This window comes from Chionomys nivalis, chromosome 25 (genome assembly GCF_950005125.1).
Source record: "Chionomys nivalis chromosome 25, mChiNiv1.1, whole genome shotgun sequence".
Taxonomy (NCBI): Eukaryota; Metazoa; Chordata; class Mammalia; order Rodentia; family Cricetidae; genus Chionomys; species Chionomys nivalis.
Genome location: NC_080110.1, coordinates 4,655,656 through 4,781,970, shown reverse-complemented (window position 1 = coordinate 4,781,970; position 126,315 = coordinate 4,655,656). Strand labels below are relative to the sequence as shown.

Here is a 126,315-nt window from a genome sequence, read left to right as displayed (position 1 = left end):
AGAGATGTTTTAGCACGATGAGAAGCACCTTTTAGTCGATACTTAGAAAACAACCAAAAGAAGTTTTAAAATTTGACCTTGTCAATATGACATAGTCAGTGCTTTACCAGAGCCAAATTAAAAGCTCATCAGAACTCCATCGATTAATATGCTAACACTCTGATCCTTTGAAGTTTTAACATCATATATGTCTCTAAATTTTATTATTATTGTTGTTGTTGTTATTTAAGATTTTTTTATGAATAGTGTTCTGTCTGTATATATTCCTGCAGGCCAGAAGAGGGCGCCAGATCTCATTATAGATGGTGTGAGCCACCATATGGTTACTGAGAAAGAACTCAGGACTCTGGAAGAGCTGACGGTGCTCTTAACCTCTGAGCCACCTCTCGAGTCTTATTACTAATTTACTAATTTTTTAGTTATTTTCTCAGACCCTTACAACTTACATAAACCTCAAACTTTTTCCATTTTCCATTCAATCATTTACCACAAGACACAAATTTGAGAGCAGCCAGTGCAAAGCAAGTTTTTTTAAATAGAGGAAGGGCCAAAAAAAAAAAAGTTACATTGAAGCCTGTTTTGTGAGCTTGCCTTTCTTACCTAGAGACCTAGTAGCTCTAGAAAAAGCAAGTCCCGGTATTCCCACATGCAATGCCTTGACCAGGCAGCAGCTGCTAAACTGTAGAGCTACGGTTAGCCCTCAACATCATCAGGGATCTGAGAAGGAAAATTCGAGCAGGAAGTACAAACTGGGTGGCCTCTTTATCAATGACATGACAGAGACTTCCCAGCTACCTGGATGATGACCCTACGACCCCAGTCTCCCGGTCGTGCTCAGTAATATTAATGGTGGCAAAATGGCTTCAGTCTCCAGTGGTTACACAGGACCTCGTTAGCTCTTAGCTTGTCATCAGCCCTGGCTGCTGTGGGAGACTGGTCTACCTTGGCGAGCAAAGAGGGGCGGTGGGTTCTCTAGTACCCCACTGTCCACAGTCTCCGCTGGGTCGTGAGGTGGGTGAGGCAGGGGACAGTTTTTCCCTGTGGTTGCCTTTACCACAGTCCAGGAGGACTGGTCTTTCTTCCTTGGAGGAAATCTTAGGACTGCTACTACAAGCTGGCATTTTGTCTATCATGGGACGCCCTTTTCATTAAACACTTTAAACGCCGTATCCAGCAGACCTCTGACAAGTTTTTGAGGATCATCTATTAAGTTTATCTGGCTTTAAATAAACTTTGCTTGTTTTAGGCTTAACCTTGAAAACATATATAGAAGGGTAAATAAAGCTATTCCCTGAGAACACATCACATCTGTTCTTAGCGTGACTATAAGCATAGTTTCTGAGCACATTAAAGAATTTGTTCATTTATAACATGACTATTAACCTGCATGTCCTAATAATGATAGCCTTAAAAATTACAATTCTTGAATTGAAGCTCTTTTAGTACCAAAATAAAACTTTAAATCATAAATGCAGCCCATAGAGAGAGTGGGAGTTTTGGAAAACCATTCATAAAGTCCACAGAGAGATTGGGAACCTTAACATTTTTTTGATCCTCTCATAGTGCGCCATTATAGAATATCACAGTTTCTTGGATGCCTCAGTTTATCAAAGCAGCTAAAGCTTAATGAAGTTACATATATTTTCAAACTAGTTTCTATTCGCCTGTGTTTTGTTTCATCGAGACAACGTCCTTTCTAGAGCTTTCCTACTCGGTTCTGCTTCTGCAAGCATTTTCTGTCTTGATCTGTTTAAATGGCCTTGTCAGGCCTAGTCCTCACGGTCCTCGGCTGGGGTATTTTGTTAGCTCAGGTATGTGTCTGGCAATAGTCTTCTCTTTGAAGTGAAAATCAGAGTCGGCAAAATTACTAGAAGAATCTTTGCATATATCAAAGGCTACTGGTGTCATTTGCAGACTCAATGAATTTTGAGAACTTTCGAGGACAAACATTTTGGTTTAACCCATGATGTCATTTTGAGAGAAAGCTGACATCATTCTGAGAGAAAGCTGACATCATTCTGAGACAGACAAAGCTGACATCATTCTGAGATAGACAAAGCTGACATCATTCTGAGACAGACAAAGCTGACATTCTGAGATAGAGCTGAAATCATTCTGAGAGAAAGCCGACATCATTCTGAGATAGAGCTGACATCATTCTGAGATAGAGCTGACATCATTCTGAGAGAAAGCTGACATTCTGAGATAGAGCTGACATCATTCTGAGACAACAAAGCTGACATCATTCTGAGATAGAGCTGACAGACATCTAGAAGACCCATTCTTTAGCTGTATTTTTAAAAGCAAAGAGTTACTGAACACAGTAAACAAACCACATTTATGCTACTTTGAGGAATAAAAGTTACATTTTTAACAGGCATGGCCTTTTCAGGGTTGTCTCCCCCCAAATAAAATTCTGGTTTCTCAGGCATTTTATCAAAGACCATTACAAAGGTAAATTTGTAAAGGATTGTCTATATTCCCCATGTGTAAAGTTTTCTATTTGTATTTTTCCATTGCATAGAAATGTATAAAGTATAGTTTTAATGTCCTAGTTATCAAACATAGGTTGCTTTTTATCCTAATTTTTTATAAGCCTCACTTTTGTGATTTTTGTCTTCATCTTTTTTTTTTTTTTTTTTTTTTTTGGTTTTTTGAGACCTGGAACTAGCTCTTGTAGACCAGGCTGGCCTCGAACTCACAGAGATCCTCCTGCCTCTGCCTCCTGAGTGCTGGAATAAAAGGCGTGTGCCATTACCACCTGGCCTCATCTGTTATTTTTAGTCTGTGGACAAGAATCAGTACACAAAAATCCAGCCCAATCCAAAATATCTTGGAGACCCGCTGTTATTTTTTAAAACCCACTTATTTTCAACAAGAGTTGAATACAGTATGCTGTAATACATTAAGATTACCCATGTATAAATTTTCAACCATCAACTGTCTTGCTGTAAGTTTTCAGTTAACATTTTGCTACCAATTTTACAAGTTCTTAATCACACCCAATAAATGTTCAGATCTTGACGTACAGAAAGTTTACATTATCGTCTTACAAATCTTGAGATAAGAGCCATACTTTAGCAAACGTTTTAGAGAATTAAATGAAATCCTGAAAAGCCCAAGATGAGTGGCAATAACCCCATTGGGGACAGTCCGTCTTTCCTTTTGTTTCGGCTTTCTTCTCTCTGTCACATAGTCAGGTGGCTGCGTGACACAGGACAGAGATTTGGAGGCAACTTTCAAACAAGCATGCTTGGGTCTAGAGGTGGGGGGGGGGGCTATAGCCCAATTCCAGAGCCATCTTTTAAGTATAACAGCATATGACAACATTTTAATATTAGCCATACCTAAAAGACACCAAGAGTCCTCATGAAACCGGTGACTGTAGGAGGGACCAGAGTAAAGCAGAGCAAAGGCTTAGAGATAAGAAATGTCTAAGCCCTGGCTACCGACAGAGGGCGCCGCAGGAGCGAGCGGAGCGCCCACCAGCCGGAGTGGAGTGTGTACGCAGCGCGCTGTAGCTCTGCTCTCCGGTTTTTCTCTGCTACCCTCTTAGCTCTCTCCCTCTCTCGCTCGGTTCTGCAACACCTGCAACAAACTTACGGACACACCAGAAAGCACAAATCCATCAAACAGTAACCTGAAAAGACAGGACAGTCACACGGTCAGGGTGGACCGCAGAAAAACAAATATTTGGTGGCCACCTAGCTTTTCCCACAAGGGCCGGCGGTGTTCCCTCCGACTCGGGAATTAATGCTGCATCCAGCCTTCCCACTAGTCCCACAGATGCGGACTACAGACAAACAGGACCCTTACCTACACCTCCGGAGGGTTTCTGATGCCTCGTTTCCCGCAATCTAGGCACTGAGAACCTGCTCCAAACACTAGACCTGTCCGATTTCTCGCCTTCCAGGACACGCCTCCGGGGTCCCAAGAACCGTTAGAAAAAGAAGGTGGATCTTGTTGAATGCCTAAATCCCAGACAAGCCCCAAATGTTATGGGTATGATGTCCTTCTTCACCAGATATTCACCAGTCTGACCCTGTTTGTGGTTGTGTTTTGTTTTTGTTTTGTTTTTTGATTTTTCAAGGCATGATTTGTCTGTGTAGCCCTGGCTGTCCTGGAACTCACTCATAGACCAGGCTGGCCTCAGACTCAGAGATCCACCACCTGTTTCTGATTCCCGAGAGCTGGGATAAAGGTGTGCCACCACCGTGACTGAATTTTAACAAAGGAGGCTTTTCTTCGTGTACAGACGCCGGGTCTACACCTGGGACTTAATTCAGTGTCCAGCCCCCTCAGTCAGGGGCTTTTAAAGGCAGAGAACACAGTGACTTTCTGTCTATGCACAAGCAGGTCATCTTGTGCAAAGCAAGCTTCTGCTCAGAGAAGCAGAAACGGCATTGTTAAAGTTGTACAAGACTAGACGTGTACAAGAAAGAACCCTTAGCAGCTATTCGTATTTGGAAGTCCAATTTTGCTTCATAGTTCTCTTAATAAGCCCAGTAATTTTAAACGTTTAACCATAAAATTAGCCATCAGTATAAGGCTAGCCCTCACGCTGGGAAAGCTATCTGAGCATTAGTGACGAAAATATTTTGTACAAATGAAGGCTGACTCATTTATGAACACATGAACACTAGAACTCCTTGTGTGCACCAAAGAAATGACAATGTAGCCAGGGGAAGCAGCAAGTCCCTGCCTGCTGGCTCAGCACAATACTGAGCTGGCTGCCTCCTGCTGAGCAACACTGACTGACCAGCTTCATGGTCAAGTCTCGGAAGCCCAGCTATACACAGCTGAGAAGCGATTGCAGAGCTTTCTCCCCATTTCTTTCTCCACTCACGACTTAGCCTTCTTAATTATATCGTACCCTCAGCCTTTCTGTGATCTTTCCTCATACAAACAGTACCCAGACGCTGCAAAGCTGCAAGGAAGAGAAAGGCTATTAGGAAACTCTCTGGAGGGCAAAAAGCATCAGAAGCGGTCACTGCCACCAGTTTAGTTAGCTTTGAGTGCCATTCCATTGAAGAAAAATTGTGTACCATGGGAATTTAACAAACTGGGTGGGGGAGGGGCGGATTCATTAAAAAAATTGAACTGATTTCTTTTAAAAGGAAGCCTAATGAATGTTGTCTAAGTTGATACGAAAGTAACAAAATGCCCATTAAGTCTAAGAAATGTTGAAAGGAGGCAATGTGTTCTCCACTGTTCACACTGAAGTTGAATTTGGAAACAATACTCAGTTCAACAAGTGAGCTACTGAGTGCCTGCCTGCTATGCGCAGTGATACATTCAGCTGGAAACTCAGAAACTTACGTTCATATGAGCAGAGAAGGAACAGAGTGCATACACGGATTCAAAGTTGGATAATGTAATTTATACATCTGTTAGAATCACTGTACAGGACAGGATATATTGCTTTTTTTCTTTTTTTCTTTCTTTCTTTCTTTTGTGGTTTTTTGGAGAAAGGGATTCTCTGTGTAGCCCTGGCTATCCTGGAACTCGCTTGGTAGACGAGGCTGGCCTGGAACTCACAGAGATCTGCCTGCCTCTGCCTCCCAAGTGCCTCCCAATGACTGCCCTGTCATTTTTCTATAGCAAATGTGACCCTGAATTCCCTAGCAACTAGGGAAGATTGATTGAAAAAGCCTCTATCCCATGTGGCGATTGTAAGGATAAAGGGCCAGAAAAGGTACCTCTGGGTCCCTGCCAAGGTGAGCCGCTAAGAGATCACACAACTGATCTAATGCAAGGGGTTAATTGCAGGAGGGAAGAAAGGGTGGAAGGCTGTCAGGGAGTGGGAACATGAGCGAGACAGACAGACAGACTGGGAGACACAGAAAACGAAGAAGACAGAGAGAGGGAACAAGACCGAGAAACCAGGAGAGGGAGGGAAGAAGGGCAGCGATCCGAGTGGTTGAGTGGTTTGGAGCTTTAAGGGGTGCCTATCACCACTGCTACTCAACTCTAAGCAAAAACCTTGCCGCTCCAGAGGGGGCGCCTGGTTAAGCGTGTTGCTGCAGCAAATGCACCTGCAGGGTGGGGGTGGAGCGCCACATTTTCAAAGGAGATAACGCCCAGAGTCCTCTGGTCAACTGTGCTCTTTCCTGGTGCTTGGGGAAAAGAGCCAAGGAAAGGCCTCTGGTCTTCAGCCTAAGCAGGCGATGGCGTGGTTTGTTCAGAAACAGGTGATTCTAAGAAGTGTGGAGCTCAGCTCTTTTGGCTTCCAAGGCTGAAGTTCGCCTAATGTATTAGGATGCCCAGACAAACAGAACCAGCACGAGGTAGATGATTAGATTAGATAGACAGATAAGTGACTGGATTCTAGGAAGAGATTGAGTCCAAAGGTATTGATTGTGAATTTTGGAGACTGGGCACCCGTAGTTTTCCCTTCACAGGGTAAACACCTGGTAAAGTCCGCAGGAGAGCTGGACCCCTAAGAATCAGAATGCTGATGGTATAAATTGCACCCTGGGCTGGAGAGCTTGAGAGTTAGGAGCACCTAGAGCCCTCAGTTTACCGGATAATATCCAACCACGTTGAGAAGGCGATCTGCTTTACCTGGCCTATCCATTCAAATACTAAGTTTTTTTTTTTTAATTATTTTTAGTTTTTCGAGACAGGGCTTCTCTGCGTAGTGTTGGTACACAGAGACAAGCTGACCTTGAACTCGATCTGCCTGGCTCTGCCCTCTGAGTGCTGGGGATTAAAGGTGTGCACCACCACAGCACCACTCTAAAATCTTTTAAAAGCACCCTAAGTGTGGTTTAGGCATCGATGTGGCCTTCTGCTGCCCATTCCCATCACTGCGTAAAACCGACTGCTGTGGCATTTCGCATGCTAACCGTGTGTGTTCTTCGGGAAAGATTTGGACAGGTCTACCGCTAGGATTTGGCAGGAAGGATCTCAGCATTCTCTAGAGCCTCACGCTGGGATCCTCAAGTATTAGCTTCCTCCACAAGTCAGGGAGCATTCATGCAGACATTCCCGCCTGCAGAATGCCTTGCTTCTCATGCCTGCCTTTCTTATAGACCGTATCCGGGTCTATTTCTAGGATCTTTTCTCTGGATCCAAATGCACACAGAAGCACCTTGTAGCCAATATACGCACCCCAAGGCCAAAAGCTTGATCTTCAGTCTCCTGTGTGCCAGGAAGCTGGGGAGAGAAAGGGGACTAAAGTTTGGCCATGAGACTAAGGTGCCTAGGACCTCTTGGAGTAGGCCTACTTGTTTTAGTTGTCTAAAAGAAACTGCCCTTAGTTTTTTGGGTCCCAATTAATTGCTATTCTTGCACCCGATATTCAGGTTACTGCTACAAGAATTTATGAAGTCTTTTGAAATTAAATGTTGATAAAAGATTAGACTAGAGAAATAAATCCATCAGTGGACACAACCTGTTATCCAGGCTCTAAGGGTTGTCATTACTCTCTTAAAGTCACCTGGCCATATCTCTGTGTTCCCCGGTGCATTGGCCGAAGGAGGTTACAAGTGGCAAAATACCAGGACAGGTGTATAACGAGCACTCAAAGCTGGCTTGGGCATTTAGAGTGGTATATTATTTGTGTTTTAATAAATAAAGCTTGCCTGAAGGTCAGTGCAAAGCAGCCACACTAGTCAGCCATACAGGCCAGGCAGTGGTGGCACACCCTTTAATCCCAGCAGCCACATTAGTTAGCCATACAGGCTGGGTGGTGGTGGTGCATACCAATAATCCCAGCCCTAGAGAGGAATATAAGACAGGTCTCACACTTAGTCTCATTCTGAGTATTTCTGGAGGCAGGATCACCATTGCAGTCTGAGGTCGAGGTAAGAGCCAGTGACTGGTTGCTTTGCTTTTCTGATCTTCAGGTTGAACCCCAATATCTGTCTCTGGGGTTTTGTTATGTGTGCTACAGGCACTGAGTGACTCACTAAAGAGACAGTCTTGCCCTCATTCGGCTTATCCAGCATATCTACTGTTTCTCCTAAGCAATACTGACAGTCCCTCTGTCTTCTGAGAGGTACTATGGTACCTCTCCAAGACAAAAGAATCACTCCTGTTTGTCTTGTTTCTTCAACTCATTCCAACCTTGGGGCCCAGGAAACATCTTTAAAAATATCACACACACGCTGGCTTAAAAATTTAAAGTTTAAAATGATTTTTTAAATTTATTTTTTTTAATTAAAAAAAGAATAAGCAGAGTTCATCCACAGCACCACAGCAAGGAAAGGAAGCTACTCTTCCTAAATTATAAGGCAACCTTCTTCGAGAATTATGACAAAGGGCCACTGGAAGCGAGCCATGTTTCAAAAGAAAACATCATGTGGCCATCTGGAAGATTCCAGGGATGAAAGAGTCAAGAAGTGTCCCCTGCAGGCTAGAGGGTGACATGCCTCTCCCAGCCTGTTGCCAGGGTGTCTGCTGGGGGCACTATGAATTCACTTCCTATTCCTGCAGTTGGAGGTGCCCTTGGAAGACAGTTGCAGTGACCATGGGGGTTACAGGGGTTACTGTGAGGAGAACCCTTTAGCGGGGGCTGTTTTTATGCCCTTCCTAGCAGCTGACAGCCAGAGAGTGCCACCAATGCTACTCCAGCAGAAGCCATCCGCGGTGACATGAGCTTTCCCGAGACATCTCATGCTTCCCAGTCCTCCTCGTGACAAACACCAACTGCGGCCAAACTCAGCCCTCCACAATTACTCCTTTAAGGAGTTAAGCACCAAGAGATGGAGCAGGAGCATGTGACATCAGGGGACTCGGTCCCAGCCAAGACCTAGGAGCACTATCCAGCAGGAGGAGGGGCAGACAGATTAACACTGTTATTTGTACAGAGGGAAGGGCAGTCAGAAGTCGCCAGAGCAGTGAAGCCAGAAATGACGTTAGCAGACAAGGAACTAGAGGAGGAAGCAAGGGGGGAAAAAGGGGCTCTTGTTTACCTGCCTTTCAAGCCTTAAGCCAGCCAGGGCTTCTTAACCCTTCCCAGCACGGCACAATTGTTCAGGGAGAAAGCTGAGGCTGTCTCATGCCTCAGTATGAAGCCCCATCCTCATGCTTTCTGCCTTAGTCGGGACAGATTACCAACAGTGTATGTACGTCTTTTCCTATTAAAACATTTACCTTCACAGACAATCAAATTGATGTTAGTTTCTTCAGGCATACTGTCAGGATGCTGAGGGTTTCCAAGACTGAGGGGCATGGTGTTACCTCAGGAAAGCTCCAGACACAACCATAGCCTACATCTCATAATTGTCTTTTAAATATACGTAAAATAACAACTACAAAATAAAATAAAAAATTTTAAATACCTAGCTTTCTTCTATCTAGACCTTCTTTGTCTAAAAAGCATTAGTGTTGGGAAAAATAGAGTCCAGTTTTTCTTTTTTATCTTTCAATTACTCTAGTAGTTCTCTCTCTCTCTCTCTCTCTCTCTCTCTCTCTCTCTCTCTCTCTCTCTCTCTCTCTCTCTCTTTCTCTCAACCCACTTCCAGCTGGGGCCCAAGGGAGCTGCTCAGAGTGGTGTCTGCACCCCAGGCTTCTAAGGCTATGTGCTTAGACCTCTTATTACTCAAAGGGTGATTTGATGACTCCACCTGATCACCAGGGAGCTTCTAAGAAATTTTTATTTTCAGCTTCTTCCCCAGGCTCACAAATTTACAAATCTGTGTTTCAGAGAGATCCCCAATGACATCTATGCACACTCACGTGTGTGTGTGTGTGTGTGTGTGTGTGTGTCCATGGAACCCGGAAGAGAGTGCCTCACACCTGCTGGCTGGAATTACAGGGAGTTATGAGGTATCCAACTTGGGTGCTGGGGACTAAATTCTGGGTCTCTGGAAGAGCAGCAAGGGCTCTTAACAGCTGATCCATCTCTCTAGCACCCACCCTCTTCTGAAAAGAAAGCTTCAGGTAAAGGCACCCCCTTGTCTTGTTACTCTTCAGATCACTGTCACAAGACGCCTGAGGGAGGGACCTAAGGTGCAAGAGGATTTCTTCTAGCTCCTGGTTCTGCAGTAGGAAAGACTTGGCCCCCTCATGGTGGTGGGAACATATTATGAAGGCTCCTTAGACCTCAGGCGAGTAGAAAACTGTCTTCTGGCTGGAACAGGAAGTGCATGTAGCTTTTAAAGCCCAACTCCAGGAACTGATTCTTGTTAGGTAGGCCACACTGCCCAAAGGTTACATAATCTACCAGAACAGTGCCACCAGTTGGGGATCAAGGGCCCCAAAATAAGTCTTTGGGGTACAGTGTAGACTCAGAGCACAACACCCCTCCAGATAATGACCCAGATCTACCTCCAAAGGTAGCTTAACCCATCCTTCCTAACTCCCCAAGCAATAGGCAGGGTTTTAGGCAAAGTTGCTGAAAAAGAAATTTTTGAGGAAGGATCTTCCTTTACAGTTCCTCAAATCATACTAAGGAAAACATTTTAACCCAGTACAATGTAGGCTGAGGAAATAATCATTTTTTTAAAAAGGATTGAGGTTATTAAATAGATGAGGGCTAGTCACTGTGTCCAGGGAGACCAGGTTCTTTAACCTTCAATTGCTTTTGCAATTTCAGATAAAAAGCACAATTACCACATCTTGGGGATTCAGTTGTGAAATTCAGTTTTGTTCTTTTCTTTCTTTTTCCTTTCTGATCTTGAGTCGGAAACTAAGCATTTCTAGAGAGGGGAGCAAAGGTTTCAGCGGATTTATTATGGAACACAGCATATCTATATATTTTGTAAGATACCATAGTTACATAAAATGTGAACTTTAGGATCTCAAAGTACAAAAGAATCAAGACAGATCCACATAAATGTGATAAAAGCAAGTGTTTATGGGATTGGAGTGATGTCTCAAGGGTTAAGAGGACTTGCTGTTCTTTCGGGAGATCTGGGTTCAGTTCTCAAAACACCCATGGCAGTCTACAGTCTAATTTAATACCAGGAGATTCAACACCACTGTCTAGCCTCCCGGGGCATCAGGCATGCGCATGTTACACATACAGATATGCAAGCGAATCCTCAAATGCATAAAGGAAAAATAAAATCTTTTAAAAAAATGTTCATACAGTAGGGATCTCGCAATTATAATAGTCCAGTCAGAATGGTGAACATGAATATTTTGCGAGTCTAGACAGTATTCTAGTTGGGTGTATTTACTGGATATGGCATGAAAAATCTGATACACATAAACATGTACCATGTTTATCAATCATGTACCATGATCAAACTGAGGTCCAGGGGGATTTGCTGACTGAGACTTGCCTTTTCGTCCAAACCAGTGAAAACTGGGTTTTGAAGCAGTTATTCCATGTACAATCTGTACCTACCATGGCTGCATGAAACTATGTAACATTTTTGAGAAATTTGCCTTAAGCATGAAAGATGTTGAAGAAAATCTGAAACACGAGTATAAATTACACAAAAGAACCAAGAGCAAGGCCTGTTTCCCTCTGGGAAAAGAAGCCATGAACGCCAGAGGTTATCCTTCTTCATTGGACTTCGTTGCTTCTTATCTAGGAAAAGAACTCCTTATGGAATCTTCTGGGTTAATGATAATGGCACAAGCCTACATGACACATAGAAGCTGGACTACTCAATACTGGCAAAAGTAAATACCCCATCTAAAGCTTGCTTGCATGCTGAGTATTTCTTAAAATGCTTGGGACAAGAAGTGTTCCGGATTTGGTATTTTTCAGATTTTAGATTATGTGTATATGTATAGACCGAGGAATCTTGGATCTGGGAATCAAGTCTCAACATGATATCCATTAATGTTTCATATAAACTTCATAAGCTGTTTGAAGGTATTCTCATACGATGTTCCTCTTTTTGATTGGCATGTCATATGGCATCCATCATTGTGGAATGTCCCACCTGCAGCAAGCATCATGTTCAAAAGTTTTGGACATTGGAGCATTCCAAATTTCTAAATTAGTGCCGGGCGGTGGTGGTGCACACCTTTAATCCCAGCACTCGGGAGGCAGAGGCAGGCAGATTTCTGTCAGTTCGAGGCCAGCCTGGTCTACAAGAGCTATTTCCAGGACAGACAGGACTGCACAGAGAACACCCTGTCTCAAAAAAACAAAACAAAAAAAAATTCTAAATTAGTAATGCTTAATTTGTACTTAATCATGGCATGCATTAGGTAGGAATTTGCAGATTGGGATTAAAGGTCTGGAATAAGAATGTGTAAGCTCAGATCCTAGCTAAGCACTGTACTGGCTGTATGTGCAGCTGTGGACAAGAGCTTGAACCTCATTATGCTCATCTGTAAAATGGAGTTGGAGGGAGTCATCAACAGTGTTTCCAGGTTTTGAGCTACAGTAATGACCTCTGGTAATGACCAATATTCATTGAACAGTTGTACACACAGGAGTATACGCACAGCATAAATTGGACTTGACAGATTATGGAAAAAGTAATAATAAAGAGGACATGTATTGGGAAGGTTAGAAATTAGGCATGGGTTGAGAGGAGTTAGGAAGAGGAATACGGGGCTAATGAGATCAAAACACATTATATCTAATATAAGTGTGATAGCTCTTGCTTCTAGCCCTAGCTACCCAGAAGACTGAGGCAGGAGATCACCAGTTCAAAGCCAGTCTGGGTCACATACCAAGATCCTGTCTCATAACAAAAAAACAAAAAGACAAGCAAACAAAGGTGTTAAGACAAAGCCAGGCAGTAGAGAGCAAGGTTCAGTCTGGGAGCAAAATAAATAAAATACTAGGAATATATAATACCAGTGTTGCCATTTTTATTCCCACCTGCCTCTGCCTCCTGAGTGCTGGGATTATAGGTCTGTGGTACCACGTTTGTAAAAGGCCAGGTAGTAAATACTCAAGGCTTTGTAATCCATCTGGTATTACCACCCCTCACCTCTGTTGGAATAAACACGGTTATAGTCACAGAACTGAAATTTAAATTCATAAATTCCAACATTACAAACATTGTTCTTCCGATGTTTACCCACCAATAATCTAAAAATGTAAAAAGTATACTTCTGTCGTGGGGCCGTGGGAAATGAGATGGTAGGGTTGACCTTCAGACCCATGTCCGCTGACCCTTTGTCAAGAGGCCGTGAGGCAGAGCACATCTGCTGATTCTTGTTGCTCAATCCCAAGCATCTGGAAAGTGGTTTTCAACTTGTCTTACACCTCAGAAAGATGTGTCCAGATCAGACCCAGGACGTGAAGAACAAGTGACTAGCCTACGTCTGGTTAGGCAATAGAACATGTTTATGACAGCATGTCCCCAGTCCAAATGGGTGCATTGTGAGGTAGGGACTGGTGACCTTCCATTATGTAGCAATCGGCCTTCTCAACCATTCAGGGAAACTGGCTTAGATTTTTCTGTACTCCAGTTAGGGCATGTCTAAAAGAAGCCACCGTGTGGGTGTCAAATGGTCTGAAAAATTTGTGTTTCTAACATTCAGTTCCCCTTTGACAATATTCCTAAGGTATGTTTTTTGTTTGTTTCTTTCCTTTTTTAAAAAAATTATTTATTTATTTAACCCGCATGCCTGCTCACACACATCAGGAGAGGGCACCAGATCTTATTATAGATGGTTATAAGTTACCATGTGGTTGCTGAAAATTGAACTCTGTAAGAGCAGCCAGTGCTCCTAACCTCTGAGCCATCTCTCCAGCCCTGTTTGTTTTTATTTTAAAACCTCGAGGGTTAATTAAGTTAATACGCGGAGGAGGCCACATCCCTCGATGGTGCTCGAGTGTTTTCTGATTTTATATGCATGTTCTTGATTAATAAAAAGGCCAGAGCAGAGGCACACTAGATCAGAGTAGCACCTACTACTCGGTAGACAACCCAGCTTGGCCACGGTCCTGGCTAGCGAGACATCGCCACGGAAACGTGAGCAGAGGCTGGAGAGGAAGGCCAGCCCTGGAACCCCCAAGGAAAGTCATAGCGACAGCACCCGCTACTCAACACCTGGGCCAGAAAACACCATGGGCCACTCAACCTCCCGGACTCCCCGAGCCTAGCTCGCTGAGGTCCCGCCCTAGCCCCGCCCCCGCCCGCGAGCTCGGTGGGGTCCCGCCCATGGCCCCGCCCCCACCCTCGAGCTCGATGGGGCCCCGCCCCTTGTCCCGCTCCAGTCCGCGAGCGAGCGGATGCTCCATGCTCCCCGGCTCCGCCCCGCCCGCTAGCTCGCTGAGGCCCCGCCCTTCTCCCCGCCCCCACCCGTGAGCTACCCGAGAACCCCGCCCCCAGCCCGTGTGCTCGCCGCGGCCCCGCCCCCAGCCCGAGAGCTCGCCGAGGCTCCGCCCCCTCTGCCCGCCGCTACGTGAGTGCCACCGGCGGAGCTGGCCGGGACGCTGTGCCCTCGCTCGGCTCTCTCCGCCCCCCGCGCGGGCCGCGGGCTGCGCTGGGTCGCGGCGGGCCCCGCAGGCGGCCATGGCGGCGGGCGCCGGGGCCAGGCCGGCGCCGCGCTGGGTGAAGGCGCTGGGTGAGCCGCTCAGCGCGGCGCAGCTGCGGCGGCTGGAGGAGCACCGCTACACCGCGGTCGGGGAGTCGCTGTTCGAGCCGCCGCTGCAGCTTTACTGGACCTGGCTGCTCCAATGGATCCCGCTCTGGATGGCCCCCAACACCATCACCCTCATCGGCCTCGCCATCAACCTGCTCACCACTCTAGTGCTCATCTTCTACTGCCCTACGGTCACGGAGGAGGTAAGGTTGGCCGCCCACCGGGGTTGTTCTCTTGAAACCCTTGGGCCTCCTCCCGAGCCGGCCCCACTCCGACCCTTTGTTGGCGGAGCACCCTCCGGGTCTCGGAGGGAGGGACCGACACGACCAGACCGCTGTCCCACGGCGGTGTTCGTTTTTTATGCCTGCCCGGGGCTCCTAGAGACTGTCACACCACTACTCCAATCCCGTGACCGAGCCGAGCTTCCCTGGTCCCTGGAGGGGGCTGTCAAGGTCACTGCCCCTTGACGCTGTCCTGTGTCTGTCCACTTCATCCCTGGGGCCTTGGCCGACTGGAAGGTTGACGTAGGGACCACCAGCCTGTACTTTGTACCCTGGGGATTAAACACCCACATCTCCATTCTGTCAGGCCTTGTGGGTCGGTTGGGTAAGCCCACGATGCCCTTTGGCACTTCATAATCTTCTGTTTCTCAAAGGTGGTGCCTAGTGATTCCGAAATTACTGGTAGCATAACTGAGCAAAGATAAGTTGCTTCTGGACGGTAACTTCCTCTTTGGTTCATTGACTTTCTCATGAAAAACAAACAGGATATAGGTGGCAGTCCTTACAGTTATCCAGACTTAGCGATTATAAAGCCAACACATTTTATTAGTTGTAAGTATATCTAACCCATGTCTAAGAAGAATAAGCAATGTGGGCCTTGGACAGTGGTGATCAGAAGTGATTCCTTGGGCTGGGTATAGAGAATAAATAGCATAGTAAAGCACCTTGATAACGCTATATAGGGTACATATTGCATGCAGATTCTGTGATGTCACTTTCTTTAATCTCCCTCCATAATTACATGTAAACATAGGTCGTGCCCAAAAATGAGAGTTGAAGTGCAATAACAGTAAAAGGAGTACAATAGAAATCGTTCCTGCTCTGCATTCACAAACACCTTTTTTAAAGACTTAGTGGAATCTGCAGTTTAAAACATCTTGCCTGCTGTCCGTCATGGATTCCTTAGCAGACATTGTATCATTAGTTGTTTTCTTGTGATTTGAAAGCACTAAGCCTTTTGGACTTTGGGGTTCTGATGTTCCCGGAGCCCCCAGAAGCACTGTATCACGATAAAAGGGTGACAGGCCTGCAAGTGAAGGACTTGGCTTCCCCTCAGCCTCCGCCTGGGGCAGACCTGCCAGATCTGTTTTCCCATGTTGAAAATAGAAATAATGCCAGCCGGGCCAATCTGACAAGGCGGCAGTGACGGCCAGATGATGCATGCAGTTAAAGGTGGGACACTGCACTTTAGAAGTTAAAACTGTCCCTCAACACGTTAAAAACACAGTTGATAGTGTTGTGACACGTGCACGGTAAAATTTAGCTTTGAATTGGGCTCAGGTTTGGCTGACAGCCTTGGGTTGTTTGCGGCATCAGTTGGCTAATCCATGAACTTTGATGCTATTTACCGTGTTTGCTGAGCACTTAGAAGGGACAAACGAGTCCCAGGGCTTTTGTTCAGGGTTGAAGGGGGGCCAGTGCATGAGATGAATTTGTGATTAATTTATAGGCTCAGACTCATTTTTTAAAAGAGGATGTGATGGGGTCTGAGGTACGAGAAAATGCGCAAAGCCCGGGTTGAGAGCGCTAAGGGGTAAATGAGAGATAAACAGAGTTTGTAGAGTGCGTGCCGTCGGGTCCTGCCTTTGCTTCTCAGTGGTCAAAGTAAAAGGATCCACAGTGGTTTTTAATTAAGATGCAAATGATAATATGTTCTAAATCGTTTCTGGCTATTTTTGCCTTTATAAATGACCCAGCTGGATAAAATTCAGATCCAGGTTTGTCCGACTGTGAAGTATACATCCTCTTGTGTGGCATGGAGGAAAACAAGTGTGCGAAGGGCTTTGGTTGTGGTTTTTATCTTTATCAACCCGAAGATGCGGTGGAGTTTTTTTTCTTCCTAGGGTGGTCCTCCTACCGACTTGGAATTCCTTCCTGCCAGCCTAAAGTAACTGGTATACATTTTAGTAAGGGAAAATTGAAGTCCACGGAGGTGAACTGGCTGACCTGGCTTGGAAGGTTTGGATTCTCAGGCTTGAGTTTTCACAATGTGTATGTGCTGTGTGGAGGTGAACCGGGGCCTGAGGACGGCAGGCGAGAAAGCTCTGCCCCTGAACAGCATTGTTTTAATTTTACTTTGAATTTTGAGGTAGGGCTCACTTAGCTGATTGGGCTAACCTGGAGGTCAGTAGCCATGCGCTTATTTTTAGAACATGATTGGGCGTGAAGAGGAGCTAATTATTTATTAAAAAAAAAAAAAAGGAGCTAATTGAAAAGGCTGTGGTTGACAGTAAGTTTCTAGAATGGTACTCCTTTATCAAATGGTACTGTGCAGACTAGCCTTCCTGGCCCTCCCCGAACTCAAGTGGAACAATCTGCCCTGCCAGGGATATTTCTTCTCACCCCTCTTCCTTCTTCGTGTATTCGATTACCTACCTGCCTTCCAATGCTCAACTTTAACCCCCTTTGCCCTAACACCACTACTCCATTACTTGTTTCTTCCTTCTAAGTCAAATCAGCTGCTTAGTCCTCTGAGCGCCCACAGTAATGAAAGTGGTAGCGAAAGCACACAGCCTGCTTACTGCACACCAGGCAGTGTTCTAAGCTGCTTTTGTTTGGTTCTCCCGTCGTGACCTGTCAGCACTGTGTCACGGAGAAGATACAGCTAATGTCCCCACTTCACAGGTTTGGAAAATGAAGGGAAATTGTCTCCTAGGATTGTGTAAATGGAAGTGGGAACTAGGGTTGCAAACCAGACAGCCGCGCTTCTGCAGGCCTCTGTAGTGCCCAGGAGAGTCTCCATTTCCTCCTGTCACAGTGCCTAAGTGAGTGCCGTCTCAGATGCTGTTCTCTGCTCACTGCGGATGGCAGGTAAATGAGTGGAGCCCCTCTCCGCACCTTGACGAAGCAGTTACCACTCTCCAGCCCTTGACTCTTTCTTCCTAAAGTAGAGTCAGTGTTTCTTAGAACATAAAAAGGGCCTGGAGCCAACTTAATGCATGCAGTTCCTAAATGTATATGTCTGATAACATGGTGATTCAAAGCTAGCTCCAGCCTCCTACAGTTACCAGAACCAAACACCCTTGCTCCTGACCCCTGAGATGCCAGTCTTCAGGAGAATGAGATTGGTAGAAAGGAATCAGGTTTATGCACAGTCAGCCCTGAAGGAGCGAGAAGAACTGGTTCCCTGAGGCTCTGTTTTCCCTGTTGGAGAACTCCATGGGCGAGGAGGAGGCAGTGAGGCTGGACTTCAGGCAGTCTGGCTAGCCAGGGCGTGCGTGCGTTCTCCAGAAAGAGTTATCAGCACATAGATGGGGCTTCTATTAAGCCGGAGGTTTACAGAAAGAAGTGCAAAAGGGCAGAGGGTGGGGAGCGGAGCCCCAGCTGCAGTAGATTATCTACTACAAAATACTTCCATGCTTTTATTCATATATTTATTTTGCTAATATAAGTTGTGGCATAATTCTCTTCTACTTATTTGCTTTGCTATTTTCTCCCTGCCTTCTTAACCTGTGCATTTACATCCATGTTAGTGACTCTGTCAAGGGCACACTCACAGCAGACTGGGACTGAGCTTGAGGCCAGCGTGGAGGGCAGGGACTAGTACATTTCTCTTACGATGTTAGAACGCAGCTGTGCCTGAGGAAGCCATGAAGGCCTGAAGGAAGTGGCTTGTACCTGGTTTTGCTGTACTGAGAATTGTAGAGCATTGCGGGGAGGACAGAAAGGAAAAGCTAGAGCCTGTATACAGACTCCCACTTGGGTTTCTTTATAAGAGCGCGGTGGTGGTGCACGCCTTTAATCCCAGCACTCGGGAGGCAGAGGCAGGTGGATCTCTGTGAGTTCGAGACCAGCCTGGTCTACAAGAGCTAGTTCCGGGACAGGCTCCAAAGCTACTGAGAAACCCTGTCTCGAAAAACCGAGAGAGAGAGAGTTCAATTCTTTGAGATCTGTATTTCCTTTTAAACACCTCCTTTTTTTAAAGTAGCTAAATACTTTGTCGAGCATCATTTATTAAGGCAGGAGTCTTGCAATGGTATGGCCTCTTATTAAAAGAAAATATTAACTCCCATTTGCCAGAAGGTGAGAGTTGAAGAAGCAGGGACGAGCCTGGGAGGAGGCATGTTCTGGCACCTGGGAGTGCAAGTTTTCATAAATTCTGCAGCCCGAGGGCCTCCTTGCCTCACCCTACTCTTTCGCCTGACCATTCACCTGCCCCAGAGGAAACCTGCTTCTGAGAACAAGGAAGTGCCCTGCTTATCACAGTTGTGTGTGTGTGTGTGTATACACACGTGCACAGTGTGTCTGGACCAGAAGTCAGTCTTCATTGTAATTCCTCAGGACCCCCACCCCCAGCTTGTTTTTTGAGACATGGTCTCTCAGTGGGTCTTGGGGCTCACCAGTTAGTTTAAGCTGGCTGGCCAGCAAGCCCCAGGGATTTTGCTATCCCTGCTTCCCCATGTATGATAACTGGGATCATAAACATGTGCCACCACACCTGTCTGTTTACGTGGGTACAAAGGGTTGAGCCTTATTTAAGCTAACTTGCCCATCTCTTTACCAGTGGAGCTATTTTCCCAACACACAGCAAATTGGTTTCGTTGTTGTTGTTTTATTTTGTTTTTTTGTTTTTTGAGACTGTGTTGTCCTGGCTGTTCTGGAACTTACTCTGTAGACCAGCCTGGCCTTGAACTCATAGATCTGCCTGCTTCTGTCTCCTGAGTGCTGGGATTAAAGGTGTGTGCCACCACTGCCCCAACAGCAAACTGTTTTAACACATCGCAGGCACATTGTATAAGTTAGAGAAGTTACAAGATTGGGGTATTTAGTTATTTCTGTTGGTATGTTTTCCTGAGCCAGGCTAGCAGTCTGCTGGAGACGCTACAAGTTTTCTGAGAAATCCTAGAATCACCTGAGGGTGTGAGCAGTGTGCTAGTGTTGCACGGTTCTCACGCCCAGCCTCCTGTCTCCTTAGCATGTAGAAACACCATGTCCATTTCACGCCCAGCCTCCTGTCTCCTTAGCATGTAGAAACACCGTGTCCATTTCATACAGAAGTCAGCTGGAGTATGAGTTCTATTCGTGGACACCCTCCCCCTTCAGCTGACACGGAGCGGGTCTGTGAACCCCCTTTCGCATTTGTAAGCTCAACCATGGCTATTTATTTTTTGGATTTTTCGAGACAGGGTTTCTCTGTGGTTTTGGAGCCTGTCCTGGAACTAGCTCTTGTAGACCAGGCTGGCCTCGAACTCACAAAGATCCTCCTGCCTCTGCCTCCCGAGTGCTGGGATTAAAGGCGTGCGCCACCACCCCAACCCATGGCCATTTAAAGCAAAAAGATACTAAGTATAAAAATTGAGGGAAAAATTGAAAAATGTAAATTTTTATTTGTTCCTGAACTTCCCTTTCAAAAGACTTTTTGGGCTTTGCTAGCATGATTGCTAACCTGTCACAGGATTTAGGATTGTCTTTGGAAACACACCTACATTTGTCTGAGAATGTTCCCATCAGGGTTAATTGAGGAGTGGGGACTCTTTTGAATGTGGGGAACGCTGTGTCGTGGGTGAGTGATCAGGAAAGGGCAGGGGGACAGCACACTGAGCAGCAGCCTGGCCGGCTCTGGTGTTCCCAGGCTCCGCTGCATGCCTTCCCACCACGATGGACCGAGCAGCCCTTCTTCCCGAGTCTCTGTCAGACACTCTGCTACACAAGAAAGTTAACTGTGGAAGCTCAGGACTGAGGCGTGGGGCCTTTCTGTGATGAACCGGGGCCTGTGATTCACAGGGCTTTGGAGCTGGTTTGTGGGAGGAATGAAGAGTTTGGAGTCATGGACTAGAGGACCCCAGACCGATGTAAATAAACAGTGTGACAGGCCATTGTGGTGGGGTTTGTCGGACCAAGAGAAACAGCGTAGGCGTGGCTCAGGGAGTTTCAGAGGGGCATCTGACTGCATCCTGCCAATGACCTAAAACTTAGAATGAAGCTGAAAGCTGTGGACTGAGTTGTTTGGTGTAGCAGATTTCAGGACAGCTTGACGTCCAGGCGGTGACATGGGTACTGTCCTGGGTGATAGCTCTGTACTGAGAGAGCAGACAGATACTAGAAAATGTGTGGCAGAAAAGAGATGGGCACAGAGAGTAGCTGCAATTGTTAGAGGGACTTTGCACTCTCCCCTTGGACAATAGGAAAGGTACCCCGAGGGCAAGCTTTTTCCACAAAGCATCCAACCCGTGAAAACAGGAGTGCCTTTGAAAAGCAGGTCCTGGGTTGAGAGTCAGCTGCTTTTCACTGTGTCAGCATTAAGACTAAAAACATAGTCCCATTCTAAACTTTAGTATGTATAGAATCTTAGGTGTGCTGTATTAACTACTTTTTTCAAAATACATGAAATAAATTCATAACTGTTCAGACCCAAACATCACCTGTGAGTTACCTAAGAGTCAGTAATAGAGTGGCAGTAACACCAGCGGGACTCTTAGGTTCAGTCTCGGTACCTCCATAAGCACGTCACATCCAGTAATTTACTTAATGCTCATGAGACAGTGATCGTTCCCTTCTTCCTCCCTCCCTTCCTTCCTCCCTTTCTTTTTCTTCATGTTTGGAGACTGAATCACCAAGAAGTTAAGTAATTTTTCTAACTCTTCACCCATTAAGCGGCGTAGCAAAGATCTGGGTGCAGGCAAAATCGGGAAGAAAGCCTGGGGGTCATTGTCTCCTTGGCAACAATTACTGCTAACTGTTCCTGGGCGGGATGTGTGAGAGCACTGCTGGCTTTCATCATCACGACTCAGAAACTCAACGCTCGGTCCTGTTAGGTGAGTCTAGAGTGGACGCATGTTATTCGGCTCCTGTGTCGTGTGGAGCAGATTTCAGAAACTCAACGCATGGTCCTGTTATGTGAGTCTAGAGTGGACGCATGTTATTCGGCTCCTGTGTCGTGTGGAGCAGATTTCAGAAACTCAACGCATGGTCCTGTTATGTGAGTCTAGAGTGGACGCATGTTACTCGGCTCCTGTGTCGACACACGGTCCTGTTACATAAATCCACGGTGCACACATGGTTTGAGTCGACCTGATCTAGCTAGCGGGTTGATTTAGAGGATGGCAAAGACTGTTGCCCAGAGAGCCCAGTGCTGACAAGTCTGCATCACAGTGAGGTGTGTGAGCAGATGAAGTCCCATCTCCCTCCCCAGCCCTCACTCTTTGGATGCCCAGGATCAATACCTGATCTCTCTCCAGGTCTCCTCCCTGCTCAGGCTTAATTTCCGCAAAGGCGGTTGACACACTCTGGTCCTCGCGGCTCTGGGTGTTTAACTTGTCTCCACGCAACTTGGATTAAGATAAGTGTTATGTTTTGTAATGTAGATTTAGGTTTATGATAAGGATGGTTTTTGGAGTGTTTGTTTATTATTTATTTATTTCTCTGTATGTTAGTCTGTGGCATAGCTTACAGTGTGGAAACTTCCGGAACCTCCTATTTGAGGATCCACTGCTGTCATCTCTCAGACCAGTTGGTACCAAGCTCAGCCCGCCACAGCAATCATCCAGTTACTCCGCAGCCAAGACTTTGTGGCCCGTGTTCTTGGGAAATCCCTCTTGTTTCCTGCAGTTCCTCTTTCTGTCTCCTCATTCCTCTAGCAGTAGACTTCTAGAGAACAGGCCTCAGCCCAGAGAGAGGTTCTGTGTTTTCTGCTGTGGAGGGCCTTCCACCGGCTGAAGGCCTGGTGACTAAGTGGATGGATTCTCCCCTCCTCCCCGTAACCTTCACTGTTACTGCAGAGAGGTGCTATGCCCTTATTAAGTCCAATCATTTGAGCAGTTAGGAATTAATTTTCTTCCTGGCGGAAGTTCCATAGAGGAGTCCATGCCTTCAGGAAGTGAGGGCAAGCTGTTGTGACACTCTTGCCTTTTCTCACTTTGTACCATGAACAGGCTTTAAGATGCCGTCTTAGACACAGAAGAGCTCAGAGTGCTTGAAGTTGAACACCTGGTCTCAGTGCTTTTCCAGACCCTAAATGGCACGCGAGATACTAGTTAATGCGTATTTCAGCTGCAGGGTGGCACACTGTCACAGGATTGCTGGCATTTCAAACACAGATATTTAAGAAACCACATACTGAGGGTGTTTGTGACTTTCTAACAATGCACTCTCTTCATGGGACAGCTTGCTTGTGATTTCACAGCTGGTGGCAGTAAATTAAAACCACACAGCTCTGGAACCCTCTAACGAAGATTGAATTTAATCAAGGTAAAGAATACGTAAGTCATTTGGCTTATCGTTTCTTCAAATGAAATAGTGAATTGCCACTTTAGTTCTTTTTATTTTCAATCACATACATGTCTGTCTGAGTGTGTTCTGCATGTGTCTGCAGGTCTGTGAATGCCAGAGGTATCCAGTCCTCCGGAGCTGGAGGTACTGGTGATTGTAAGGCATCTGACTTGGGTGCTGGGAATTGATTTGAAGTCCTCTGCAAGTGAAACAGGAACCCCATTTCTGTAGAAGGTATATTTTAAGTGGCGTGTAGTGACTAGTGGCAGCTGATCATGTATGGTGTGTCCTTGCTCTGGAGTGGGGAATGGGAAGTGGACCTGAGAGACCGGCCATCGCTCAATCATGTATGGTGTGTCCTTGCTCTGGAGTGGGGAATGGGAAGTGGACCTGAGAGACAGGCCAGCCATCCTCAGGCTTATTTACTCTAAGTTCAGCCCAGAAGTTGAGATTTGTTGTCTGAGACCGAAAGAACGGGAGACATTTGGAGCTCTGGGCTGCAGAGCTTTGATTGAAGAGGGAAGAGCACGGAGCAGGTGAAAGTGCGTCTGTCTGGAAGGAGAGCACGGACAGCCTCCCCTCCCCTGGTCTGCAGTCCTGCTCTCCTCCCCAGCTCCCTTTCCTGTAATATGGACGTAAAGTTAGGGATTTCATGAGTGGGGCTGTTGATGCCCAGATTGTTTCTGAAGAAACAAATTGTGGATGATAATTAAACTGAAGCTTGCTAGACTGTTCCTCAATGGAGCTCTGTGTCCTGAGAATGTAAGAAGTTCAGGGCGTTCCAGGCTCGGCAACGGCTTGGTTGGTTTATATGTTCATAAAACGATGTGTGTCTTATTTCTGCAGAACTTGAGAGAGCACTGGGGAACTTTGTGACCGAAGTGGTGCCGGTTCCCCAATGCCTGTTTATAACAGCTTTTCAGTGGAGGACCCCAGATAGAAGTTAGTGCCAGAAGCCTGTCCTTTGGGGGAAGATAGAGAGCAAGAGGGAAAATGATGTGTGCCCTCTTAGAGTTTAACCCTGACTCCCAGTTTTATATGCATTTGAGATACAACCTGAAGACTTGTGGCTTCTTTCTTTTTAGTGGAGAACTAACTGTTCCTGATTAGCAGAGCTGTTCTTCGTGAAACCTCCCGAGACTTTTTAAATTCCAGGCGGGTTTCTGTTTCTCAGTTTTATGCAGCCAGGATGATTTCTCAGTTGTTTTTTCCTCCTCTTACCTGCCTCGCGGCTTGACAGCACACGGGTGGCTCAGGACTGCGTGTGCTGGCTCAGTGTGCCTATCCACACCTGGGCTGCTGCTCTCTTACAAATGCTCTCAGCCGCACCGCACCGCTCCTCTCTTAGGTCAGGGTGACTTAGAGTCCTTTTAGGTCATTCTCAGCACAGCACAGCCAACATTTGTGCACACCCAGGCCCGTCAGGGTGCAGAGAGACTGGGTCTTAAACCAGACAATGCCTGGAAACATCAGAGCAGACACCAGCAATGTGCTTATGTCATCTACTGTCAATAAATTGTGGATATTGAGATGTTTATCCAGAGCAAGTTTTTTAGGAAGATTGAGAAGTAGGTTTTTGGGTTGACTGGGTATTTATATAATCATCAAAAACCATGCACAGGTTGATATTTAAAAAATACATTTGCCACACAAAATAGGTAAACAATGCTACTGGCCAACTTTATTAAGTTTACTGTGTGCCAGGGTTGATAGAGAGCCTGTAACAGTTTGTTTCATGAGATAAAACCATTATTCACCTGTTTAGTAAAACTAGATTATCTTAAGGGTACACACCCAAAATCCTAGCACTTGGGAGGCAGAGGCAGGATGATCTCTAGTGAGTTCAAGGCCAGTCTGGGCTCCCTAGTGAGATCTTGCCTCAAAAAGGAAACACACACACACGGTTCTTGGCAGAGCCAAGAAATCAAACACACATCTAACGTTAAGATCCCAATTCCTTAACAATTTTGCTTTCTTGCCTCTGCTAAGTGTACAGTTCTAGGCTGGCTAGACAAGACCTGAATCTACTTCCCCTGAAGGCTTGAGAGGGTGTGGTGGTCAGCTGGAGGGCTTCTGTGAAGTGATTGGGTCGTGAGGTATGACCTCACGGTGCCCTAATCCATTAGTTCTGACTCTGTGGAGTGTTGCAGAGGGAGCCTGACAGGGAAGTAGTCCAGTGTAATGAAGGTTATGTTCTGTCCCCGAATACTGCCTCCCTCTCTGCCTCCTACTGAAGTCCTCTGTGGGTTCTCTGCTGGTGCTGCTAAGCCCAGCAACAGCGGAACCAGGTCACCATGGACTGAAACCTCCGAAACTAGCAGTCAGTATAATCCTGCCTTCCCTTCATCTGAAGGATGACCTCACCGCTGCACGGAAGAGTGAGCGCTATGAAGTCCCTTGTCTGATACTTGAACTGGATATTTTCTATTGCTCTCGCTTCAAGTTGACGCTTTTCTCTGCCATGTGTGTGCTGATGTATGCAATGTGTCTTTTCTTTGGTTTTTAAAATGATTTTGTCATTGTGCTTTAGGCTTATTATTATTACTGTTCCGTGCCTTGGTGGGGAGAGAAAGAGAGTGAGTGTGTGTTTGTGTAGGGGTAGTGACATAGGGCCTTGCTGTATAGCTTAGGTTAGCCTACAGCTTGCTATAAGCCTTGACCTCATGACCCTCCTGTCTTAACATCTTGAATGCTTTGATTACAGACATGCATCCCAACCTAACGCCTTGGTTGGTTTTAAGACTATTCTGTTGGGCTTCTCAGATGTGTAGGTTTATAAATTTCATAAAACTAGGAAAAATTTCAATCATTTCCTAACATTTTTATGACTCTCCTGTTTCTATTTTTTTTTTTTCCACTTGGTATGGTGTTTTGCTTGCAAGTATGTGGATGGGAGTTGGGTCCCATAGAACTGGAGTTACAACTGTGAGCCACCATGTGGGTGCTGGGAATTGAACCTAGGTCCTCTGGAAGAGCAGCCAGTGCTCTTACCTGCTGAGCCATCTCTCCAGCCGCTCCTGTTTGAAACTCATACACATAATGTGCTTTCCTGTTGCACTGGAGGCAAGTCTGTACTGAGTTCGGTTACATTCGTCTCTTCCCGGGCACCATTTGGGATCGTTTTCCTCGAGCAGTCTGCCAGTTCTCTGACCTTGAGGATCTGATGCAAATGGTCTCAGCCACTGTGTTTTACAGAGTGCTTACTGCACTGTTCATACCTAGAAGTTTCTCTTTGAGTCTTCCATTTTTCCTTTTGTAATTTTTCTCTACCTTCATAAAAATATGGAGCGTATTTGTAACAACTATCTTAATGTTCTGGTGTGCTGTTCCTATTATTTCTGACATTCTTGAGTATAATTGATCAATTTCACTTCTCTTCGTCTTCTGCTTCTTGGTAATTTTTGACTGGGTGCCAAATCTTGTGGATTTGTATTTTGGGGTGCAAGATTTTTTTTCCCCTGCAGGTGTACTCAAAGTCTCTGTGTTAGTTTATGTTAGAGAAGTCTGGTAAATGCCTGGGTCAGGGCTAATTTTCATGGCTCCAGAGTAGTCAACTTCTGAGAACCGTTCTGTGTCCCATGTCACAAGGTCCTGAAGGGAATGTGGCTTCTCCCCACTTTCGTGGGAGATCTGAGAATTGTTAGACCTTCATTTCCTGGGGCTCCTTGCCCTGGCCTTGGTTGATGATCTTGTCCTTTTCAGGCACAGGTCAGTTCTGAGCCAGGAGCTCAAAGGGAGCCTTTCACAAGCCCGCTTCTCTGCGCATGCCTCCTCGGTCCCTCCTCACTTGGTGCCTTAACCTTTCCCAACTCTGCACTTGTTAACACATTACTGGGCTCTGTTCTGTTCCCCATGCCTGTGTGTGGCCTGGAACTCCAAACAACTGGAGCAGCCAAGGGGTTTGCTTCCTTCCTTCTTTCAAGGATCTCTTACAGACTTTCTTTGGGCCACCAACCAGCTCCCAAATCAGGACACTGACGGAGGCTTACTAGTTATGAGTGTTCGGCCTTAGCTTATGCTTGTCCTACTAGCTCTTATAACTTAAGCTAACTTGTTTCTCTTTATATTTTGCCTCAGGACTTCTTACCTTTGTTTTATTCTGTGTGTCCAACTTCCTTGCTTCCTCGTCTGTCTGTCTGGCCCTGGGCGTCTCCCTCTCTCTCTCTTTTTCTCTCTCTCCTTTCCTCACCTAGATACCTCCTCTTATTCTGTCTGCCAGCCCCGCCTAGCTATTGACTTGTCAGCTTTTTATTAGACCAATCAGGTGCCTTAGGCAGACAAGGTGAAACAGCAACACATCTTTACATAGTTAAACAAAGGCAGCATAAACAAATGTAACACACCTTTACATAGTTAAGGTAATACTCTGCAGCATAAATAAATGTAACACATCTTTGCCTAGTTAAAGTAATATTCCACAATAGATTTCAGGTTGCGTGGGTGGGAGAGTAAATCCAGTCTCTGATCTTATTCACGAGTGGACACAGACTGGTCTGCACTTTGCCCTGAAGGTCTTTCTTAGAGCACAGATTTCCTGGAGAATCCAGACACATGCAGCTTATGAGTATGGGGATAGTAGAAAAGCGTGGACTAGGAATGTAGGTTAGAGCTGAAGCTGCTCAGCCACTTCATGTTTTCACACAGAAGCTGGCTTGTCACTTATGCGTGTTTGTATTTCCTTGTAGGCACCATACTGGACGTACTTTTTATGCGCCCTGGGACTCTTCATCTACCAGTCACTGGATGCCATTGATGGGAAGCAAGCCAGAAGGACAAACTCTTGTTCTCCTCTAGGGGAACTGTTTGATCATGGCTGTGACTCTCTCTCCACGGGTAAGTTAGTAGAGTTCTGCTTTTTCTTTCAGTGATTTACTCTTCAATGACAACAGAAATACCTCAGTGATCTGAGCTATTTGCGTCCTCATTTTTTTCTGAGGTCTATATTTGGGAGCAGTTTTGCCCAGTATGTTTTAATAGGATGTTCAAAAGTTAATTTTGTGCTAAAATGATCTTGTGAGCCTTCCAGCTCACCCCTATGCACAGAGCCTCCCACTCCCCTGGGGTGGAAGACTAAAGCCCTCCTTTCTTAGTACACAGGGCAGCCCAGTGTTGGCTGCAGGTAGCTGTGGAGAGTGGATCTTTGTCCATCTTCAACCACTTGAGGCTCAAAAGACAAAGTCTCTTGAGGGGAAGCAAAGTGAGCTGTGCAGGAAAAGAGCACAGAGGCAATGGATGGCGTCTTCTCGGTGTCTGATGCAATTCCAGAGCTCGTCCCCGAACCTAGCGAGGACAAAGTGACCCTGAAATGCCCCTTGTTTCAGTGCGATTCCATCTCCATATCGTAGTCTTTCAGATTGCCTGTTTCTTTCGTGAATCTGCTGCTGTGACATGTCCTGTGACATGCCATAGAAAGACAGGAAAGTCACATCCCATTCCTTGAATATCCTCCTTTTTGTCCTCCTCAATTCAGGAATAATCCTCCCCTCCTCTATAAAAGGTTGCCTATAAAATGAATCTTCTAAGATCCCAGGAATACAGCTTCCTAAGCACCTACCCTTGGATGAGTTTTACTGTGGTTTGTTTTGATACTGAGGGTTGAAATTGGGGTCTCCTGCTTGCGAGACAAGTGGTCTCCTCTGAGCTACATCCCCAGGTTCTTTTTACTCTTTGTTTTGACACAAGGTCTAACTCAGTTGTTGTGCTAGTCTTGAACCACTGTCCCTTTCTTAAGCAGTTCTCTGTCCCACGTATGTAAATCTATGAAGACAGAGCTCAACTTTGCATCATAGAAAAGTTTTTGTTGTTTGAAGTGTATTGTATTTTAATGCCAGTGTCCCTTGAACAGGATTTCGTGTGTTAGTCAGGGTTTTGTTTGCTATGCAGAGATACTGTGACCACAGCAACTCTTGTAAAGGAAAACACTTCATTGAGGCTGGCTTACAGGTTCAGGGTTTAGATCAGTATCATGCAGGCAGGCATGGTGTTGAAGAAGGAACTAAGAGTGAAGGAGCTACACCTTGAGCCGGAGGCAGCAGGAAGTGGTCTGGAACAGTGTGTGGCTGGAGCATGTATGAGACCTCAAGCCCACCTTCACAGTGACACACTTCTAATAAGGCCACAGCTACTCTAACAAAGGTACACCTCTAGTAGTGCCACTTTCCTTGGGGGCCATTTTCTTTTAAACAACACACTGGTTTTATTTATTTTGGTTTCTCTAGACAGGGTTTCTCTGTGTATCCCTGGCTGTTCTGGAACTCCTCTATAAACGAGGCTGGTCGTGAATTTACAGAGATCCTCCTGAGAGCTGAGATTAAAGGTGTGTGCCACTGCCGCCCGGGTGGCTTGGTTTTATTCCTGTTTATAAACATTGTTTTTCAGTATTTATGGCCATCGGCGCTGCGGTTGCTGTTCGCCTGGGGACGCACCCTGACTTGTTGTTCTTCTGCTCCTTTATCGGGATGTTTCTGTTTTACTGCGCTCACTGGCAAACCTACGTCTCAGGAGTCTTGAGATTTGGAAGGTAAACATTTTCTTAAGTTCCACATTTTAAAGTACAATCAAATTCTTTTTTATAATCTATAATAGCATCTGACATTTATTGGAATGTCCATCAGCACTACGCCTAGAGCTGTTCTGTTATCCTGCCTGCTATAGTTATATTACTTGACAACATTTTTTTTTCTTCTCTCAGACTTACTAGTTCAAGGTCAGGATAGAATAAAATAAAACAAGTATCCAAACAATGTATAGTATCTAAACACTATTTGCTCATAAAATAATGTGACATTGAATTGAATATTTTTGTTATTGTTGAATTTAAGGAATTTTAAACAAAACAAAAAATTCCTTAGGTGGGGTTCTATGGGTAATCCTGACTAGTCTGAAATTCACTATGTAGGCCAGGTTGGCCTCACACTCATAGAGATCCAGTTTCCTCTATCTACTAAGTGCTGGGATTAAAGGATGTGCATCATGTCCAGATGAAGATGATTTTTTGGGGTCAAATTATCATGTACCCTGATAGAGGGACCCCCTTGACAACAGTCACCAACAACAGATGATTTGGAGACTAAGCTGTGGGAGACGGGTGAGCTCACATGAGAACAACCTACACCCTATAGATGCTAGAGGTGCACGTTGCCTGCTGGGTACGCCTTGGGAGGCTCCTCTTTAGACATCAGAGAAGAGTGCAGGAGCACACACAGACGCTGCTCTTTGGGACGCACACACAGACACCCAGTCTCTCCTGCTATTGCCTCCTGATTCAGATATAAAACTCACAACTCCCTCTCTAGCACCATGTTTGCCTGCATGTTGCCATGTCCTACCATTATGATAATGGATTAAACCTCTGAACCTGTGAGCCAGCCTCAATTCAATGTTTTCTTTTGTAAGAGTTGCTGTGGTCATGATGTCTCTTCACAGCAATAAAACACTGGCTAATACAGAAGTTGTACCAGGAAAGTGGGGTATTGCTTGTGACAGGCCTGAACATGCTGCTTGTTGGCTGAATGTGAATTTTGGATTAGGAAAGCAGTTGAATGCTTAAATGGTGCTTAATGGGCTATACTAGTAGGAGCAGGGAAGGCCATGGTGCTGAGAACAATGTACATTTATAATGGCCTGGCCAGAGAGGTTTCAGAGAAGCATATTAGTAAGAGGCCTGGAGATTATTTTTGTGGTGTTTTGGTGAAAAATGTAGTTTCTTTCTGCCCTTATCTGAAAGTTTTCCTGAGGCTAAATTGAAGAGTTTGGGAATTAATGGCATTGGCAGAGGAGATTTAAAAACAGCCTAGTATTGATTGTGTTGCTTGGTTATTAATGGCTATTCTTTGCAAATATATAACAAAAAGGAGCAAGCTTAGCAAGGAGAAAATATAAAGTATACAGTTTGAGGAGAAAAGGGTCACCAGGAAGTACAATAGAGCTAAGTCCAGTGCTCAGGGAGATGAAAAGTCTGATGCTAAATGGAATGAAGGGATTGGTGACTTCAGGACAAGACCTCGCCCAGCTAAGTTTCCAAATTGTGAAGAGAAATTGAAGAAAATCTTAGGGCCAGGCATGGTGGCACAAGCCTTAATCCCAGCACCAGGAAGGGAGAGATAGGCAGATCTCCGAGTTCAAGGCTAGTCTGGTCTACCAATCAGTTTCAGGACAGCCAAAGGGATTATAGAATCTCTATGACTAAGGAAAGCTGCTGAGACTAGGTGATTGGTAGGGGTACTTCTGTGTGGCGGCTCAGAGAGATCTTTATGTGAATCCATAAAGATGAAATGAAACCTATTGTGTTGGAGACCCCAAGATGACGAAGACACTCAAGTTGTAAGGTACATGCCAAGGAGAGCTGCTAATGGGATGTGGAACCACACGAGAGAGAGAATTACGTTTCAGTCAATAAAGCTGAAAGGAGTTGGATCTGAAGAGCATTTTGACATCAGACATGGAAAGGCAGAGTTTGGCGTTTGCCCAAATTGTTTTAGGTCTTGCTTTGGCCCAGTATTTCTGCTTGCTCCCTTTCCTCCTTTGTGGAATGGTAATATATATCCTGTGCCATTATATTTTGGAAGTATGTGATCTGCTTTTTGATTTTAATATTACAGGGGATTACAGATAAGAGATTATCATGAATCTCTAATGAGACTGTGAACTCTGGACTTTTGAACAGTGTTGGGACTGTTGAAGTTGGACTGAATGCATTTTTGCATTATGACAGCTATGAACCCATGAGGGTCAGGGAGTGGATTGTGGTGGTTTGAATAAGAATGGGCCTCATAGGCTTATAGATTGAATGCTTGGCCACCAGGGAGTAGCACTGTTTGAAGGGATTAGGAGGTGGTGTGGCCTCTTTGGAGGAAGTGTGTCACTGGGGGTGGGCTTTAGGGTTTCAGATGTTCAGGCCAGGCCTAGTGTTACTCTCTCTTGCTGCTGCCAGCCAACTGGGATGTAAAGCTCTTAACTGCTTCTCTCTCCAGCACCAAGTCTGCCCACACAACCCTCATGCTTTCTGCTATGACTATAATGGACTAAACCTCTGAATCTGTAAGGCAGCCCCAATTGCATGTTTTCCTTTAAGGACTTGCTGTGACATATCTCTTTACAGCGATAGAAAATTGACTAAGAAAACTGAAAATTCTTTCATTAATCCTAAACCAAGCTTTATCTAATGCCCTTTTGAGAAACTCAAGTCAGCAACTCACACAGAAATGTTTGAAGCCATACATTCCAACACAACACAATCGCTGCTTTGATATTTGCATACTGACGAATCATTAAAGTGAACTATTGTCTATTTCTCATAAACTATAATGTAGTGATACTCCACCTGGGAATGAGAGTAAAACAGCCCCACTGGTTGATGGCCTTACAGACCAGGCAGTGGTGACACACACCTTTAATCCCAGTAGCCACACTAGTTGCCATAGAAACCAGGCAGTAGTGCACACATTTACCCATCCCTACAGAGGAATACAAGATGGGAGGAGACAGCTCTTATTCTGGAGGCAGGATCTCCATTTTGGACTGAGGTCAAGTTAAGAGCCAGACTGCTTTCCTTTTCTTCAGGTTGAACCCCAATTTCTGTTTCTGGATTTTTACTGTCTCACACTGGGAAAAATCCATTTGTTTAAACAGTTTCGGTGAATAATGGGCCCATAGGCTGACTATAGTACGTTAAACAGCACATCTGAAGAGAGGGAGAAGGTACAGGTGCAGACTCAATTTTCAGTCTGCAAACTTCTTCATGAGAGCAGAAAAAGTTGTTTCCTGATCTCCATGGCACACACATACAAGCATCCACTACACTACACTAACACAAAATAACTGGATTAAAAAATATATTAAAAAGTGAACACTAATCACTAAGAAAAGAGGAGGAAGAAGGAGAAAAGGAGAAGGAAGAGGAAGAGGAGGAAGAAGAGGAAGAATTTGCCTTAGGACTGGGGAAGTGGCTCAGTGGGTAAAGCACTTGTTTTAAAAGCATGAGAAACCTGAGTTCAGATCCCCAGGTCCCACATAAAGCCAGGTGCAACAGCAGCTGTCACAGCAGTGCTTGTGGGATTCCCCTCTGTATGCTATGAATATGTTTTATTACCATTGGTTAATAAAGAAGCAGCTTTGGCCTGTGACAGTGCAGAATATAGCTAGGTGAGAAAACTAAACTGAATGCAGGGAGAAAGAAGGCAGAGTCAGGCAGATGCCTTGTGGCCGCCCAAGAAGCAAGATGCGAGGTAACAAACTACAAGCTTCGTGGTAAGATATAAAATAGAAATGGGTTAGTTTAAGATGTAAGAGCTGGCTAGAAATATGCCTGAGCCGTTAGCCCAATGTTGTAATTAACAAGTTTTTGTATCATTATTTGGTTCTGGGTGTTTGGGAAATGAGAGCGCAATCTGTTTGCATTGCTTCCATGGCTAGATGGGAGGTGAAGACAGGAGGAATCCTCCCCACACACACCCAGAAACTTGCATGCTCGTTAGCCTGGCATGTGCAGCAGCAGATGACAGACTGGTTGCAAACAAGGTGCATGGTGAGGCCCAGCAGCTAAGGTTGTCCTGTGACCTTCACATGCACCTGTACTCACAAGTCATACTTAGCAAAAATAATTTTCCTTAAGTCAAATAATTTATTATGAGTGTCATATTATTTTTAAGAATAACACTTTTTTAAAAAATTCAAGCCACATCTTGTTTCTATAGTTTGGGTTACTTCTTGCAACCTGATACATGTTACACAGTAACTTCTCTCTGCCTATACTTTATTTACCTGTGTGAGAACAAATGTGGTTCTGTTCTACCTAGCACAGTCAGCTGCTGCAGAATCCAATGCTGGACATAAAAGTTAAAAACCAACCAGGTTTGTATGATTTATTTGCATCTGTGCCATAGAGTATGTGATAACTCACCTCCATGTTCAAAAAGTTTATGTGCAAACACTTACCTGCTCTTTGTTCTTCCTCTGTAGAGTGGATGTAACTGAGATTCAGGTAGCTTTAGTGGTCATCTTTATATTGTCTACATTTGGAGGAGCAACAATGTGGGACTATACGGTAAATCTAAATATTTAAATTTACATATAAGTGCTTTTTATGTACATAGGAAGATACTAGATTGTTGCCTGTCCTTAGAAATCCTGGGAGTTAATTTATTCTCTTGTGTAAGCTTTTTGTAATAATACTAATATCTTATATACTGTGTTTATTTATGTGATATTTTCTTCTGTAATGTTTTATTTATATTTATAGAAAATATCCCTGTTTTCCTAACACAAAAGAAAAAAAAATCCACTGAAATTACCTTTTCCAGGGCAAAATTTATCACATAAAACACATATTTTAAAAAGAATTAGTAAGATATTTGAAATTTGTCCCTAAATATCCTCTGCTTCCTTGGATATACATCAAACAAACACAAACAGATTTTAAAAATCGAATCTTAAAAGCAAGTTTCCTTGTGGCACTTAACTATTTGAAGTTTCCAGTTATTTTATACCTGTGAGCACAGAGAGACTTAGTACACTCTCAGATAGTCCGACTTTCCCTAGCACGTTCCAATTCCCTCCCATATAAACAGTAGAGTCAAGACTATTCTACTACTGACCTGGATCCGCTGGATGCTGGATGTGAACCAAGAAGCAGCTGGGCAATTACAGTCATTAAATCAGGTGTGGTTGTCTTCAGTTTGCAACTGATCTTAAACTTATTTCATTCAGGGTTTTGGCAACAGCACAGGGAGAAAACACACCTTATTCTCACAACTTACGATACTTACGGTTTTCTGCATTTAGTTGTTAGCCTACAGTTTCCATAAATTTTGGTATCATCTCTCGAAGTCTATTTTTAAAATATACTAGCTGTAGTGTCTAGCAATTCATTGTTACTGTTTTTAAATCCTTTGCTGCCTTTGGAAGTTGTCTTGAGCAACAGTTGACCAACAGGTAAATATATCGGTGGAGGTTTAATCCTGGATATTAACTGCACAGGTTTTTGCATGCACACACGTGGTGGTCATCATTTGTAGAGTGCAGATCGCCATGTCTGCCTTTCCTGTGATACTGCCTTTTAGAAGCTGCTGAATTCCAGTGAACTATCCTTTCTCATGTTGAAGTTGATAAAGACTTATAAAACTAACTATTCAGTTATGATCCTGTACACAAACTGATCTGATTTGCTGCACTTACTTTTCAGTTAGTAAAGCTTTGCTAGAAAAGTTCCTGTTCATATTGCAGATGTTTGATTTTGCGAAAAAGGATAGCCTATTGTACATGACAGTGTCATGCTTCTATTTAATAGAGAGAGAAAAACTCAGTTTTCCTAATGATTTGTTTGTCTCCTCCATCCCTAAAGATACCTATTCTAGAAATAAAACTGAAGATCTTTCCAGTTCTTGGAGTAGTGGGTGGAGCAATCTTTTCCTGTTCAAATTATTTCCATGTGATCCTCCATGGTGGTGTTGGCAAGAATGGATCTACTATCGCAGTAAGACATTATTTTCATCATTCAATATTAATATATAATAAAACTCCAGAATGGAGAAAGAAACCAATTATCTTGAAGAATTTGTGTCAGACACATAGCACAAAAACATTTTAAAAACAGTTTAGAGCGAAAGCATTTTTCTCTGTGTTTATTATTGCACACAATGACTGCAGGCAGCATCACTGCCATTCATTGGCTTTCATTTTGTGCCTCGATCAGACTAGCAGCAAGGAGAATTGGTTGAATGGTAGGAAAGGTACCAAAGGTTTCATAGATGGAGAAATATATTACTTATAAATTTTGTTGGAATTTTACTGAAATTAACTTAAAAGAACTACTCTAATGATTTAGAATTAAATATTTTAACCTCTTTTCTTGAGTATATGTGCTTGTCTTTGTGGTCTTTATACTTTTCTTATACTATCATAATTTGTATATTTATTCATAATTGTTTTAAAAAGTTAGTACTTTTGCTGGGTGATTGTGGCGCATGCCTTTAATCCCAGCACTCGAGAGGCCGAGGCAGGCTGATCTCTGTGAATTCGAGGCCAGCCTGGTCTACAAGAGCTAGTTCCAGGACAGGCTCCAAAGCTACAGAGAAACCCTGTCTTGAAAACAAAACAAAAACAAAAAACCAGTACTTTTAAGGAAAGGGAAGACAGACTTTCTGATACTTTTAAATTAATGTGGTATCTACATTTTAAAAAAGTCTAATAATATCTTCAAGATAGGTGACCATAAGAAGGTAGTATTTATTCAAATGATGCCATTTTATAACAAAACTATTAGAATGGTTTTTAAGAATTACTTTAAACTATTGTATTCTGTGACTCAAATTTTCTGTCCTTAAAGGGTTTATTGATTTAGAGCAAGGTTTAATTTGTTTTCTTGAGGCAGGGTCTCTCTTGTAACCCTGGAAGCCCTGAAACCTGCTTTGTAGACAAGACCAACTCACACCACACCCAGATGGAACAAGATTTATTACCAAGAGTAATAAACAGGAGATACGGTATTTTTAGTTACAAAAATTCTCATCTTCCCAAGTCACTTGCAAATTGACTCTCAAGACACTTTCAAGTCTTCTATAATTAACAGATTTTCAAATTTTAATGTATCACTTATAATTCAAAAGCAAATTATAAAATTTAGATGTGTCAGTTCTGATCTGCTTGTAAAAACTGTCATTTTTTTTTTTTTTGAGGTGTTTTCTCTGCTAACCTTAGTGTAATATTGGGCTTTAGGTACTTGGAGTAAGTGTTGCTTTACCATGGGCAATAAAATAGAACACTATCAGAAACATAATAAATTCCAATAAAGATTAGATTTAGTAAAACTCAATAGTCATATAGAGAATATTTTATCAAGAAATAGTTACTAAATGTTTGAAAGATGAATTGAGTTGAAATTCAAGCTAGAAAGCAATTTCTAACTGAAAATGGTGGGTTTTCAACTAGAAAACAGATTAGGATCAAACAAACAAAAATTATACACACAGCTCAAACTCCATGCCCGGCCTTCCCAAACATTGGGATTGTTGGATAGCTCAACACTGCACAGGTTCTCTGGTTTAGCAGATTTTTTAAAATTGGATTAAATATAACAGCATAATATATAAAAATATAAAGTGCTATTACCTAATATCATTTAGAACAAGGTTTAATTTTTTTTTTTAGACAGGGTCTCTCTGTGCGGTCCTGGCTATAATTTATAGACAATTCTAACTTAAAATATTTAAACTTAAAAGAATTAGGCTGTTTTAATGAACACATTGGTGGTTAATAGATTCAGTAAGTATCAATACTAAATAGATTTCAACATTTTGTTTAGGATAAGAGTGTTGATTCACACTGAAGAAATTTAATGACCTAGAATATATAATTTTACATGAAGGTATTGATGTAGAAAGAAACCAAGGTTAAATTAAACCTTTCCTAATCAATGATTCTGGTATCTTGTAATTAGTGGTCTAAGTTTTATTTTAACATTTTTACAAAAATTTATTGATAGTCTTAAGTATGAATGGCCTTTGATTTATTAAAAGTTGATATAGAAAATCTTATTGCCATTTTTGTTGTTAAATCATGCATATATAAAGTTTGAATCAGTATCTGTATACCTTATTTTATAATGCTAGGGTCTTGAGAAAGTTTGAATTAATCCATATATTACACTGTACTCTTTAGTTCTCTAGTTCTTTGCACAAAATAGACCTTCACAGCTGGCCCTGCTGGCACATGCCTTATAATCTCAGCACTTGAGAGGGGGTAGCAGTAGAATCAAAGTCGTCCTAAGCTACATAATGAATTTGAGGCTAATCTGGGCTACATGACACCGTTTAAAAAAAAAAAAAATTCAAAAGTGGCTACAGTATTCTTTCTCCTGCTAACTCTCTTGAGAGAAGATGACATTGTTAAACTTTCTAGAAGGACAATTTAGAAATCATGCTATATGTAGTCTGAGGATAGCCTCTCTTCCCCCCGGACATAGAAAGCAAAGGTCACTACTGGTCAGTGGATACTGCAGGAATGGCCCCCTTTGATTGAAGCCCTCCTCCTCCTTCTTCCACAGGCATGCCTTGTCAGCTGAAAGATCTTGCTTCCTGCAGCCACATGTATGCTGTCACAGATGCCTAGCCCCAAGGCTCTGCATACCCAAAAACAGTCACAGCTGCCTAACCCCTGTAATAATCAATCCATTAGGCCAGAAACAACTATCACACAAAGAGCACTTGAGAAAAATGTATTTTATGAAGTTAACATTTTGTGTTCAGCAGCTTTGTGTAAAAATGGCAGTTAAGAGATTATAAACTATCCAAATTGTTTTAAAGAGCCGTGAGGACCTTTGATACTCTATTTACTCTATTACAACAACTTTCAAGTGGCTGTTTGGCATGCAGCTGTGGCAGCCCTGTACCCAAGACTGGGTTTGACTATACCCCAAAAGGGTACATACACTCTGGAGTTACTTTCAGTTGACTAGGCTTGAACAATTCTTTTTTTTTGGTTTTTTTTTTTTTTTTCTTTTTTTCGAGACAGGGTTTCTCTGTGGTTTTGGAACCTGTCCGGGAACTAGCTCTTGTAGACCAGGCTGGTCTCGAACTCACAGAGATCCGCCTGCCTCTGCCTCCCGAGTGCTGGGATTAAAGGCATGCGCCACCACCGCCCGGCTCTTGAACAATTCTTAATAGTGATTTCAGCAAGGTGTACTTAGGGTTGACTAGTCACAGCATTCAGAGTTGATGATTTATGTTGTTCTTTTACTCCAGGTGAGCTGAATTTAGACTTCCACATTGTAGTGGGTAACTTTTCCATGAGAGTCTTCATGGACCAGGGCTGGAACAGATACACGGGCAAAATAATCAAGAGCCTCTCTAAACTTATTGTCTCACTTACTAGAACTCTCAAATTTGACAGGTTTTAGTTACCAGTCCCTTGGGTCTAGCCCATCACTATCCTCTCTTCCAGGCTCCCACAATCATGATCATGGCTTTGTGGGATCATGGTTTGTCCCTAGAATTGACTGCTCCTCTACGTCACAAAGAATATATTCCAAAAAATCGTGGTTTTATCTTTACCAAAAATAAAATTAAAATGCCTAGGAGATGTAAAGAAAGTGAAAATACATTCTGACAATTTATTGGTGCTTTTCAGCATGTTTTTTGTGAAACATGGCGTGCTGTTACATATCTTTTTTTCAGTATTCACAGGTTTTATACATTTACTATAGGTCATACTTTATCTTTTGATGACAAATTTTCGGTTTTGAAGAAATTAGAACAAAATTTCAAAAAAGAATTCTTTTAGTTTAGAATCTTTATAATAAAACAGAAAAATGTTTGCTGTGTAATATGCGTGTTAACATGTGATTAAGTATTTTGCCTTTATCCCTTAGGGTACCAGTGTCTTGTCACCTGGACTCCACATAGGATTAATTATTATATTGGCAATAATGATCTATAAAAAGTCTGCAACAAATGTGTTTGAAAAACACCCTTGCCTTTATACCTTAATGTTCGGATGTGTCTTTGCTAAAGTTGCACAAAAATTGGTGGTAAGAAATTCTTTTATGGTTCATGATATATAAATATTATATATAGTCTTCCACAAAGCTGTAAACAATTTCTTATGTTGGTTTTCTTTTACAACAAATAGCTGTTTGTGTTCCAGGTAAAACTATGAGTTAATAAATAGTACAGTCAATTCCTTTCTCATTAACAGTCAATTATAACTTTCTGATATTAGAACTTTTAGTAAGCTATCTGCCCAAGAACTTGAGATGTACATTAAATATTCCTTTATGAAATGAACTTGTCTTAATAGTGAATATCATAAATATGTCCTAAAAATTAGAGCAAAAAGCATTTAAAACTTAATAGCAAAATTGTTTCCTTTTTTATAGATAGCCCACATGACGAAAAGTGAACTGTATCTTCAAGACACTGTCTTTGCTGGTCCAGGTCTTTTGTTTTTAGACCAATACTTTAATAATTTTATAGATGAATATATTGTTCTATGGATAGCAATGGTAAGTACTTTTGAGCTTTTTTTTTTAAGCACGTCAGCTCACATTTTAATAACCATTTCAGGGGGATCATAAATATATAGTCTGTGTAGTCAAGTGTTTCTGCATATTTAAATTTAATTTACTTTTAATCTATGAGTCATTTTATATTATGTGTAGAAGTGATTGGCATATCTCGGAGGTCAGGCTTCCAACAACCTACATCATGGAAATACAGCTGTGTACCTAAAGATAACTCTTTTCTCTTCCCCCAAATCAAAACAGGTATTTCACTTTGCCTAAGACTTTCCAACTTTCCTTAAGCTTATTAAAGTTATCCCCGGCTTGTATCAGGTAACAAGCCAATTGGATGGGGTTGGCATTAGCACTTCCTACACCCCAAACTGCTACTTAAGTGTTGGAGAAGCAGAACAAATAGTACCCTGTCTCAGGGTAAGATTTGAAGGCTAGCTTCTGTGCAAGGTAAGCACCTTGAATATGGCCCTTGATGACAACATATTTTATTAATGTTGGTCATAAGACTCATCTCCTTGATTATACCGATTAAGAAAGGAATGTACAGGGCTGGAGCAGTGGTTCAGCAGTTAAGAGCACTGGCTACTCTTCCAGAGGACCTGAGTTTATTCTACCATGTAAGCGGTAGAATAAAACCATCTGTGACTCCAGTGCCACATTCGGGCCTCCACTCATGTTGTACCCTTTGGTGCAGACATTAAGCAGAAAATAACAAAAATTTGTTTAAAAGAAATGTATATAATATATATTATAAGAGATACTAAATTTCTGAGGAAAAGTCATTACTGGGAACACTTCAATCTTACCAAATTGAATAAATGGAGCATTAAAATTTTATAATATTGAGATCTTTATGGTTGGTATTGAACTTTATGGTGGTTAAGATAGTTTTACTCTATTTTTTCCCATTTATGGCCCTCACTGGTTTTTATCAAATTGCTAGATATATATATATACACACACATATATGTTTAGAGCCTGCAGCAAAAATTTTGCTAATTCACATCATATTGTTGCTAGACTTAGGTATTTTTTTAAAAAAAAATCTGTTATGTATTCTGTGCACAGGTACCAGTATACATTAAATGACCCTTCAATAGCTTATACAGCATTAAACTTACTGGAGTAATAAATTAATAGCCTACTGTTGATAGTCCATTCAGTCTTCTATTATTCCTAGTAGTGTTAATTATTTTTTTCTTTCTGGTGAATAGTGAATGCTTTTAAGCAATATTTTGAAAAGTCTTTGATAACTAATTTCTTTTTAATTTGCTCTATTTTTATGACTCCAAAACAACCCAATTAAGAAATACCAAATTTATAGTTGTAAAATAAGCCAAATAGGAAATTATTATTAAAGATACCTTGAAAACTTGATGCAAGTATTTTCTAAAATACCTTCTGAGAATTCCATACACGCAATATGAAGTATTTTGATTATATTCACCAATATTTCTTTCCCTAACTCTTCCTAGGTCCATCCTAACACCCGTCCTAACTTCATGCCCTTTCCAAAATAACCCAATGAGTCCAATTGGTACTGTCCATAAACTCTTGGGTGTGAGGGCTAAGCTTAAATGAGATTTCCCTTACCTACCAACCTTTATACGTCAAAAGCTCCCTAGGATGAGAGCATGTGTCATGATGAAATGGTTGACTGGCTTCATCTTATGTAGACAACCACATAAATGCTGTGAGCTCATGATCCTGTCATGTACAAAAGACAGTTTTGTCCCAGTCCTCCTTAGCCTCTGGATTTTTCAGTCTTTCCATACACACGCTTCCACAATGTTCCCTGAGCCCTTAGGAAAGGGGTTGTAGTAATATTGATGTTTTGTTTGTGGCTGAGTCCTCCACAATGATAGGCTTTTGAAACTTTCAAACTTCTAGAGGAAAGAGTAGGGATTGGCTCAGGGTATATGTGACCTTGAGATCACATATACCTTGCCTATCCTGCAAGGGACTCTTATGTATAATTCCCAGAAACTCCCCCCGAAAGGTGGGGGGGGATAAAAATTAAGCAGCTTTTTTTTTTTTTTTTGAGACAGGGTTTTTCTGTGTAACCCTGGCTGTCTTGGAACTCACTGTGTAGACCAGGATGGCCTTGAACTCAGAGATGCACCTGCCTCTGCCTCCAGAGTGCTGGTTATCAAAAGTGAGCACTCACACCACCTGACTAAAGCACCTATTTTAAAATAACAATTGGCCTGATTTACACCAATGATAGAGCAGTCTAGTGAACTGAGACTATCATTTTTTTCTTTAAAAACACTATCCAGCCGGGCGGTGGTGGCGCACGCCTTTAATCCCAGCACTTGGGAGGCAGAGGCAGGCGGATCTCTGTGAGTTCGAGACCAGCCTGGTCTACAAGAGCTAGTTCCAGGACAGGCTCCAAAACCACAGAGAAACCCTGTCTCGAAAAAAAACCAAAAAAAACACTATCCAGACACACAAAACATGGGTCAACAGAACATCTATGGTCTATAGTATCTCTAGGGCAAGGCTTTCAGAGATACAAAAAACATGATAGCATTTTCCAAGTAAATAAAAAGGAACCTTTCCTATGGGTGAGAATTCCATTCCTAAAAGCTTTTTCTGGGCTTTATTTTTTTAAAAAAGATTTATTTATACTTATAAGTAAATATACAGTATTCTGCCTGCATGTATGCCTGCAGGACAGAAGAGGGCACCAGATCTCACTACAGATAGTTGAATCACCAAGTGGTATAGGGAATTGAAGTCAGGACCTCTGGAAGAGCAATCATCTCTCCAGCCCCCTGGGCTTTATTTTATGAAGGAAAGTATTTGACTCTACTATCTGGGCAGTATCTAGAGAGCTTTCCTTTAGTTTTTCAGTACAGCGGAACTTGATGTGTGGAAAACAACTACAGTATCTTTTCTAGGCCTTTATGGTCTTAAATGTCAAAGGAATAAAAATATGTGAACAGCCCCTTCTAATAGGAAATCTGTGGCTTCATTTAATGGCAGAAAGTTGGTATAGAGTCAGAAGACTTAGGTTCTTCTACTTTTGAGCATTTGTACTTTAGTCTTTCTTCTACCTCTGTTTTAGCTTCTATAAATACCCAGAATATATAGATATTGTGGCATATGCTTGTCCTAGCACTTGGGAAGTTAAGTGACATGAGTTAAAGGCCAGCCTGGGATAATGACTATAAAAGGCCAACCAGGACTATAGAATAGCAAGATCCTGTTTTTTTTTTTTTAAACACTAAACACTAAAATCAAAATAACACTAAAGGCTATAATAAGATTTAAGAATGAAAGGTATAAAAAGTATTCTAAAATATAGTATTTTCAGTTGGGAATTTTAAGGACATTTGAGATGGGAGTTGTGGCTGCTGTTAGAAAAATTGTAGTCTTAGAAAAGATGAACCATAACCCATTTTGTATTTTCTTTTTTGCTTCCAAAGGTCATTTCTTCATTTGATATGATGATATACTTTTGTTCTTTGTGCCTGCAAATTTCAAGACACCTTCATCTAAGTATCTTCAAGACTTCATGTCAACAAGCACCTGAACAGGTTCACAAGCATATTGACTGACTAGTAGCCCAAGGAAAAGAGGAGAAGCAGTTAGGGGAACCTATGTGTGAAGGAAACCCCCCTATGCAGGAGGCTAGTATATTATCTATAAGGTTATGTTAAATGTAAAAACTATCTTGTAGCTTCCATTATGTCTGTTAGTAATGAATCCCTCTTGTCATTAACATATTTTATCATTAATGTATGAATTAGAAACAAAAAGTTTGAATACTAAGACAATAAGAAATGAAACCCCAATAATTCTAAATAACACTGTGTCTACAAAATACCTATCAGACTCGGGGTTTTACCAAAGGATTGCACAACTATTCAGAACTTAAAAGAACTTCTAGCTGCCTTGGCAGTGATATCTGATTGATAAAACTTGTAAGGTGAGCTTAGAATACTAAGTATATAACAAGTGATACACTGAGAAGTATTTCGCTATAATATCTAATTATAGAAAGGTACACTTTAGTGTACTATCTAGAATTTAAAACAATGGTTATAAGAATTTTGTTGTAACTTGTACTTAAAAAGGAATCTGTTGTACCAAATTCAGCATGATGTGAATCTTTGAGGGTAACCTTTTACTAGTAGTCCAAGTAAAAAAATTTACTTCCATGAAAAAAATTCTTCAAAGGAAGACAAAAAATAGGTAAAATTTTGACAGGAAAGGAAATTAGGAACTTAGAAAAAAATGGTAAGAAAAGAGGGGAAAACAAGTGTCAGTTTCTCAACACTCAGTACATTAGGTACTAATAGTCTTTTATTCTCAGTTGAAATACTTATTGCCATATGATGAAAATAATTGGACAAATAAACGTGTACGTTTAAGTATTCAAACAAGAAAAGAGGATTTTTTAAAAGGACTTTTAAAGAGTGTGTATTTCTCAAGAGGTAAAAATATGTGAATACAGAGAAAAAAAAACCCTCTGAGGTACTTACTTTGCCAACTCCTGGTAAACTTCTGAAAGATCTTACAAGTTTGAATTATACTTAAGGTTTATATAACATGTTGTAGACATAGCCAAGTGGAAGAGTGAATGCTTATAATGGGTGAGGCCCTGGCTTGATCTACCAACAACACCCCACCCAAAAGGATTTATAATTAGGTGAACTGTCCTTTTAATATCTTTTTAATGCTAGAAGGATAATTTCTTTCTAGAAGATAGTATTATATAGACTTGCTTAAAATCTTCAAAGGGTGAGTTGTAGAACAAAATTCAACAGATTGTTGTTTTCCTTCAGTTCAGATGGGTATGTTTCCTTCAGTTCAGATGGGTATGTTTTGTTCTAAATGAGTCTTTGAAGGCAATTTCAGCAAAACTAGTAATACTAATTGATTTCAAAGAAATGTTGAAGCTCAGCTCTTAAATTTCTCTGTATAAATGCCTATTTTAAAAATTAAATACAGTTCAACTTTGGGAATTAACATGAAATCAAGTTTCAGTATATTTACTAATCGATACAATGGAAAAGGCATCAAGGTAATTCTTTTAATTTGTATATATCATAAATAACTTTAGCTTGTGATTCTTAATCATTACTAAGGGCATGTGTCTTTAAGTACAGACCAGCCCAATTAAATGGTATCTTGATGACCTTGCAGAAATATTTATAAATCTAATGATCGAAATTAATGCTTATATTTCAAGTGCATTAATGATTTTTAGCATTTTTTAATTTATTCTAAACCACACTAAAAGTTTTCCTAATAAACTGTATAGCAGATTCTCTCTCTTTAAAGAATTGGTGATCTACTGTTTATAAAGATGAACACATAGAACAGATTCTGTTTTTTTCCTTAAAGGAGAAACAGTGTAAGCCAGAAGTGGTGGCACACATTTGTTCTTGCTACTTGGGAGGTTGAGGTATAAAGAATCACTTGCTCTCAAAAGTTTGAGACTAATCTAGGCAAGAGGTACCTTGGGGCTGTTAAGAGATACACAGAAACTGAAACTTAATCATTTTTATTTATGAAATAGTATATAACAAAAGAGCTGAACGCTCACTACAATGAAACAGCTGCTATTTACACAGCTGTTTAGGTTTATTTAGAAGTTAACAGGAACAGAAGTCTTCTACTTAAACAAGCTATTGATTACGGATGTTGTAGTTTTAAATTATAATTTCTAAAGGTGTGCCTCATAGCTAATGTTTTAATTCTATCATATTACATAGGTTCAAGTTCTTTCTTCAAAGACTCATCAGAATAACATGGATTGAAGAGACTTTCGAACATTTGCCATCTCTTGTTGCTGCTGTTTCATGAAAGGAGATATGAAAAATGTTTAATTTTTAGTTAAATGTTATAAAAGTTTCAGCAAATAAAACATTTCAGTGCCTCCATTAATCCCTATCTTTACAATTTAAAATAGAACTTACAGTTTCCATCATAACTTTTTTTTGCAACATAGCCATTTCTTTTTTAAGTTCACTTTGTGTGCCAGTAAACAGGTTATCATTATTTTTCTCCACTTCCTCCAAACTCTAAAACACAAAAAAGCCACTTTGGTTAATAAACTGTAACTTTTAATCGTAGGTTCTCCAAACTGTAATTTCAAAAGTAAAAATCTTACTTAGAATGTTGGGGTAAATAATGAGCATTATTTGAGTAATTCATATATACCAAATTTCTACCATAAACAAGTAAAATATATCACGCATTAATCAATGCAATTACTACATGAAGTACAATAGTACCATCTACCTTTGGCCAAAACAATAGTTTAATGAAATATTAAGGTCAAGATGATGAAAAGAAAAAATGGGGGCAGGAACTAGCCAAGATGGGAGAATTTCAGGCTAGTTCTGGGCAACATTAAGATCCTATCTCAAAAGAAGAAAAAAAAAATCCAGAAGTAGAAAACAGTAGAAATTTTCAAAATGGTCTATCACTGTTTCTACTAAGTTTCTTAAAACAGCTGTGTATAATCTACAGACTTCTACAAAAGAGAAAGAAATATCTGTAGCATGAAGTCATTTCTCAAGTTGTAAAAATTATATATTTTTAAAATTGTTTATTACATTCCATTCACTCAATGTGTATGTTGTGCATGTCTCACACATACATGAGCCACTATATGTAGAGGACAATGTGTGGGTGTTGGGTTTTCTTCTGTCATATGGGTCCTAGAGATTGAACTCTGCCCTAGTATTTTGTTTTTTTCTGGACAGGATCTCAATATATAGGCACAGCTCACCTCAAACTCCCTAATCCTGCCTCAGGCTCCCCCCTCTACTGGAATTAGAGGGATGTGCTATAACAGCTAATGAAAAAGGTTAAAATTCTGAAATAGTCATTTAACAAATAGTTATTCTATTGCCTACTATGTAAAAAGTACTACGTTCTGTGGAGAAACTAAAAGTAACATGTTTGTTTCAAGTAGAAAAATTATGGAAATGCAACTTCTGTAGCTATATAGTGGAACGCATGAATATTCCTGCTTAGCTGACAAAAAGTACACTATTTCATTAACTAAAAGGGAACTTAAAATATTCTAGAGGAATAGTATAACTGAAGCAGGGAAAAAGTCTGTGGATTCAGAGAGCAATTATGTAGAGTTTGGAGTAATGGACATATAGTCTGTGAAGCTTAAAAAGAATCATGCCAGGCAATGATGGCACACGCCTTTAATCCCAGGACATAAGGATCCCCCTGTGAGTTTGAGGCCAGGCTGGTCTACAGATCAGGTTCCAGGACAACCAGGGCTGTTGTTACACAGAGAAACCCTGTCCTGAAAAACCCAAAATAAAAAATTATGTCAAGGGGAATTCTAAATACCTAAAACTTTAGAACAGGAGACTGCAGGCACATTTTCAGGAAGGAGGTTTTAGAAAGATAATATGGCAGATTCGAAGAATGATATGAAGAGAATCAGTTAAAAGTTTTAATAGGACAGAGGGTGATAAGAGAAACAGTACAAGCAGAGAATGAACAAATGTAATAGAAATTAAAGATATCACTTGCAAGAGTAAGAATTCTAGAACAATATAACTGTAACAATATAAAATATAAAAAAATATGGAGAACATGGCTTGGTGATGCACACCTTTAATCCCAGAATTTGGAAGTAAGGCAAGAGGATATGAGTTTGAAGCCAGCCTAGTCTACATGGCAAGTTCCAGGCTAGCCAGACTATACAGTGAGCCCTGTTCTCAAACACAAAAACAAAATACAGCAAAACAAAAGCATGTTACCATGTATAACTCACCTTTACAAACTGCTCATGTAGCTGTTTGATCGCTTTCAGTCTCTGGTTCTGAACAATTCTAGACTGCTGAAAAATCTTCTGTTGTTGTCGAAAAAGGTTCTATAAACATTAAAATAAAATGCCTGTAATAATGATTTGGTAAAAGTGTTTTTGCTATTATGAGCTTCATGCATTCTAGGAAGACACCTAGATCTGAGCTCTATTCCTAACCTTTTGTCAGAAAACAATTCATATTAAAGGCACTGCTTAAGGTTAATACTTTTAGTATTTTAACAACTATTATGACTAGGTTTAAGTACTTTTACCACTGACACGCACTATAATAATCCTACAAGCCAATGAGGATAAACATTTCTGACAATATTTTGTGTCCGAGTGTATGGTTACTGGATCCCCTAAATTGGAGTTAGACGCAATTTTGAGCTGTCATCTGAGTGCAGATAACAAAACCCTGGTCCTCTGCAAGAACAGTAAGAACTCTTTACCTCTGAGCCATTGCTCCAGCACCAAATATTTCTTCGAGACTAGGTTTCACTATGTTGCACAGCCTGACTTGGAACTTGTGACACTCCTACCTCAGCCTCCTAAATAGCTGGATTATAGGAATATACCACCATAAAAAAATGAATAGGGCCGGGCAGTGGTGGCGCATGCCTTTAATCCCAGCACTCGGGAGGCAGAGGCAGGCGGATCTAGTGAGTTCGAGGCCAGCCTGGTCTACAAAGGGAGTTCCAGGACAGGCTCTAAAGCTACAGAGAAACCCTGTCTCAAAAAAAAAAAAAAAAAAAAAAAGACTAGGAAATCCCAGTGTTCAAGGTTTTGAGATAGGGTTCAAGTTGGCCTCAAATTTACTATGTAATCAAAAATGGCCCTCTGCCTCTCTCTCTCTCTCTCTCAAATGCTGGGATTATAAGCATGTTTTAGTGAGTAAGGTCATCAGAGTGGAAAGTAAAAATCATACCTAGTTTAAGAAGTGCTAGGGAATCAAACACAAGGCTTTGTGCATGCTAGAGTCTACCAACTGATATATATATCCCCAATCTTTATTTTTAGTAATTTCAATGTCTTACAGAAATTTGAATGTTGGACATTTAGTTCCTTAATCTATTCTCCACAAATGACTGTCTTCCTAGCCTCTTTATTCACCTACATTCTTTTTTAACAATATTTTTATTTAATTTCATGTGTTTTGTCCACATTCCTATCTGCACGAGGGTGTTAAATTGCTTGGAGCTGGAGTTACAGACAGTTGTTAGCTGCCATGTGGGTGCTGGGAATGGAAGCCAGGTCCTCTAGAAGAGCAGCCAGTACTCCTAACCACCATGCCATCTTTCCAGCCCTCATATTCTTACATTCTAGATTTTGCCATGCATTCTATAATGAGAGGGAGAGGCAGATGGGGCACTGAGTTAAAGGCCAGACCTTGTTTTTTTTTTTTTTTTTTTAAAAGGGGGTTGCCATTCATCACCAGTGGAAATAGAGAAATAATACAGCCTGGATATTCATAAACTATATAGTTGCATGAGGGCTTATAGCATGTTTTTGTAGACTGCACAAAGCATCTAGATTCATTCCCTAGCATTTACAGGGAGAAAAAGGGGAGGAGGAGGACGACAGTGATTGGTTAGGAATGAGCACATGATCGAAACTAGATTAATGATGTTCCACTACATGAATTTTCTGCCAAAGATATTCAGAAAGATTGTTTCAGTCTATGTAGTCACTAAATTTGTAGTAAGTCTGGAACTGGGAGAATTAATACATTATAGAAGCTCATGGAGACTTAGCAGCAGAGCCCAGATGACACTATAATAAGCAACCCTTCCCTACCCCATTCAACTGTGTTGTCTAAAGCTAACTTAATCCCCAAACCCAGTAATTCTTTTATCCACTGACTCTTAAAAATGCAAGAATATCAACTATTGAGAACATTAATACTTTTAGAATACTCTATGCATCTATACTTCTGTGGTTTAGGATTTGGCAATATTAAAACATGTAGACAACAGTAGGCAATATAACTTGTCTTAGTTCTATAGACATAAAATATGATTAGGGTCTCTATTTCTACTTGAGGTTTAGTTTTAATAGATTAATTATAAAGTCAGTTGTAATACTAACAGTTAGTTTTTCTCCTTGTTCCTCAAATTTCTGCATATCCAGTTCCCACTGCTGAAACATACTCATAAATTGCTGAGAATATTCACTGTTAAGCTTCTGTCTGTAAAAAAAAAAAAAAAGAATCCTGTCAAATTTCATCCATGTGAAAAATACCATTAAAAACAAATTCAATTCACATATAAAGGAAACAAATATTTTGATAGGAAAATTAAAAGTAAAATTTATGTTGATTTTATTAAGTTTTTTTCCTAACAGATCTAACAGATGTCTTCTCACATGCTTTTCAGCTCTTGAAAAATAAAGACATTTTGTTTTACAGAAAAATTTACTTTTACTCTCCAAGTAATTTTTCATTTTTTCCTACTGAATATAGTTCTCATAACTACTTTAAATTATTTCACTTAGGTTGTGTCCCCTCCCATTCTGGCATGGCAAAAATTTCATACAAAGGAATAGTCAAGTTGGTTAAAATGTGTAAATTATTTACAATATAAAAACTGATTCTTCTACATTCCCACAGTTATTAAACAGTAGTTTCTATGATATCTACACCTTTTATTCAAATTAATATATTTCCACAATGGATATAGTTTCAGTTATTAAATAAATTTAATACATTAAATAAAATCGTCACTGACTTCTTAGAAACGTCTAAATTCTATGAAGGCATAAAGTTACAGAACTAGATTAAAAATAAAGCCAAGCATTTTCATTCACTAAATAAACAGATGCTATTTTCTGTAGGTAATTTGCACCAGGACATACTAAAAAATGATATTTAAAATCCTTACATTTCCTCTTGTTGTGTTTTCCAAATTTGCTCAATTTTCTGGTTACTGGCTTTGAAAGAAGCCTTAGTATACATTTCTATTCTTTTTCTCTTAGCAAGAAGAGCTTTGTTGATGTCAGCTATATTGAAAAAAAAAATTGAAATTTAATGTTAAAGAAAATGATTTTATTCCATCGAATCAAATAAGTATAGGTTGGTTCAACAATATCAAGGACATTTAAAATTAAACTTAGTTGCCAGGGAGAAGGTTCAGAAGAGAAAAAAAACAAAAAAACAAACACCTGTGCTGGGCACATGCTTTTAATTCCCGAGCACTTGGAAGGAAGAGCTCTGCAGTCAGGTCTCTGAATTTTAGGCCAGCCTGGTCTACATAGTCAGTTCTAGGGCAGCCAGGAAACATAGACCCCTGATTCAGAAAAATAAAACACTTGCCTATTATAAGCCTGACAACCTCTAAGTTTGATCCCAGGAATCCACAGTGGAAGGAGCAAACCAACCCCTGAGAGATGTCATCTCCCACCGTGGAAGACAGTCAACTCCCCAAAGTTTCCTCTGACATATTTATACCACACATACATATCACACAAAAACATACAAGCATAAAATTTAAAACATTTTAAAAATAGCACCAACAGGTGTTTTGGAAAACGTAGGCTTTAGAACACTTAGGATTTTGGATTTTCAGACTAGGGAAGCTCAGCCAATAAAGACTATGCAAATATTATGAACCTAAACTGTTGGATTCTCAACCATTTTTGGTAAATATTTTACAATAAAAAATATATCCAACTTTATCTCAATTCTGGTTTTTCTAACTGAAGGTAAATTTTAAATTTAAGGATGATAAAGATTTAGTAAAATGAAGGATCAAGGCCAGACTTATGAAGAAAACCTAATAAAGGCTAAATATTTCTAAATTTATAGTACATCCTCCATTTGATAGGCCATACTTTATGCAATTGTTAGAACTCATCAGAAATACTAAATTAGAACAAAGAATCTAAAAAGGATTATTAATAAAATTTGTAAAGTAAGTCAATACTATTAAACATTTTTTTATAAAAGAAATCTTAGCGTAATATCTAGATAATGCTTCTAGGAATACTTTGTAATACTTTAATGGAAGATTTTGTGTGTGCATTTGTTTTTATTTTGTTGAGATGGGGTTTCATGGCATAGTCCTGGCTGGCTAGGAACTCCCCATGTAGACCATGCTGGCACTGAATTCAAAGATCTGTCTGCCTTTGCTTTCCAAGAGTTGGGTGTGTGCTACCAAGCCCAGTTCACAGTGGTTTTTATAGGGCATTTAGTATCAATAAATATAGCAGTTCATAAAAAATTTAATACCTTAAATAAGGTTTGCTATGAATTTATCTTTTGTCACTATGTTAGTGTAACTATAATTTATATTTCCAGTAATATATAGTAAGTTTATAAAACAAATTGGCGGGGTGGTGGTGGCATATGCCTTTAATCTTTAATCCCAGCACTCAGGAGGCAGAGGCAGGTAGATCTTTGAATTCAATGCCAGAATGATCTAAAACAGCTAGGGCTGTTACACAGAGAAACCCTGTCTCACAAAACCAAAAAATAAAAAAATAAAACAACAATTTTCTTACTACCAAATAGAGCAATTCTTTTTTTTTTTTTGGTGCCTGTCCTGAAACTAGCTCTTGTAGACCAGGCTGACCTTGAACTCACAGAGATCCGCCTGCCTCTGCCTCCCAAGTGCTGGGATTAAAGGCGTGCGCCACCACTGCCTGGCCAAATAGAGCAATTCTTAAAAAGACTTAACAGCATGAATAATCCTTATAGGAAACAAATATTTTTAAGAAGAGTGTTCTGTAGCTACAGGTATGGCTCAGCTGTGAAGACCCATTATTGCTCTTCCAAAGGACCCGAGTTCCATTTTCAACACCCTTATCAGGCAGCTCAGAACCAGCTGGAACCCCACTTCCAGGAATCTGTCACCTTCTCTGTACTCCATGGCCATTCTAACATGCACACATATGTGTATGTGCTCACAGACACACAATAAATAAAAAATAAAATTTTGTTTAAAAACAAGCTAATAGATATATAGACAGATAAATAGTATTCTGGGGCTGGTGAGATTGCTCAACAAGTAAAGGTGACTGCAGTCAAGTCTGACAATTTGAGTATGATCCCCAGGATCCATCCATATGGTAGGTTAGTGACTCCAGCAAGCTGTTGTCTGCCCTCCATACATGCATCATGGCATGCTGCCCACCTCAGAATGTTAAACTGGACAAGGTGACAGACATCTGTAATCCCAGCACCCACAAGGCTGAAGAGATACCAGTTTAAGGCCAGCCTGGACTAACTAGCAAGTTTCAGCCAGCCAGCCAGTCTCGAAGAGAAGTAAATAAGCAAAATGCTGTCTCCTAAGCTCATATAAAAACATATTTAAAATTTAAGGTCTAAGGTCTTCGTAATCTCTTAATGGCTGGAAAAGTTGTCATTTACTCTCAATTACATAATTTGTTAGTATAAAATAATAGTTCTCTTATGATGTTTTTATTTATATTCTCCATAAATGAAAGAACACAAGAAGAGTCCTAGAAAATAAGTGAATGAAAGACTAACATACTTTGTGAATATAAAGAAGCAGAAAAAACTTTTCCCCTCTATTTTTCTAAAATTCTTAAAAGTACCATGTTAACTTTTCCTATCATGAAAAGGGGGTTAAGAAAGAAAAATCTATGACGCTAATCATAAATATGCAAAACCCTATAAATGAGAACAAAGCATTAAACAATATCCATACAGTGAACTGATCAACATTTCCTATTAATTCAATAGTTTTAAACAATGTTCTTTAAATTATATAACAAAAACATACCTCCAAATTTTTCCAGCATATTCTGTACTTCACCTCTGCGAAAAATTACATTTAAAAAATTAACACTAGAAATTTAAGCAACAGAATATTTACCCAATGTGCAGAAGGCCCTAGGTTTGATTCCTAGCACAATCAAAAATAAAACAAAAATTTTAGAGTCATAATACCACATACCAAGTAGTTTATGCTGCTACTTGTTAGATAAACAGAAGTAAACTTTTCTTAATTTATTGAACAAAGGAAACATCTTTGGGGCTTGGGAAATGGCTCAGTTAAATGTTTACTCTGCAAGGAATACCTAACATACCTCAACACCCACCAAAGTGTTTAGTACGCATGCATACAGACACACATGTACACCATCATATTTTTTTTAAAGCCTTACCCCACATCTTCAACTCTTCCTCCAGGTCTTTTCTTCCCATGTTTCTCAATTATTAGAATCTTTTCTGTATTGACAAAATAAATTTTGAAATTAAGTATGCTATTTGTTAAATTTTAATGAAGTCTATTTTCAGTTCTTTTAGGATTTTGTAACAAATTTTAAAAGCAGATAAACAAATGTAATACGTCCTCTGAAAAATGAAAGCACATCACAATTCATGACCCATTTTATAGAAGCAAACTTTTAAGCCTGGTCAGAATCATGCACTGTACTTATCAAGTTACTAGCACTGCAAAGAAGTGCCACAACTCCGATACTGAGATGTGAACATCTGATGAGAAACAAAGTATGTGAAAATGCTTACTTTATTCAGTCTTAAGTGTAGTGGGTTCCAAACAGATGAACTCTAGGACATTGTTAATACCCAACATTAGGAATATTTACCATCAGCAACATCCTCCTCTGAGCCAGTCAAATCTTTATCCTCTTTCTCAAAGTCAAAGACTTTTTTAGGTTGATCCACCAATGATGGCTTCCCAGATTTCCCAGAATGTTTTCTTCCACCAGGCACCATCTTTAGAGTGTCCTTATTTAAAAAACAAAAAAACAAAAAACAAAGCAAATCCCCCAAATCTCTCTCAAACTGAATTCAAAGACATCCTTTAATTAAACACTTTTTATTATTTATTTGAGGGGAGAAACACATGTGGAAGGCAGAGTTAAGGGAAGGAGTCCATTTTCTTCCACCAGTTGAGTCCTAGGGACCTATCTGGACCATTCCTGTCAGTCTGATTTCCCCGCCCCTAATTCCCCAGGCCTCGCCTCCTGATTCCCTTAGCTCTCCTCTCCTAATTCCCTAGACCCCAAATCCTAATTCTGAGATCCCACCTCCCGATTCCCCAGACGAACCCCTTGGGCCCATGATCCCTGGTTCTCAGCCCCCAACCCTGTCGGGCCCACGACAACCCCCCCCCCCCCAGACTCCCAACCCCGGCTCCCTCGGTCCTCAGTGGGCCCACGACCCTGGCTCCCTCAGGCCCCGCCCCCTCGAGCTCCCAACCCAGGCTTCCTCGGGCCCACGACCCCGCTCCCCCCCCCTCGGCCCAGGACTCCGGTTCCCTCAGGCCGACAACCCCAGATCTCTCGGGCCCACGACCCCGGCTCCCACAGGCCCACGACCTCGGCCCCCTCGGGCCCACGACTCCGACTCCCACGGGCCCACGACCCAGGCACCCTCGGCCCACGGCCCCGACTCCCACAGGCCCACGACCCCGGTCCCCTCGGCCCCGGCCCCCACGGGCCCACGACCCCGGCCCCCTCGGCCCACAGCCCCGGGCCCCTCGGGCCCACGACCCAGGCACCCACGGCCCCGGGCCCGAGGGCCCACGACCCCGACTCCCACAGGCCCACGACCCCGGCCCTCTCGGCCCCGGCCCCCACGGGCCCACGACCCCGGCACCCTCGGCCCACGGCCCCGACCCCCACGGGCCCACGGCCCCGACTCCCACGGGCCCACGACCTCGGACCCCTCGGCCCACAGTCCCGGCCCCCTCGGGCCCACGACCCCGGCACCCTAGGCCCAAGGCCCCGGGCCCGAGGGCCCACGACCCGGGCCCCCGCCGATCCGGAGTGGTCCAGTCTCAGGCCTGCCCGCCCCGCCCCACCAGCCACGGCTGGCGAACGGCTCTGCCCTCTCGGAGGTTCCTCTCGTCCGTCCGTCTTGCCCAGCTTCTGCCTCCCTGGAGAAGGAAGGGCAGCCCGGGGCCTCCTCCCTCTTCCCGCAGCCTGGTCCCAAGGCCAAGCCCCATCACCGGGCCTTCAGCTCCCTCGACGCCATCTCCTTACGTCAAGAGCCCTAGTGAGAACTCGATGCCTCCGCTGCCTGGACGCTTCTGAGGCAGCTTCGCCTTTGAGCGGGAAAATACCCAGCGTGGCCTCAACGAAGCTTCCCGCTGATTGGCTGAAGCTATGGGCACACGCGGTGACGTCTTAGCCCCGCCCCATGGGGGGTGAGCTCACGCACCTGCTCTCCAGGCGCATGCGTATTCCCTATTCCCACTCTGCGGTCATCGACCCCCCCCCCCACCACCACCACAGGGACATGGTGGGCTGGGCTGTACTCCTGGAAGCTCACTTCTCCAGATCCTTCTGGGTACCCAAATCGCACCATCTCCATCATTTCAGCATTCAGGTGTGGGGAAGTTGTTGTGACTTTGTGTAAATCTCCCGATTTCTGATGTTTTTGTTCAATTCTTCGTTGTTTGTGATACAGGGTCCCACTCTGACCCAGGCTGACTTTAAGTGCGCTAATCTTCCTGCCTTAGTTTCCTAAATGCTGGGATGATGGGACTAACCAATGACCGATTTGCATTTTCTGAGTTTTGATGACACATAGCCATGGTCTTTGACATGGCAACACGTAATAGTTTTGTTTATATTTTTAAAAGAATTTTTATGGTTTATTTAGCTTTATTTCATGTGCAATGGTGTGAAGTTGTCAGGTCCCCGGAACTGGAGTTACAGACAGCTGTGAGCTGCCATGTGGGTGCTGGGAATCGAGCCCGGGTCCTCTGGAAGAGCAGTCAGTAACTGCCGAGCCATCTCTCCAGCCCTAGTTTTCTTTGAGCATTACAATAACAAAAAAGTACAACTCTGTAATATTCTATGACTCACGTTATATTCACGTGCTGCTATAAGAACCACGATTATAGACAGCCAGGAGTATCGTGAAAACTCAGGATTTATGCAGAGAAAGCCCTAGCTCTGAGTTTATAGGTCCTTCATGCTAACTTTTCATCACTTTAACATTTTCTGGGTTCTTTTTCATTTTTTTAAAATTTATCATTACTTTGAATGATAAAAATCATTCCTCTACAAGTTCTTTAAGATAATTTTTTTCTAAATGTTGGCTATGTTTGCCTGCAGTTTTGTACCTCGTATCAAACATGTATCTATCCTATTAGTTTTTCTTTAGCATGGAAACTGACGTCTCAATATAACTATGAAGACGTGTGTTCTCTCCCATTACAGTGGTGCCATAGATCACCTCCCCGCTAGCTTATGTGAAGAAAGACTGTGCTAGAACAACTGTCCATCTGTGTGTGCATGTGTGTGATGATTTGACACATTGGCAGTGTGTAATGATCAAATCAAAGTAGAGGTTTCCCAGAATTCTCATGTTTACTCTTCCTGCTTGTTCCTCTGGCAACTTTTTTTTTTTTTTTACATCCCTGCATCCAAACCACAATTGCTATATTTTTATAAATTTTTTTTTTTCTGTGCTGGGGACCTCCACCAAGGCCATGTGCACTGGGGGCAGGTACTCCAGCACCGAGCTACATATCAGCCACATTTACAGAGTCCTGATGGTGCTCTTTATCAACACTTAGCCTTAACTTGGTCGAATTTTAATCACCAGATTTAAATTTTGCAATGCTTTCAAGTATAGCAGCTTACCTTCAACTTGGGCAATTCAGGGAACTTGGTCTGTCTCTCTTCTCACACACAGCTTCACAGGGGCAGTTCTCTTGTAGATTTCGCAAGCCTCCTCCGGAAGAAAGGCTCCGTTTCTCAGGCAAGAAGTACACAGCGCCTAGAATAAACAAATCACTGTATTCATTCCCAACCAGGATTTTCTATACTAAAACAGAGATGAGGTTTCTGGACTCCCCGAAGAATGTGAGTTAGGAGGCATGCCTTCATTCTGGGGATAGACAGAGCTGAGCAGCAGTCCTGGCAGGGCTGATTAGTCGGGGTCTCTGGAAGAAGGGCATAGGTGGAATGCGCATATATAAAGGCAAATTAGTTAGCCCGGCTCCCACTGTCTGCTCTGGGCAGTCCCACACGGCTGTCTGCACACCTGCTACCTGGTGACTGCTCAGTGCACGAAGCTGGGTGCCTGGGCAGTTTCAATGTGGCACTGCAGGCCCCAGGGGATTCCCGGAGAGCCGATGATCTTCAGCCTGTGTTGGAAGGCTGAAGAAGCTGGGCTCAGGCGTCAACAAAGGACAGCAGCTGCAATAGATGGGCAGGGGCAGCCACAGGCTAGGAAAGCTGCCAACACCCTCACCCACAGAGGCTCTTGCAAACTGGCAATGGTAAGAGCTCCCCTCAGACTTCCTCACCTCTGGGCTGCCACAAAGGTGCTGCCCATAGATAGAATGGGTCTCCCTACTACAGATGACCTAACCTAGATGATACCTTAGGGGTGTGTCCAGTGGCTTGCCTCTTAGAAGATTCTCGATCCTGTCAACTGGACACACATAGGCTGTGTCTCTGGTGCTCCTCTTTTTTAAGAAGTTTACAGTACCTACATCATTTGCAACCCAAGCACGTTTCAGTGTCTAGAAATGAATTTCATGGGAGGCTTGAGTAAAAAAACTGCCTGCTATTTAACAGAATTTTAAGATAAGGCTGGAACTAGAATAAGGGGGAAGCGCAGAGCAGTTAGACTAAGAAGCCCCCTTCATCACTGCATCTGGGATGTTCTTTAACTCTTCCCTCTCCCCTTGGCTAAGAGGCTTGGGTAGACCTTGAACTTGCTACCTTCTAGCCTTACCTTCAGGATTCTGGAATGATAGATGTTTGCCACCGCCACGCCAGTCTGGAAAAATACATTACCTGAGCTGGTGACATTGTACAGCACGCGAAAGTACATGCTGTCATGTCTGATGGCCTGAGCTGGCTTCCCAGGATCCACATCACAGGAACAAGCGACAAGGTGGTCTCTGACCTCTAAAGGTACGCCGTGGTGTGTATATGCCCCCCTACACTCACAAAATAAATACGTAAGATGGTTACGGTAGCACACACCTTTAATCCAGGCACCCAGGAGGCAGGGGGATTTCTGTGAAACTTAATCACCCCTGTAACTAAGAGGGAGTGATTAACTCACAAGGGCAGAACCTCAGTGATCACGATTAGTGGTGCCTATAAAAGGCTCAATGCAAAGAACCTGTCTCCTTTGTCTTCCTGCCGTCTGCCCTATTAGCACAAGGCATCATCACTTCTGGGGGCACAGTATTCAAGGGGTCAACCTGGAAGCAGAACAGTGCTTGGCAACCGAACCTACCAGCATCTTGGCCTTGGACTTGTCAACCCTACTAGGACGCGCATTTTCGTTCCTCAGACTCACTCATGCTTGTGCGTTACTCCTTGTGGCGTTGGTTTTGTGATGCAGTCTCTATTGCACAGGCTACCTGGAACTACGCATCCCAGCTGGCCTTGAACTCATGCAACTCTCCTATCTCACCCTCCTGTATGCAGGGATGACAAGCATATTATATTTTATTTTTGTACAACAAATGGGCTCAAATCACATTCTGACCTTTTATAGAATTCCATTTGAACGAATGGTTCTAAGATTTAAATTTTCTGGTCACTCACTGTTCAAATTCTTTCCCAACAACCTGCTGAATCATTAGATAAATGATTGCACGAATGTTTGTATTTTATCATCCACTGTGTTACCAAACTTATTAACCTTATACTCATCTAACCGCAGAAGTCTATATTACATACAAATGTCCAGTATCTATAACTATTCCAAAATTAATTCTCAGCTTTTAAATAATACCCAGTTAACACTTAATTTTTTGAGGGGGTACAAATTCCATTCTGAATCTGTTCCCCATTCCACAAAGCAGCGTTCTCTAGTATGTCATAATCCTAACCCTTCCATACACTACTTCACACTTTACTGTGTTCACTGCAGAGCCAGAGCCAAACACTCCCCACAGACAGCCATTCAAGACTGTTGAATCTGGACAGTAATATCACCAATCTTCAAAGCCTTTATTAAAGCTAAAAGCATAGGGCTGGAGAGATGGCTCAGCGGTTAAGAACACTAGCTGCTCTTCCAGGGGACCTGGGCTCAAACCCCAGCACCCACATGGCGGCTCACAACTATTTGTAACCCCAGTTCCAGGGGATATGACACCCTCTTCTGATTTCCACAGATGGTGCAGAGACATGCATCCAGGCAAAACACACATACACAAATAATAGTAAACCCTCAAGTCAATAAGTGATCTTTTTAATGAGATTTCAATTTTTGAAATGACAAAATTCACAGCACAAACACAGTATTTACATTTCAAGTTCTCATTACAAACGTGTGTGCCATTTGGGAAGAATACCACTGAAATCATGATTGGAGCTATCTGTCAGAATTCAAAGCGGATTCATGGAATCAGGGCTCCACAAAACCACTATACAATGATATAATGGAGCATGGCTAATGTCGGGGTTTACATAAATATGAGGCTGATTCTCCGGTCTGCCAACAATGGCCTATGGTTCAAGTCTGACTGGGGCCTGTTTTTGTACGGCTGTGAGCTAAAGCTGGTTCTATTGGGATGTTTACAAAAATAAAAGAAACCCCCCCAAACCAAACAAACAAAAAAATTAAGCCAAGAAGACTGTCTGACAAAGACAGCTGTGTCTTAAGTTATCCGCTCTCTGTTCTTTTAGAAAAGGCTGGCTGACCGCTGTTCCCGCGCGGCAAGCTAAAAGTGAGCTCCTGAGAGAGACGAATTTTCAGCTGGATGCCACAGCCGTGTGCTGGTGCCGTCGGCACTACTCATTTCCAGAGTGAGGCACTTTTGCTTGAGTGTGTCCATTTCCAAGACATGATCACATCTGGTGAGGAGCATTGGTGCTTGACACTAGCCCTTTGCAATCAGGCCTGCCGACGAGATCCCGGCATCCTGGGGGCTAGGTTAAACAAAGTGCTGCCAACATCAACCCCCCAGGTCTTCAGTAGTCATTAGTGATTCAAGACTGCTTGAAGGCTCATAAAAAAATCAATAATTTAGATATGCTAAAAGGAAAGGATAGCTCTACGTTATTTAAATAAGATCTATACAAACATTTGGACATTCTGATTTCATTATTTTCAGAAGCGAGGACAGCTTAGTCGCTACTTATTTTTAAAAATGAGAAATGAAGGAAAGAGGAAAGTGGAAAGTTAGGGCCAAAGGACTTCGGAATGCAAAGCCTGGGGTCCCTCAGCACTTGTTCCCAGGCCACCCAGCTTCTCAGGCCACAGGGACTGTGGGAGGAAACCGGCAGCTTGTCAGCGAGGGTCCATCAACAAATCCCTTAAAAGTACAAGCTGTAGGGCTGCCAACGCAAGGTCTCAGTGTGCTGATTAATTCCAGGGCCGTGGGCTCTATTCATGCTGCAGGAGAACACGGTCTGCACGCTGTCCCTTCTTCCAAGCGGGCCATCCATGCGTCACATCATGGGGACACCCTGTGTCTGTGTCACGTCATGCAGACACCCCTATGTCTGTGTGTCACATGGGACACCCCAGTGTCGGTGCATCGCATCATGGGGACATTCTTGTGTCTACACATCACATCACGGGACACCCCCATGTCTGTGCATCATATCACGGGACACCCCAGTATCTGCGCGTCACATCACAGGACACCCCAGTGTCAGTGCATCACATCATGGGGACACCCCTGTGTCTGCATCACATCACAGGACACCCCTGTGTCTGCATCACATCACAAGACACCCCAGTGTCTGTGCATCACATCATGGGACACCCCAGTGTCTGTGCATCACATCATGGGACACCCCAGTGTCTGCATCACATCACGGGACACCCCAATGTCGATGCATCACATCTCGGGGACACCCCTGTGTTGGTGCATCACATCATGGGGACAACCCATATCTGCGCTGCATCATGGGGACATGCCTGTGTCTGTGTCACGTCTTGCGGACACCCCGTGACGGTGAGGTGTGAGATGCGCAGGAGACGCTGAGGTAGGTGATTGCAAACAAAGAACTTCTACACCCTGATTCGATCTGGACTAGCTTCCTTGTGTATTCTCCTCCGGGGAAATAGCTTCCGTTTAAGGGCAATTATCTACATGATGGAGGACAGAAAATCAGCGTTAGTTTTCCATATTGATGAGAGACTGTTGGCGAAGCAGGTGTTCCTTCTGTGACTCACACGTTCCTGATCATTGCCTCAGTCTGAAACAAGCTCCTTTCACACTCCTCCCAAACAAAAGCAATCGACAGTTCTGCTCAGTGCTATAGTCAATATGCTTAAGCATGTTCCCACAGAGCTGTGAGACCAAATGATGTTGGCTCGTGGTTCGCTGTTCAAAGACCTGCAGGCAGAGCCATTGCTAAGGGCATTTATTTTTGAGATCTCTGTCCAGTTTCATTTGATTTTTTTTTTTTTAGGTGAAAGGAACTGCTGATGTTTAATCATTGGAACATTAATTCTGAGTTTGAATAGATTATTTTTTATAAGACAGTTAAAAACTATATTAAAATCCTTTCAATGTTTTCTATACTTATCAACAGTCATTTGAAAATAAGACGATGGTTATGAATGGGAAACTATATTAAAATCAATGTTTTCTATACTTATCAACAGTCATTTGAAATAAGACGATGGTTATGAATGGGAAACTATATTAAAATCAATGTTTTCTATATTTATCAACAGTCATTTGAAAATAAGACGATGGTTATGAATGGGAAACTATATTAAAAATCAATGTTTTCTATACTTATCAACAGACATTTGAAATAAGACGATGGTTATGAATGGGAAACTATATTAAAATCAATGTTTTCTATACTTATCAACAGACATTTGAAATAAGACGATGGTTATGAATGGGAAACTATATTAAAATCAATGTTTTCTATATTTATCAACAGTCATTTGAAATAAGACGATGGTTATGAACGGGATGCAACGCAGAGTTCATTTCTAGGTGCTGGAGAGATGGCTGATACGGTCCACCTAGAAACATTGCTTAAGATCTATGCAAAATGGAGACAACTTACTTGTTCAGCAAAAAACGAGAAGATAGTAAATATAATCAGTGTTGCTAGCACGCAGTGGGTCCAAAACTTGAGCTTGTCTCGATACGCCCTCCTGTGCGGAGATCAAGAGTTACTGAGTTTTACAAAAACAAACTGTGCATATCATAAGGCAAAAAAACAGTATGCATAGTCATCTCTAAAATGTTGATAAAATACACATTTCTAACACAAGTTTAGATCTGTTGTTTTACAATAAATGCTGTTCTCCAGTAGTAAATGTCTCCTCAGCTTCAAAAGAACAGTACTTGTAGACCTTAAAATAACATTTTTAAAATGAATTCATTCATTCACATTCATTTATTTCAGGAAAAAAAATTCCTGGACACAGAGGGATAAGCAGGATTAAGTCTCTGCTTGAGAGTGTGGAGAAGCTTGGAGAGCCACTGGCATGCCACCAGTGGACTCTCGTGTGTGTGGGAACACCTCCACAGCCGCGCCTACTGCTGCCCTATACACGGCAGCTAAGACAAAGAAGCCAGCTTAGATGTCCCAACAGGTGAAGGGATAAAGAAAATATGGTCCACATACACGATGGGATTTATCGAGACACAAAAAAATGAAATCGTGGCATTAACAGGAAAATGGATGCAACTGGAAAACTCCAGACAGGAGAAAAAAGCTAGACTCAAAAAGACCAACAGTGCGTGTTTTCATATGTGGGTCCTGGGCTTTTAGTCTCTCTGTATCTATTCCTGTGTGTGCCCAGGTTAATCTGTATCTATTCCTGTGTGTGCCCAGGTTAATCTGTATCTATTCCTGTGTGTGCCCAGGTTAATCTGTATCTATTCCTGTGTGTGCCCAGGTTAATTTTCCTCTGTGTATCTAGGTTATGAAGCTATATATATATATATATATATATATATATATATATATATAAAAATCCTGCATTCAAGAGGCTGAGGCAGGCAGGCAACCTTGTTTTTTTTTTAAGTGTGTTGTTTCTTCAGAGCAAACAGCAGCATTTATGTTGTAGGACACGTGGATTAACAGGGCCCTGAACGTTGGGTGCTGGTTGGGCTTCTTCCCTTCTTTGTCTAAGGGCTTCTTGACAACTTATCTTCAGAGAGACTGAAAAGCTTCTGGATCTTGCTAGCTCTTTTAGGCCCCAGGTCATGTCCACGGGTCGTCTACCATCAGTCTAGGATCATCTTCTTCTTTTTTTCTCTTTTTGCAATAACCAAGCTGAGAACACCCAGACTGGCACCCATGGTGCATCCTGAACAGACAGGTACTTCTCTCACCAGCTCTCCTTGGTCTATAACAGCAGCAGGAACGCTCTGCCATGAGTCGAGACACCTTGTTGTCACTTTTTTCATTCCCCCTCTGGTCTGGACCACATAACACTTCCAATGTTCACCCCAAGCACCATGGATACATAAACGGCCTGAACTGTGTGTGCAGATGAGGAGCTGTGCTCCGCGACCTCCATTCTAGTCTTCTCTTGTCTTCATCCTTCCCAACCACTGCAGATAATTTCTGGACAATGCTTTACCAATTGTCAGTCTTTCAGACATGATCTACGTAGTTTCTACTGGTTCTGAAAGCTTGCTTGACAGTTTGGGCAGCAAATGTTGCCATGCTGACTTCATGTGCCTCTTGGTTTGAACGACACAAGATCTTCCAAGTCAGTGCTGCTGTTTTGGCATTGGTCAACAAACCATTGAATAAATGAAGTTTCATTCAGTAAAACTGTAAAAATTCAGTCACATATTTTTTCAAATCTCTTGAAATGCCAGTAAACGTCTTTTAAATGTTTAATAAAACAAAAATTGCAACTATATTTTCCTAAATAAACTACACATCACATAACACATCAAAGAAATGTCAGCAATCTGAAATCCAGATACGAATGTATATGTGGATACGCGGGCGCACACACGTGCATGCAAAACCAGACTTTACCATTCCTGCAGCTCATGCATATGAAGAAAACGGTTCCGATACTCTCTCGGCAGCTCGAACTGGGAAGGGATAGGAAACATGGATTCATAGAAGTCCCTGAGAACAGCCTTCACCGTCTGGGCGTCTTTGTGATTGTGATCAATGTTGTCGTTCAGACAAACGAACTTCCTGAAACAGAGAGCTAACGTCACTGGTCATCACACGCGTGAGCCTAACCCAATCCAGCAAGAGATCTGGGCTCCAAAACTGTTCCCAGTGCGCCTACGCCCAGTGGTGGTGGTGCGTTTGCTGACGGAACTCCCTGGAGGAGTCCCCCACCTGCAAAATAGGGGGATGAGGGCGGATAATTCCTAAAGATCCATGTAACTATGGGAAGAAATAAATGACTTCCACTTAGTGCAGCCAGATGTCCGTGTTCAGGAAATGTATCTGACTGGCTGCGATATTTCGTTAGCAGCTAAAGGAAAATCAGTAACCACCTGAAACAGGTTCTCCGAGCTGCCCATTATGTCGTGCTCACGTGGCTGGAGAGAGCTAGTGTCCTACAGCGCAGACTTCTGAGGTTTGAATTAATGTATCTCCAACCAAGCTGAATTCAGAAGAACCAGGTTAGGATAGGACATCCTTCTGGTTGAAGTTTTAAGGTAGAAATCACTACACCAAGGTCCCATAATAAGTTGTGACGGTACATTTGAAATCAACAAAATTAAAAAGAAATTAACAAAACCTTCAGATCTAACTACCAATTATGGAAAAATAGAGAGGACATAGGGACATCTTAAGAACCTACATAAAGTTTAATCCCAGCACTCGGGAGGCAGAGGCAGGCGGATCTCTGTGAGTTCGAGACCAGCCTGGTCTACAGAGCTAGTTCCAGGACAGGCTCCAAAGCCAGAGAAACCCTATCTCGAAAAACCAAAAAAAAAAAAAAGAACCTACATAAAGAACCAGAGAGGAAACGAGTTTTTCACAAAGGAAATTAGCTGAGCAGGGTGGCTGGTGCCTGTATCTCAGGACTCAGGAGGCTGAGGCAGATCTCAGACCAGTTTGGGCTACTGAGAACCTGTCTCAAAACTAAGATAAAAAATAGAAAACAGAAAGGCTAAGAAGCCCCGGGCTCAAACAGCCAGTGAGTTGCCCCAGCAGTTAGATAGCCCACTCAGGATACCCCTCCTCCTGTGTGCTAGGGTACCAGGTACTCAGGCTAAGCAGCACGACTCTCGGGAGAACCTTTTTAGATATACTGAGTGCCCGCTGCCTGTGAGCCCCACCCCTCCCGTCCAGTCCGCTCTGGGCCCCATCTCTGCGAGCCCCCCTCCACCCCCCGGGGAACCTCACACTTAACTCACACTATGTCATTTCCATCTCTGTCTACTCCACACTGAAATAAGCCACTCCCTTCTCTCTAGCCCTGCTTGCTCCTTTCTTAGTCACAGAATTAAAAACAAAGAAAAAGCCCCACATTTTTATAGTCAATCAAAAAAAAAAAATTACAAAGTTAGTACCTGGGGTTTTTCCTTATGTCATCCAGCTGACCAACCACATGAGAAACATTGGTGCGAATCATCTTGAAAGCGATTTCTTCTTCTCCCATGATTTCAAACCTAATGGTCAGACATATTGAGAGAGCTTAATAAATATGTGGAAATGAAAAATAAAATTTCATTAATAAAAGCTTTCTTAAAAACTTTATGAAGTCGGGTGGTGGTGGTGCACGCCTTTAATTACAGAGAAACCTTGTCTTGAAAAAACAACAAAATAAAACATAACAAAAAACAAACAGAAAACAAAAACTTGAGTGGACTCAATGTGCACAGAAATGACTGCATCTAGATTTGCCCGGAGAAAATCTCACATGACCTTGGAATGAATGCACAATTAATCAAACAAGGCACTGTAAGGGACAAACATGCCGGACCTTCAGAACTGTCCCGGAGCTGAGCAAAGACCACTCACCTATACTTGTTCTTGTCTTTATACGCTTTATGGATTTTGTCGGTTACTGGTTTACAGTTGGTGACAAGACTTTTAGTGACTGGCGGCTACGAGAGAACATGAGAGGGTCAGACGGCCCACCAAGGGTACAGCGAGAAAGCAAGTGAGGCACAGGCCTTGGACACTGAACCCAAGGGTCACCAAGAGTTCACGGGGCTCAGGGGCCAGGCACCCTGTGGCCTTAGGGTCCTTGCCACACCCTAGCTGAGCTCATGCAGGATGCGTAAGTAAAGATGTCTGAAAAGCCATGATGGGGCTGGCAATCTAGAGAGCCTACTTTTCCTCTTGAGGAGAAAGGGTGCGTTCACCTCCTTGATAACTAACAGCAATTTGGTTACCTTGACAAACAGGAGAATGAAAAACAAGTGACCTGTCCTTGGCCTACTTAAGTATTTAGCTATTATTTCTGCTCTCTCAGGCACATGACAATAGAATTAAAAACAAACAAACAAAAACTCAAAGCAAAAAACAAGAGGTAACTAACCTACAAATGCCTTGACTGTATGAGCTTTGACAGAACTGGCAAAACGAAATCTAGGGAAGCATCTAGAAAAGAGTTATTACTGTTTACAAACTCTCCCGAGAATGTTCTTGAGCCTGCATAACTTAACTTCTACGGTCTTAGAAATGATTCTATTCTCTCCAGAGACAGAAAATGACTACACACATACCCTTCCACTGAACCAGCCAGCTGTGTTACAGGAGTGACGTATGGTTGTAAACCACCATGTAGGTGCTGGGAACCGAACCCAGGTCCTCCACGAAAACAAAAGGTGCTCTTAACCACTGAGCCACCTCTCCCCTCCAGAAAAATTTAATGGATTTTTATTCTAATTATGAAAGCAAGAGCTATTCATTGTACAAAATATGGAAAATGCAAGGTAACAACACCAAAAACCTATCTGTGATTTAAAATATCTTTTGAGGTGTGTAGGCTCTGGTATCCGAGAAGAGGTGGATTACACTAGGGAATTTTTGATTATTCAAGTCAGAGTGTATGCTTCCCATTTCCCTCCTCATCCAGTTGATTTTCTAAGCATTTTCCCACGTATCGCACGTACAACTTACAAAAGCCAGTTAAACAGTGTCTACGCTTTCGTCAATTCTGAGGCACACATATTCTCACATCTCTTACGATGAACAATCTCCTCACTACTTTAGACAAGTGATATTACCACAGGTATGTGGAGCTCATCTGCCATCCCCCACAGAGCCAGGAAGGGCCAGGAGCGCCCGGCTGCCGTCTTTCTTTGGGGCGTTCTCTTTCCAAGAAAGTTCTGGGGTTACTCGCTGGTACCGCTACCTTTGGTCACTGGAGTGTCTTTTACGGAATCCAGGTAACCAATCTGAACGTGAACCTGATATAGTCACAGAGTGGGGAGGGGTTCTGGGCAGGATGTAAGTGACCGGGTATTGTTTGTGCTGTTACGTAGCCTCTGGTTCTGGTGTGAAACACGGCAATGGTGGCCATACACCTGATAAGGATTAACACGAGACTTACCAGGTTGGGATCGTAGTATGCTTCCTGGGTTGGTGGAATATTGCTCAGTTGAGTGATATTAGCAGGAAGCATTTTTGAGCAATTTATTAACATGTGTTCCAAACCTGTCAGATCCTAACCAAAGCAAAACATAAATCTGTTATACATATGACAGATAAAAACTGTGGCTTAAAAACAAAAAGCATGTGCACACGTTCTATAGACTGGGCATGCTGAATTTATGCAATTAGAAGTACATAGATGCATGCACATGTACATACATGTATCTAACAACAACGGGGATAAAAAGGCCGTGAAATTGAAAAAGCTCAAAAAAAGAGGTACACGAGAGGACCTGGAGGGTGTAAAGGGAAGGGAAATGATATATATAATCTCAAGAAATAAGAGGAGAACTCATGATAAAAATGTATGTGACGGTCTCTAAGTGGATTTTCTGAAGGGCTCAAAAGCAGTAGGAGTCTTAAGTATAAACATTTCAAAAGAGCAAAATAAGACAGCACAATGACAAGTATTTCACCCTCATCTGAACTAAAACACAGGGCTGTGACACGCCGTATTCAAAAGGTGCTGCAGGCTCGCGTGGATGAGTTTAGCGTTTCTAAGGATCACAGGGGGACCTGGCTCAGAGTCCCCGTCAGTCCCACACCATACCCTGAATGAACTTGCCACAAGGCTCACATGCAGGTATCTACCACCTACCTCTCCCCTCAGACGGCAGACGATTACCCCAATGCAAGGCCACAAAAATTAATCCATAAAACACAAATTTCAAATATTTTAGTTCCAGCATTAATAAATGAATGAGGAGTTACTAGCCCGGACACTAAATATTCAGAATTTCCTTTACTTGAAATGCAGTAGGAAAAGAGGCCCTGCCAGAATTGTGTTTCTCACTCGACACATCACAAGCTTAGGGCAGAAACAACACGTTACCTGCAGGCTTAAAGGCAGATCGTGGATCCGGGTAGCCAGCGTTCGGATCTCCCTGTCCGACAAGACGCCAGACTGGTCTGTATCTACTTCATCAAAGACTTGGGAAAGATTCAGGGGCTGCACCGCACTCATGAGGTAATAGAAATACGAGAAGGCGAACTGCATGTCCTCCGAGTGGCGCACCTTGTGAAGCGATGTCTTGTCAAACTCCTCGGGGAACCTGTCCAGAGAGAACACACGGCAAGCTCTGGGTATTCAGGGTACGTACGGCGTCAGACGTCCATGAAAACGGAAGTCTGTCTTCACGTCGTATCTACACGGCATCTTCGAAGGCCACAGCTCACAGGGGCAAACACACAAATGTCGAGCGCACTAAGACTTACATATCTTGTAGCTCTTGCATGACGATCCTGTCGATCATGTGGGGCATGTGGGCGGGGACTTTCCTGGACGTGAACCCGAACTTGCTGTTGAGAATCTTATTGACGTATCGGAGCGAGTCCGCAAACGTGTCTTTCAGCTGCCGTGCTGCACGCTTGCTGTTGGTCAAGTACGCCAACTGTGTCTTCAACGACGCTTCCTCCTGTAAGGAGGATTCCACGTAACTCAACACTGTTTAGCCCAGAGTAGACTCTACCGACAAGAGATAAAGGCGCCACTGTGCACTGAGTTACAGAATGTGGCACTTGGTCACTAACAGTCCTCAGTGCACGACAAATGATAGTTACTATAATATTACCACTTACGAAGCTATTTATGTTCGTGGGCATGACAGGGGATAAGGCTGGATCAAACTTACATCAAGAAGGTCTTGGAAATACTTTCTTTTCTCCCAAGGCAAAAAGCCTGGGTAAGTCTCCGGGTAGTGCCGCAGCCGCCTTCCAGGAACTACTTCTTCTACAGCTATTCGGCTATCAGCATCGCCTTCGGCTCTGTCTCCTGCCTCCTCTTTCCTGGTGAGGTCTTCTCTGGATACACTCATGCTTGGTGCATGTGGGGCCTGAGTTTCCAACTTAAATCTTGCATTGCTCTCCGAGACCGGGGGTGGATTCAAACCACGGTCATGACCATTCGTGTCCACTGTCCCCACTGGGGATGTCTGTCTCTCTGCTCTCTGACCGGCAACAAAGCCACCTGGGCTTCTGTGAGAGGGCTTTTCCTGTGGGGCTTCCAGACGGTCATTTGTTTCGTCGGTCCTTCTAGACGGAGGTTTTCCTTTAGCATCTAGTGAGTCCTTCAGGAAAGACCTCAGCAGGGCTGACTTGGAGAAGTTGTATCCTTTCTGGGTGATGTCTCCAAGTTCCAGCTGCAGGTCCAAGTTGCTCAGTCTCACCTGGACCTCCTTCGGAAGGAGTGAAATATTTACCAGGGGGATTTTCACCTCCTGCTGGAATCTCCCTGTGGTGTTTACATCATGTCTCCTGACCTTGGGGAAGCGTTTCCCTTTGGGAATATCTTCAAAAGGGATTTCGGCTTGGGGAAGAGGTGTCACTGGGCTAACGGAATTTTCATAGGCCTTCGGGGTTGTGGTGTTCAGTTTCGGCCCCTCCCTTGTGTCTGCCTCCACTGTTATCTGGATTTTGAACTCTTCATCGTCGGAGTTCTGGAGTGTAAGGTTAAAGTGGATCGTGGTTGCGTTCATCCCGCTGTGCAGTAGGAGATGAATGGTTCTCCACTTGTTCGCGATGGATGCGTGCCGGATTATCGGATTGTCACTGTAGGTGCCTTCCACTCCTCTCTTGGCGATTTTGGCAAAGCTGAAGTAAGGAAGGTGTTCACCTTTGGGGATGACATAGTGTGTCTGGTTTGGGAGAAGAGTTACTTTATACAGTTCATGAAAATGATCTAGAGGAAAAAAAACACACAAACATGGTTTCTTTTAAATTAGACACTTTTTTTTTTTTGGTTTTTCAAGACAGGGTTTCACTGTGGTTTTGGAGCCTATCCTGGAACTAGCTCTTGTAGACCAGGTTGGTCTCGAACTCACAGAGATCCGCCTGCCTTTGCCTCCCGAGTGCATGTGCAACCACCAGCCAACTTAATTAGACATTCTTAGGCCATTTCTTAATTCTCTGGGCTCAAGTATTTATTTTCTAAGGGTGACTTGAAATTTATTTTAAAATGCTCACAAATTCTAACACAAAGTCTAGGGATGTGGCCGTCCTACCATTTGAACTGACCATAGCAGTTTACACTGGACATTGTCCCTGGTTCACTATAGAGATAGGGGCATAATTTTAAATCAATAAATTTCAATGACTAATTTCCAACTTTTAAATTACTTTCAATAATGACGCCCACCGAGTGCTCCTCTGTCTGTGGAGTTAGCTCCTTGTTCCTAACGTTTCCACGGCAATAAACATACCTTGTCCACAGTCACCAGCATCAAACCCACAGGACAAGACATTGCAGGCTTGGTCACAGAACTTATCGGCGAGCCAGGAGTTTGCACACCCTTGGTTGCAGTAAGAGACACTGTTGATTCCTCCACCAAACTGCCAGGGCTGTCCGACGCCAATATTCCCGGTACCCACACCTCCCGCAACATAGCGACTTCCTCCATTGTTACCTGTAGAGGGAGGAGGAAGGAAGAAGAGTCCTTACTGGGCTCACAACTGTGAAAGAAGACAGCTCATCATTTCTTACTAATGTTGCAAGATTGATGTATGGGTTGCAGCTACAGATGCTCATCTCATTCTTTAAAGTGGAGACTGTTGCATGGCTTGCAGCTACAGAGGCTCATCCCATTCTTTAACGGGAGACTCCATGTGTCTTAAGGGAAGGGAGTTAGGGCTGGAGAGATGGCTCAGTGGTTAAGAGCATTGCCTGCTCTTCCAAAGGTCCTGAGTTCAATTCCCAGCAACCACATGGTGGCTCACAACCATCTGTAACGAGGTGTGGTGTCCTCTTCTGGCCTGCAGACATACACATAGACTGAATACTGTATACATAATAAATAAATATAAAAAAAAGAGTGACATAAAAGAATGATTTAAAAAAAAAAAGGGAAGGGAGTTTACCTGGCTGATTAAGACGGGGAGAGCACAGCTAGAGAAGGGAAAGAGATTATCCCAAGGACCCTGGCTCAGAATTCCTCTAACCAGGTCCATACACAGGCAATAACATCTCCAGTGTTAATGTTTTGCTAGGTCTACTTTATACACCCGCATTCTGTCCCTGCCGCTGCCTACGTTTTACAACAGGGCACCTGACAGAGAAGACTGAACTCGGCTTTGATGCTTCGCTTGCTCTAATACTCAACATGTTTCCAAGCCCGTTTCCGCATCCAGAGCACCAGGATGAGGACATCAGTGCACGCTCTTTCTCAGAGCAACCACCCCGCCAAATCAAGAGGGTAATGAAGGTTGTAGAACCTTTATGAACTGAAAAATAGTAAGTAAATATATTTTCAAAAGTGCCAACATCAAGTCCAAAGGAGAATGGCGGGAGGGGGGGGGCTGCTAAGTAGATAAGCACGGTTTGTTGTGCAACTGTGATCATTTTACAGTCTCCTGCAGTTTTCCACCGAAAGTTCCTGCCATGGAACCCTATTGAAACGATTCTTAGGTTTACATAATCAAGAGTATTCTAGCTACTTCAAGTAATGACAGAAGATGCTTTCAAGTTCAGAGCCTACATCAGGGAAATGGATCCATTATTGAATACCACGAATCAACTGGGCCACACGGCAACACCGACCAGGGATCTCTGGATTCGGAACATTTCAGCGTGTGATGTAAGCAGTCAACGGCACACACACGTTCTCAGGAATGAGGATGAGGACACGAACAGGCTGCGTGGAGCACGTCCTTACCGGAGCAGTCACCGCCATCCCAGTCACAGGCTGAGTTATTACAGGCCTTGTCACAGTAGCCGTCTTTAATCCAGGAGCCCGGGCAGCCCTCGGCACAGTTGGGCACAGGCCACGTCAAATACACCTGCGGCAAGATCAGAGAAGATACAACAGTTTCTGATGCTTTTTATTCTTGGATTAAAACACTTTTAGAAAAAAAGCTGAACTTCCAAAGTTTCCCAAAGACAGGCTGCTGATGACAGTTGACATTGCCTTCGGCTGGACAGTGCCCACAGCAGAGCTAAGCCTGCTGACAGTGGGCACTGCCTTCAGCTGGCCAACGTCCACGGCAGGGCTAAACCTGCTAATAGTAGGCATTGCCTTTGGCTGGACAGTGCCCACGGCAGGGCTAAACCTGCTGCTGGTGGGCACTTCCTTCGGCTGGCCAATGACTACAGCAGGGCTAAACCTGTTGCTGGTGGGCATTGCCTTTGGCTGGACAGTGCCCATGGCAGAGCTAACCTGCTGACAGTGGGAATTGCCTTTGGCTGGACAGTGCCCACGGCAGAGCTAAACCTGCTAAGAGTAGGCACTGCCTTTGGCTGGACAGTGCCCACGGCAGAGTTTAACCTGCTGAGCACAGTTCTTTCTCCCCACTTGCTTCAGAGAACAAGGGCTTGGCTCATGGATTAGTTTTAATAACACGCTCTTATAATATTCTTCTAAATAAAATAGCAGTGTGTCAGACTTAGATGTGAAGACTCTGCAGCAGGTCACTCTCGCCAGGACACTCACTAGTAACCCAGTGATTTTCTGCAGAACTGCCTCAAGGCTGAGGAAGGAGAAGGCCGAGCTGGCAGCCATTATCTCCCCCCTAAGGCTCTGTTTAGGCAAATTAATTCCTGCAGCATTCTGAGCTCTGCTAGAGAAAAACATGCCCCTCCTGTTTTAAAGTCACCTTCCTTTGCACAGCACACTTACTCCCAATTGATTTTTTAACTCTAAACTGAAACTAGAAGCTGCCAATGGTTACAGTTTGGCTCTATGACAGAGTAGTCTTCTAGTGTGTCTGAGTTCCTGGGGCTGACCCCCAGCACAGAAAACAAACAAATCCAGTTCAATGAGACAGGCTCTCTAGCCCAGCTGTTCTAAGCCTTCTGTGTCCTACCCCTCCCCGCAACAGAGGGGCCATCTTACATGGAACTTCACCCCCTCCCCATCTGAAACACTTTAAGCTCATTTTGCCTGTTGGTCATTTTGCTGTCATGCCAGCCACAAATTTGTTGCAAAGTGGGTTTGCTACAGTAGAAAGTCTAAGGGTCAAGGAGAAAAAGGGGGGTTCTGTTTATCTGAGACCACAGGAGAGCAACGCTCGCTCTGCTGCAGTTTGCTTTCTGCTCAACCCAGACTTTCCTGAGCCTGGGAGTCACAGACAAAAAGTCGTTCCCATTTGCATATAGAAATGCATACACAGATATCTGAGTTGATTTCCTCAACTGCTAGTGACCGTCCATCTTAACGCTCACCTTCTGGCCTTTGGAGTGACTGTAGAAGTCGTCAGGCCAAACGTCCTTCCCAAACATGACATCGTCGTTTAGATAGATGAACTTCTGGGACAGCCCTTCGATGCGGTGGATATGACTTTCAATTGCAGGTGAACTGAAAGTGGGCAGGTGGCTCAGATTTCGGAAAATGTCCTTGAACAGAAAGCACGGAAGGTAAATAGGAGCCGTGTTGAGTGGGCTGGGCACTTAGAAAGGGGGAAGGGAGGAGGCCGTGCTAATTCAATGAAGGTGGCAGAGAAGGCGCAGGCGGGAAACCACAGCCTGGTGATGTTGGCAGTCACGCACCTGGTGGGTAACTATTGTCACCCGAGGGTTGTCGAGGTTCAGCCAGGATGGAATCTGCCCGTTGGTGACTATGAAGACGTTCCGAACCCACGGCGCATGCCTCTCGATAGACCGCAAAGAATACCTCAACTCTTCGTTATCTTCGAAGCGGCTGGCGGACACATCTTCGTCCTGCTTGGACTGGGCGGTCGGGGAGACGCATGGCACATAAAGACATGAAGTATCTACACTAAACCCCAGCTCTTCCTCCTCGTAAAGATATGAAGTATCTACGCTAAACCCCAGTTCTTCCTCCTGTCTTTACCCTCTGCCTGCTCTGCTCTAAGGCGGAATATCTTTATCGCAACTTGACTCCAGCCAGCGTTACCTAAGAGGAGGGAACCTCACTAAGACAATGCCACTGTAAGATCAGGTTGCAGGCAAGTCTGTTGGACATTTTCTTATCAGTGATGCATGGGGAGGGCCTAGCCCTCTGTGGGTGGTTCCATCCCTGGGCTGGTGGTCCTGAATTCTATAAAAAAAAGCAGGCTGAGCAAATCTGGGGAACAAGCCAGTAAGCTGCACTCCTCTATGGTCTGAGCATCAGCCCCTGCCGCCAGGTTTCTATCCTATCTGAGTTCCTTTGATGAACAATGGTGATGTCAAACAAGCCTGTCCCTCCCCAACTTGCTTTGGTCATGGTGTTTGTCACAGCAAAAGAAACCCAAACTAGAACAGGGCTTTGGCCACCCTTTAAATTCAAGTGAGTGTGAGCAGGGGTGTGTGTGTGTGTGTGTGTGAGAGAGAGAGAGAGAGAGAGAGAGAGAGAGATCTTCTCTTTATTATACTTTACATAAAGGATCTTAGATCCAATTGGTCTTCAGGCCTGGTGCTCACTACGTAGAGCAGGCCAGCCTCAAATTCACAGAAATTTGCCTGGTTCTGCTCTGGAGTGCTGGGATTAAAGGCATGTGCCATCAAGCCTGACAAAAGCTTTATTTGATTTTTATTGACATTTATGAGTGAGGGACTGAGTTTATGTGTTTGTGGGTGCCCTTCGAGGCCAGAGAAGGGGTGAATCCTTTGAAGCTAGAGTTTTAGGAAGTTATAAGCTGTCCAAAGTGGGAGCGAAGCCAAATTTTGATCCTCCGGAAGAACAGCAAGTGCTCTTGACAGCCATCTCTCCAGCCTTGTTCTTTTCAATAAGTATCAAACCAATGGCAGAGAAGGGAAGTTTGGAAAAGTCTAAGGAGATCCTCAGTAAGTCCTCCTCCTTCTCCAACATCTAGATCTTTAACACTCAGCCCACTGCTCTCCCAATTGAGCTATTCTGACACTGGTACACATTCTGAATTCCTGACCTGAGCTGCAGGGGTCCATGCCCCTTCCCCGGCTGCAGGGGTCCATGCCCCTTCCCCGGCTGCAGGGGTCTACAGTCATTCCCGGGCTGTAGAGGTCCAAACCCCTTCCCTGGCTGCAGGGGTCGTCTACAGTCCTTCCCGGGATGTAGAAGTCAAGAAGTCTGCAGCCCTCACCTGGCTGATGGCACTCAGGTCCCACAACAGATACGCGGGGCTGATGGTCAGCTCCTTCCCGTTGATAGTCATGTTCTTCTTAGTTTGTTTGTTTAACTCCTGGAACCCTTTGGGGTTGTTCAGTTTCAGAAGAGCGACGCTGGCCTCCGAGTACAACTGCAGCTGGTAGAGAAAAGATACACGTGGGCACCCTAGACCTCAGGGAATAAACACATATTTACCTTTATTTTTTTTTCTTTTGGAGACAGAGTTTCAGGGTCTGGAATGACAAACTTGTGGCAATCCTTCTGCCTCAGTTTTCCAAGTGCTGAGATTACAGGTGCGAGCCATCATGACCAGCTGTTTAACTTCCAATCTAGAAATGTAAAGACAGTATCGCAGGCCAAAAGTGCTCGCCAGATGACTGCGACAGAATGTCCGTTAACAGAGTGGGAGAACAGCGTGACCAGGGCACCTTGGGCATCATCTGACAGCTGTAGCTACTCAACCCCACGGGAGACTCTACATCTCCTGAGATGTCAGGCTCTTTTTACGAAATCCCCCCAACTCTCAGAGCTGGCTTAAATCATTTTTTATGATCTTCATTTAAAACATGGTGGCACAGGCCTTTAATCCCAGCAATCTGGAGGCAGAGGCAGACGGATCTCTGTGAGTTCAAGGCTGGCCTGGTCTACAGAGTGAGTTCCAGGACATCCATGTCAGCTAGGACTGTTACATAGGGAAACCCTGTCAAGGACTCAGCTCTCACTGCTGTCAATCCGCCTCTGTGTGCCAGCAGACTGGGAAGCAGTCACATAGGCACGTCCCCACCTGTCCCTGTAAGACTTCTTGCCCCTTTCTTCCCATTCCCTGGTTCCTACAGGACCTCTAAGGGCCCCCTAGGGTGGGAAATCCCATTGCTCTAGAATAAACAGTAATTTAATATTACAATTTAATTTTAAACTTAATGAGAAAATGTCCACATCGTAATCTCTTCTATCAACATTGTTTTTACCTTGGAAATTATTTTGAAGCCTCTTGGACATTTTAAAAGTTCACAATTTTTTTAAAAATGCTTTAGGATAAATTTAAAATCCAGTCAATGACCTGAGGCTAATACACATCCCTGGCACGACCAGCATATCCAAATGTGATCCTTAATTTCTAACTCACAATGAGCATCATTTGTCATTAGTGATGGATTTATGCTAGCATTTTTTTCCTGCTTTTTCCTAGGTGCTATTCACCAGGGAACGCCAATCGCAAAGACTCTAAATAAGAAGGTTGATACAAATACGTTGTGTTAAAAAAAACAACAAAGTCAAACTGTCTCAGCATGTTTACCTAAGACACTTTCTCTTCAGGCTGGTACTGAGGAATGAACCAGGGAAGTACTCTGCCACTATAAACCAGCCCTTTTACTTTTTATTTTGAAACAGGATCTTGCTGAGGTGCCCGGACAGGCCTTGAATTTGCAACCCTCCTACCCCAGCCTATGAGGCAGATTCCAAGTCTGCGCTGTATTTTATTGGTAATTATAGCACTGCTACTGCAAGGTCCACCAGTGACTGGGCATGTGATGTGCAGCAGACACTGCCTTCAGCAATTACCGCGCAGCGTTAAAGTGTAAACGCGGACCTGCCCTGCTCTGGGCCCGAGTGCCATCCGTCCAGGCTTCCGTTGCTACGGCAGCATGGGGTGCAGGGACGATGATGGCTCGGCAGGCACCTGTACTCGAGTAGCCCGGGGATCACCAGCCAGTGTCGGAACGAGAAAACCATCCAGGCTGGCTGGAGAACAAAGCAGGATCCGGGATGTTGCCAGGTCCTGTGTGTCACTAGGTCCTGCACAGCTCCTACGAGTCCCAGAGCAGCCCAGCTAACCACCCCTGAAAGGCCGGGACTTTCCATTCCGAGGCAAACAAAACACATTCCCGCCCCCCCTTTTTTTTCTTTTTACTGTTTCCTGATAAGTATAAATGTCTGCTGCTGTATTACTGGCAAGAAAATAAACTGGGCTAAGTATGTATACAGTCTAGGTGGATTGCTTGACCCTCGTGTGTGAAGTTCTGGCCTTCAACCCAGCATTACCAATTTCAAAGAAAAGATGTTTCAGAGATTAAGAATAACTTGAGAATTCTAATAAGAAATTCAAAGATTCACATCATTATTTAAAAATGACATCTAATTTCATGATTTGAACGGCCTTTAATTCATTAAGAAGTGCAACAAGAAAAATCACTCTTAAATTAAATAAAAATTATACTTTAATAATTTAAATTTTTTATCTTATATATGTATTTTGTGGGAGGACAAGGCAGGCATGCCACCGTTCAGGTGTAGAAGTCAGAGGACAACTTGCAGGAGCCTTCGCCTTCCTGCATATGGGTGGACAGGACTGAATGTGGTCAGATCTAGCCGCAAGCACCTTTGCCCACTAAGGCATCTCGCCGGTCCCTACCAGCAGTTGCACAGGACTGGTTTCTAACTATACCACTGAAAATTAGAAATAGGTTTTCTCATGGTGACCACACAATAGCTGAAAGAGATAAAAAGCAAGGAACTTGACATACATGGATCTAATCTACATGGGACGTAGAAAAAGACAAGATCTCCTGAGTAAATTTGGGGCATGGGGACCAAGGAAGAGGGAGAGGAGAGGAAGGAAGGGGAGCAGAGAAAAATGTATAGCTCAATAAAATCAATTTTAAAAAAAGCAAGGAACTTTAAAAACAGATTTTTTCTGCCTCTATAAGGGGCAGTGGCAAGGAGCATGACGTATCCTCCGCTGTCCACTAGGTGGCAACCTAACCCTGCAACTCTATTAGCGTATTAGAAGCTGCTTCTGCTGGAAAAGGATTTGAGATGTGCCCTGATCCTGGTATACATACATACATGCACACACGCGCACATACACGCGTACACACACACATTTTTTTTTGCAGCAAATGTCATTTGTAGCTGGAGGTTGGTCTCTGTCTCAAAAAAAAAAAAGTTCCAAATATTTACATATACATGTGATGAAACAATTTGGGGATGAAACTCAAGTATAAACCTGAAATTCATGTTTTGTATATACCTTGTGCACACAGCCTGAAGACGGCACATTTAAATAGTTCTATACGTAAAACCAAGTGTCCTGTGAGGATGTAGAGCTAATCTTACTCTGGTGGTGGCAGGTCGGTGTCAGAAATTTTCCGATTTTGGAGCATTTTAGACTCTGGATTTTGAGACTAGAGACGCTTCATGGAAAACATGTGGTGACCTTAAGCGGGTCCGGAACAGAACTCTGAGGGGGCGGAGTGCAGGTGACTCAGTAAGCTGTCACACCTTGCCTGTGCCACCCTGCCTGGCTACGCCATGAGATCATCTACCCTACAGCGAACTAGGGCCGTCTGAAAACTCCCCGGTGTCTCCCAACCACTCAGACATCCAGCTGGGACCCATCTCCCCGAAGACTTGGGTGTTCCAACACAGGAAATCTTGGGGGAACCATTTCTATCTAGATGCTAGCCAGGCAACCCCATGGCAGGTCTGTCAAACACTCCCGCACTCCACTTCCACGGCACCACACACACCCACCTCCTCTCCAGTCTCCCTTCTCCCCCGCAGCTTGCCAACACAGGATGCTGAGGGCCTCTGGGGCGTTCCTGGATCTCTTCCCCCACTGGCACCCCCATGGCCAGAGGCCCCTAAACAGGAGTGTCTTCCAGGACTGAACTGTTTTTCTTGCCTCCGGCTTCTTCCCAGGTAGCATCTACCACACCTGTCCCTACTCTGTGACCTAGAAATACACCAGACTGCCTTCTTCCTGTCTCCGGGATGAGGTCCAGCCATCTTGCTTCCCCTACCTCTGGCAATTAAGCTTTTGAAACTCCCCAGACACACTATCTGCTCCCAGACTTCCGAGCCTCCAGCCCTTTGTTCAGGCTGTCTCCTCTGCATGCCCCTCCCAGCCCAAGATCAGCAGCTCTGCCTAGGGCCCAGCAGGTTGCAAAGCTTGTCTAACCCCCAGTGCACCTAAGGCCTAGGCATTCTTGGGCACTTTATACTTCTCTTTGGAAATGTGCATGCCCCAAGCAAATGCTTTGATTCCCTTGGTTCTCCCTGATATAACCCTGACACACAGAGGGTATCTGATAAAAAAAAAAAAAAAAAATCCAGGGGACTGGAGTCTGTGACAGGAAACTCAGTTCTCGGAAGATCCTAATAGAACTAGAGACAGAGCCTACAGGAAAACAGTGTGGAGACACGAGGTCAGATCCCTAGAACCCGCGTTCAAGCTGGGCATGCCTACAATCCCAGCACTTGGTAGGGGGTGGGAGACAGGCAGATTCCCTAAAGCTCACTGGTCAGGCAGCCTGGCCAACTGGTGAGGCTGAAGACTCAAGGAGAGACTCTTGCTCAAGAAAATCAGGCGGATAGTAACCAAGGAAGATGCCTGACATCAACCTCTGGCCTTCACATGTAGCCACATCCACATGTGTGTGCGCACACCAATGCACATACCTGTGCACACAAATACACACCTACCCGCACTCACACACACACACACACACACACATATACAAACACACACCCTTGCACACACGTATCTGTGAACACACTCATACACACCTATACACATACACTCACACACCTATATACATTCTCTCCTCTCTCTCTGGAACAGGTATCACCCCCCCCCCAGTATACACAGATTTGAAGAACTAAACTCAAATGCTGCCACATCTGACCTCCCTGGTTCTCAATTTCCCTGGCGACTCAAGTGAGCACTGCACTTTCCATCCGCCTCCACACACCAGGCGACCCGGGATTCCGTGGAGGCCCGCCACTGTTTGGAACTGTCATCTTCATGAGCACACACCTACCACCAGGAGGCACATCGAATGTCGTCAGCAACGATGAGTGGCTGAGGGAGAGCAGCTATGAAATAGTCACACAAAAGTGTAAGAAGCAGAGTAGATTTCCTAATTTCTTTTTAGGTTTGGATTCACGTGGACGACAGAAGTCGCTCTTCCCATATGAGGAAGAGAGGCTGATCGTAAACAGTGGGAAGGATGGATGTGCCTGTATCTGTCATTCTGGAACCAGAAACTAAGAAGCCAAATAAACTTCGGCTGAAACAAAAGCTAATCTATGGTTTTAACTGCTCAAATCAGTACTGAAAGTCCCGCAGGGGAAGGAGATGTACCTATTTTAGAAATAACTGCAGATCAACCACAAATTCAGCCCAATATAGCCGAGCGCTATTCCATTCCATACAAGTGCTGCGTATTAGCCAATCGCACTGCTGGAATCCCCACCGTATTTCAAAGTACAATGAAGAAAAGCTACAAGGGGCCGGCAGGGCACAGAGGTGCTGCAGGGATGATAAGTTTACAAGCTCAAAGACAGCCCAGTCTGCACAGCAAGTTGCAGGCCAGCCAGAATTACATAGTGAGACCTGCCGCAAACAGAAATGAAGAGGAAGAAATAGGAGAAACAGAAAGACAAAGCTGGCTATGGGAAGATAAGAAACAGAGACAAGGTCGGCGGCTTCCATATCATTGTTCTTATAACACAAAGCATCTAAACTGTGAGACCCAGCGAAGAGAAAAAGGGGAACTTGGGATGGGGTGACTAACGCAAGAATGGAGAAAACTCCCTTCCTCCCTGCCCCATGACCCCCACCTTCTCCATCCCCCACAAACTGTTAAATGGCAAAAGGAGAGGAAGTGGGAAGGCAAACTCAACCTATGGCAGAATCTCACAAGTTCAAGAAGCAGATCCCTGCGGTTCCAGAGGCAAGGACTCTACTCCCTGCCTGAGAGAGAGAAGCTCGTGTTTACCACCGGGAATACGTGGCAATAGCGTGCCGAAAGTAAGGTCAACTTGAAAAAACATGGACTGTGTCCTGAATCTACGCATGTTCAGGAAAAGGCCAGTCGAGGCTGAAGGGTAAGAATTATACACACGCCCTAAATTCATCAAGGTCTGGATTTGCCGTTCATGAATCAAGAGTTTCATATCATCCCACATTATCAATGTCCGAAATATACCGTATAAACCCTTTATGAATGAAAGCTTTCATAAATGTGCTCATTAGAGAGCTCTTACTACTTTTATGACTTTCCCCAACACACATACAGCACATATTGTAAAAAAAAATAAAAAATAAAAATAATGAGCTGGGGGGGGGTGGCGCACGCCTTTAATCCCAGCACTCAGGAGGCAGGGGCAGGCGGATCTCTATGAGTTTGAGGTCTACAAAGCGAATTTCAGGACAGGCTCCAAAGCTATAGAGAAACTCTGTCTCGGAAAAGAAAAAAGAAGAAAAAAAAATATAAATTATTAAAATAGTCATTTCAGAGCTGGGTTTGGAGGCGCAAATCTATCACACCAGCACTTGAGAAGCTGAGGCAGGAGGATTGCTACAATTTCAAAACCAGTCTGCCCATGGAGTGAGACCTAGTCTCAAGCAAGAGAGTAAGGAACGAGGCTCTTCTGTGCAGATCAGCCTTTCTGACGGCGCACTGCAACAGGACATCTTTGCCTTGGCTACACGGTGAACCCACGCTCAATGGGTCACGAGGGAAGGGTCGAGCCGAGCGTGGACTGAGACGAGCCACGCTGGCGGCCATTCCTCTTCTTACCAGTTTTATTTTAGAGGAAAGGTTTTCCGGCAGTTTTGTCTTCAGCTGACTGGTCTCCTTGAATGTTGGTGGGAATCCACTCAGGAAGGCCAAGTCTTGTATCAGCACCAAGCCTGGGACTTCTTTGTCTGTCGTCTGAAATAAAAGGAAAAGATTCAGCTCACCTTTCATCTCAGTGCTGGTGAAAACACGGCAGAGAAGCTGGTGCGCTTCTGCTGTGGTAAGAAGACACCATAGCTGGACGTGCAGTGGCTCCAGGTTCTTAGGGAGCAAAGCGTGGCGGCTCAGGACTGCAATCCCAGCATTCCCAGGGGCAGGCAGGACGATTGCAAGTCCAAGGCCAGATGGGACTACATAGCAAGACCTAATGAAAGCAGCTTTATTGTTCATATTTTTATTCTGGTCGGATGCAGAAGTACAATCAGATTTAAAATGACATACCAAAAGCTGGAGAGATGGCTCAGCGGTTAAGAGCATTGCCTGCTCTTCCAAAGGTCCTGAGTTCAATTCCCAGCAACCACATGGTGGCTCACAACCATCTGTAATGAGGTCTGGTGCCCTCTTCTGGCCTTCAGGCATACATGCAGACAAGATATTGTATACATAATAATTTTAAAAAATAATAAATAAAAAATAAAATAAAATGACATACCAAGTAGGCTCTCCAAACTGTCTGCTTGCTGCTTCCCTTAAATAGTCCGGCATAGGCATCTTCAACTACAAGAAACAATGCAAGAAACAAACATACGTTTAACAAACGCTTACCTAACTCTCTGGCAGAACACTACAACAGAGCATTTGGGGAGCTGTTAAAGTAGCATGACATGTGGTTTCAAAAAAAATAGAGACGATAAAGTTAGCACATTCAACCAAGGAGGCATACTGTAAAGCCGTGTATAACTGAACATTAAATTCTGCACTGTCAAGAGATTTATGCAGGCGGCAGAAACGTGAGGTGCTTTGTGGAAAAACAAAAACTGAAGCTGGACTCAGAGGAAGAAATGAAGGGATGATACTGTGTTCTTTTCTACAAAGTATGTAATTTACTTATTTGTTAATTATTTGCCAACTCAGGACAGAGAACATGGCCACCTGTTCATGTGCTTTGTCTCTGTCACTGAGGACAGTACCTGGCATACTGTTAAGTGGGTAGGCCTGCTTTACCTGCAGAGCGAGCCACAGGAAGTACAAAGGTCATGCCCAGCTGACACATTGTAAGTTTTTATGCTGATGATCATATACAGGGTACACGCTAGACAAAGGCTCTACCCCCAAGCGATACCCATAGCCCAGTGAACATCCTGTAAGAACTAAGGGATCAAGAATGAAAGGAATACCCCACGGGGAAGGGATTACACCCCCTAGCCACTGGACATACATTATACCTGTGTATAAAAATAGAGCTGTTTGCGGTTTTGTTCTAAAGGCCTGTTTAGTTTGGAGGTAACGTGAATCGCCCTATAAAGGCGTCATTTCTCATAAACTGAGGGTGTTAGTGTGACTGGAAAAGCCACCTCAGAGTCCTGGGACCAGGCTGCAGGGTGGGCTAGGTGACGGCTAGTTGCTCCTCTCATCTGAAAGGAAGGAAAGAAGCTTGCATTCAGAAAGCTCACAGTTTCCTTCGATCTAAAAATAATGTCAGAGCTAGGAGCAGCATTCTGGCATGTTTTGTGACTTAAGCCGGTGTGTGGCAAAGTTCTGTCTCAGTCAATAAATCACATGGGAAACCATAAATCCCTGTGTCATTTCATATAAATTATGAGTTATAGCACAAACACCATAGAATTAGCAAAGCAAAGATAAAAAGCATCATAGATGCCCTCATTCTCCCATGGAGAAGATGGATGGGGAAGAACAGGAGATGGTGAAGAGGCGGCTGTGGAGTTAGCCGTGGCCCACCACCTGCAGCTGACGGATGATGAGAGATTACAGGGAAGAGAATGAAGGGCACAGCCAAGCTGAACCTGTGACTCCAGGGACAGGAAGGAGCTCACATCCATATGAAAAGCAAATACATATTACTGAAGTACGGTCTTCTAAGAGACAGAGAACCAATGAGATCTGGATTTTCAGATTTACTCGCCAGCTAGGTGGAAAGCTTTACAGGCAGATAGAACAACTGGGTGTCTGTGAAGGAAATGGAATGAACAGGGGAAGAACCTAAGACCTTTTCCTTTTTATTGGCAAAATAAAAGCAAGCGACAGGATGAGATTTGTTATTAGTTTACAAGGTAAGAAACAGGAAAGGGACAAAGACATTGCCAAAAAACGAGGCTGAAACATGTGACGTGGACAAAATGCCCCCCCTCCCTGTATCGTGGCAGGAGCCCGAAAGCATTCACAGTACCCACGTAAAATTCACAGCGTCTCCAGGTAGAGAGGCCCAGAGCACAGGATGACTGAGAGACCAGAGCTGGACACTCATGTGGCCTTAGCAGTCATGTCTCAGCACAGGGACAGATTCCAAGAGTTACTGAGCCACCCAATGTCTTACAAACAGAAGATGGGGCTGCCCCACAGTTCTGGAGGCCAGAAGAGCAAGGGCAGGGGCCAGAAGGGCAAGGGCAGGGGGGCTGGAAGGGCAAGGGCAGGAGTCGGAAGGGCAAGGGCGGGGGGGGGGAGGGGCAGAAGGGCAAGAGCGGGGGTGGGGGGCGGAAGGGCAAGGGCAGGGGCTGGAAGGACAAGAGCAGGGGTCGGAAGGGCAAGGGGAGGGTCTAGCACAGTTGGTTCTTCCCAACTACAGTCAGAAGCATCTTGTCAACTTCCTGGGGGATGGGGCACGGAGCCTGCGGTATTATAAAAATCTTATACTACTCATGAAGTCTCCTGGAGCCTGCAGTATTATAAAAATTCTACTCATGCGGGGCAATGGTGGCGCACGCCTTTAATCCCAGCACTTGGGAGGCAGAGGCAGGTGGATCTCTGTGAGTTCGAGACCAGCCTGGTCTACAGAGCTAGTTCCAGGACAGGCTCCAAAGCCACAGAGAAACCCTGTCTCGAAAAACCAAAAAAAAAAAAAAAAAAAAAAAAAATTCTACTCATTAAGTCTTAACCTCTGTGCCCTCATCGTCTCCCAAAGGCGCGAAACCTCCTGTGCCATCGCACTGGGAGTTCAGATTTCACTGTGTGAAAGCAGAAGCAAGACAAGCCATTTCTGAAGAGAGACCAAGAACGCTCCAGTGTGTTCTGTCCAAACTGTAGAACACGATCTCATCGAGTTATATTGTTAAAATAACAAACAAACAACAACAACAACTAGTCTCCAGGATGACGGAGGTGGAGGCACTTTCTGTACAGCAGACCTGGAGAAGATCCTCCCGGGTACTCAGCACGGACGATGCTATGCCTGCGGCCCTTTCTTGAGACGGCAGGCGGCTCACAGGGCAATGCGACAATGGCTCTGTGGGTTTTCCCTGGACATCATTAGTTTATAGGACGGTTCTTAAAAGCTGAACCACTGCTTCGTTCAGAACTCTGCTATTCTTAGTATCGATGATAGCATGGTTTAAATATACACTCCAGGGAGCTGGGCAGAGCAACACACCTTCGATCTCAGTGCCTAGGGAGCTGGGCAGAGCAACGCACCTTCGATCTCAGTGCCCAGGGAGCTGGGCACGACAGCACACACCTTTGATCTCAGGGGGCAGAGACAGGTGGATCTCAGAGTCTGAGGTCAATTGAGTCTATATAGTGAATTACAGGACTACATAAGAGACCCTGCCCCAACAATTAAACTTCCAATAATAATAATAAATACACATGGGCTGGAGAGATGGCTCAGCAGTCAAGAGCACTTGTTGCTCTATGGTCGACTCAACTCCTAGGACCCACATGGCAGCTCACAACTCCCTACAGCTCCATTTCCAGGGGATCTAACACCCTCTTCTGACCTCCAGGCATGAAGAGTACAGACATACATGCAGAAGACACTCATACACACAAAATAATAAATCTTTAAAAAAAAAACATGGAAAAGAAATCTTACCATCCTTAGTACTGTCAAAAACTACAACGGACACATTAGTAGAAGGGTTTTTTGGTTTTGCAACGTTGAACATGTCGCTGGCGGTGTGGAAAGCTGGATAAAGAGATGGCAGGTCTTTCAGGGTGCTGTTGGCTGGCAAGGGCGGGTCCAGAACAAGCATGGGCACCTTAATGCAGTGGGTCAGCAGACACTCCAACTGCTTCTCGCTGCAGAGACAAGCACATCACCAAGGAAAAGCTTGAGGCCACTGCTAGATGGGGGGGGGGGTTTAAAATCCTATAACCCATATCTATAAAATTTATACCATAATAAATTAGTTCATCGCAAAAATGCTAAAATTGTTGTTAGTAAGTATGAAATAAAAATAAGACACATTTTAAACATACAGTGTTCAAGCTTCTATTAATTATAAGAGTACCACTCAAGTGTGATATCTCATACTTGACGGATAAGGTAAGAGAATCAATTATGAATTCTAGGTCAGTGAAATCATGTCTCAGAGTGGGGGAACAAAAAAGTCAGCATATAATACGTAAGTCAATTGAAGCCCCTTGTTAGCATACTTGGAAAGAGATTTTGGCTAATGGTATCATGTTACTGGCTACAATTTACCTAGCCCAGTTAGAACAATATGAGAGACGCAGGACATCACACGATACAAATGACAAGGATAGCATGGTTCTAGTGTCAGCACATAGGGGGCTTTCTGTCTGAATAAAAGACACCCCTTTAAAGAGTACCTGAGTAAAAGCCATGGTCACAGAACTAGAAAGCTCACAAAGTGGGTCTCACAGATAGTACAATGGTGTGTAAAACCGTTCAACCGTCTTAGCTAATAATCAAGGAAGTGCAAGAGAAAGCAACTGTCACCCTGTTTGTTCACTTAGCACCCCTCAAAAATGATGACTGAGTGTTAATCCAAACACTAACTCTGTCCCTCTCAAATATATTTGGCCTCAAAGCTCATAGAGCCACACTGTGGTACTACATACACACTATATACTTATAACACATATACATACACATATACTTATACCGTGCCTGCCCTACCATACTGAGGTAGGAAGCATGAAAATACCGCGTCGACACAGGAGTTGAAAAGCGGTGCACCTTCGGCTACGGCTCACTGCTGTTAGCTGAGTGTAGCCGCACACTCCTACGACCCGGCACTTGAGCAAGAGGCAGCAGGAGCAGATCAAGGCATTCTCAGCTGCGCAGGGAGTGTGAAGGCTAGCTTGGGCTAGGTGAGAGCTTCTTTCAAAAATTAAAAACAAGCAAAAAAAGACGGTAGAGGATCACCTCCACAGACAACCTCTTTAAAGTGGAAAAGAAGCCGTGAAGAAGTTTCTGCTTGTCCACCGGAGCTGTTTTATGAACTCATCAGAGCCAAGCAGGATTGAGACCAATACATCTAGTGGGACAGATGTACCTGGTTCTTGTCACCGGGCTAAATCCCCTTCCAGGTCCTTAAGTACATACAATCTGACAGCTTCCAAAGATAAGGAGAGATTACAAATGGACAAATAGATGATGGGCACAAATTTTATAGTCAGAACACAGGGTATAATTAGTTTGAAGAGACCAAGAGAACAATGCATCAAGACAGATAAATGAGTACTCCGGGCTTGCCAAAAACAAGCAGGATTTGGTTGGGTAGAACGCCAAAAACCTGTGCGCTCATTCAGTCATGCTGTTTAGCACTGCAAATTCTCTTTAATGGATGCACTTAATTGGGGCTGAATATGGGCAAATACAAAACAAAACCGTCTGCACCCACAAGTGACGACTTGACGCTTCATTTCCGGCCTTTGAGCTTTATTCCTGAGAAGAAACTAAAACCCTTACCTCTTCTTCGTTGGTTCTGTCGTGTTCTTCCCAAGGATTTCCCTAATAAAAAGCAAACACAGTTTGTGACATAGGCATCAGCTGGTGCTAGCCCAAGATGTGAACAGGGGAGAGTTAACAATGTTGCCTTTCTTGATGACTTCACTGGAACCAATTTGCCAATAGGAAGGGTTACAATGCTTAAGGCAGAGGGAAGGCGTTGACTTGTGTAGTGCAGAGGACCTAACTATAAAGTACTGGTTACATTTATAGAGAAATGAGTGTGTGTGTGGGGTGGGGGCGCTTAGCAAATCTTCCAGGTAAGAGAGAGGGAACAGTGAGTTGGCTGTGTTGATCACTTTGCCCACCTCTGACGTACACCTACGTGAGCTCACGGCACACACGGGCTTCTTTGTAAGCGGATTTACCTCATGGCCTTCTGTTCTTCCTCCAGCTGTTCTCGGACCTGCTGGAGCTCCTTCAGCAGTTCAAGGTCTGTGCCATTCACCCAGGTGTAAACCACGTCGATCGGCATGGGCAGACAGAGCCTAGGGCAAACCCACAAGTCCTTCAGCTTAACATAGGCTTTCCAGAACATTTGGGGAAAGGAGTATAACAGAACTTATATCTGAGATTTTAAATTTAAACCAAGTAGTGGTGGTGCAGGCCTTTAATCCCAACACTTGGGAAGCAGAGGCAGGTGGATCTCAGTTCGAGGCCAGCCTGGTCTATAGAGCGAGTTCCAGGATAGCCATGGCTACACAGAGAAACCCTGTCTCGAACAAAACAAAAAACAACATCAAAACAAACCAACAAAAACATGTTTAAATTTAGAAATAACCACAGAAAGTCAACGAAAAGGTCAGAGAGCTATGGCATACCCATTCAACAGAACCATGTGATGTCCTGGGGCCACGGCTGGGAGAGGGGTATCTACTGGATACCGTCCCTGCGAACCGCATTGTTAGGAACCTGTGAAATCTCTATCCTTTGATCCTCACAACCTCCCTGTAAAGAGATTGACACCTGTCCTGGAACTCACTCTGTAGACCAGGCTGCCCTCAGACTCACAGAGATCTGCCTGCCTCTGCCTCCTGAGTGCTGGGATTAAAAGTGTGCACCACTGTACCTTTCCTTTTTAAAGATTCTGGGGTAGGGGGCGCGCTATCTAGATGGCTCAGTGAATTGAAAGTGCTTGCTGCACAAACCTAAGACTGAGTTCAGTCCCTGAGAAGGCAAAGAGAACTAACTCCCGGAGTTACCCTCTGACCTCCACAGGCGCACCGGGCACATCACCCCCACCCTCATACACACACAGTAATGACAACAGCAACAATAATCAAAGATTAATGGAGGAGAATCTGCGACAAAGGTGGTTCCTCAGAGGCCTGAGGGTCCCAGGGGAGCAGGGAGAACCTGATCATCAGGTGTGGATGACGGCAGTTCTGGAACTAGACGGTCACAACAGTCGCTCAACATCGCGGAGACGTTTGGTGCTGCTCTCAACCATACACTCTAGAAATGGTTAAAACGCTGAATTCCGCGCTATGGTATGTTTTTCTACAGTAAGAAAATGTCAAGCAGACTGGGAATTATGACGGTCTGGGAGTAGAGGATGAAGTCTTACGTCTCAGTTTAGATTAATCGATGGCTCACGTATCCCACAAATGCAGGATCAGCCGGGTCACACGGCCAGATAAAGAGCTGGACTCAGAAGCTTACAGAGTAAAACATAGTGACATTGTTGGAGTCCAGGATGGTCTGGCCCCAGCAGAGCCTCCGCCTTCCTGCTCAGATGGAAGTCGTAAATCCTGCCCCCTCTTCTCTTCCTTTGTTCCAGAGCCCTTGACATCCTCCTAACACATTAAATGACTGTCCTGCTGCCTCTCCCATTGGTTACACGTGCCCTTCCTGTGACGGTAAGCGCCAAGGAGGCAGGAGACCTTCTCATTTTGTTTCCCAAAGCGTGAGATAGTGTGGCACCTGGCACAGAGGGCCGACCATGTGGGTGAGACACAGGGATGGTCTTTCCCCCGCCCCCTCAACCTGTTCTTATTTTTTTAAAAGGTCTTGGAGAAAGCAGGGAAACAAGGAACATACCTAAACATAATAAAGACAATATACAGCAAGCCAACAGCCAATATCAAACTAAATGGAGAGAAACCCCGAGCGATCCCACTGAAATCAGGAACAAGACAAGGTTGCCCACTCTCTCCATATCTATTCAGTATAGTTCTTGAGGTCCTAGCTAGAGCAGTAAGACACCAAAGGGAGATCAAGGGGATCCAAATCAGAAAAGAAGTCAAACTCTCACAATTTGCTGATGATATGATAGCTTACATAAGTGATCCCCCAAAATTCTACCAAGGAACATCTACAACTCATAAACACCTTCAGTAATGTAGCAGGATACAAGATTAACTGCACCATCTGCAAGGCCATTCAAGCCACCGTGCCGTCCCCACTATGAATCAAGAGCCCAAAACAAGCCTTTCCATCTTTAAGCTGCTTTTTGTAAGGTGTTTGATCATGGCAACAACGAAAGACACTGTCCCTCTGGTCTTCTTGCAGCCTGGGTACAAGTACAAGATACTCGCCAAGAAAGGCACTCAGGTGTGTGATTAGGCTTCTGGCTACAACTACATTTTTTTTTTAAATCATGGATTAATTATCTCATGGGAAAATAGTCAGAGTGACCCCACCTTTTCCTTGAAAGACATGGGCAAGCAATTGGTGGCACATGCCTGTCATTACAAAACTCTTAGGAGGCCGAAGATGGGAGGAGCCTGAGACAGCCTGGGTTATAGCGAGCCTGTCCCCACCACAGCCCCCAAGAGATGAGGTACTTATATGCTAGATGAGTAAAAACAGGAAGTAAATGAAATAGATGTGAAGTCTGAGATGTTAAATGTCGCAGAAAATAACAGAAAGGGGGGTTAGAGACCTTGTCTGTGTAGGACTATTATCATCAGTGCCAGAGACAGCCTTGGCGAGGAACTGGCTTCGGGAGGAATGGAGCCCAGAGGCAGAGTGTTTCCTCAGTATGCGTGAGGTCTACGGTTCCATGCTCAGCACTGGGGAAAAGGGGCTGAGAAGATGGCACAGTAGAGAAAAAGTGGAGAGTGGAGATGAGCCAGTTTGGAAGTGGAGGAGGAGACACCCGGGAAGGGCACTCTGGTGTGCCCCGAGACACTCGGGAAAGGCACTCTGGTGTGCCCTGAGACACCCGGGAGAGGCACTCTGGTGTGTCCTGAGACACGACAGTCCCACAGCTTTGTCGGGGAAACGAGGATGCATGTGTGGCAGCTGAGTGAAGAGTCACCACTGCCCCAGGTACAATCTGGGCTTCATCACTGTCCTTCTCAGGATATTTGCTTGCTGACCCTCTTAGAATTAAGAACTTGCAGGAAGCTTTCACCCTTCCTTTCCCTTTAGGCACTTCCTTCCAGTCCTCTCTTCTTCAGCCCGCTCTTCTCAGAACTCACAAAACTCTCCCACAGCACTGGACACAGAGACAACACTAGTCTAGTTAAGGCTCCTTTCCCCTAGCTCCTTTAACTTAACCTTTATCTACCTTTGCCTAGGGGCTTTTTACTACTCCTTCCTTCCGTGTGTCTACTTTCACTGCTTCTCAGTCCGGCTTCTTGCTGCGTGGCTTCTTGCCCCAGGGCGTGTCCCTGTTGTCCTCTCTGGAGTCAAGATTCCTCCTCCTATTTCTTTTGTCTGTCGGCCCCGCCTCTCCTTTCTCCAGCCCACCTGCCGCTCGGCTCTTATAAGACCATTCAGTGCCTTAGGCGGGCAAGGTGAGACAAACACAACACATCTTTACACAGTTAAAAAAAAATTCAGCGCAAACAAAAGTGACACATCTTTACACGATTAAAGTCAGATCCCGCAGCAGAAACAAATGTAACACATCTATGCCTAGCTAAAATATTATTATTCCACAACAACAGGGTTTTTCTGTGTCACCCTGGCTGTCCTGGAACTCAAAGAAATCAGCCTGTCTCTCCTCCTGAGTGCTGGGATTAAAGGTGTGCGCCACCACTGCCCGGTTTGAAGGGATTCTTAGTACACCAGAGACAGACAGCATCTGAGCAGCAGAACTCTGCCTCCTGTGCCCTGCCTTGCTGGTCATTGATTTTCTCTCCTCCATCTTCAGGCTCCCCCCCCCCCCCCAGGTTTTTCCTGTGCATGCCTTGCAATGATTCTCAAACAGCTACACTGAGGACTTTAAATGGAGTTTCTAAATGCCCGGGTCTAAAGTGGGACCTCAGAATGCTCTTTCCTAAGAGGTTCTCAGCTACTGCTGACGCTGCCATCTGGGAGGCTATACTCTGAGAACAGCTGGAACTGAACTTCATTGTTCCCTTCTATACTGCCAGTCCTACATGTGAGATTAATGAATTTACCTTGTTCACCACTGTTTGCCTAATACATTTTAGTTAAATAATTTGACTAGAAATTTTATTATTATTATTATTATTATTATTACTATAATGTGTTCGGATGTTTGGCCTATTTGTATGTCAATGTGCCCTCTGTGTGCCCAGGGCCTGCAGAGACTAGAAAGGGGCACTGGATCCCATGGAAATAAAGTCACAGACAAGTGTGAGCTGCCATTCGGATGCTGGAAATCAAACCCCCACCTTCTGGAAGAGTAATGGGTGCCCTTAACCACTGAGCCACCTCTGCAGCCGCAATAACTACAATGTCTTCAGCACACGTGTGCTTCTCACTAATATCTGACTCAGTATTCCCATATACTAAGTATTCAAGGCCACTCTAACTCCCAGCCTCCCTAGTGGCCTTTATTCAGACTAAAATTGCTTATTTTGGTGTGTATGTGTGTACTGTGCTGCTTTGGGTGGGAACTTGTTTCTTTGTAGCAGTGAGGGCATGTGGTCATGTGCAGAGGGCAGGGGACAACTCTGAGGACTCAAGACAGGATTTGTCTCTCTGTAACTGTACCCCAGGCTAGCTGATCTGATTCTCCTGCCTCTGCCTCCCATCTCCACTTCGGGGTATCCTGTGATTACAGACACAATACTGTGTCTGACTCTTACATGATTTCTGGGCAACTAAACTCATGACAAGCATTTATACCCTAAAAATATAAAATAAAAATAATAATAATAATATTGAGAAAAATAAAAAGAAACCTGCTTGAGTCAATACAGTTTCCGAAGAAAACATGGGAAGGGGTGGAAGTGGGGTGCATATTCTGAAGCTTTCCTGGCAAAGCAATGTCTTATTCTTAATGGGTTTTAATAGAATCCAGAGATCCGGGTAAACGTTCAGCTGAAGAAAGCAACTCAAGTCCCTAAGTCATTCACACACTGCTCTCTTCAAATGAGCCTGTTATCACATGCCCAGCTTAACTCACGGGCTGATTTAAAACCCAGAAAGACAGCATGATCAGCTCATGGTTATGAGTCAGTTGTTTTTCCGCCAGGCATGGTGGTGATGAGTCTGAGCCTTCAGCTCTGCCCACTAGACCATGATCTTGGTTTCCAGATGAGAAGGAAGCCTGGGACTCAGAACAAAAGTGAAACAATTTGTATATAAACCGCTATTTAAAGGTAACCTTTAAAGTCATTTAACAGACCTTAGTTCTACGGTATGGGAAGGGGGGGGGGAGGTGGACAAACCACAGAACTAAAATAGTTAGGATTTACACACAATTTAATACCCATGTTTTATGCGTAATGAAATGGAGCCGTAGAATGAATGGCTGCCTGGAAATCAGTAGCAGTGGGTGATCTACATGTTTGCTTGTGACTACCACAGAGACTAGGATTTCCTTTTTCTTCAGAGCAAATGACACTAATAAAAACTGCACAAAAACTAACAAGAGATTAGAAGCTTTCATTAAATATTACATTGCTAGGTGCAGTCTAAAAAGGTAAAAACGTTAGTCACGAGGATTTTAGTCTGCAATCCTAGCTCTTGGGAGGCTGAGGAGAAATTCTAAATGCAGGGCAAGACTGGGCTACAAGGTGAGATCTGATTCCCCAAAGCAATGGGCCCTACCCTATCTGAGGAGTGCATGGGGGAGGAGATGGGAGGGGGGAGTGGGGGGGGAGAGAACTGGGATTGGCGTGTAAAATGATAAAAGAGAGTTTGCTTTCTGTATAAAATAAAATAATAAATAAATAACCAAGATAAATAAAAAAGCAAATTCTTTAGGGAGCTGGGTGTGATGGTGCACATCTTTAACCCCAGCACTCAGGAGGTAGAGGATCCCTTGTCTTTGAGGCTAGCCTGATTTACACAGCAAGTTCCAGGCCAGCCAGAGCTACCAGTGTCCTCCCCACCTCCCTTGCCCTGGGGTTCACAGGTATGGATCTGGCTATTTGACCCAGGTGCTGGGGATCACTCTGGGTTCTTGTGCTTGCTTGCAAGCACTTTACCAACAGATCCATCTCTAAGACCCAGAAACCGCATTCTCTAGGCAACAACAACAGCAAAATTCACTGCGATTCTGACGATCTCTCTTATGCTCATCTTACAGCCTCCGGTTTCCATCTATTTAGCTAACCAAAGGGGAAAGGGTTTTGAAGGAAATGTCCACTCACAGGGACATGAGGGGTCAGGCATGCAATAGTTTATATTCTCCTCTGACGCTAAAACACAAAATCAGCCATAGTGACTTCAGGGTTAGCTGCAGCGTGGAATCTGAAAACACACAAGGAACCTCTGGGGCTTTTTCATTAAAACCCATTGACCTTTCTTGCACTTTGAACGGCTCAATCACTAATGCAAGATTCTGTAGCATCACACCCTGGAAAACCACAGCTTGAATAGTCACGGGGATCTGCCAAACGTTAACACATTTTATTAATCTTCTTACATAATGTTAACAAACGTGACTTGGGAGATGAGGCCAAACCTAATCACAAAAGCATCGTGATGCTGTTACTGTCACCGTGCTGGAAGCAAGGTCTAGACGCCCGAAAATTCAAATGTTACCATTACCAACAAATATTGTTACTTGCTTTCCTTGAAATGACAAGACCATGTTCATTGACAAATAAATAAATATATGAATAAACAAATAGATAAACAAATCTGAGGAATCCCACTCTTGCTTGTCCTATCAAGCCACAAGAGCTACCATGAAAAAGATGTCTGGTTGATGATGCTTATCACTGGGAGAACTTGCCAGACAATGCAGGAGAGCGCTCCCTGGTGGTGAGAACAGGGAAGAACTGACAGGCTGACCAACCCTACAACTACCCAGGCCCATAACCAGGGTTTTAAGTTGACCCACCCCAACATCCACCCCATCTGTGATCTGCTGGAGCTGGGAAGGGACCGGTCTGCCGACCCACAGCACAGGGCAACAGGATACTGAAGAGGAGTTTCCAGTGAGGGCCCAGCATCGATAGTGAGCAGAAACCAGAGCCTCAAACCAACAATGACTCTCTGCAATGAACACTTGTAAGTAAAGACGTATAGACAAAAGGGTTTACTGTGTGACGACTCACTGTATCACATTGCAGCTTCCATGACGAGATTTTTTTTCCTTCTCTCTTTTTCTTTTCCCTCTTAAACTTTATTTATTTTCTTTTATTTTGGGAGGGAGGTTGCAAGGGCAGAGGTGGATACGAAGGGACAGGGAAATGAATGGTATGGAGATGCTTGATGTGAAAGACACGAAGAATAAAAAAATAGGAGAATAAAAAAAAGATGGCTAGTTGAACTGTGACTCAGTGGCCCCACGGTTTTTTTTTTTTTTTTTTTTTTTTTGAGACAGGGTTTCTCTGTGGTTTTGGAGCCTGTCCTGGAACTAGCTCTTGTAGACCAGGCTGGTCTCGAACTCACAGAGATCCGCCTGCCTCTGCCTCCCGATGCTGAGATTAAAGGCGTGCACCACCACCGCCCGGCTGGCCCCACGGTTTTTACGTGAGCAACTACCATGTTGTTTACATGAGCATCGCCTAGGACAGTGGTTCTCTGCCTTCCTAATGCTACGACCTTTTCGTACAGTTCCTCACGCTGTGGTGACCCCCAAACATAAAATTGCCACTTTATAACTGTCATTTTGCTACTGTCATGAATAGTAATGTAAATATCTGATAGGCAGGATATCTGATATGCGACGCCCCCCAAAGGGGTCGTGACCCACAGGTATTAAAAAGATGTATCCTCAAGGATCAACATGTAACAGGCTAACACCTTATCCGGAGCATTTACAAAACAGAACCATCCTGTCTGTTCCCTTTAAGCAACGCAGGGATGAAAGGTTAGGGTGTGAGGGGGCTGGAGAGATGGCTCAGAGGTTGGGAGTGCTGGCTGCTCTTCCGGAGGTCCTGAGTTCAATTCCCATCAACCACATGGTGGCTCACGGCCATCTGTGGTGGGATCTGGTGCCCTCTTCTGGCATATAGGTGTGCATGGAAGGAATGTTGTGTATATAATAAATAAATCTTTAAAAAAAAAAAAAAGTTAGGGTGTGAGCAATCCCACACACTATTGCTTTTACGCCACTCACCGATGCATAATTTAAATACAAATATTTGTTATAAAAAGATCTTGTATACCCTGTATCGAAAAAAAAAAAAAAAGATCTTGTATTTCACAGAACCCGAGGCCTTGGGAAGCCTGAGTGTCTGAAAAGCGCTGTTTTGAAGACCCTGCGGGATGGCTGTCCTTCGCTTTGATGACATGCTGTCTGCCTCCCTACTCTCTGCTAACACAGATACACACAACTCCATGTCTAGAGCAGGGTGAATCTGAGAGAGTCGATCTCTCTGAAAGGAACATCACGGACAGAGTACAGACCAAAGCAAAAAGTGAAAGCCTGGGCTGAAGCTGTGCCGGCTCGGATGCCCGGCACCTGTGTAAATACCAGGCTGTGGCAGCACACCTGCTGTCTCAGGAGGTGGCGACAGGCACTATCTATCGCTGGTGAGTAACCCTGGCGTTCACCTGCCAGCCACAGGCCAAACCGGCAAGCTCCACGTCAAAAGAAAGAAAGAAAGAAAGAAAAGAAAGAAAGAAAGAAAGAAAGAAAGAAAGAAAGAAAGAAAGAAAGAAAGAAAGAAAGAGAGACAAAGGAGGGAGGGAGGGAGGGAGGGAGGGAGGGAGGGAGGGAGGGAGGGAAAGGGGAGCAGCAAAGGAAGACATTCAGTACTGACCTCCAGCCTCTGTGCATGCGCACATGCATACACACACACACACACATGCACACACACACACACACAAAACACAGACATACATTGCTGTAATGATATAAATGTTTTATTTGGGCTGGAGAGCTGGCTTAGCAGTTTTCTTGCAGAAGAACTGGGTTCGGTTCCCAGCACCCACCTGTACACAACCACTTGAAACTCTAGTTTGGGAGAATCTGTCACCCTCTTCTGGCCTCCATGGGCACCCACAAGCAATAGCCACATACAAACACATAATTAAAAACAAAATAAATACTTAAAATAAGTAATAATTTTCTAGAGAAAAAAAAAGACCTATGTGATTCATTTTCTCTGTAAGAAGAGACACAGGATAAGGGGGTGGGGAGATCGCTTCTATTCTGAGGCCTGGCTTATGGAAGAGAAAATTTTCTGAGGGTAAGAATAAAGAAAGCATTTCACCAGGAAGCTTCACCTCAGCCGAGGAGAACCCAGCACAGAGGCAATGGGTACCTCAGGGGCAGCAACGTGTGATGACCAGGTGCCAGCTCCAGCCCTGCCGTCACCATGGGAGTGGCTGCGTGGACAGAGTGCTGCTAAGCTGGCCAGCACTCACAACGCTCACAGCGAGCTGTGTAGTGGTAACCTAGCTTCCTGTGAGGGATGAAAGCTCCTGTACCTCACGGAACTAGACAGAGAAAACAAGTCCTTACAACTCAGTCTACTCGACCTGCAAGCAAAATTCATTCTCTCTCTCTCTCTCTCTCTCTCTCTCTCTCTCTCTCTTCCTTTCCTTTTTCCTGTCCTTTCCTTTTCTCTTTTCCCAAGACAGGGTTTCTCTGTAGCTTTGGAGCCTGTCCTGGAACTTGCTCTGTAGATCAGGTTGGCCTTGAACTCACAGAGACCCGTCTGCCTCTGTCTCCTGAGTGCTGGGATTAAAGGTGTGCACCACCACTGTCCAGAGCATGATTATTTCTTAGAGATCAAAAATTTTCACCTACAAAATAGTGTGAACTAGATGGTTTCTACATGTGGGTGTATTTATTCTGAAATATACAAGACCATACACATGTGAACTGAGATTCCCAGAACAAAGCCACACTTCTGTTAAAGATTCTACACGGATAACTGACCGCTTAGAGCCATCTGATTATAGAGTTAGAACTCTGCAGATGCACAGCCAAATTCACTTGGACTATTTTTAATATCTTTAATAGCCATTCAGTGCTCACTTGAGTGTCAGAGCTGAGGTCCTTACCACCACCAAGTGAGAGACACTCGAATATATTAACAAACCATTAGCTTCCACCAACCCAAAAGTTAGGAATGGCATCATCAGAACCTGTAGCAGAGATCCCCCCCAGTCTGCTGGAACCCACTTTCCTGATATTGCCATCAATGTTGAAGAAACACATTTATGATTGTCTTTTGCTACGTAACTATAAAGACTTCATAAACCCATTTCCACATAGAAACACATTTGCCTCAAAGGAACACATGACTCCGCACAATGCGAATCCATGCTCCCGCCACACACATTTGCCTCAAAAAATAATTTCTTATTCCCTTGCAGGTGAGAGACGTGTTTCATCCTGACATAAGCAGCCTGACCAGATCTCTTTAAATGACCACCATATTTAAAACAAGAAGGAATCCACGGCTTACTCTTTAAATTCAAATAACAGGTAAGCTACAAAATAACTCTCACCGATTCTGGAAGGATTTCCCAGCAATATTGTCTCTGTAGGAATCAAACAAAACGTGGTATTGATCCCGGCTCCATTCCAGAACCACCTAGAATAAAAAGAAAGAGAAAACCACCAATTCGTTCTGTGTATCAAAAACCAATGGTTCAATACAAAAGTTAGTTCATGTGAGCAACTGCTGCAGAAGCAGGTAGGCAGTCCAGAGCGCCCGCGTACTCCATGCCCACCCACTCCAGACACCCAGCTCAGGCCAGTAAACAAGCTACAGTTGTGGCTAAGCCATCTGAGAAGACTTAGGAGATCACCGGCCTTGGGATGGGGTATGGGAATACAACATTTGAAAGGAAGTGATGTTTGAACGGGGTCTCAAGGGGGGGTGAGAGGGGTAACGGCAGCCAGTCGGAAGAGTGTATTTGGGGTAGGTTCTTTGAGGGCAGCTGTGCAGCTGACCTTTTCGAGCAGAGCTGGGTGGATACCAGGAGAAAATAGAAGCTGGGTCTTGAAGATGACTTGCCTGCCAGGCACGGGTTAACAGATGCACTCGCTGGGGGGCCGCAAGGCACCTATGCCCCACCTCCAGTCTGGGGAGGGAGCCCTCAGAGTGAGAAAACCAACAAGAGAGGAGGGAGATGTGATCTGGAAGAGGACCTCACCACCCCAGGTGTCCACTGGCAGCCTCGCTATTCGGAGACAGACGCTGTACAAACACCCATAGGCCGCTTTTCCTCTGTTTCTTCAACCCTGAACAACTCGGGCCCTCTTCCTGGCACACCTTACCTCTGGATTTGCTCTAGGCCTCACCGGCTCTCATCTCACGGCCTTCCCGCCTTTCCCTACTCCTCTCAGCAGGGTTTTGCCCACTGGTGCAAACACATCCTAGCCTTCCCTTTACAGCCCTTCTAGCTGACCACTCACATCATCTTTTAAAGTCACTTCTATTTCTTCTAGAACCCTCGGCCCTCCCCAATACCACTTCTTCCCTCCCCCCGTTTCAGTGGCCTATCCAGGTCAAGTCTGATGACAATCGCTGAGTGTCCACCTTAATTCTTGATAGCTGACCACCCCCACTTTCTAGAAGCCCTCATTCTCCCTCTGTCATCGGGTGGCTTGTCATCTGTCCAGTTTGTAAATGTGTCTTTTATTCTGCCCTTCATTCTGCAATGGTCTCCTTCCTGCCCCACCGACACCTTCCAGCTCCATGGCCCTTCTCTGCCACAGTGTGATTCAAGCTGTAGGCTTCCCGGTCTTTGGATTCATTCCAGCCAGCAAAAAGCAGGTTTTTTTCTTCAGAGACGTCTTTGAAAATGCACCTACCGCGTGTGCTTTCCTTGGCTTAGCTATGCCACTACAGCTGGCACAGAGGGGCTGTGTGCCACAACACACGGTCATTTGTGTTCATGGTCCTCAGATACTCCAAGATCTGCTCTTTGCCTACCTTTACAGCCTCCTTCACTCAGACCCCGCACAAGTACCACATACCAATGTCCTCACTTAATGGATTTATTTACAAACATCTGAACATAACTGCAGGTTTGCAAGGAATAAGCTAAGAGCCCCAACTTCAAGGAACTATATTGGTTGGTTGTTTTCCATGGCTTCATTAGTGTGTAACTGGCAAACGAAAATCATACATACTTACGATATACGCTACGTTTTAGTATATGCATATATATATTGTGATTAAATAAACCTAACTGGTGGAGCTACCATCTGACATATTTCTGTGATGAGAACATTCAGGATGAACTTACTGAACAACTTATTAGGGTTTAAAATTTTGCGCGTAGCAAGAACGTGGAGGTGAGAGGACAGTCGGTCCCCGAAGCAAACTCCGGTCCTCAGGCTCAGCAGCAGCAAGCGCCTCTAGCTGCTGAGCCGTCTCGCCAGCCCTCAGCAATTTGTAAGCATCAAATTCATTATTTGTACACGTGTATGTACATGGTAATGTGTATGTGTCAAATGTACTACTAATCCCAGCCACAGAGCTGTACCATTCATAGGCCTCCGAATTTACTCCTCCTCCCCGAACTCTGTGCTCTCTGGCCAAGATCTCTCTACAATCGATTTTCGAATGGAAGTTGACTGCAATGCCGGCTGCACGGAGGAAGGGATGCCAACCTTCTAGGAAAAAAATCACTGAGAATGGCTTCCCCAAGGAAGCGAGGTCTGCAGTGTTAACAAGCAGAGCCTTTCCAAAGCGCAGTCCGACAGTGCAGGGCACGTCGGCAGGTTTTAATAGCAGAATGATGGAGGAGTGAGGGAGAGGAAGAGAATGTGGGGTGGCTGTTGGCTCCAGAGCCTTCTCCTGCAGCACGTAAAGAGTTGGTGGCCATGTGGTGACAGGAGGACCGGGTACAATGATGAGGTCTGGTGAGACCCAGGGTCCTGCTATCACTGGTAAGTGAAGTCAAACATGCACAAAACTGCCTTCCATCTTTATACCACACAGAACCGAACCTGGAGTTATAAAATGCCATCTGCACTGTGAAGCACGGGTGCGCTAATTTTCAAGAGTATCGACTGCATGAGTATCAGCTTACTGAGCGCCAACACAGCAGTTCGCCATTGCTATCTCTGAGCCGTCTGCCACGGGACGACCACTAGTCGTCTTTGAAAAACAAATCACCAAGAAAATTAAGCTAGGAAAAGTATCTGTTGGGGGAAGTTAAGGCCCACCAGACCAAAAGGAGCCAACCTGGAGCTGCCAAAGGTCCCCTCTGTGCCTAACCAGAAGGAGCTACCAAGCGGTATTTCCAGAGCACCTAGCAAGAGGTGCTGTAGGAAGTCCTGATAGTGCCTAGCCAATGAGAGATGAGCTTGAGGTGTCAACTGTCAAGGGATCAGACCGCCTGGGTGCTGGGAGAGTATCAAGTGTTTTCCCTGTTGTTAAATACATGAGTCTGCCATAAGCCTTCTACCCGACTCCCAGCGTCTGTGGTCATTCACCCCCTCCCTGAGGAAGACGTTAGGACCCAGCTCGTGGCTAGTGGGTTGCCCAGAAGATGCAGCAGGTGGGAGGGAGGCACACAGCCTCGCCAAGGGTCAAGCCCAGGTGATAAGCTTTATCTTCCCTCCCTGTGTTGGCTCACACCAGAATATCCAACTTCACCAATTTCAGGGCACTCTGACATATTAGTAAAACAATCCCTTACTCCCCAGTTCAATCCGACGCTCGCTCCCTTCTCTGCCCTAAGGAATGTGTGTCTTGACTGCTGACTTGGAAATTAGCCGCCACTGTCTGCAGTACTCCATGCCTGACTGTTAGCTTTGTTGTCTTTATTTTTAAAAAAATATTATTTCTTCTTGCCTGCATGTATGTCTGTGCACCACATGCATGTAGAGCCTGTGGAGGCCAGCAAAGGGCATCAGATCCCTTGTGCCCGGAGTTACAGACAGTTGTAAACTGTTACATGGGTGCTGGGAACCGAACCTCGGTCCCCTGGAAGAAAAGCCAGTATTCTTAAATGTTGAGTCACCGCTGCAGTCCCAGCCTTGTTCCTTATTTTACCTTTTCTCCTGTGCTAGCCAGGCATGTTAGACAGCTTACTAAACGGGGCACAGCTTATGAAACCTTCATGGTTGTAATGGCGAGATACTTAGAATATTATACGGCACTAACGCAAATTAAAACCTGAATCAAGGCCGGGCGGTGGTGGCGCACGCCTTTAATCCCAGCACTTGGGAGGCAGAGGCAGGCGGATCTCTGTGAGTTCGAGACCAGCCTGGTCTACAAGAGCTAGTTCCAGGAGAGGCTCCAAAACCACAGAGAAACCCTGTCTCGAAAAACCAAAAAAAAAAAAAAAAACACCTGATACAGAGGGGCTGGAGACACGACTCAATTGTTAAAGGAACTGGCTGCTCTTCCAGATTACCAGGGTTCAATCCCCAGCACCCCACATGGCAGCTGCCTATAACTACAGTTTCCTGGGACTGGAGAACCACGCTTCTACACGCACCTTTAACGCAGGTGCTGGATGGCAAGAGCTCAGGTTCTCGGGCTTGTGGAGTGATTACTGCGCTGGCTGAGCCATCTCCCTGCGCCCTGAGTTTTCCACTTCTAGGGTTCTTTTTGAATAGTCACGGCATTCATAATCAGTCGCCCGGCAACTTTTACAAGATGGCAGCCAAAGCCAATCCGCATCTCACTGAGTCCCTGTGACGTGATGGCAGCTAGGATACCACAGGCAGACCCCTCCCTCATCGGCCATAGGGCTGAGCTGGTGTCACCTGACGCTGGCTTTGCCCAGGCTGCTCCCTCAGATTTATCTGCAGCTGGCTTGTAAAATATGCTAATGAATACAGTCATTCACCACTTCTGAGGCTGATGTTTACCTAACACACCAGGCATCCAGTGGCCCAGAACTATTTCCCTGAGATAGCTGGAAATGGCCACGATTACACAAGAAGTGTGCGTTCTTATTGTCCCTACTGTGACTAAAATTCTCAGATGACGTAGACAACTGACTCCCGAAGGTTGTCCTCTGTTCTCCACACACGGCACGGCACACATGCATGTATACACAACACACACAATAAAAATGTACTTTAGAGCTTTCTGCTTGATCACAGAATGCGGCTCCCTCCGTCCTAATGAGACTCAGTCTGTAGGATGTCTCTAAGATCCTTTCTTCCCGTCTAATGTGCTGCATGCACGAATCACCCACGAGCTGACAGATCACTCGCTACAGGCGCTAATCTGCACCACAAGACTGGAACAAACTGTCCCAAGACTAGAGAAATGAAGAAAGGACCCTGGGAAGATGCATCATCTATTACAAACACTGGTTTGTTACATTCTAGAGGGAACGACGGAAGACCTCTACACGATGATTATAAAAGTGCAAGGCATGTTAATAAAGTACTTGCCCCTCGGCTAGCTCATTAACATAACAGCACACCAGGGCAATGCTTAGAGCTTTTCTGCTGTCTGGGGAACATCAATGACAATGACAAGCGTCATCTGAGAGAGCCGGCCTCTCACTTCTGCCTACGTGGGCGTCACAGCCAGAAGAGCTCCCCGAAGCGGACATACGGCATTTAATTAGTGTTTATTGGATGCTTGCCACTGGGCACTTTGCAAGGTGCCTCGTGGACATCTGACGCCTCATTTAACCCACCTGTCCTCACCAGGCTCAGTCACAATCAGTGTCTTGGTTAGGGTTTCTATTACCCTGGCAGAACACCATAACCAAAGCAAGTCGGGGAGGAAAGGGTTCACACTCCCGCAGCACTGTTCATCACCGGAGGAAGTCAGGACAGGAACCTGGAGGCAGGGGCTGATGGAGAGGCCATGGAGGGGAGCTGCTCGCTGGCCTGCTCCCCATGGCTTGCTCAACCTGCCTTCTTACAAAGCCAGGACCACCAGCCCAAGGGATAGATGGCACCACCCACAAATGGATGAGCCCTCTGCATCAATCACTAATTAAGAAAACGCCTTATGGCCAGATCTTCTGGAGGCATTTTCTCAGCTGAGGTTCTCTACTCTCTGACGACTCTAGCATGTGTCAAGTTGACACAAAACCAGCCAGCGCAATCAGTGAACGAGAGTAAGCTTAGATGCTCACGGCGGTCCTTCAGCAGGGGCTCACAGAACATCTGCCACTAGGGACGGGGACGCCAGCCGACGATTTTACTTACACTTGTGGATCAAGATGTTGGTGGAGGGGCTGGGCGGCAAACAGACAGACAGACGGCTGGGCCCCTAAGCGTTCCCGTTCTACCCACTTCTCTACGCCCTTCCTCCAGCCCAGTCCAAGACTCCCGCAGACTACTCTGCCCACAGCCGCGCATAATGCAGGGTTTCTCCGTTCCTGTACCGCCCTACCAGTTTTTCTGTCAGGAGAGGGTTATCATCATTTATGCCTGGGCCTTAATTACTAAAAGCCGGTACACAACGACCTTTAAGGGTACCAGGTGCAGGGGGAAGGTCACCACAATACCAGTCACCTCTGTATCAGCTCTGTCTTCCTTTCTATCTCCCGCCACAAGGGCCTTGGTGCATTTTGTGTACGGCAGGGGCACAGAAATTCTCCAGCATGTACGTCAACGACAGAGGACAACTTGTAGGGATCAGGAATCTGTTCTCTATGTCCACTACACGGGTCCTGGGACTCAAACTCCGGTCACCAGACTTGGTGACTGGCACCTTTACTCACTGGCCCATCTCAATGGCCCCTTCATTTACCCTTTTGATTGTTCTCCCGATGTCAAGGCCTTTACTCTGCTTCATTGGTGAGAAGTGGTAGTTTCTCAGCATCAGCGCCATTGGCATGGGAATTGCTGTGGGGATTGCCCTATATATTAACAGAATTCCTTGGCTTCTACACATTAAAGCCAACAGCACTACTTCATTCTATGCCCAGCTAGGATGATCTAAAATGTCTCCAGATGTTGTGAAACATCCCTTGGGGAAAGATCACCACCAGCTGAAACAGCCCTGGCCTCCTCTGTCCCCTGCTTGAGTGCTTCTGGTCCTCCCTTGGGCTTACAGAGCATCAAGAAAGCCACCCTGACCTTGGCCACCAACGAATCTATTCTGCCTGCTGGTGTCTCCCACCATGCCCTCTACAACTTTGTAGCAATGCCCGCAGTGGTGATGAAGTGGCATTTAGAGCCCCACTGTACCGGCTCCTTGTCAACAGGAACCTCGTCTTCTCCTTGACTGCTGTGCCCCCAGGGGCCTGGTTAAGCATTTCCTAACAGAATGAATGAACCAGGCATCCTGTGGAGACAGGGGAGTTTTAAGGTTTCAGACAAGGGCTGGAGAGATGGCTCAGTGGTTGGGAGCATTGCCTGCTCTTCCAAAGTTCCTGAGTTCAATTAATTCCCGGCAACCACATGGTGGCTCACAACCATCTGTAATGAGGTGCCTGCAGACATACACACAGAATATTGTATACATAATAAATAACTTAAAAAAAAAGAAAAAAATAAGGTTTCAGACATGCCATCTCTGACCTCAGGTTGCTAAGTACAAAATGGGAAGCTAAGGTTTATCTCCTGAGCAAGCTAGCTGCCCTGAGAAGCTGCTGAGGGCATAAAAATAAGCATTTCTTCTGAAGGACCAAATCCAAGAAACCACATTCCAGGGCCCAAGTAAGTCATGGACCAAAAGACCAAAGTCCCTAGAGAGTGGAGGGAAACTTAAATTCACCCCCATCAAGGCATAAGGGCGCAGAGGCCAAGAGCACAGAGGCAGCCGCTGGCCTTCTGCAACTGCTGCTCTGCTCCACCTTATCCAAGGACTAGGGCAGAAATCATTCCCAACCTCCCCAACCCAGGGAAAAGACTCGGGTCAGTCACCAACACAGCTCTGTTCAACACAACGCTGTTTAAAGCCACCCCTGACGCGCATCTGAGCCACGCCAAGGACTGTCAGCTCTCTGTTCTCAGGGGGAGGTGGGAGTCCATACTTGGGAATCAGCTCACAATCCAGCTGGAGCCAAAGATGGGTGTGCCGTGTAGCAGACGTGAGTCACACACAGGACAGAACCAGCAGAGGATCACCTGCTATTGGGCCGGGACCCCCATCCGCATTCCACATACACACCCTGAGAGTCGGAGGCTAAGACCTCCAGAGGCTATGGGAGGAGGCAGCAACCCATCTAAAGAAAAGCGGCCTGGGGGCTGGAGAGATGGCTCAGTGAATAAGAGCACTGGTTGCTCTTCCAGAGGTTCTGAGTTCAATTCCCAGGCAACCACATGTTGGCTCATAGCCATCCGTAAAGAGATCTGGTGCCAATTCTAGACTGCAGGGACACATGCAGACAGAACATTGTATACATAATAAGTAAATAAATATTTAAAAAAAAGAAAAAAAGAAAAGCGGCCTGGCGTTTGGTCTCAATAGGGATGCCTAAGTGTCTGCTCTAAGCGTGGTTGTCGGCGTGGTCTTGGAAGGATGCCCTTTAGGTATCTGACACTTGCCAATCCTGAGGTCTTCACACTTACATGGGAAGGGCCTCCTGCCCTCTGTGTGCTCCCTCACTGGGTTAGAAAAGAGAGGGGCCCACAAACCCACCTCTCTCCTCCATTTTGGTCTTGCTGTCTGTTTGTTGTAGGTCTAGCTAGGGGAGCCACAAAGCCTCTACTTAGGCTCTGGAACCTGCTACTCCCTGAGACTGGTCACCTTAATGCTAATTCCAGGACAGGCTCCAAAGCTACAGAGAAACCCTGTCTCGAAAAACCAAAAAAACAAACAAACAAAAAACAAACAACAAAAAAAACAACCTAAAAACTTCACAGATACTTTCCACAGAAACAGCACGTGATTGTATCTACGTTAGGGCAAACCGTGATCACGGGTGAAGACCGAGGAACACCGAGGAAAGGAAATGGGTTTGAACTGAAGCTGGTATCTTTGACAGCGGTTGCTCTGGCCGATCTCTGATAACAGTGTGGTAACTGTTCTCTGGAGCAGCCGTCTCAGATCACATGACTCAGCTGTGACTCCCAGGCCTGCCCAGCCCCGAGGTTCTGCAGACACTAGGGTGGCTGACATGGGTATAAGGGCACTCAGCCCCAGGGCAAGGCAGATAGCTCCGAGGGTGCCCCCCCACCCCCCGCCCACTGACAAAGGCTCTGCAGTGACCAGCCGGAGAAGTTGGAGCCCACACCTGTTTGGGGCAGGCTGCCTGACGGAGCTGAAGACAGGACAAGGAGAATTTATGACATCATTCAAGCACCTTGATCCAAGCGCCAGAGGTTTAGCTTGTCCAGTTACACCAGCTAGCAAGTTCATTTTAAAAAACCGGTCTGAGCTGGGATCTGTCACTTGCAACCCAGGACTCCTGATGACAATCAGAACCCATTGCCAGTGACCGGGGGTTCAAAATGCAAAGGGATGACACTTTCAACATTAGCAGGCCTTGGCTCAGCTACTCCAAAGGGTCTTACTGTCCAAAGCATTCTGTCCTTCCCTCTGCCCACAGGCCTGCTCCCATATGAGGCCACCCGAAAGCTTGTGCGTCATGCAAAGGTCTCCGGGGCCCCTCTGAAATGTCTCAACAGTGACTTTTCTTCTTTAAACTAAGCCGTTACTGTGTACAGATTCACACGCTGAATTCCCTCTTCTCTCACACTATGATGTGGTTCTTATGTGTGCAGTGGGGCCTCCTCTCCCCACCCTGAGCGGTCCCTACTATTCACAGCCTATCAGCAGGCCTCAGGTTTCTAGAAAGACTTCCGGGAACAAAAACGAGTTTCAGAACATGAAACGGACAAGTTACACGTATGAATCATGTTTGAAAATATAGAGTAACCACACATTGATCAGAGTAAGTAATTTACCTTCACTGAAAATGAAGTTAAAAGGATGCAAGGTAAAAAATCACCATCCATCCGTCCGTCCGTCCATCCATCCATCCAACCTCTCATCCGTCCGTCCATCCATTCATCTGTCCGTCCATCTGTCCATCCATCCATCCATCCATCCAACCATCTGTGCCTCAGAATTTACTTGGCACCTTCTTGTTAATAAACATTTTCCACTTACCAAGAGTTGAGCCGTGACTGAGACATAGTCTCTGCTTTACCAATCAACTAGGCTCTGACAGCAGTGTCCCCTAAAGAAAGACTTTTTAAAGGAAGTTCTCCATTGCACAAATTCCATTAATATTATAGTTTACGCTTCTTTCGAATTCACAGAGATTCACCTGCCTCTGCCTCCCCGAGTGCTGGGATTAAAGACATGCGCCACCATCGCCTGGTTTCTTTTTTTAGTGCTGTGTGTGTGTGTGTGTGTGTGTGTGTGTGTGTGTGTATGTATATATGTAACACAGAGGAGTTACTTCTCTCCTTCAGCTCTTACACGAGTTCAAGGGATCCAGCTCAGGGACTACCCCTTGAGCCACACTGCCAACCAGTTCAGGTTTCTTGTGTGAACCTCCCAATAAAAGTATATATTCTTGAACATTAAAATGAGAGGGAGGAACCTTCAACATGTTGGCCAGTAGTTTTGAAGCCATTTTGTCGTTTTAGCTGCTTTTGTTTTGTAAGACAGGCTCTCACTCCATAGCCCTGTCTGGCCGACAAATTATAATATAGATCAGGCTGGCCTCAAATTCAAAAGATCCACTTGCCTCTGTCAAGTGCTGGTATTAAAGGTACACACCACCATTCCTAGCAAAATAATTACTTTTTAATAAAACCCCTGATGCTAAAAATAAATAATAAAGCAGTGAGAGGGGCCCCCACCCACAGGATCAGCTGTGAGTAACTCATTTTGAGTATGGCTGAGAATTAGTTTGTACAGGCCAGGGACTGTGCCCTCGGATGGTTCTCTTTCAGGTCACCGTTTATCATCTGTCTATCTATCTAATCTATCTGTCTATCTATCTACCTACCTACCTATCTACTATCTATCTATCATCTATCTATCTATCTATCTACCTACCTACCTACCTATTTTGCCTCTGATCAAGAACACACTAGAAACCCACAGTTTAATCAGGACACTGACCAAGAACAAACATTGCCACACACACTCCTTTCCTGAAACTCGACCAGTTAAGAAACCAGTCACAGAGGCAACTTGAGCTGAACCCAGTTTTCAAACCTCTTTGCCATGGAAAAGGAGGACTTCTCATTAATACAAAAACATGACCCTAAACAGGGAGGTGAGGGGACATTCTTGTCGGTAGGAGCAGACAGACTTCAACTCAGACGACTGACTTTCTTATGTGAGTTAATTTTGTTTTGTTCCAAGAAAGTGATATAGTCCCAAGTAAGACAAGGCGCACACACAAACACCCACGCCCCGGTGATCTACAAACACCTACGTTCTGGTAATCTACAAACACCCGTTTTTCTTTTGTCCCGCGCTTGGTGGCATACTGACCTCTCTTGAACTCATTTGGTGGTAAGAACCTGACCTAACTAACTGGCGAGAGGCTATTAATAGGCAGAATTTTCCTCGTGGAGTATAAATATTCATGCTCTTCACCGTAGAGAGTGCGGGTATTTGATGGTAAGATAAGGGTAGTTGTGGAAGGTTCAGGAACGGGTGTGTACATTTGTATATAAAGGATGGGCCTGGAATACAATCTCACCTCAAGAACATGGCTTAAGACCCCTAACAGCAACTATAATAAGAACACTAATGCTAAAGCCAGAAATCTTCCCTTTCCTTTGAGTCAAAGGCTCACCGTGTAGCCCAGGCTAACCTCTAATGCTCAGACCTCCTGCCTGTCTCCTGGGCGCTAATATCACAGACGTGTTATACCATACAGAGCACACTAAAACATTTCTGAACCGAGGGCACAGTTGATCTAGATTCCTTAAAGGACTCTTAAGAACAGTCTAGTGCTCTGACTTAGAAGGAACTCAGCTCAGACCCACGTGACTTACAACAAACAAGCTCTTCCCCACTCCCCTCAGCTACTCGCCCTGTCCCCCCCCCAACCTCCTCTCAGCAGGTTCACTCTACTGGCCATGTTTAGTCTACCGCTTTCTCTCCCAGCTCTGGACTCTTCCAGATGCCTCTCCTTCACAGTGACAATAAAAACCTCTTCAGCTAGGAGGGCCCACCCTCTGGACTGCCACCTTTGGATCCAGTTGTGTTTCTATTTTATCAGAATTCCCGAGGGTTTTCCGGAAGTACTTGGCTAGACTTATAGGGGAAAACAAGTTACTTAGTAGATCCCTCCTTTGACTATATTTTTCCTCAAAATCTGAACCAGTGTTCAAACAGCTTATTAAAATACAACAACCCAGGGTTGGGGAGACAGCTTACTCATTACAGTGTTTGCCCAACACGCATAAAGCCCCGGTTTAGATGCACTGGGTGTGGTGTGGCACAACTATAATCCCAGCACTAGGGTGCTTGAAGCCAGTGGACAGAAAGAAATTCAAGGTCACCTGGGCGTTGGTGGCACACACCTTTAATCCCCGCACTAGGGAGGCAGAGGCAGGTGGATCTCTGTGAGTTCAAGGATAGTGACAGGCTCCAAAGTCACAGAGAAACCCTGTGGGGGCGGGGGGTGGGGGGGTGGGGGGGGGTGTTGAAGGTCACCCAATCCTCAGGAATCCTCCTCTCGTCTCAAACACAAGGGTGGGGCAGAGGCTGGAGAGCTGTCTCAGCAGCTCAAGAGTGTAGGGCTCCTCCAGTAGACTGGAGTTTGGACCCCAGCACTCATACTGCGCTGCTCACACCACCTGGAACTCCAGCTCCAGGGGATCTTCACACACTCACACACACACAATTTTTTTTAAAAAATACCCACATTGCCTCTAACACTAGAGGGGGAATAATGAACTCGTAATTTAACAATGATGTTTTTAACCCTTATATACATTATTACTAGTTAACAAGTGGTTGCTACATATATAATGAAAGTTCTGTTTCAAAATAATATTTCAGAGACTAAGACAAAATAATTGATGATAACATTGGTGACATAGCTATGATGGTTCAGTAATGCCATGTGCTATCAACAGAATGATGCGCTTCACACACTTAATTCCCGCTGGCGACCCTGATAAGATATTCTCGCCTGTATTCTGAAGGAGGAAACTGAAAGAGGTTAGATTTCTTTTCCCAGATCAGGTAAGTGTGGGCTGCTTGAGAAACCAAGAAGTCATTGAGACTGGGGGTGAAGTACAGGGGTAAAGCGCTTGCCTCTGATACAGCAGGTCACAGGTTCAGTCCCCAGCAGCAGAAGGAAAGGAGGTGGCCTTAATGAGATGTCTTAGGGGATGGATAAGGGCACTGGCTGCCAAACCTGACACCCTGAGTTTGATCCCTGGGAACCACGAAGTGGAGAGCGAACCGCACGCACACGTGTGCAGGTGACAGGCGTGTACCCCAAATGTACACACATAACATAAATAAAGGAAATGAAAACTTCAGAGTTTCTCTGTAGCTTTGGAGCCTGTCCTGAAACTAGCTCTTCTAGACCAGGCTGGCCTCGAACTCACAGAGATCCGCCTGCCTCTGCCTCCCGAGTGCTGGGATTAAAGGCGTGAACCACCACCGCCTGGCACCAACTGTCTAAGTTTGAAGCAAGTGTCTGCCATGAATTAGCTGTGTTAACTTATGCAAATACCTCAGCTGCATAACCTGTAAGGTGGGTAAAATAATACTGTCCATATCAGGTGATACTGTGGAGACTAAATTAGTATGCAAAGCAGCCAAGAGAATGCCTAGTAAAGACTATGTTCGCTATTATCATGATTATTAGCTGTCTACCCAGCCCTCCAGCCTCTCCACTGCTCTGTGTGAGCACAGCACCGACCAGCCGCCACTGTCTGTTGTGTGACCTTCTGACACTCCTCATTTCTCTTACTTAACCTACACTTTAAGGTCTGTGCCCACAAGCCAGGCATTGTGGCATACACCTTTAACCTCTGGACAAAGAGGCAGGTGGATCTCTGTGAGTGCAAGGCCAGCCTGGCCTATGTAGGGAGCTCCAGGCCAGCCACAGGCTCGATGGTGAGACATTATCTCAAAATAAAATAAAATGAAAATTTATGGGGACTTCAAGGTTGTAACAAATAAATTTTACACTGTGGTTAATAAACCGCTCACTCAAAATTAGCCAGGTTAAAACATAACCCAGTGACCTCAGCATTCGGGAGGGCTAAGAAAACTGCAAACTTCTGGCTAGCCGGAGCAATTTAGTTGAGACTTTTTTTTTTTTTTTTTTTTTTTTGGTTTTTCGAGACAGGGTTTCTCTGTGGCTTTGGAGCCTCTTGTAGACCAGGCTGGTCTCGAACTCACAGAGATCTGCCTGCCTCTGCCTCCCGAGTGCTGGGATTAAAGGCGTGCACCACCATCGCCCAGCGAGACTATTTTAAAAACAAAGTCGCCCAAAAGCAGTAAGCCACTAACAAGGAAACAAAGACAGAGTAGGAGGGAGAGCAATATTAAGAGAACACCCGACACTTACAAGCCTGGGATGTTCTCATTCCCACCTGTAAGACTTTTCCCCCCGTTGGTCCTGTAACCACTAAAAACACACCTAGTCACATTCCATGTAATTCACCCAGTCACTAAACACATGCTTAGTCTGATCATAGTGGCGGTGCCTGGCACTGGGCTTCGGCTAGAGTCACCGCATTTAAACAGATAACCACCTCCTCCACAGACCTTACAGTCCAGTGTGGGTGCGGACGGCACACATGTGTATCGCGGCGTTTTACAAAACCACTCTGATCATTTTAGAACACTTTAAACCTCTTACTAAAATATAAACGAATACGTAAAATTGGGAGACACATTTCAAGGCCATTTGCAAACACAACTTTTCTTCCTGTTTCCAGAAGCAGTGTTTTGTTGAATCACACCCACGTGCTCACCCATTTCTCACATGCTCGTTACCCTGTGCACACCGATAGAGTACCATACCAGGCTGCCAAGAATGAAATTACTGTGAAATTTAAAAGAGGAATGTCTATTTTCAGTCCAAAGACGTCCAAGGTATGTCTCCAAAGGAGCACAAAATCCTCTTACCCTGGTGCTTCCCACCTCCCAAACCGGTTGCTTGTGCCCTTTGAATAGTTTACAATCTAACCAAACTGCTTTACTGCACATAAACTAAGCGCAGGTCTCGGCCCAAGACAGACTAGCGCCCTGATCTAAAAAGTATTATTATGCCCCGTGACGCAAGAGTCTGTGCTGGCTCCCAAGAGGCCCCAGGAGGGAGTCCAAGGTCGGCAATTTTAATCACCTGACGAGGACCCTACTCTCAGCTGATCTAGCTAAGTACTTGGTGCCTCCCAACAGCGTGAGCGGTCTTACTAGTTAAGGCCTCCACGCGCTGACACACAGCTGTTCAATACAGCACAAAATGAAAATGGGGGGGGTTGAGAAAAAAAAATCTCCCTTCATGCTGCAAAATTCACAAGCAAAACTGCACGTGCCTCTTAAAGTCTGAAATCCAGAAGAAACCGGATTGAGAAGATAAGGTGTTTTGCCAAAGGTGAAAGATTAATAGGGTGGCACCGGAGGACTGGGTCTGAAGGGGACCAAGGCATGAAGGATCGCGACAGAGGAAAAAAAAAAAAATACAAACTGCATATCCTCGAAGGGAGTTTCACGGGCGCAAGGCCTGCGAGCCGAAGTCAAATGACTGGAGGGCTCTTGGGGACAGCCCGGGGAAGGAAGGGAACTGGCACCCCGGAGCACGGGAAGCCCGGAGACCCAGTGCAGCTGCCGCAGCCGAGCCTGGGAGAAGATGCTGCCGGCGGCCAGGGCGGGTGGGCTGCGTGCTGGTCCCCAGGCTGCAGCGAGGATGGGGGACGCAGGAAGGGGGGGACGCCTGCAGCGCGCGGGGTTCCGCCGGGGAAAGGGCTGCGCACGCGGCTGCGGGGCTCGGGCTCCGCGACTCACCTCTCCGAACTGGAAAGCCGAGACGATGGTGACAACGACGCCCACGAAGCAGACGTAGAGCCCATACCTGTGGGAGAGGCAGGTATAGGTCTGTCTCTGCAGGAGCTTGAGCAGCATCACCCCGGCCCCGCCACCCTACACCGGCAGGAGCCCGCGCCTGGCCACCGCCGTCTCAGCGAGCCGCCATTCACCGGCGCGCTTGGCTCGCAGCCCCCGGGTCGCCGCGCATGGTCGCTCCGGCGACCGACAGCCCGCTGGGCTCCACGCCGTGGCCGCCGCTTCCGGGAGCCCGGAGCCCACGCCCTCGGCGCGGCGGAGGCGGACCCGAGGCCCGCAAGGCGGCGAGCGCCGCCCGGGTTGGCCTCCGAGAGGCGGCGGCGATTGCGGCGGCGGGTCGCCAGCGCCACCTGGTGGGCGGAGGGGGCAAGGGCAGGCGCGCGCCCTGCCGTCTGCGCGTGCGCGGCGGGCTCTGTTTTGGGGCCCTACCGTCCCCGGTGGGACCCACCCAGTTCAACAGGTGACCGACCAGGACTGTCCCCTGGAGAACCCTGGTTGACAGTGCCACCGGGTCAAAAAGCACAGCTTCTATCTAAAGTTTAGACTTGAGACAAATATGAGTGGCCGTGATTAGGGAACGCATTCAGCTTGCCCCCAAATGACAGTCTACTCTGTGTGTTCTTACGCGAGGTTTGGTTAGTTATTAAAAATGAAAGTCACTAATCAAGGCATTTGCAAAACACATTTTTGAGGCCACAGGTTAGGCTGGCTGCGGCAAAGCAGAGAAAATTCTAACGGGTTTAAATACTATCTGATGCCTTAGCTTTGGATAGGTGATTTGTTATGAATATTTTATTTTAATTTTAACTATATTTAGGTGTGTCTCTGTGTGTGTACTCCTCTGTGTGCATGGGGTGAGAGTCAGTTGTTTCTGTGCTTCTACTCTATAGCGTCAGGGAATCAAACCCAGGTAGTCAGGCATTGAAGCAAGCACCTTACCCTCCTGGGTCATTTCAGTGCCCCTCAAATACAACTGAAAAGTTGTATTATAGTCACAAGGTTATTGGCTGGACAGAGAGAGAGAGAGAGAGAGAGAGAGAGAGAGAGAGAGAGAGAGAGAGAGAGAGAGAGACTTTCAAAAGAACCAAAAGCATCCGAAAATAATTTGGCTCTGGTCTGCAACGATCGTGACTGCCCATGAACACAAAGGCCTGCAATTTTGGTTTTGTGGAATCTCTACCACAGGTGCTGCTTTTTATGGGAACTATAAATTTATGGGAACTATAACTCATGGGAACTATACCCCATGCATATTTGTGTACACAGGACTTTATCTGAACCGGGATATGACTCAGTAGCAGAGTGATTGCCTCACATGGAGGAGGTGTGTTCATTCCCAAAAAGAAATGGACTGAACCAAACAATAAGATCCTTTTCTGTACTTAACTAGGAAACCATGAGTTTCACGGGGCACTTAGTGAAGGTGCTAACTCGGGACTTTTGGAAGAGAAGGCAGTGCTGAGCCATCTCTCCAGCCCCATTCACTATGTATACATACATATATATGTGTATGTGTATTTATGTATATGTGTGTACGTATGTGTACATATATTTGTGTGTATAAATACACATATAAATAGTACTTGATGCCTGTGTTGTGAAATAATCTTTTTGTATGCTGTGAAGATGTGTCTTTGCCAAGGCACCTTTTGGTTGGATTAATAGAGTTGAATGGCCAATAGCTGGACGGGAAGAGGTTAGACGGGACTTCTGAGCAGTGAAAAAAGAAATGAATCTAGGAGAGACACCAGAGAGAGCCAAGAGGAAGCAGAACATGCAGGAGGAGAAGTAAAGCTACAAGCCACGTGGCTTGTGCGTTTGCCTTGGTAAGTTCCATTCTTTTCCTCCGCTTGTTCCGACGTTCTTGACTCTGTTTCTCAAACTTTTTTTTTTTTTTTTTTTTTGGTTTTTCGAGACAGGGTTTCTCTGTGGTTTTGGAACCTGTCCTGGAACTAGCGCTGTAGACCAGGCTGGTCTCGAACTCACAGAGATCCGCCTGCCTCTGCCTCCCAAGTGCTGGGATTAAAGGCGTGCGCCACCACCGCCCGACTTGTTTCTCAAACTTGATACTCTGGTCGCCTGTTTGCCTAGTATTTTTGTTTTGTGGCGCCATGAGGACTGAACGCGGGGCCTCCTGCGTTGGTTCTTATAAACCCCAAAGTATAGATTTCCCTGTACGGACTAATTGTATTGTAGCTCGCAGAGACTGGTATGGAGTACAGCTTCTCCATGAGAGTCGGTGCTGCTTCAGGCCTGGGGCACCTGGGGCAAGGGGAAGGCTGTCAGGGAGGTCAGCAAACCCGTTCCAGGATGGCAAGGTCGCGAGAAGATGCTTTCTGGCATCTGTGGTTGGGACAGATCACCACTGCTGTTCTCACAGGCTTGCACACCGACTCACCACGCAGCTGGAGGAAGAAGCAAAAGCCACACACCAGATAGGATCACGAGGAAGCGGCTGCCCTTCCTGCAATGTACCTTTATTGCCCTCTGCTGGCCAAATTTAATACCACACCCGCGGCACAGGCGATTGCCGTTAACACACCAGAGGTACAAATTTGGAACAGAAAATTGGTTTCTGGCACAACACTGAAGGCTATTCTGGCCTATACAATTAGAACTTGTCTAAACAAACAAATACCCGTTTTCCCTCACATAGTACTAAACAAAGAAAAGGTGTGACCTCAAAACCGGTGGGGGTTTTGTCCCGCCTGCGAGCATAAGTTCTGCAACAGTGAACAACATCCGGGTGTCCACCCCAACACAGTGACAGATCCCAACGGTTGAGTGCCCAACACCGGGCTCTCTATTTAGATGCCAGTCAAACCCTCAGGTTTCTCAGGGCTTATGGGCAGGGTAACAAACTGGAGTTCTTCACGGTTCGCGCAACCCCATCTCCCCAGGTTCAATTCGTTTGCTTCAGCTGCTCACAGAATTCAGAGAATAACCTACATTGCTGCTTCATTATAGCGAGCGCTCCAAAGGCTACAGATTACCCGTGTGTGCCCATTGCTTTTTGTCTACTAGACAGAGACGAGAGTCACCTGGGAAGAGGGACCTCCGTTGAAAATGCTTTGAGCCGGGCGGTGGTGGCGCACGCCTTTAATCCCAGCACTTGGGAGGCAGAGGCAGGCGGATCTCTGAGTTCGAGGCCAGCCTGGTCTACAAGAGCTAGTTCCGGGACAGGCACCAAAGCTACAGAGAACTACAGAGAAACCCTGCCTCGAAAAACCAAAAAAAAAAAAAAAAAAAAAAAAAAAAAAGAAAATGCTTTGAAACATCGGATCGGCTTGTGAGAATGTCTGCAGGGCAGTTTCATCTATGGGGAAGGGTCCTGAACACTGTGGGCAGTGTCAACCCTGAGCTATAAGCTTCCCAGTGTGGGTGGTGGTGACCAAACTCTGACCCCTTTCAAGAGCGGTGAGCTCTTTCCTCTGAACCTGTCTCCAGCACCCCCCCCCCACACACACACACACACTCCAAAACTGCATTTTATTTTGGAAATGGAAGGCAAGCAGTCACGGCCCGATGTTCTTATTGTTTTCTCAGCCCTCTTCAAGTTTTTTTTTAAAAGCGTCTCTCTCTCTCTCTCTCTCTCTCTCTCTCTCTCTCTCTCTCTCTCTCACACACACACACACACACACACACACACACATTTGTACATTTGTACCTGAGCACACAAGGACCATTTGTGGGAATCATTTTTGCTCTCTCTTCCATGTGGTCTCTGGGATGGAACTTGGTTTTCAGTCTTGGTGGTGAGCACTTTACCCCTGAGCCACCTGCCTGGCCCTGGGCTCTTTTCCAGCAGTGGTTCACTGCTTATAGACCACCAAGAGAAGAGGGCTAGCAGGAATCTTTCTTTGCTATGTGTGGAGTCTGTGCCTTTTGAGATATAGATATAGACACAGAACCTCTTATGGGATACAAATAGGCGGATAAATCAGTGTGGTCTTTATAAATGATAGCATCATACCGTAGGATTTCCGTAGATATGACAACGGAACATGAATTTTTACCTATTAGAAAAACCCTATGCATGACTATTGAAGTCAGTAAAGATTTGAGGTTAGCCAAATTGAGAAACTCAAGTCATATGGCTTCCTGTATTTGTGACTTAATCTAGAAACTATGCATGAGGGAAGGCGGGAAAAGAACTGACCTCTTAAAACCCAAAATTCTCGTATTCACTGTCAACGTGGAAATCCCCAGATTTCTCAGAAAGACTTTTTACTAACTTTAATAAAACCAATTGCCAGAAATTATTATGAAATTAAGGAAGTCTCGGATGTTACTACCCTAAATGCCCTAAGTGACAATGACCTGGACAATTGAGTTTTCATTACAGTGGTCACCAAGGACTTGGATGTTCTGTCTCTTTGAGAAGTTGACATTCCTAAACCTTCTCTGTTTCTTTCAAATTTGTTTTTTTTTGTTACCATTTATGTGTGTGTGTGTGTGTGTGTGTTTTCTCTGCGTGTGTGTCTATGTATCACACTCATGCCTGGCGTCTGTGCTGGGCGGAACAAGGGATCAGATCTCTTGGAACTGGAATGAGAGATAATTGTGAGCTGCGAAGTAGGTACTGGGAATGGAAGCCAGGACCTACAGCAGAACAGCCACTGAGGCTTCTCCTCCAGCCCTGAAGATTTATTTTCATTCTGTTTTATGTGCAAGGGCATTTTGTTGGCATGTGTACCTGTGCAACACATGCATGCAGTACCTCTGGCAGCCGGAAGAAGGTGTTGGATCCTCATGAAATGGAATGACAGGTGGTTGTTAAACATCTCTGCTTTCTGGCCGGGCGGTGGTGGCACACGCCTTTAATCCCAGCACTCGGGAGGCAGAGGCAGGTGGATCTCTGTGAGTTCGAGACCAGCCTGGTCTACAAGAGCTAGTTCCAGGACAGGCTCCAAAACCACAGAGAAACCCTGTCCCGAAAAACAAAAAAAAAAAACAAAAAAAAAAAAAACAAAAACAAAAAAAAACATCTCTGCTTTCTGCGCTTAAAACCATAGTACCTCTTATGGAATGCTAATACACTTGATGCTAAATATAATATACAAATGGATAAAGCCAGATTGTCTTGGTAGTAGCATCAAACTATTACCAAGCATTTGCTTTCATATATTGTTGTTGGGAGCCATTTTCCAGGGATGATGGCGGGGACCATTGTCCTGGGGATGTTTGCGGAGAGCCCCACACCCCAACTGTATTGAGAACTGTTTGTTGGCAGAGCCCGCCCCACACCCAACTATCTTGAGAGCTATCTGTTAGTGGAACCTGCCCCACATTCCAACTATCTAGAGAATTGTTTGTGGTTGGAATCACAAAAGGAACGATTTCGCTTGCATAGAGAACACTAGGTGTGTCGACTTGTGACCCTGTGTCGACTTGTGACCGGCAAGATCCCTTCCTGCCCTTGCCATGCCCCTGCCCCCATCCCAAATTCCTCATTCAAGGGCTATATAAGCCACAACCATTTCACTGATAAAGTGAGACCTTGACAAGAACTCTGCTAGGTCTCCTTCCTGTCTCCCGCCTACGTCTTTTTCAGATAGCGCCTCTTCGGGACCTTGGAATAACTGACCCACTGGGTGGGTTTACATATTGTTTCAATAAACATTAATCAATTAATCTGTGTCCATTATTGATACTAAAGATAGAAATTTAACAAATTCGGCTCCTATTCTCAAAGACTTTAGAGTCTAGTTGGTAGGATAACATGTTAACATTGTAGAATATGACATAGAAATAGCCCTGGGATACAAAGAAGAGGCTCAAAGGTCAAACATCTGGATTGGTAGGCAAATGGCTCAACAAATGGTTATGAAGCACCCACATCAAGCATGACTTAACATCTAGATGACCATAATGAGCCTATATATAGGAGAACAGCATCAAGAAAGTGCTGTGGGATGATGCTCTTGTACACTGTAAAGATTTATCACTCATGCCGGGCGGTGGTGGCACACGCCTTTAATCCCAGCACTCGGGAGGTTTAATAAAATGCTGACTGGTCACTAGTCAGACAGGAAGTATAGACAGGGCAATCAGACTAGGAAAATACTGGGAAGAGGAAAGGCAGAAGCTGTCATGAGCCAGATGCTTGAGGAAGCAGGATGAGAAGGCCTTACTGAGAAAAGGTGCCAAACCAAGTGGCTAGACAGAGATAAAAATTATGGGTTAGTTTAAGTTGTAAGAGCTAGTTAATAAGTCTGAGTTAATAGGTCAAACAGTTTATTATTAATATAAGCCTCTGTGTGTTTCTTTGGGACTGAACAGCTTTGGGACCAGGTGGTACAGAAACTTCTGTCTACAAGAAAGAACAGAGTTAAGCAGAGGAACATTCTAAAAAGGAACAAATACACCCCTCCCTCCCTCTCTCCTTCCTTCCTTCCTTCCTTCCTTCCTTCCTTCCTTCCTTCCTTCCTTCCTTCCTTCCTTCCTTCCTTCCTCTCTTCTCCTCCTCCTCTTCTTTTTGTTTTCTCCTTTTCTTTCTCTATCTCCTCCTTCTTCTCCATCTCCTTCTCCTCCTCCCCTCTTCTCTTCTCTCTCCCCCTTGTCCTCATCTCCTTTTCTCTTTGAGACAGTCGGTGTCTTATAATCTGTTTTAGGCTGGCTTCAAACTCTCTTTTCCCATCTCAGTCTCCTGGGTGCTGACTGTATGGACATCTCATCATACCTGTTTCCTTTGGGTTTTGGGGGAAGAGGAATTCAATATATAGGAATGGTTTAAACATGGACGCCAGGTTGAAGTGGGATTGGACTAAATGGAGTGACCCCATGCTCGTTGACAGAGTGAGCAGAGAACCCAGGGAGGTCCAGGTATTGTAGTGCCCTCTTGTCTACAGTAGGGGACAGTCCTTCTGGAATGAGGAGGGTCTTATGTCCTAATATTTGATAAGGCAGATCAGCTACTTATTTTGTGTCCAGCCAAAGACTAGAAATAATAAGAATTTCAAAGTCCCAACTTGGGAGGGAATTACAACCAGAAATTGTGGTCATGAACCAAAGGGGAAAAAAAAAGCAAAGTGTTGTATCATTATACTATTTTAATTCTAAACACAGCAATCACGCAATTCTTTTTACCCATTTTATAACTCTCCTGTATCCGTGGCTCATCAGAGTCTTCCTCTTCGGTGTGGGAGATCAAATCTAGGACCTTGAGTATGCTCAGCAAGCCCTTCAGAACTGAACTACATCTGTGAGGGCCAAAGTTCCATTTTAAATTTTAATAACTGTGCCTTAGAGATCCATGAAACAGACATGGCTCTGATTGGCAAGCCTCTTTCCTAGTCAGAAATGCTGGGGGGCTATTATTTATGGGAGATAACAAGCTACATGGTCTCACTCTGCTAGGCAGGTTTGTTTGACCCATCTGTGTAGACTGATTTTTCTGTCTGCCTGGTCCTGTAGCTGTTTAGTTCCAAAGAAACACACAGAGGCTTGTATTAATTATAAACTGTTTGGCCTATTATCTCAGGCTTATTATTAACTAGTTCCTTACAACATAAATGAACCCATAATTCATACCTTTTCCCATTTTTTTCTTCTAATGTTGGTATCTTATATGACCATTGCACATTCATCAAAACAAGAAATTAGTACCTGTTAATCAGAGGACAGATTTTATTCAAGTCTTACGGATTTTCCTTTTTCTCTAATGTCCCATCTGTGTTCCAGGACTCTGGCTGCAGTAAACAAGAGAAGTTTCTTGTTTACATTAGAAACCTAGAACAAGACAATCCAGGCTGCCCAGTAGTGCTCTGAGGTCAGAAAGGGACACATTTTCCTCCTTCGATGCAGTTGAGGGCTTCGAGGCAGGCAAGCATAGAAGGGAGTTTAGCTGGGGCCCCTATTTGGTTTTGCCTAGTGTCCCCTTCATTTTAACAATGCACTTGTAATCCTAATTCCTTCCCTTCATCGTGCTACAAGTACTGTCCTCCCAGCCCCAGACAACAGCTTCCTCAGCCCTAGTGACAATCTAGACAGTTTCTATTCAGTGTGTTCCCAGTGGATCCAGATGTGAAGGACAGATGGGGTGGACGGACCAGAACTGATTCCGGTTACATAGAAATGAGGAAATCCTGTGTCCTCTAGTAAACTTGGAGGGAGAGCCTCCCACTTACCAGCTAAGGTCTATGCACAGTTGGGCATACGTTTGGTTAAAATCAGATGGGTAGGGACATGCTCAGCAAGAAAAATAAATTATATAAACTATCATTCAGAATAGAAAAGCACCCAAACTATGCTGCCTGGTATCTGCCTCCTTCTTGTCTTGAATCCCATAAAAGGACCCCCCCCCTCAAGTGTCATGGGGGCCTTGAGTACCTCAGTTCACTTGGGCCACCGACACTGCATGCCTTTTTTGTTTGTTCTTGGGGAGCTTTGGTTGTTGTTTTGTTTTGTTTTTAGATGATGTTTCTCTGTGTAGCCTTGGCTGGCCTGGAACTTGCTCTGTGGACCAGGCTGGCTTTGAACTCAAGAGATCCACTTGCTTCTGCCTCCTGTTCCTTTTTATTTGTTCTGGGCCCATGGGATGGTGCCACTTATATTTAGGGCCAGTTTTTCCATTCTCAGTTAAACCATTTTGGAAATATCTTCATAGATACATCCATGATGTCTTCTGTCAGTGCCCTAGGTATTTCCTAATAGTATTAAGTTGACAATAAAAATGAATCATTATGCTGGCTTTCTGCAAAGCAATCTTATTTAAGAGATACAGATGCAAATGTATGCATTGTAACTACCAAAAGGGGTGACCCTTTAGTCTGCATTTGTCCTTGAATGCACACTTTCACCTTGTGATAAATTTCACGTGAATCCCTTAAAACAACAGCGCCAGCAAATACACTGCTGCCACTATGGTCAGACAACTTATTATATTCAATATTTTAAATGGCTAGCAAGCCCGTTGTGGTGCATACTGTAATCTCAGCATTCATGAGGCTGAAGCTGGAGGATTTCAAGATGAGTTTGAGGCTAGCCTAGGTTACACAGAGAGATCCTGACTCCAAAACAATCCGAGAGAGAGAGAGAGAGAGAGAGAGAGAGAGGAGAGAGAGAGAGAGAGAGAGAGAGAGAGAGAGAGACACCCTTAAATGACAAAAATAGTAACCGTTAAGTTGGATTTTGTAGCGAATCATACAATTGAAAGACCCCTGGAGTGGGAAGACTCTCACTCAAGTCTCGGATAACACAATCCCCCAAGAACTCACAAGAGACCGTCCGTGCTGCAATCACATGAGGTTTATTGACAGGAACCAGTGCGCTTGGGCTGAGACTCATATCCCATGCAGGGGTAAAGGAGTTCCACCCCGAGTTGCTGGGAGAAGGGATATTTAGGGGAAGAAACCACAACCCAAAGGGGGTAGGGAGGGCGTCATTGGAAAATTCTGAAAATACCAGTGATAATCACAAGGGGGTAACTCCCCGTTTCTCAAGATTATAATCTAACTTTATGATCAGCTAGTTCCTGGAACAGAGTCACTGAACCGGCTAACCTAGATTTTTGGCTCTTCTCTTCCTGCTAGAGGGGTCTGGATTTATCCAGGTCTTTCACAGTCAACAAAACATAAATAACCAGGTGAAACTTCTTTGGGGGCCTTTAGTCCTCTAAGGGAGAACTGCATTTTGATCTAAATCTAACAGTAGAAAAGAGGTGGGAGATGAGGGGGTGGGGAAGAAGACTGAATGAGAGCGGTTTTCCAAAGCCCAGGAAACCAGGCAAGATGCACAGTGAATTGATGTGGGATGCCCCTCTATATGCTGTGAGTATGTCCTATCACCATTGGTTAATAAAAGAACTGATTTGGCCCAAAGCCAGGCAGAATAGAGCCAGGTGGGAAATCTAAGCAAAGATAAAAGGAAAAAGAAGGTAGATCCAGGGAGATGCCAGCTGCCGCTAGAGAAGCAAGATATGAGGTAACAAGCCACGAGTCTTGTGGTAAAATATAAAATAATAGATATGGGTTAATTTAAGTTGTTAGTGCTAGTTAATAATAAGCCTGAGCTAATAGGCTAAACAGTTTGCAATTAATATTAAGCCTCTGAGTGATTATTTGGGAACTGGTTGGTGGGAGAAAAACCGTGTGTGGAAGACAGCTTGAAGGTGTGGGTTCTTTCCTTCAATTATGTGGTTCCATGGGATGGAACTCCGGCCACCAGGCTTGGCTGCAAGCACCTTTATCCATTGAGCTGTCTCCCAGGTCCAGGTTTCTATATGCTGGAGTGACCGAGGGATCGCTGCTCTAGAAGGTACAGGGAGTTTCTGGCCAAAGAATCTTAAATGGCTCACGATTGGACGATAGTTACCCGGGAGGCGGTGTCTCTGTCGCCCAGGTGTGCCTAGAACTCACTGTGTAGCTCAGACTGGCTTTGAACTCTTGGCTGTCCTGTCTTACCCTTCCAAGTGTTGGGATTACAGCTGTGAGCTCCACATCTGGCTAAAACCAAGCCATCCTTTGACTCACAAGTATTTAAATGTCTTCGTCTTGAAGAAGCAGGAATTTTCAGCCGGTGCATTTTTTGCTATTTTCTTGGCCTGGCAAGGCAGTCTTGCTTTTGTCTGGCTATTTCCTTTGGGAGTTGGAGCTATGGGACAGTGCTACCAGGAAGTCATGTGTTCGTCCCCAGACGTCTTGAAAACTGTTATCCTCTCAAAACCTCTCTGGTCCTTCATCTGAGCTCTGGGTCCCCAGTTCCGATCTTTTTTTATTTCATGTTTTAAATCCTGTCCTACATAGCTTTGCTGGCCGGTAGATCAGTCTTTTAGTTCTGATGGTGTTGTTTAAACCCCACAGGCTGCTCCCTGTGGCACTCGACAAGTTTATCTGGTTGAGATGAACCCATATTAGGTCGTCTGTGGCCAAAAGTGGGGCTCAGAATCCCCAAACTGTAACTCAGCTGCACAGAACAGGCCTGTGCTTCAGGAACACCTGTCGGGTCAGTTTTGGTGGAGTCTGAGGTGGATCCCAAGTAGATCAAGTCTTCTTGTCTTATTGTGAGGGAATAAATACTCCAAGTAGTTTTGGTGGGAACGGATTGTGGGCAGCAACCTGGGCAACTCAGGCTGGGCCAGGGCTGGATCCAATCCTCCCTTGATTGAATGAGGGCCTTTGTCATGAGGTCTTTTACAAAGCTTAGAGATGAAGCCCTGTCTACACTCTACAACTGAGCTACATCCTCACCCCTTTAGAGACTGTCTCAATAAGCTGCCCACTCAGGCCTTGAACTTGTGATCCTCCTGCCTTAGCCTCCATGGTAGCCACCGCCAGGGATGACAGACCTGTACTATCAAGTCTGGCTACAATGCGATTTGGGTTTCCGGGTGCAAATCACCCAGCCATGTGTCACAACCATGCCCAGTGACCTAGCCAGTGTCACTGAATCCCTCTGCCTGAACCTCTGCAGCCATAGTGCGCCCTGATGGGGTGGGCATCGGGGGCGA

General features: G+C 44.5%; 4 protein-coding genes across 5 annotated transcripts; 2 read left to right on the top strand and 2 right to left on the bottom strand.

Moving 5' to 3' along the window:
- The first annotated feature begins 14,263 nt into the window (after positions 1-14,263).
- On the top strand, positions 14,264-47,880 carry Chpt1 (choline phosphotransferase 1). 2 transcript variants are annotated; one of them, XR_009056337.1, is made up of 9 exons: positions 14,264-14,657; positions 27,629-27,776; positions 29,322-29,463; positions 33,903-33,987; positions 35,284-35,415; positions 39,307-39,465; positions 39,814-39,939; positions 43,383-43,586; positions 45,678-47,880. XR_009056337.1 is itself a non-coding variant. In XM_057757556.1 (9 exons), exons 1-9 carry the CDS (start codon positions 14,385-14,387, stop codon positions 45,720-45,722), a joined length of 1,221 nt encoding a protein of 406 aa, XP_057613539.1. In that variant the 5' UTR covers positions 14,264-14,384; the 3' UTR covers positions 45,723-47,876. The 2 variants fall into 2 exon arrangements, 1 of the variants encoding a protein (XP_057613539.1); XM_057757556.1 differs by having other exon boundaries at positions 43,383-43,493; positions 45,678-47,876.
- On the bottom strand, positions 45,675-54,690 carry Sycp3 (synaptonemal complex protein 3). Its single transcript, XM_057757557.1, has 8 exons — positions 54,314-54,690; positions 53,870-53,933; positions 53,485-53,519; positions 50,623-50,740; positions 49,832-49,931; positions 47,711-47,809; positions 45,882-45,986; positions 45,675-45,757 (listed from the first exon to the last, which is right to left on the bottom strand). Exons 1-8 carry the CDS (start codon positions 54,441-54,443, stop codon positions 45,704-45,706), a joined length of 705 nt encoding a protein of 234 aa, XP_057613540.1. The 5' UTR covers positions 54,444-54,690; the 3' UTR covers positions 45,675-45,703.
- A 99-nt stretch (positions 54,691-54,789) lies between these two features.
- Positions 54,790-55,446, top strand: LOC130866179 (proline-rich protein 2-like). Its single transcript, XM_057757410.1, has one exon. The coding sequence runs from the start codon at positions 54,790-54,792 to the stop codon at positions 55,444-55,446; it is 657 nt and encodes a 218-aa protein (XP_057613393.1).
- A 4,448-nt stretch (positions 55,447-59,894) lies between these two features.
- Gnptab (N-acetylglucosamine-1-phosphate transferase subunits alpha and beta) lies at positions 59,895-115,149 on the bottom strand. The gene is made up of 21 exons (XM_057757911.1): positions 114,810-115,149; positions 99,484-99,569; positions 89,070-89,189; positions 88,663-88,704; positions 86,818-87,023; positions 83,485-83,549; positions 82,833-82,967; positions 76,220-76,381; positions 74,706-74,885; positions 74,382-74,552; positions 72,877-73,000; positions 71,428-71,631; positions 69,862-70,907; positions 69,446-69,645; positions 69,063-69,282; positions 68,130-68,243; positions 66,590-66,675; positions 66,139-66,237; positions 64,634-64,801; positions 62,693-62,783; positions 59,895-61,751 (listed from the first exon to the last, which is right to left on the bottom strand). The coding sequence occupies exons 1-21, from the start codon at positions 114,924-114,926 to the stop codon at positions 61,674-61,676; spliced, it is 3,714 nt and encodes a 1,237-aa protein (XP_057613894.1). The 5' UTR covers positions 114,927-115,149; the 3' UTR covers positions 59,895-61,673.
- Positions 115,150-126,315: the final 11,166 nt, after the last annotated feature.

Bases quoted from the DNA above. Each gene is read 5' to 3' on its own strand.
- Chpt1 (XM_057757556.1), top strand. From the start codon at position 14,385: ATGGCGGCGGGCGCCGGGGCCAGGCCGGCGCCGCGCTGGGTGAAGGCG. The intron at 14,658-27,628 runs GTAAGGTTGGCC...ATTTCCTTGTAG, and splicing joins GCCCTACGGTCACGGAGGAG to GCACCATACTGGACGTACTT. The intron at 27,777-29,321 runs GTAAGTTAGTAG...ATTGTTTTTCAG, and splicing joins CTGTGACTCTCTCTCCACGG to TATTTATGGCCATCGGCGCT.
- LOC130866179 (XM_057757410.1), top strand. From the start codon at position 54,790: ATGATCCCTGGTTCTCAGCCCCCAACCCTGTCGGGCCCACGACAACCC.
- Gnptab (XM_057757911.1), bottom strand. From the start codon at position 114,926: ATGCTGCTCAAGCTCCTGCAGAGACAGACCTATACCTGCCTCTCCCAC. The intron at 99,570-114,809 runs GTGAGTCGCGGA...TTTTTATTCTAG, and splicing joins CGGCTTTCCAGTTCGGAGAG to GTGGTTCTGGAATGGAGCCG. The intron at 69,283-69,445 runs GTAAGTCTTAGT...CTCTCTGGACAG, and splicing joins ATGCAAGAGCTACAAGATAT to GTTCCCCGAGGAGTTTGACA.
- Sycp3 (XM_057757557.1), bottom strand. From the start codon at position 54,443: ATGGTGCCTGGTGGAAGAAAACATTCTGGGAAATCTGGGAAGCCATCA. The intron at 53,934-54,313 runs GTAAATATTCCT...TTGTCAATACAG, and splicing joins AGAGGAGGATGTTGCTGATG to AAAAGATTCTAATAATTGAG. The intron at 49,932-50,622 runs GTAAGGATTTTA...TTTTTTTTACAG, and splicing joins AAAACACAACAAGAGGAAAT to ACAGAAGCTTAACAGTGAAT.